This window comes from Typha angustifolia, chromosome 8, assembly GCF_048772165.1.
Source record: "Typha angustifolia cultivar Huaian chromosome 8, ASM4877216v1, whole genome shotgun sequence".
In the NCBI taxonomy this organism is placed as follows: Eukaryota; Viridiplantae; Streptophyta; class Magnoliopsida; order Poales; family Typhaceae; genus Typha; species Typha angustifolia.
The window spans coordinates 9,919,432-10,063,610 of record NC_133246.1 but is presented as its reverse complement, the minus strand read 5'-3'; the positions used below and the strand labels follow the sequence as shown (position 1 = coordinate 10,063,610).

Genomic DNA, 144,179 nt, shown 5'->3' with positions numbered 1-144,179 from the left:
CAGACTAGCTACCTTCTCAAAGCATTCTCAACTACCCAAGTGATGGAGGAGAAGTTAAGAGAGCTTCGAAACACATCAAGGAGCAGTTGGGCAAAATCAGAGGAGAGGGATGTGCACCAGCAGCCCATGGTTGCACCCGATGTGCCAATTGGCCTATCACATACAACTGATATTTGCTCCCTTCCACAGTTGATTCTAGAGGTTTGGGGACCTCTTAAAGTGCCTATACGATAACTCACACAAACCTAGGTGGAAGATAGAAGAGTAAAGGGGTTTTGTTTCTATTATAATGAAATGTTCACACTTGGGCACAAATGTGCTCGAGTAGTTGCTATAGTGATGCTTTTGAGTGAGGCGAATGAAAATAATGTTGCTAAACGAGAGGAGGTTTTAGATGAAGAGTTTTTTTTGTTCAAATACCTCTCGAAAACAGCGAGGAAGTCTAGGTTGAAATCTTGTTCCATGCTTATGCCGAATCCGTCACAATGACTAATCTCTAGGTTGATAGCACCGTTAAAAGCTATGTCGTGTGGATACTCATTGACAAAGAAAGAACCCATAACTTTGTGGATGAGTGGCTAGTCCAAAGTATGGGATTGACACTAGAGCCAATCTTAGGCTTCAACGTGATGATTGGAGATGGCACTACCTTTCGAGCAAATAGAGTGTATCGACGAGTAACATTGAAGGTCCAAAAACATACCTTGGAATTAGATCTTCACCCATTTGCACTTCAAAGTTTGGATGTCGTGTTAAGTACCCAATGGCTCTCTGATTTGGGTCCCATTACATTTGACTTCAATAATATCTGGTTGGAATTCAAGTTTAAAGGGCAATATGTGCGGTGGAATAGAATATGACAAAGTATTGATGCCAATTTGCACTTGATGGTTGGCTACCCCAAATCAGGTGTCATGAAGACTAATTACAGATGTTAGGCTACCTAAACCACCTTGGGCTATGGGAGACACATTGGATTTGCTCCAGTTACTAGCAGCTCCACCCATGGTGAGTGTGACATTACGATTGGTCAAGAAGGATTTATGTCAAATTAGTTTGGTTGACTTAGCCTATTTCGAGTCCAGATCTTCCCAATAAATCTGATCATAAGGGAGCTAGTTGGGATGGATCAAGAGTGATTGATCTTAACTTTAAAGGGGCTTAAAGGACTCAAGCTAAACTAGCAATGTCGGTTCCAACCGATCGGCCTAAAAAGCATGGTGGAATGATGTGATCCAGGTCAGACCGAGACCACCTCATAGCTTGAGTCACTTATATAGTTAGAGAGTTAATTAGTTTAAGTTATTTTCAACTTATGTTAGTTGAGTCAGTATATTGATGGACATAATGTGATTTGATTAATAATTATGATTTGAGTTAAGCAGTTAGCCTCCAATATAAATTATGGAGTGTAATCTAGATTAATCATATTTTGATGAATTGATCAAGTTTCCCCATCTCTCTTCTCCCCTCTCGAACTATGCTCTCCCTTCCCCCTTCTTCAACCCTAGTTGTAAGCTATTATTGGTCGCCGGTTCCTCCCTCTATTCCTCCATCGGACATCCCCTCCTCCTTGGCACTGACCACCTTCTCCCTCATCTTTTCTCTCTCCTTATCATGTTCAGTTAGTATCTAGAGTTATCCACATTTTGATCAATTTTACCATCTTCTCGTCAGCCCATTCATCATATGCTCCTAGACCTTCGGTCACCATTTTTACCATTACTCTCTATCTACCTAGCCAAACATTAAGATATTGGATTTGTTGGAAAGCTCTATTCTAAGGACAAATCCTAATTCCATAAAGTCTTAACAGGTAGATCTTTCAAAATATCATTCGAAAGCTCCACCCCAGAATCTGCTACCAGGACACATCATCACTATTGCCTCCATCTTCATCCCCAATCTCTCCTCTACCATCTCTCACTCACCTTAGAACACCTTAGCCACCCTCTGAACCATCCTTCGTAGTCCCTCTATGTCTTGGACTTTATTAAAGTCCAGATTCTACCATCTATCCAAATCTTCTCCTAAATACCGGTATAACGATATCAATTGTCCCTAAACCTTATCCTTGACTTCTCCTCCACCAAAACCTGCCATCACCCCGATACGCATTGGCTTAGGCATATTACAAGGGGATATTAGGCTCAATGGATTGAGTTTAATTATATTATACTTTTATAGTTTATTGAGAGCCCTAGAAGGTTAGAAATTGTTAGTTAGCTAAATCCAACTTTGTATAGTTTTAGAAAAATAATCATAAGATATTCCACAAAAGTTAGAATATTATCAAACTATGTGGATAAGATCGGCGATATCATGATCTAGAACTTTTATATATCAGAGTTTCCTCAATATCATATTTTTATTTATAGTAGACCAAAAAACTAATCTGAGAAAGATTAGGAACATGGGTTTAGCTAAGTTTATTAGTTTGTTTAGGATTATTTTGTCTATTTTCTATAAATAGGACCTTACGGCTTGTATCTTAGACACTTGGAATATAAGATTAATTAGCTTTCACCCTTGCATCCCCAGTATCTCCTATCTCAACTTAGTCGCCGGCCTTAGCATCTCCCTTCTATTTCTTTACGAACCAACACTGTCTCTCTTGTTGGAATGATATCGTCTTTCTCCCTAATCTCATATGGCAAGCCTATTTCTCCCTCCTTTTCTCTTCTACAATATCAATCCATCTAACCACCACCATCTTCATCAACATCTATAAGCCGAACAACACTCACCACCAACTCCACCCTTAGTTTTTTGTCCAAATTAAACCAAGATCCATTCTTATCTAATAAGGTTCTGAATATCAAAGTTTAAGATCTGAAAGTTACGAAGCTAATCCAACTAGTTTTGTAATTTTTATAGCTTCCAGAGAATATTTGACAAATATTCTCCCTAAATCCTACAGAACTGCTCGTGATTCGAACTGACCTCGGTTCACAACACAACCCTTCACTAGACCTCCTCACCACATTCTAGATCTACCCTAGCACCATTATGCACATCCTAGCCATTGGGCCCCACCACAAATGTAACCGATCCACCAACCTAGCCCAAAGCACACCCATAGTGAGCCGGTTTTGAGATCAGTTAACATGTTAACTCACCAATTAATCAATCTAAAAGCCCAATTAATTATTATAGAACGGTAGTTCTTGTCTTCTATATCTCTCAATTTTTGACCTCTCAAGTTTGACTCCTAATTTTAGTTATTTTTTATACTTACTTTTAGTTGTTGGGGGCGATGTTGGAGGTCTGTATTAGAGATTTTTCATCTCTATTTCCTTCTTATTGTATTGTATCAAATCTCATATATGTAAGTGCTCAAGTTTACTACCACTACCCCTATAAGAGAGGTTGGAATAGAATCACCAATCAAACAGATAAGTGATAAGGATGAAGAATCCTTTGGAAATCAACTGTCAAATAAAGAACGTCTTTTGAGAGTCCCATTCGATTGAATAGCATTGTAAATATTAGATCAAGGTTTTGCTTCATACAGACAGTACAGTTGGTGGCATTCGATATAGGAAGGACATACTTTGGTATCTAGACGACATTGTGCTTCTACGTATATTTTAACCCAATGACAGCTCGATAGAAAGCATTATATGATAGTTGGCTATTGTTAAGGCTTTCTGAACAGAGATCAACTAGAGAAGGGATAAAGATAAGTTGACTAACTGTTTGGCAGGCTTAAGATAATAAAAAACATTGAAATGTAATCAAAATTTTATTCATTCAAAAATTGGAAAACAAAATTGAATTTGATTGTTACATCCTGGCAACATTTGCAATAAACTCATGGATCCTATGGAATCTTTCAGGCAGTGTATATCAACCATATATATGAACAAAATTTATCATGAGGTAGATTGCTCTTTATGCATAGTTACACATCCCAAAACTGCAGAAGCCACCCTTCTTGCACTTCCTCTTGCAACCACCGCAGTTGTTAGGATCAAACATCACGTTCACACACTTGCCACTGCAGCAAATCTGTCCAAACCTACACATCTTTCCACACTCGCCGCAGTTGAACAAGTCGAACATCAGATTCACGCACAGCATCCCGCAGCAGTCCGGTCCGGGGCTTCCCCTCCACTGGCAAATCTTAGGGAACTTATTGCACGTTTGGAAGACACGAGGATTGTAGCGAGAGAACCAGTAGTTCAATCCTCTCATCGATTTCGGCGCATCGTAAAATGGCAACACTTCATCCGGAGAGCGGTTACCTATTGGGAAATACTGCTGTTCTTCATATTCCCGTGAAGGGTTCGCCGAGACAAGAGAGGCGGCCATGGCCGAGATTACCAAGAAGAAGAAGAAGAAGAGGAAGACCTTTGACATTGTTCTGATGATCATGGGAGTGGACGACAAGAAAATGAAGCTAGATTTGAGTTTTGGTGATGGTGAAAACTGAGCGATGGGCTTGCATATATATATATATATATATATATAAGATAAAGATACGTAGTGCATGAACGGAGGGAACTCAAACGAGGCGCCGCATCTTTTTGAAAATTTTAGCGGTAATCCAGTTCGAGTTCGTTCAAGTAATAGGGAAATTAGGCATCTCAACTGTACGAGTTGAAAAGATAACCTTAAAATAACAACAGGAACGCGTGGACTAACTAATATACATGCATGGCTAATTAACTTGGGGATATGGTGTTCTTCCAAGAACGACAGGAAGAGTGGTAACATGACTCAACACCAAAGGGAAGTCAACACAGAAGAAGTCACCTAACAGAAGGTCAGAACGCAAAGGTGCCGAACCATTTCAATAGTGAAGAGGGTCAACCAGGTATAGTAGTGGATGTGCGTCCGAACCGTACCGAATTCTGACTTCACTCGAAATCTTCTTTTTTCCCATTTTGGGATAATAATTCCTGTGCACGCGTTGAAAAAAATGGATGAAGTGGAGGGAGCTCGAGAGCAAGTAGAGGTTGCCAACTTGGCGACTTGTATTGGGGAAAATGCGGTATGGTTCCGGGACATTTACTTGGTGCTTTGTATCCAGGACAAGTGGACATTTCTAATTGACCATACTCAAAAGTACACTTTTTGACCAAACTAGCCCTACTTCAAATTTTATATACCTAACGAGACCCATCATAATATTAATACTGAAACGGTCTAGTTTTGCTTAAAATATGTTTTGCTTATTGGTTAAGTGGCTGATTTTTCTTAGAAGATGTTTTGCTCAACCTATCAGCGTTCATCTTATAAGTTAAAAAGAAAAAAGTCCATTTGGTATTTAGTTTTCTAGGTAATGTCTATTTCGTAAATGAAATTAAGGGGAGGCTAGTTTAGTAATATGTGGTAGGCCATGATTGGCTAGCAAACTATCCATGTACATCTGTTCGAGATTTGGATCCTCTCCGCTAAATCGCAAGAGTTGGCAATGGAAATCTAACGACCTTTTGATACGATGACATGACATCTGATCAGCACGATGCATCTCAAAAAGCCATCTTTTCCTGAAAAGGCACAAAACAGTGATCTACTAAAAGGAACACAGTAATGCTAGGATGTCTTGTGTCCCTAATTGGGACGAATTTTCTCCAAGGAGACTATAAATATACAAGTCCATCTCCTATTTTTAGGGGGTGAAAACAAATCGATGGGATAGTGCTTAATTTAGTCTCATTGGAAAGTTTCTTCATTGGCCCCCTCCTCAGATAGTGAGGCGATGAAAACTAGCTGGTAATCTACATTTGCACCGGATAGACATTGAAATACTCGTCTCGAAATACACATATATGGCATGTGACTAGAATCTACGTAGATTTCATGTGATCTGTTAATTAATATTTTTATATAATAAATAAAATAAAAGTCTAATATTTCTACAAATAACTCTGACAAAAAGAAGCCCAACAAATCCAAGCCATAACAAGTCCTAAAATACATATCTAAAATATAACTAATACAAATATTTACGTAGGAGCTACTATTTATTTAGCTTATTTTAATAAAATGAATGCATTATAAAGATCCTCCCAGCTTCTTCATGAACTCAGGATCATCTAATAATCTAAAAATATTCTACCAAAAGTTGGTGAGAATAAAGTTTAGCAAGTATACGCCTCTACAATCTAAAAGTAGTGTAAAGAGGATGAAATATGATATATATGTACCACATGCTCAACATGTTCATATCTATAGCTTACATATGCTATTAATATAAAATATAATATACATCACCCTGAACCATCAATTCTTTATCTCGGATTCATGTAGAGCCCACAACTATAAGAAATATTAAATGCTCATATCAAACAACACTTGTCGAGAAAGGAAGACAACTAGCGCTAATATCATCATGCTTATTATTCGACAAACATCATGACCGATTGTTTCTCACAACAGACTAAGGACTTTAGTTGCTAACCTATCATTATCGTAGGGGTCAACATCGCACCATGATGCTACCCACCTAAGCCCTTAACTTAAAATCGTCGCACTATTTGTGTAGAAAACATGAGCCATAGCTTAAGGATGCCTTAATCCTACGTCATCAAGTACTGCTAAGTCTACGACCTCTACCTCCTAATCATAGTTTAAAAATTATCCCGTATCTAGTCTCCATACTTTATAGTTTTCATGTCTATTCTATCGATGTACGTGGTGTCTAATAGTGCCCTTTTGACCTCACAACCTCAAGCACTGACTAATATAAATATATATACTATATATACCGCTAAACATAAGCTAAGCGAGTAAATGGGCACTACTGAGATGAGACTTAACTATATGGTGATCATTTAACATACAAACAGAAGTTATCATAGCTTAGGAATGCACCAATATTCCATGTTGATACGATTCGGACTTCACCGACATCGTCTCGAGTTTGGATTTACCTTAGGATAAGATTGAGTTTTAGGATAAGATTGAGTTTTAGGATAAGATTGAGTTTTAGGATAAGATTGTGTTTTAGGATAAGATTGAGTTGTTGGTTAGCCTATAAAAGTATGTGTAGGGCAACCAAAATTATTATTGAATATTGAGAATTGAGTTTGCCTTGCCTCCTTCATCTTCTTCGCTCCCGTTCCCTCAATCTCCCCGGCGACGCCGCTTCTAATCTCCCTCGACAGGCCAATCACCCTAGTCCCTTAGGAGTGGCCCTCTTCTCCCCCTTCTTCCAATTTATCCATCGCTATCCCTAACCTTTCCATCATCCATAACCCTTCCACCATCACTTTTACACCGGTGCCACCCCATCAACACCGGCCCTCCACAATCCACCATTACCTAGGATTTCGTGCCTTCATCCACGGAATCCAAAACAGAGTATCCTGACGTTCGTCCACTAAACGAACGATATTTCGAGATCCCCATCTCCGATTCGCCTGAAACTAGATCCGTTGGAAAGCTCTTTTCCGGGCCTACAACATATCAAAATTTCACAGCGATCCAACGGCGGGATATTTCGGGATCTGATCTCAAAGTTCCGTGCAAGATCGTATTAATCTTGAATCAGAGCCATAGCACCAAAAGAGGGTTCGTATCAATCTGGTATCAGAGCCTATAGCCGAGGAAGGATCGTAACAAGCTGGTATCAGAGCCACCGTTCCTCGGACAAGCGCTTCCAATGACGATCACTCGATCTAATAGGAATACGGAAGAACCTAGCGTTCTATCCATGTTGGGGTCTATTTCCAAACAGATTGCCATCAACAAGCAAATAATGATGGAGATGATGCAGGAAATACGGGCATGGACGAAACCTTTTTCAACAAGCAAGGCAATCACAAGACAGCATTGGGAACCCTCCACAACATACCCAACATCCTCCACGGCCTTCCCGCTCATCACAAAAATAGGGGAGAGTTCGGCTATCCGGCAAGATCGAGATTCTACACCTCGACCCATGGTCAGCCGCAACGAACTGCCACCAACTACAATGAGATCTGCAACCATTGTAGCAGCCCTCGGAACCTCCACATCTTCCCATGCACCGGAGACCTTGTCGACAAATCGCGAAGTGCTGGCTACGCCACACCTGGTCGCTGGATATCCCTCATCAGGAATCCTCATCAGTGGTGAAGGAGATGATCCGAAATCGCGAATTTCGACACTTGGGCCGCCTTTCACTAGCTCCCTTTGCAACCATAGTGAGTCGGCAACTAAGAAGAAATCGCATATGGCCTCCAGCGATCTTCTACCATTCTCCTCGGTCAATCGACAGTCGACCACGACAGCTTCATCACCAGCGATGACGTTGCAGCTCCCTGCCAAGCTACCACTCAAAGGAGAAGGCCACGATCTTCCACCCATGGCAGCTGAAGGTGCAGATGTGGCTAGACATCGAGGAGAAGAAGTTGAGGAGCAACAACACGTGGAGGACACGAAGGCCGAAATCTCCCTCGACGCCTATTCGGGGACAGCCGCGCCAAAGACCTTGCGGGTGAACGGTGTAATCAAGAAAACCACAGTGAGAATCTTGATTGACACCGGGTCCACCCACAACTTCATTGACAAGAGGCTCCTTAGGAAGATTGGGCTCGAGTCGGAACCCACGGAAGGGTTCGATGTGACGATTGGAGATGGCACCACCTTGCGAGCAGATTCTATTTGTGGAGGTGCAGAATTGAAGGTGCAAGGCCAAATTTTCACATTGGATCTTTATCCATTGGCCTTGCAAGGTGCCGATATTGTTTTAGGGACCCAATGGCTTCGGAGCTTGGGGCCCGTGACCTTTGATTTTATAAGCCTCACATTGACCTTTTGGAGAGATGATCAGAGAGTGTTGTTGGATGGAAGTAAATCGCTGCTTGAACTTTCAAAAGAAAGGGAGCTCGCTTCTTTCTCGGCACCCACTTTTCCTTTCTTTTCAGATCTACGGAGAGCCAGTGCAGAGGATAGTGATCTGGTCCGACTCATGGAGGAATTGAGAGCGAACCCCTCAAGCAACCCCGAGCACGAGGAGCGCAATGGGTTAGTACTAGAGCACGGGCGAATCAAGGTACCCCGAAACGAAGAGCTACGGAGGCTATTGATGGCACACTTCCATGATACTCCTATAGCAGGTCATGAAGGGGTATTACGTACTTACAAGCGGCTGGCCCAAAACTGTACTTGGACTGGGATGAAGACGGACGTGAAGAAGTATGTGCGTGAATGTCAAATCTGCCAACGAGTCAAATCGGAGGCACTCAAGCCTAGCGGGCTACTGCAACCACTACCGATACCAGAGCGTATTTGGGAGGATATCTCCATGGACTTCATCGAGGGGCTGCCGAAAGTTCGAGGACAATCGGTGGTGTTTGTTGTGGTGGATAGACTGAGCAAGTATGCACATTTCATAACATTGTCTCACCCGTTTTCAGCAAAAAGGGTTGCTGAAATTTTTGTTCGGGAAGTGGCACGCTTGCATGGGATGCCTAGGACGATCGTGTCAGACCGGGATCGCATCTTCATAAGTGAGTTTTGGTCCGAGTTCTTCAGATTGCAAGGGACTCAAATCAATCTTAGTTCAGCTTATCACCCCGAGACGGATGGCCAAACCGAGGTGGTGAATCGTGGACTAGAGCAATACTTGCGATGCTTTGTGGCGGATCGACCAAAGGATTGGGTCAAATTTCTTCCCTGGGCTGAGTGGTCATACAATACCGCTCATCACTCAAGCATTGGCATGACCCCATTTGAGGCGGTTTATGGGCGCACTCCCCCTGTCTTGCGTGCCTACGATAGACTCGCGGCGACGGATAGGACTGAGCTTGACTTGGAGCTTGCTGATCGAGATGAAACATTGAGACGGCTCAAGACTCACCTAGCCACAGCACAAAACCGCATGAAGCAAACGCATGACAAAGGCAGACGTGAGCGAGAATTTGAGGTGGATCAATTGGTGTTCGTTCGAGCTCAACCGTATCGACAATCCACATTGAGGCCAATTTTGAACCAAAAGTTGGGATACAAGTACTATGGTCCGTACCGAGTGCTACAACGAATCGGTCCAGTAGCTTACCGATTGGACCTACCTGAAGGAACTAGGATACATCCCGTCTTCCATGTCTCGGCATTGAAGGCCCAGATCGGGCCTAACCATGTAGTGGGTTCGACCTTACCCGAACAAATGGAGGAAGATGGCTCCACTGAGCCGGTTCGAGTCCTAAGTCGTAGGAGAAGACGCCAAGGATCCAGATTAGAGACTGAAGTGCTGATTGAGTGGTTGGGCAAACCTACTGACGAGTCTACATGGGAGCTAGAGGCAGACATCATGGATCGCTTCCCAAATTTCAAACCTTGAGGACAAGGTTGCGGAAGCGTGGTGGATTGATACGATTCGGACTTCACCGACATCGTCTCGAGTTTGGATTTACCTTAGGATAAGATTGAGTTTTAGGATAAGATTGAGTTTTAGGATAAGATTGTGTTTTAGGATAAGATTGAGTTGTTGGTTAGCCTATAAAAGTATGTGTAGGGCAACCAAAATTATTATTGAATATTGAGAATTGAGTTTGCCTTGCCTCCTTCATCTTCTTCGCTCCCGTTCCCTCAATCTCCCCGGCGACGCCGCTTCTAATCTCCCTCGACAGGCCAATCACCCTAGTCCCTTAGGAGTGGCCCTCTTCTCCCCCTTCTTCCAATTTATCCATCGCTATCCCTAACCTTTCCATCATCCATAACCCTTCCACCATCACTTTTACACCGGTGCCACCCCATCAACACCGGCCCTCCACAATCCACCATTACCTAGGATTTCGTGCCTTCATCCACGGAATCCAAAACAGAGTATCCTGACGTTCGTCCACTAAACGAACGATATTTCGAGATCCCCATCTCCGATTCGCCTGAAACTAGATCCGTTGGAAAGCTCTTTTCCGGGCCTACAACATATCAAAATTTCACAGCGATCCAACGGCGGGATATTTCGGGATCTGATCTCAAAGTTCCGTGCAAGATCGTATTAATCTTGAATCAGAGCCATAGCACCAAAAGAGGGTTCGTATCAATCTGGTATCAGAGCCTATAGCCGAGGAAGGATCGTAACACATGTATAATTATGAAACAAAGAAATAAAAATAATTATATCAACTAATACTTTCTTTTCACATGTATAATATGAACGTGATGAAATCATAAAGTAAAATATCACTTAAGTAATACACTACTCCTAGACTATGGAGGATTTACTTTCTTAACGTTGCTTTCTAGTTAACTAGCTCCAATGTGCCATGAGATCATCCTCACATGGTACTGAATATACTACTATAATGAAAGTAAGAGAAGTATAAACATAGAACTTACTAGAGACTAATTAATTAAAAAACCAAAGTACAATCACTATAAGTTTGGGTAGGTCTAAGTGAGAATTCTTACATTTATTTCTTAGAAAAATTAGTACATGATCTGACATATTATTAAGAGTTATTAATATAAATATTATTATTTTCACTGTTTCACTAATTATAACTGATTTAAAATAAATATAATGGATGGCATTTGATTAACTTACTTTAATATTAAAGCATGTTGAACTTGATTACCAAACTCTAATTCAAACTAATTCCCTGTTAGAAGCAATTAGTTATGGTACTATCAAGCCATAGTCTCATTTATTAATATTGATTTACAATAAATATTATAACTAACAAAGCTATTATTTAAAGAAAATTAATATTTATGGGCCCAAGTTGGCATGGATATCTAAATAAAAAGAATAAAACAAATTAATATAATTAAATGATAATTAATCTACTCGGGCGAGCCCAAGGCTCAAAGCAATGAAATAGGTTGCAACCAACCCAATGACCACGTCGCCACCTATAAACACTAGGCTTAAAACAATGAGGTGGCCTGCAACCAACTCAAATGCCACATCACCAATTACAAAGGTTGGGCCTAAATCCCAAACTAACCAAGGCTACCACTTTGGTTGGGCCGCAATCTAATGCAAGGCAAAACTAGGCTGGGCCGCTAGCAGCTTAACCCATAACCAATTTGGGTTGGGTCGCAGCCCAACCCACAACTAACTAAAGCTGAGACGTAGTCCATCCTAAGCTAGACTGGCACATCTATAAATCTAAAGAATATTTCTAAGGTGGTGAGCATAAAGCCTAGCAAGTCACCATTTCTATAGTTTAAAAGTAGTATAAATAATAATGCAACAATGGGGTAAAATGAGCACAGCATAATCACCAACAATGTAGTAGTACTACATACTCATCAGGTTCATCTAATATGCACATATATTAGCAACCGATGACACGACATGCGTTAATCCAAACTATCACGTCTTTAAACTCAAACTCACACTAAGCTCTGCCAATAGGCTATATCAATACTATATAACTGAATATACATTATTCAAACTATCAACTTTTTCACTTAGGCTCATGTATAGCCACACCTATAGTTCACTTCAACAGTCACACCCAACCAAATAAACACTCCGAGGAAGAGTAGACCCTAATGGTAATTCGCTAGCCCATAACCTATCAAACAACATGATGTGATTTGGACCACACTAAGTCATCTCGTGCATGGATACAACCTATATGATCTATTTCTTATTTTATTTTAGTTATTTTCTTAAAAAAAAGTAAGGATTCTAGATGTCGCGTTTGAACGCGGGGAGGTTGCGTTCGAACGCCCTTTATGGGTGTTCACATCGACAGAAAATGCAAATTGTGCATTCGAACCCGCTCGACCCCGTTCGAATGCTTGCATACGTTCGCATCAATAGTGAACACGAATTGCGCGTTTAAACGCACTCGACCTTATTCGAATGCAGTCGGTAAGAATTCAATGTTTCTAGAGTTATTACTTGTTAGTTTGTCTTGTTGTGTTAGCCTCTTAAGATGTCGATGGCAACTTAAAGGGGGATCATGAATGACTATTGAATTTTCTTGCCTTCCTTCTCTACCCTAACTCTTCTCCCTTCTCGTTCAAGCCTTAGTCGTGTGTCATCTTATCGCCGATTATCTCTAATCCTCCTCGATTATTGAGTCATCTCTCCTCCTTAGGATCTCGACCAACTTCTCCCCCCTTCATCCTTATTCTTCAACACCACATGCCACCAAATCTATCACCATCATCACCATCTTTACCACCATCATCACCATCACCCATCATCTCCACCTTCACCACAAAATTGCATATTTTTGCCTCAGGTGCAATTAGAATCTACGAAAGACATGAATATCAAAATCATAGATCAGGAAGATACAGAATGATCACTACTAGTTTCGTAATGTTTTGACTATGGGAGAATATTTTGAGATTACTCTCCTCCGATTGTGCAGACTACTTCGCTGCATCCAAGCTTGGTTGGGAACGGATGCATGATCCATAACAAGTCGTATCAGAGCTATCGTTTCTTGTACACAATGCTAACAACCAGATCTATGACATCGAGACCTAATGAAGGCAATGAATCAAGTCCTCTTAGGCGCACCAAGGGGTACATCGGTGACTGAGTTTCTTACTCGAGCTCGGGCTGCACCACCGATGGAACCACCTTTCCACCAAGGGACACTACCTCCACCATCCGAATAAGGCGAGAAGAAGATCATGAAGACCCCATGGGTGATCATGCTAGGGGGCTCTTTGATTGGTTTCGGTATCAAAAGATAGGCTACCGAATGATTCCTTCAAGATCTGGATTTATTACAAGAATCAGTCTGCGCATCCGTGAAAAAATATTCACTAAATATTCTTTGATAGTCAGCAAATTACGAAATTAAGTGAATTAGATTCATAACTCCCTGATCTATAATTTTCATATTTATGCTCTTCACAAATTCGAACTATAACTAGGACAAAATTATGAAAGAATGTGGGTGATGATGGTGGTGATGGGTAGAGTGGATGTTGGGGTTATAGATGGTAATGGAGATGAAGGTGGATGGTGGATGTGGTTAAGGGATAGAGACGAAGGGGAAGAAGTGGTTGAGATCCCAAAGAAGAGGGAGGACTCGATAGACGAGAGAGATTAGAAGTTAGGAGAGACATTACCAACGGTTGAGGTGGAAGGTTGGTGAAGAGGGAGGAGGGAGAGAGAATAGAGAGAAGATAGAAGGCAAGAAATCAATAATCTAATAGTATTATGAATTTGGCTGTCATCCGTACCTTTATAGAGGCTAGCCAATAAGTTCTAATAACAATAACTAACCCTAATCCTAGTGCAATTCGGCTGATTGCGTTTGAATGCGCTTGATCGAGTTCGAACGCACAAAAGACGTGTTTTTGTATGTGCGAACGTGATGGAGGCGTTCGAATGTGGCCGACTACATTCAAACATGCTTTCGCGTCCTCTATATTTGCGAACCCTTCGCAAGGGCGTTCGAATGCGACCCCTCCTACGTTCGAATACGACCCCTCCTGCATTCGAACGTGACCTACAAGAATTTTATTTTAATAAAAATAAATAACTAATGCAATAGGAAAAGACTCTAACAAGGTGTATCAGCCCACCACGCTTCCCTCACCTTACCCTGAAGGTGTAAAGTCGGGGAAATGCTCCAAGATATCAGTCTCTAACTCCCGTGTCACCTCATCAGATGGCTTGCCAAGCTACTCGACTAGAATCTTCATCTCTAATCTGTTCCCATGTCGTCGTCGGCACCTAGCAAGTACACGAACTAGCTCTATAATCTCTGTCTTCTCCAATAGCTACGGTAGAAATAATCCAGCGACCTCATGATTTCTAATCTGCTCTCTCAGTAATAAAACATAGAAGACAAAATGCACTCTCGATCCCTCTAGCAGCTCCAATCGACATGCAACTAGACCAATATGCTCTAACAACTGAAACAGACCGAAATAGCGATGTGCTAACTTTTGGTTTTGCATCGGACGTAAGGTCACCTGTTGATATGGTTGTACCCTCACAAACACCCAACTGCCAATGTCGAATTCCTGCTCCTTATGGCTACGATCATAAACTTCCTTCATGCAGTTTTGAGAAAGTTTAAGATGGGCACGCAACCTCCTCAATGTAGTGTCTCTATCCATCAAAGCTAAGTCCACCTCTATCCGATCTGCAGATGCCACTGGATCATAAGCGCGTAATGCTACTGTGGTAGGCGGTGTTGTAAGACCACTCCTCCCACGGTAATAACTCCAATCATCGTCTCGACATCTCTCCAACAAAGCACCTCAAGTACTGCTCAATGCCTCGATTGACCACCTCGATTTGGTCGTCCGTTAGGCCGAACTGAAGTTCAATCGAGTCCCCTACAATCTAAAAAACTCGGTTCAAAAGTCACTCATAAATACATGATCACGATCCGAGACAATCATGCGTAGCATGCCAAGTAACCAAGCAACATCTCTCACAAAAATTTCAGCCACTAACTTGACTGAAAATGGATATGATAATGTCGAAAAATGCGCATACTTACTTAATCTGTCAACCACCACAAAGATAATAGAATAACCACGTACCAGCGGAAGACCCTCTATGAAATCTATAGAAATTTCTTCTCAAACACGGTCCGATATAGGTAAAGACTAAAGTAATTCGGCCGGTTATAATGTGGTTGCTTTAGCCCTTTGACAGACTTAGCAAGCACGGACAAAACTCCTCACATCCCACTTCAATTTTAGTCACGTGCAACTCTGAGATATCCTCCCATAAGTCCTCAAGACATCCTCATGACCAACCTTTGGAGTTTGGTGGAACTGCTCCAATAATTTCTGCCGTAATTCACCATTTGCGGGCACTCGGAACTCGTAATGCCCATCCAGAGTCCGAAATATAATTTTGTGCACATTCGCCGAGTGAACTCTAATTTGATGATACCGAGCCCTCAAGTCAAACTTGCTGAATATAGTCGCCCCTGCAAGCTCGTCCAGCAGCTCCTCTATAACCAGAATGGGATACCGGTCCTTGACGTTAATTATGTTTAGTGCTCGATAGTCGACACAAAAATGCCATGTCCCATCATTTTTTCGCACCAATAGCATGGGCGATGAGTATGAGCTATGACTTGGTTGAATGAGGCCTTGCTCTAACATCTTGGCTACCATCTTGGAGATAACTTTCTTTTGCACATGTGGATACCGATATGGCCTCACATTCCCCGGTACAGACCTGGGCACAATCTCTATGTGGTGATTCGCCGTTCTCCTTGGTGGCAATTCTTTTGGTTCCTCAAATAGTTTCGCAAATTTGTCTAATAAATTAGACAACTCGATAGTACCTGGACTCATTTGAGGCTCGTCTCCTGTTGGTCCTAACTGAACAAGATAGGCCAAATCACTCGCACATAACAGCCCCACCATCAGCTACATCGTAGGAATTGGCAGAGATCAAATGCCATCAAGTTGCACATCTTTATTTCCTTGCTTAAATTTCATCCATATGCTTCGAAAATTAAAAGTGACGGGTCCCAAGCTTTGTAACCATTGAGTGCCAAGGATAATATTCGCTCCTCACAGCACTAATGGATATAAGTCCACAACAATGTCATGTCCTTGCACCCGAATATCGACCCGGGCTCTCCGCCTTAAGCTTCGTGCCCGTCTCCAATATCAACGTCAAACTCCATGGTCGGTTCAGCATCTAAACCCAATCTCCTTAATAACCTCTCGTCTAGAAAGTTGTGTGTACTCCCCGAATTGATGAGGATGTGCATACAATGCTTTCTAACGAGTCCGTCTACACATAATATTCTCGGCGCGGAAGTACCTGAATATGCATGCATCAAAATTTTAGCTTGGATATCTTCCTCCATGCCCTCCTCGACGGCCTCCTTATGGACCTCCTCTGGACACTCTCCATCATCAACAACCTTATCATCCTCCTCGAGACCGTCGATGAGTATCACACTCCCGATCGGTTTGGAATACTGATGACTGGGGATGAAACGTTCATCACATCGAAAGCAAAGACTTTTCGCTCTTCGCTCCTCCACCTGGGCAGGTGTGAGAGTTCGAACAAGGGTCTTGTGCCTCCTCGAACATCAGAAGAAGGTCTCAAAGGTTGTCGTGGTTTAGTACTCGCAGCCGCTATCTTTGAACCTGCAGAATTACCAGCCCGCGTTCTAGGTGCAAACCGCCCATCTCGGTTGCCCCAACTTATTTTTATTGCCATCTTGAGAGCCTTATGTTTTTGCTTCATCCCCACGGCCTTCTCAAAGGCCTCTTTAAGAGTGGTAGGACAAAGAGCATGAACATTTACTTGTATCTCATCCTGCAGTTCTGAAATAAATATGCTCATCAATGTCAGTTCGGGCCAAGGTGGCTCACAACGACTACTAACTCCTTCAAATTCAGCTTGGTACTCCAATAGAGTCGCCCTCTGAATATCTTGCTTATTGTGACAGCAAAATCTTCATATGCCGCTGTCCCAAATCTACATGTAATCCTCTTACAAAAACCAGCCCAACCGGTAAATCCTACACCACGAATAACCGATCTATACTAATACAATACCGTTCCTTGGAGGTGAAAGCTTGCCATTTGGACCTTTGTGTTCTCCACTGTCCCTTGACAATCAAAGTATTGTTCAACTTGAAACATCCAATCCATTGGATCATTGTCTTAGAATTTTAGAAAGTCCAAGTGTGCGGTTCTCCCCGAATAGCATTGTCGGGTTCACGAAAGATCCTTGGTTCAGATTTGAACCTTTATGCATGTTGATCACCTTCTCTAAATCCTTGAGCACGTCCATCCACATCTCCAAAGGGATCAACCTCATCCTTAAAGTGTCAATCCTCCTAATCGACGAAACACACCGGTGCCGCACATCTCTTGGGTTCCACCACCGCCGGTCATGGGTTTTGTAATGAAGGTGGGGGATGATGTGTAGGCATAGGTAAAAGAGGATCATTGACACTAACATGTCGCACCTAGACCTATGGGGGTATCAATTCGGTGTGGTCTCACCGCTAGTCATTCTTGAGGCACCGATCGTCGTCGAGGAGATGACGATGCCGATCGGTTCATGACATATTCCTTTCTATTATTGTGATCCTTTTGCATTGCATCAACTCTATGCAGCAATATTTGAAACATGCCCCTAAGTTCATCCGCCAAGCCCATATTTATACTCATGGACGTTGGTTGACTCGGTCCTGCCGTGGTCGCTCCAAATGAATCGGCCTCACAGTTAAGGTTATCGTGGGTTGAGTCTTCCCTTGTCAGTGTGCTCTCCATTAGTCTCCTTGTTGATGTCATTTTTCTTGTTTCAACCATTAGTGGAGGTCTGAGGTTCGCTTAGCTCTGATACCAAATTGATGGGTTACGGTACCAAAAGATATGCTATGAAACGATCCCTTCAAGATCTAAATTTATAATAGGAATCAGTACGCGCAACCATGAGAAAATATTTGCCAAATATTTGCCAAATTTTTGTATTTATGCCATTTATAGAGTCGAACTAAAACTGGGATGAAATAATGAAAGAACGCAGATGATGGTGGTGGTGACGGGTAGAGTGGATGTTAGAGTTATGGATGATTATAGAGATGAAGGTGGATGGTGGATGTGGTTAACGGATATAGACAAAAGGAAAAAAATAGTCGAGATCCTAAAGAAGAGAGAGGACTTGACAGACGAGGGAGATTAGAAGTTAGGAGAGACCTTGCCAACAGTTGAAGTGGTAGGTTGGTGAATAGAGAGGAGATAGAAGGCAAGGAATCAATAATCCAATAGCATTATAAATTTGGCTGCCATCCACACCTTTATAGAGGCTAGCCAACAAGCCCTAATAATAATAACTAACTCTAATCCTAGTGCAATCCCGCCGATCGCGTTCGAACGCATCTGATCGCATTTGAATGCACAAAAGATGTTTTCTGTATATGTGAACGCGATGCAGGCGTTCAAATGCGCCCGATGATGTTCGAACACGCTTTTCGCATCCTCTGTATTTGCGAACCTGATGTAGGCGTTCACAAGGGCTTTTAAACGCAACCCCTCCTGCGTTCGAACGTGATCTACAGAAATTTTATTTTAATGAAAATAAACAACTAATGCAATAGGAAAAGACTCTAACAAGGTGTATTATATCATCATATCTTAAACATCATCTCTAACATCTCCTCCACCAAACCCAACCACCACCACTTTCTTGGAACTCCTCTCCACATCCCAAATCTTTTCTAACTCCACTACCCACGTCAAAACCATTGGAACCCATGGAAAACGATGACATCACTTTCCCTCATCATGCTCAAGTAGACCACAGACAAGAAGAACATCAAGACAAAGGGGTTCAAAGCCTCATAACAGCCTATGTAGAGGAAAGAAGAGATGAGGGGTTCAACATTTATAGTGATGAGAAATTTGACTCGATGAAGAACACGTGAAGCCAACTATCGTGACTCTTATGGAAGAGCATAAGGGAGTTGAGGCTAAAATGCATGGAAGATTACCAAAGTATGAGATGGATTAGGTTATGAAGGAGACCAAGGAGAAGATCTATGTCGAGGTCTCCATGCATGCAGGTCACCTTTCAAGTTATCCCTTACCTAGATTAGCCATGTACTCACCTCAGATTTCTTCTCCAAGATTTGGACACGCCTCTAATACAACTGATTTAGCTAAGGCTAAGGCTACAAATGCACATATTAACTCTTTAGGCCATTCCTTGCATTCAAATCTTGCCCAAATCCACAACTGGGCTGAGCCTTGGTCAGACCCTTTCCAAGGTCTTCCCCATCTTGGTGGGCCACCTCCCCACCTTAGATGAGCTCCAAAAGGCCTTGGATGCAACCCATATTCAGCTAGCCTAAGATTATCCCAAATCGATCTTGCATCAAACTGACTCTGCCGACTTAGTCTCTTCTTCGGTTTTAGTTTTTTCCTTTCCTTTCTCCCAATTTTGAATTGAAGGAAGCTTGCTTGGAGGATGTAGAGATGGTCAACTTGAGTTCTTAAAAAAAAAAAAAAAGCGGATCAAACCATAGATTTTCCAACGTAGTCAATTCCACTCTATCTACCCAAACTTGAGCTGATCAAACCCTCTTAAGCCATCACTTTGAGGACAAGGTAAACAAAAGTGTGGTGAATTGATGCGATTTAGGTCAAATCGAACCACCCCATGGATATTAGGATAATGGTTTTAGTTATTTATCTAGCAAGTTATTTTTTTCAGCATTTGATTTAATTCAATTTTAGCTTGTGTTAGTCAGATTGATTTATTGATGAACTTGATATGGTTCGGGTTAGCCTCCAATAGAAATTGTGGAGTGCAATTAGATGAATCATGTTTTGACTAATTGGTTAAGTTCCTCGTATCACCTTTCTCCCTTCTCGAGCTAGCTTCTCTCCCTCCTTCTTTCAAACCTTAGCCGAGCAAGCATCCTTGGTCATTAGTCCCTCCCTCCCGTCCTCCATTAAACCTCTCGTCCTTCTTGGGCACCAACTGCCTTCTCCTTCCTCTTTGCTTTCTCCTTGTTAAGTTCAGCCACTACCTAGAGTTATCTACATTCTAGTTGTTGGGTTTATTTAGCCAAGTTGGTTTGGGCTAGCCCCATGAGGTGACTCACTTGACCAATAATTAGTTGAGTGAGACTTTTGTTAAGGGGTACTTTTTGCTCATGCCACTTAGTGAAAAAGAAGACAAGAGAAAAGGAGGTTTTTCTCTACATACAACAAGGGTTTGCAACTAGAAGATTTCTTGGTTGGGATCAAAGGCACAAAGATTTTCTTCTTCACATTTACAAGGGTTTTCTTACTTCAAGAAAGTTTGGGTTTCTCTATTGGAGGTGTTATCTAAACTTGTTAACTTGAAGCTAGGGTTATTGGTTTCTTGTGGATGGCATACTTGTGACTTTAAGAGACTTGTTGTGGTGATCTTCTTTGTACCAATTCTCTTGATAGCGGATTCAAATTCATGCTCCGTGAGTTTTTCCCTTTGAGAAGGGTTTTACACATAAACATGGTGTTCTAGCTTTCTTTGGTGTTTGGTGTTGTTAATTGCATATGTTTCTTAATTGGCATCAATTTTAGCTTTCATTGTCATAGATCTCTTGGGTGGGAAAGAGAGCTCCTTTCCAACAAGTGGTATCAGAGCCTTGGTTGATGCACATAAGGTGTTTGATAAAATTCCCTAGAGAGCTATGGAAGTGAATACAAGTAGAATGATGAGCTTAAATGGTGCCAATTGGAGGACATGGAAGGGCAAGATGCTAGACTTGCTTTATTGCAAAGAAATGCATGCTACATTGGAAGGTGATGATGCTAAGCCAAAGGATATGTCGGAAGATAAATGGAAGCTCTTGAACCGGCAATGTGTTGGTTTCATTCGGCAATAGTTGGAAGATAATGTCTACCATCATGTGGAGAATGAGACATCGGCTAGCACATTATGGAAGAAGCTAGAAGACTTGTATGAGAGGAAAAGTGCAAATAACAAACTTTATGTCTTTAAGAAGTTTGTTAATTTGAAGTACAAGGAGGGCACACCAATGGCGGATCACTTGAATGAAATGCAAAGTTTAGTGAATGAGCTTGCAACCATGAAGATGGTATTGGATGATGAATTCCAAGCACTTCTACTCTTAAGTTCTCTTCCGGAAAGTTATGAAACATTGGTGGTTACTCTCACAACAATGGCATTGAACGGAGTAGTGACAATGAACATGGTGAAAGCTAGTTTGCTTGAGAATGAAACAAGAAAGAAGAATATAGATTCTTCACACTCACAAGTTCTTATTTCGGAAAATAGAGGGAGGAGCAAAAGTCGTTTTTCTCACAATCGTGATAAATCTAAAAGTAGATCCAAGTCAAGAAAAGGTATACATTGTTACAATTGTGGTAGACCCGGCCACATGAAGAGAGATTGCAAGTTTCCAAGAAAGAAGAATGAGAAGAAAAGTGAAAGCAAACAAGAGGATAATGATACCACCGCGGTTTCGGATGAAGAATTGATGATATTATCCGCTTGTGACGAAACTTGTGTTGCCATTGCAAACCAAGACTTGGATTGGATTATTGATAGTGGAGCCTCATGTCATGCTACCCCAAGGTTGGATTTCTTCACTTCTTACAAGGCTGGAGACTTTGGTTTTGTGAAGATGGGTAATAATGGAGTTGCAAAAATTGTGGGCTTGGGTGATATACATCTTGAGACTAGTTTAGGCAATAAGCTAGTACTCAAGGATGTAAGGCATATTCCGGATCTTCGTTTGAATTTAATCTCTACCGGCAAATTGGATGATGATGGTTTTGAAAATCGGTTTGTTAATGGAAATTGGAAGCTACTCAAAGGTGCACTTATCTTAGTAAGGGGGAGAAAATGTTGCTCACTTTACCGGACTCAAGCTAAGGTGTACAATGGGCAAATTAATACCATAGAGAAAGAGACATCTATGGATCTATGGCATAAACGGCTTGGTCATATGAGCGAGCGAGGTCTCCAAGTACTTGCAAAGAAAGCACTCATTTCTAATGTCAAAGGTATGCCATTAAACCGGTGTTCTCATTGTATTATTGGAAAGCAAAGTAGAATTTCATTTTCACATACTTCTAGTAGAAAGCATGATTTATTGGAATTGGTGCATTCTGATGTATGTGGACCCATGAGAAAACAATCTATGGGTGGTGCATTTTACTTTGTCACTTTTGTAGATGATGCTTCTAAAAAGGTGTGGGCATATACAATGAAGCACAAGAATGAAGTATTTGGCATTTTCAAGCACTTTCATGTAAAAGTTGAAAGGGAAATCGGAAAGCCTTTGAAATGTATTCGGACGGATAATGGTGGAGAATATAGAGGTCCATTTGAAATCTATTGCAAGGAGCATGGTATCCGATGTGAGAAGACGGAAAGCGATACTCCTCAACATAATGGTGTGGCGGAGCGGATCAATCGCACTATTTGTGAAAAAATGAGGTGTATGTTGTCACATGCCAAATTATCAAGATCATTTTGGGGAGAGGCAATGCGGACCGCATGCTATTTAATTAACCGGTCTCCTTCAAAGCCTTTGAATGGTGATTATCCGGAGAAGGTATGGACCGGTAAAGATGCCTCTTTCAAGCACTTGAAGGTATTTGGGTGCAAAGCTTTTGTTCATGTTCCAAAAGGTCAAAGAAGTAAACTTGATGACAAGTCAAGGCCATGTATCTTCTTGGGTTATGGAGGTGAAGAGTTTGGTTATCGGCTTTGGGATCCAAAAACTAAGAAGTTAGTTAGAAGCCGAGATGTTGTGTTCTTTGAAGACCAAACTATTGAAGATGTTGACAAGGTTGAGAAGCCACAAGCTAGTGAAGGTGAACTTGTTGATTTGAGGCCTATTTCTCCTCCGGTGATTCATGATGAAGGGGGAGATATTCAAGAAGATGAACATGAAATGTTTGGTGAAAATCCTCTTGAAGATTCTAGCCAACAAGGAGAACCTATACATGAGCAATCTTCTCAAGATCAACCTCCACCGGTTCCGCAAGTTAGAAGATCTATAAGGGTCTCACAACCATCAAGAAAATACTCTTCTAATGAGTATGTGATGCTTAATGATGTTGGAGAGCCGGAAACATTTCAAGAAGCAAATATGCATGAACAAAAGGACAAATGGCAAAAGGCTATGCAAGAGGAGATTGATTCTTTACATAAAAATGAGACATATGATTTGGTGAAGCTACCAAAGGGCCGAAAAGCTTTGAAGAATAAATGGGTGTTCCGATTGAAGAATGAAGGTGATAATCAAGTCAAGTACAAGGCAAGACTAGTTGTTAAAGGCTTTGAGCAACGGAAAGGTATTGACTTTGATGAAATCTTTTCACCGGTTGTTAAAATGTCTTCTATCCGGATTATTCTAAGTCTTGTTGCATGTCTAGACTTAGAATTGGAGCAATTAGATGTCAAAACTGCTTTCCTTCATGGTGATTTGAAGGAGGAGATCTACATGGAACAACCCCAAGGTTTTGTTCATAAGGGCAAAGAAAACTTGGTTTGCAAGCTAAAGAAGAGTTTGTATGGATTGAAGCAAGCACCTCGGCAATGGTATAAGAAATTTGATGGTTTTATGATGAGCCACAAATATAAAAGAACAAATGCGGATCATTGTGTTTATGTTAAGAGGTTTGCGGATGGTGATTTTATCATTCTTTTGCTCTATGTAGATGATATACTTCTAGTTGGCAAGGATGTAGAGAAGATCAAGAAATTGAAGAAAGATTTGGGTAAATCTTTTGATATGAAGGATTTGGGACCGGCAAAGAAAATTTTGGGCATGGAAATTAAACGTGATAGGAAAGCAAAAAAGTTATGGCTATCACAAAAGAAATATATTGAGCAAATTCTAAAGAGATTCAATATGAATAATGCCAAGCCGGTTGGAACACCATTTGCGGGTCATTTCAAATTGAGCTCAAAGCAATGTCCTTCAAGTGAGAAGGAGAAAAATGAAATGAAGAGTTTTCCCTACTCCTCCGCCGTAGGAAGTTTGATGTATGTAATGGTTTGCACAAGGCCGGATATAGCATATGCGGTTGGTATGGTTAGTAGATTTCTCTCTAACCCGGGAAAAGAGCATTGGATAGCCGTGAAGTGGATGATGAGATATTTAAGAGGCACTTCTAATTTATGTCTATGTTTTGGAGGTGGAAAATCTCACTTAGTGGGCTACACGGATTCCGATATGGCCGGTGATGTCGACACTAGACGGTCTACTTCAGGGTATATATTTACTTTTGGAGGGGGAGCCGTATCATGGCAATCAAGGCTTCAAAAGTGTGTTGCTCTTTCTAGCACCGAAGCGGAATATATAGCCGCTACCGAAGCTTGCAAAGAAATGTTGTGGTTGAAGAACTTTTTGCAAGAATTGGGTTTGGAGCAAGATGGATATGTAATCCATTGTGATAGTCAAAGTGCCATAGATCTTAGCAAAAATGCAACTTATCATGCTAGAACCAAACATATTGATGTCCGCTACCATTGGATCCGGGATGTTTTGGAGAAGCAATGGTTGAGACTTGTGAAAATATCCACGGACTATAATCCATCGGATATGATGACCAAGGCTCTTACAAAGGTGAAGCAAGAACTTTGTAGAGACTTGGTGTATATTGATGTTTGGTGAGTATTGGCATTTGACATGAAATTCACTAAGAGAATGAAGACTCCCCTCATGGGTCTAGAGGCGGAGATTGTTGGGTTTATTTAGCCAAGTTGGTTTGGGCTAGCCCCATGAGGTGACTCACTTGACCAATAATTAGTTGAGTGAGACTTTTGTTAAGGGGTACTTTTTGCTCATGCCACTTAGTGAAAAAGAAGACAAGAGAAAAGGAGGTTTTTCTCTACATACAACAAGGGTTTGCAACTAGAAGATTTCTTGGTTGGGATCAAAGGCACAAAGATTTTCTTCTTCACATTTACAAGGGTTTTCTTACTTCAAGAAAGTTTGGGTTTCTCTATTGGAGGTGTTATCTAAACTTGTTAACTTGAAGCTAGGGTTATTGGTTTCTTGTGGATGGCATACTTGTGACTTTAAGAGACTTGTTGTGGTGATCTTCTTTGTACCAATTCTCTTGATAGCGGATTCAAATTCATGCTCCGTGAGTTTTTCCCTTTGAGAAGGGTTTTACACATAAACATGGTGTTCTAGCTTTCTTTGGTGTTTGGTGTTGTTAATTGCATATGTTTCTTAATTGGCATCAATTTTAGCTTTCATTGTCATAGATCTCTTGGGTGGGAAAGAGAGCTCCTTTCCAACACTAGTCAATTTTACCATCTTCCCATTAGCTCATTAATCCCATGCTTCTCGACCTCTAATCACTGATTAGATGATATATCCCAATCTAGCCATCCAAATCTCAAAATGTTGGATTCTTAGAAAGCTGTCTTCTAGAGCTACTCTACTTAGATTAAAATAATTGAAGATTTGTTTTATGAGTTTAGCATCATAAATTCAATATCAGTGTTCACTCTGATTAAGCATTAAGAACTAATATTTCTTTCAATGCTGAATTGCACAAATCTTCTCCTTGTCAATCAATTAGCAAAATAAATAGATAGATGCAATGTTGAAAATTAATAAAGTTTTTGAAAACAATAGGAGTATTTTGGTAAAATTTTAGGAAAAATTTAATATACCATATTTCTCAAATCTTTGACAGAATATTAAAAAGAAAGCTGTCACATTATAGTTTCTTGAACAAATCACACAGCAAAAGAAAAAAAAAGGTATATTAACTAGAATACTTCCTATAAAATAATCTTAATTACATGTACTTTATAAGTATATCATATAAAAATAATCTCAAATTAATATAGCATCAGCTCCATCGTCTTCCTCAAATTTCATACCATTATTGTTGTCAATAGTATGATGAATTATATTTAAAGGTTTATCAATAGTTGTTCAAGATATATTTGGTCTTATCCACCTAATGTCATCATCAACATTAAGAGAACAGCCTCTACAATTTGCTCACTAATTAAACCACTTGCAAAAATATATGCTTTTTCATCATTGCCAATATCTTCCTCTTCATTAGTATCATTACAATTAAGTGAAGATTAATTAGATTTTGTCCTAATAACCACATGACAATCCTTATTAAACGGATCATATGCATAAAACACCTGCTCTGCTTGAGATGCCAATACTAAAAATATATTAGACAATTGTTGTTTAGTATTTGACAAATGTTTGAATTTGATAAGTATGAAACTATATTTATCTTCCTAAATTCCTTTACATTTGAACTTATTCTATTTGGATGGTACATCCACCTAATTGCATTTAAATAATACAATCTTATCTTTATCAAAATAAGTTTAATTCAAGAATTTCTCTCAAAATCCCTATAATCGGTAATGTTTTCCTCTGTTGAATTTCTCCTTGAATTTTTAGTATGGAATCTCAATTGGCTTGTCAAGTTGGACTAAGATACTTAGGTAGTTGCATCCCTAGACTCAAAAATACTATCAAAAGAGCTTCTATTGTACGCAACTTTGTGATTATATTTTAAGAATCTACAATGGCCAATATATGAGAATTTTTGGCTACGCTTCAAATATTAAGAACAAGTGCCCTTTTACATGATGGACATGTTAATCATTATTTAGTAGTCTATCCCCTAGAATAAAAATAAAAAATAACACCATTACTTTTGTTGATGTTAAAAATTAGTGGCATGAGATAAGCTTTGCTAAGTATTCTTGATTTTGATATGAGAATAATAGCCTCTAAATCCACTACTAATTCAAAATGCCACTATAAAGACGATAGTTTGATCTTTTTACTTGGTAAAATTTTATACATTAGGTGCAGGTTTTTTATACTATTGGACACTTGGGAGTTTTATATTTAATATTAAGAATTTTGGGATGTCTTAGAACTATTTTATTTTGGTATGATCACTTGGATAATTATAGATCTAAGTACATAATTTTAAAACATAGCATATATTTAACTCTTTTTGGATGGTTATGGATGTGTATATACTCCATAGGCAAATGATTTTCATTTAGATATATACTATATTATTCCTGAACTTGTTTTTATAGGATTATCTTTGTTATATAAATATTTTGTTGATACACACTAGAAAGTAATAATGCCTTTGATTGCACTATATTACTGAATATTTGAGTTTAGAATAACTATAGTGCCAAAAAATTTAAATATATAATAAAATTAAGTAATTACCATTAGCGGCATTTATGTAAATGCATTGGAATATAAAAAAAAAATTAAAAAATAGCTACATTGGCATTTATCACTAAATATTTACTAGCATTACAGAAAATGCCACTAGTTATTAACTGGCATTGTAAAAAGGCGACTAATTTTTATCGATATTTCTGCAAATGTCACTAAATATTTACTGGTTATTGTTAAAAATGTCATTAAATATTACTAGCATTTTGTTTGAGTGTCGGTGTAACCTAGATTGACAATTACAAATGTCACTAAAGATCAATAAATGCCAATATTGACAGCTCTTGCCGGTAGATATTAGATGCCGCTAAATATAACCAAAAAATGCTAATGTTGACCAACTTCGACATGCTTTTAAGCAACATTTGTCGAAATGCCAATATTGAGCTATAGTAACATTTTGGGTACTTTTATGACCATTTTTCAATGCAAATATAACCTGAATTTTCTGTAATAAGTCTAAATGCAGGATTCTATATGTCAATTTTCTTAGATTTTAACATAATTAATTATTTTCGAAGGTTGATTGATCACAATGTTCATGATCATATAACTTGAATTTCTCGTCGTTCTCTTTGTAATGGCATTTTTTGAATGCTAGCATAATCTGAATTACCTGTCATGCATCTAAATGCACGCCAATTTTGCTAGATTTGAAAACATAACCAGTTTTTTTCGAAGGCAACGTGATCATCTTTTCTCGTTGTTCTCTTTGTTAATCACCTTCACGCTTAAGAAGGCTTTGTATGCGACTCTGAATTTTTGTAGTATATAATAGCTTTGCTCAAAGGAATCAAAGAACAATGTGTACTTTAACAGAACAGAAGACATGCGAAGATTGGTGGAGGAACTCAATGTTAGCTTTCAAAAATTTCTCATTCTTACTACTGGAACGAAGTATACAGTATTTACCATTTGGGAGGACAGTATCCATTGGAGTGCTCCCAAAGTATGGCTAACCAATAAATCATAACCAACATTATGTTCAGCTGCTTGTCTCAATCATACTCTCTTTATACTTCTTCAAACTTTCTTCTTTCACTTCATTAGAAAAAGAAAATTCGTCATGTATTTTAATATAATTGTCAGAACCCATCTCTAAGTTTAGTTGCATAGCTCGATCCTACTCCATCCAGGCTCCTTAATCAGTCTTCTCTTGTTTAGAGAACTCCTAAAAGCAGTTGCCTCTTCCCATTTACCTATGCAGGTGTACACATTAGACATTAAGACATATTGTTCAGCTTCTAGTATCTCCTGCTTCAGTAGTTGCTTTGATATTAATTCTCCTAATTGACTGTTATGATGAGCTGTGCATGCGTTAAGCAGGGGAGCCCAAACCTGATTCTGCAATTTGATGGGCATCTGACAAATAAACTTTGAAGCAATATTTATTTGACCAGCTTTACTGAGAAGATCTACTATGCACATATAATGCTCAATTGTTGGATCAATACCGTAATCTGTCTGCATCCTCCTGAACCATTTCAGTCCTTCATCCACCAAACCAGAATGGCTACATGCTGATAAGATATTAGTTAAAACAATAGCATCTGGCTTGATTGCTTCTTTCTGCATTTCCTGGAAGAAAGAAAGAGCTTCTTTGCCTTCCCCGTGACATGCATATCCACTTATCATGGTACTCCAAACAGTCAAGTCTTTTGCAGGGATACCATCAAATATTTTTCTTGCTCGTTGTAAGCTTCCACATTTGCAGTACATGCGAATTAATCCAGTCTGAACTCGTAAATCTGATTCAAGTCTGTTTGCTACTATGTACTCTTCAACTTTTTCCCCGATTGCAACTGATCCAATGTCAGCACAGGCTGAAAGAATGACGGAAATGGTTGCTTCATTTGGTCTAACAGTTGAATTCAACAAATTTTGAAATAGTTCAAGTGCTTCTCGTGAATGACCACTGTTAACATATCCACTTATCAATGAAGTCCACAAGAAGACATTCTTCTCTGAAACTGAATCGAAAACCTTTCGAGCTGATATAATGTCTCCACATTTTGCATACAAATTTACTAATGATGTGGCAATATCTCCTTCATGACCAAAGCCACTTTGGATAACAAAAGCATGCAAACCGCGGGCTGTCCATAAACTTCCAGACTGCACACCAGCCAAGATGACATTTACTAATGCGATTGAGTCTAGCCTGTTTCCACCTCTGCGCATGCAGTTAAAGAGATCAAACACCTTCATGTAATCTCCTATTCTCAAATACCCGCATGCCATCGCAGTCCAAGTGACAATGGACTTTCCTTCCATGCCATCAAACAAAAGGCAAGCATCAACGATTAGGCCATAGCGGACAAACATGGAGAGGACCGAGTTACGAAATTGCAAATACGAATCAACTCCAACTTTTATCCCACAAGAATATACAGAGAGACCATGTCTTAAAGCCGAGACCGAACCCATGCAACCAGAGATGAGGCTTATATATGTACTACAGCTGGGCTGCACACCGGACCCACGCATCTCATTAAAAAGCCCCATCGATTTGTCGGCTTGAGCATCCTTAGAGTACGCAGAGATCATGCAATTCCAGGAGACCAGGCCTCTGTGGGGCATTTCAACAAACATCTGCCATGACTCTGAGAAACTAGAGCACTTGGAGTACATGTCCAGTAGGGAGGTCTGCACGAATGTGTTTCCTTGGAAGCCCAACAAGATGGCGTGAGCGTGGAGTTTCCTGCCGTCCCATACGGAGCCCAACTTGGCGCAGGCCTTGGCAACGAAGGGGAAAGTGAAGTCGTCGCCGTGAACTCCGGATCTCAGCATGGAGGAGTAGAGATGTAGGGACTCTGAGAACAACCCATTTCTTGTGGAAGACTGTATCATATGATTCCATGTCTGCAAAGATGTTAGTTTCGGGATTAGGTGGAAATGGGATGACATACGTTTTGGTTTCCACGAACATAGTTTTGTGTGTTTAGGCGTTGTCAATATCTAACGAGGGGGAAAGATAACAAACATAGTACCAAAAATTACTAACCAAAAGGCTCACAAACTGACAACTGTATGGGATTAAATTTTTTTTTTTTTTATAAAAAAATGATAAATTGGGTTTATTGTGTTTCGGGATAAATTACAATTTACTCCGTGATTACGCCTAAAATCGATATGCCTGCCTAAACAATTTGCCTCCCCATGTTCTAGACTAATGTGAAAAAATTGAACGGTTGTTAATAGAGTCATCAAATTATTATAATACTTACATGATATTAATTGTTTACATGTTTGAGCAACTATGAAATTTTTACCTATTCTGTTTCTTTTTTTAAAAATTATTGAGATATTTCATTCCATGGTCAGATACCAAGAGAACTAGTATAAATTATTAGGTTATCGTGTATCTTGTCCCACCCTCTTGCAGTGTTATCAAGAATGTTAAATGATCATTTTAACCGCAACTTTCCTCTCTTCCTTTCCTTCGAAATAAAAGTAAGACAGTTCATAAAAGGTCTAACTTTGATCATCTGATAGCCACGTGATATTTCTTAACAGAAAATCCTGATAAATAACTATACAGGTCATTTTGGAGGTTGTGCATAGTCAAAAACGTCAATAAAACACTAATTATAAAGTACTTATGTCGTTCACTTTGTGAAATCTACGAGGTTCTTACGTGTCATGTTGATCAATATTTTTATAAAGTATATAAAAAATATATAAAAAACATAAATAATCTCCAAGCAAGAGAATCCAAATAAATAAATACTAGAAGCCATAATTAATCTCTATTAATACATGTTTATAACTAAAGAAAAAAGATAATTTAAAATAAAATATCTGGAAGGAAGAAAACAAAAGCAACTACTCATGGATATGCTAGCATCGTCCTCCTCTACATTTGTTAATATTATGGTGGTGAGCAATACTATCTAACAAGTAAAGTCCGAAATACTCTAATATAATAACGACATTTGATGAACATTATAATAGATGCTCATAAATACTACCACAAAGTAAATCATAGCTAATAAAACTTAAGGTAAATTCTTGCATAACCATAATTTATATCAAATGCCTTCATAAATTCAATCAAGTAGACTATTAACCTTATATTATTGGGAACTGCAAGATTTCTATCTTACAATCTTACTTTTACTATCACTAAGACCTTAATTGTTTTGAGTTCACGGGGGGTCTTGGAATTGGTTCAAAGACCCATAACCTAGTTCAATAATCAAACATTAAATTATTTTCTTCTTTTTTTCTAATCTAGTTTAGTATTCACTCCCAAATAATTACTAATATATAAATTTTAATATTATTTCAAATTGATTCTAATTTTATTCTTGATTTAAAGCTATTAACTTTATATCTTATCACTCTTATCTCACCTCTCTCTTCCCCTTTCTCTTTCAAAATATTAATTACTTTATATAAAATATATCCAATCGAGTCTCTCTCCTCTCTCTATACTATATAAGCCGGTAAATATACATTTAAGTTCGTAAATTGCTATTATAAATACCATATAAGCTAGCAAATAAATACTTAACTCCATAAATTGCTATTATAAATAATACATAGGCTAGCAAATATGCACTTAAGTCCGCAAATTGCTATTATAGAAACCATATAAGCTAGTAAATATGCATTTAAGCCTGTTATAAATATTGTATAAGGTAAGCAATATGCACTTAAGACGCAAATGTATATTATAATATCATAAGTTATAATACACCATATAATATTTGTATATTATAGTAATAACCACCATAATGACAAAAGGGTATTTTTGTCCATCAAATTTATTATCATTTATTTCCAACAAAAGTAACATCTTTTTTCCCATTTTTCACATCAAATCATAAATAATAATTATACTCTTAGCCTAGTTTAGAACCAAATACCAAATTACTTTATTCTAGTATAATGTACTTAAATGAAGACTAAGAAATGAGATCAAGTAATCTAATTTAGAGCTTAGCCTCATACTAAAAGGGCCTAAGTGTCTAATCCTTGTAGAAGGTAGTGTGATTATTAGAATGCCATAGAGACTAATTGACGTCACACTTAAATGACTAATAATATAAGTACTATGTGATTGCGCTCTACCTATTATTCTGGGTTTAGTGAGTTAAGGACACTGCCTAGACATAACTCATACTTAATGATACATACAAGTGGTACAATGTCTCCTATCACATTATATAACATGATCATCAAATTTCATATGCTTTAGTTATATACATGAAGTCTATCATGAATAAATCGTTAAATCATAAATAACTAAGAATTAAGTAAATAATATATATGTATGTCATAAAATGCAATAACGACATAAATAATCATCATCAAGCATTTATACTACTCATAGGCTAACATAGGGTCTAATCTTGCCTAAATAGTATCTAGAATGGGCAAATACTCCTCAAATATCAAACTCCTCGATCATGTGTATCAAGATGTTGTAATGGATCTAATGATTTATGAATGTAATTGGTACATAAGCAAAAATGAATCACCTAGATCTAACTAATTATATAAACTGTGTATTGCTATTTTGAGCGTAAGCTTAATTTGAGCTTTCGCATTTAGTGTCACAGTAATTATAACACTGATATTGATCTAATGAATTATCAAAAGTAATAATCAAACTATAACCTGGTCACTAATTTTGTTAATGCCATTAATACTGATTACAAAAATTAACATGGATTACAATTTCTAATAATTATAATTTTTATTGTCCTAAATGCAACACTAATAAATAATTATGACAACTACCAGAAAATAAAATAAAATAATAAATAAATAAAAAATGAATATACTTTTGGACCAACTAACGATCCAAATATTTGGATTGGATAATGACCTAGTTGCAGCCCACTAGGCCAAGTCTACAACTAGTTGAGGGAGTGGGCATTGGGCGGGCCAACCCGTAACTTATAGAAACATGGTTAGAGTGGACTTCGGTCTAACTAGAGGAGTTAGGTGGAGGTTGACCCAACCCCCACCTTCCTTGTCTTCTTCTTTCTAGAGAAAAAACACACGAGAGAGGAAGTTTCGACCTCTTTAGAGAATGGGAGAAAATTAAATCTCCGTGGAAGAACGAAGTTGAAAATGCTTATGATGGGTCAAGGGATTCGAGAAAGTGCAGGGTTATAACGACTGTCGACTAGGGCAATCAATGGTAGTCTAAGGTGCTCCTCTATGGCCGACATCCATAAAGACTTGCACCAACCAAAATTATCAAAATGTTCCTTGTGAAGAGGCAAAAGCATAAATGTAGAAGGAAGTGGCAGAGGTTGGCAGTGGTGGCTGGACATAAGCTAGAAAATTGACATTGGGAGACAATATGGCGTAGCCTCCCACACACACCATGGGTACCCATAGCAAGACGATGATGAGGTGGACCGTCCCAAATTGGTGAGAGGTCGACTCGAGGTCATCACTTGATAAATTTCTCTTTTGAAGCTGAAGTAATATTACCAAAATTAACTATAATTTGCTTGATGGAAAACATATTACTCTAAGGAGGGATAAGGGACTAACTTGGAGTTTGAATAGTAGAGTTGCCTTGCTCTAGTGATCTACAGACTTTGTTAAGCACTTCATTAGCCAAGGAAGAAATAAAGAGAGATTGGGAATGAAAAGGGGAGAGGAGGGTGTCTATTGAGGGAAGGGAGAGCACAACCTAGAGTTTTAAATAGGGACGTGGGGACATAACGAGTCCGATTCTTGCTTGGATATGGTGAAATTGACGATAAGCCCATCTCTCTCTCATATAAATTATGAGAAAGAGAGAGGGGAGAGAGAGAACAGCGTGCATGGACACATTTGATTGTGGTTGGTCAACCTCATGACATGAGTCTTGATGCTATCTAGGCCAGATTAGATCACATCACAGGGACATTGTGTTTGATGGATTGAGTTTAATTATCTTATTTATTCTACTTATATAGTTTAGTTAGAGTGTAAGTAGATTAGAGTTTATTTAATTAGCTAAGTTTGTTAATTTTTACGTAGTTTTAGAAAAATATTATGCAGATATTTATCAATTGACTGAATATTAGGAGACCACTTGGAGAATATTGAAGACGTTCTGATCTATAAGTTTTGTATTCAAGATTTCTCCAGATTAGGAATCTATTTGTGGCAAAATGAAGAAAAATGCTGAAAAAGATATAAAGGCTGATTTAGCTAAATCATGTTTATCTCTAGGTAGGGGTGAAAACGGGTCGGATTAACTCTGACCTGACCCATTATCCGATTCGACTTGGATCGGATTCGGATAAAAAATTTCTATCCGATTCAGATTCGGTTTCGAATACGGATAGAATTTTTGAAAAAAATTCGGATACGGATTCGGATACGGGACGGATATATTTTTCGGATTCGGATACGGATATCAGATATCCGTTTATTCGCAAATTTTTTTAAATGATTTATAGTTTTTAGTTTGCTTATTTAAATAGTAAATATTAATATTATTACTAATAATACGTTATATATTATTTATAGAGATTAATTTCTCTAATTTTATATATTTGACATACAAAAAAATTATTTGTTGTAAAACTCTTAATAATTTTGTATTAATTATATTTAAATAAAATATTATAATTATTTTAAATTTAATCAATATCCGTTTAAGATCTGATCCTTTATCCGAAAATTATCCGTATCCATTTAGTTAGGATATGGTTTTAAATTTTGCTATCCGTCCAATATCCGTATCCAAACTAAAAATACAGATTCAGATATGGATTGAGCACTATCCGATCCATAACCGATCCGTTTTCACCCCTATCTCTAGGTCATATTTATCTCTCGGTCATTTTATTTCTTTTGTAAATCCCTTAAGATAAGTCTAGTTAAATCATATAAGCCACTAAGGCAAGTTCAATTAAGTCATTTAAGTTTTTAATTAAGTAATATAAGCCTCTAAAGCAAGTCTTAGTTCAAATCGTATAAGCCTATAGGGTTAAGTTTGAGTATAACTCATTGTACCTGACCTCTATATATAGAGGGGTTGGGCTTTATTCATTGAAGCATCCAAGCATTGAGAATTAATTAAGTTTAGTTATTTTTTTATTCTCACATTTATCGTTTTTATCATAGCTGTTAGATCATCTTTATTTTCATAGGAGTAGATATAAGTTAAAAACTCAAATTCTACCTCCAACCCATATCCACTATCACTTTCAGTAGCCACCCTACCCTATGGCCATCCACCACCACCCTTGGCCGTTCGCTACCCTCCGATGACCGTCGCAACATCGGATGTTTACTGTTTTACCATATTTCGTTCTTACTCCATTATTTTAATTATATCTTTTTATCTAGACATCCGATTGATCTAAAATTAGAGCCGATAAAACCCTATTTCATGAGGCTACCACCTAAATATTTATAATTTTCTTATATCTAAATTAGTTCAGATCTAGTCAATAACAATTAGTATCAGAGTCGATGTACCTCGGACAATAGTAAACACGTGATCCAAAGCTAACTCAGGGGAGATCACAGCCATGGAGGACCAAAAACTTGTGTGCCACCCTTCGCCGACCGTCGCAACGTAGGATATTTATCATTTTACCCTATTCTGACCTTGCTTTACTATTTTAATTATATCTTTTTATCTAGACATATAATTAACTTAAAACCTAAGCCATTAGAACCCTATCTCGTGAGGCTACCACCATCTAAATTTTTATATTTTTCTTACATCCAAATCAGTCCAGATCTGGTTCTCAGTCCACTAGGCCAAGTGGGCTAGTTCAGAACCAAGCACCAAATTACTTTAGCCTAATATAATGTACTTAAATTAAGACTAAGAAAAAAGACCAACTAATTTAGTTCAGAGCTTAGCCTCAAACTAAAAAGTCCTAAGTGCCTAGTCCCTGTATAAAGCAGTATGATTACTAGAATGCCACAAAGGCTAATTGACGTCACGTTTAAACGGCTAATAATATAAGTACTATGTAATTGCGCTCTACCTATTATTCTGGGTTGACTGAATTAAAGACATTACTTAGACATGACTCATACATAATGATACATGCAAGTGGAGCAATGACTCCTATCACATTATATAATATGATCATCAAATTTCATATGCTATAGGTATATACATGAAGTCATACTACTAATAGGCTAACATTGGGTCTAAACTCACCTAAATTGTATCTAGATTGGGCCAATGCTCCTCAAATATCAAACTCCTTGATCATGTGTATCAAGGTCTTTCTTGCAAAGTAATGGATCTAATCATTTATGAATGTATTGGTACATAAGCAAAAATGACTCACCTAGATTTAACTAATTATATAAACTATGTACTGTTGTTCTAAGCCTGAGTAAGCTCAATTTGAGCTTTTACATTTATTGTCTCAGTAATTATAATTTTGATATTAATCTAATGAGTTATCAAGAGTAATAATCAAACTATAACCTTGTCACTAATTTGTTAATGTCATTAATACCGATTACCAAAATTAACATGGATTATAATTAGGACAACTACAAGAAAATAAAATAAAAATAATACATAAATAAAAAGTAAATATACTTTTGGGCCAACCTATGATCCAAATATTTGGATTGGATTGTGGCCTAGTTGCAGCCCACTAGGCCTAAATCAAAAAGGCAAATATAATTAAATTGTAAAACAGGCTCTTAAGTGCAAATCTAAAGACAAAATCAAATCTAATGACAAAATTGTAAAACAGGCTCCTAAGCAATTATAACCATATCTACTCAATCAAATCTAAAGACAAAATCAAAATTAGTATAGTGTAACCATAATCTACTCATAAAATCCTATAGAGAGAGAGACGAGGGAGAGATAGAGAGAAGCCTCTAGGGAGAGAGAGAAACAACTCAGTATTTTGTAATTGAAAGTGTTGCAAAATATTCTAAATATGAATATGTCTATGTGTGAGTGTATGTACAAGTCTTATTATGATCTGTGAAGAATTTCAAGAGAAAGATATCTTTAGAGAAGTGGTTCTAACCACTTTGAAAAAGGTTCAAATGAAAAAGTCTGATACTTTTCTATGTACATGCATTAGAAGAGTAATTCTAACCAATTTGGGAATAAATGTATGAAAAATAACATTTTTGGTGTAGGGCATTTGAACATACATGCATCTTCGCAAATCTGTAGCTTTTGTGGAGAATTTTTAAGGGTATATTGTATGTTATTTGGAACAGGCATTTAAAGGAGGTTACCCTAACCCTAGGCAGCCATTTTGATTATTATTGGAGAGACTTTTGGAAAATGGACAACAACTTTGGGCAGAAAGTGTTGAATCAATTTTTAGCCCATTGTATCTATGTTTTATCTAGAAGAACTATGCCATAAGGATCATTGAGATGAAACAATCAATCTCAAGAGACATTGAGGTTAGAAACCGATCACGAAAAGTAATGTATTATGGGTTCCAATGAGCAAGGCTTTACATATATAGTCATGGGGATCGACGGATAGTTTGTAAATCATATTATAGTTGCTACAACTATTTACAACTTGGTTTAATCCAAGTTTGAATATGTAGTTTTTTTTTTATCTTTACTCAACATAATCCATCTCAGAGATAAATTATACTATCAACTAAATGAATTTGTTAATATATAAATATCCAACTCTACAATAATATACACTAGACTACTATATAATCTAACATAACCACACAGACTACAACAAACCATCAAGATACAATACTACAATACTTTCCAATTCGTACAACATTTACAATTATACAAGACATAGTTTAATATAGTGAAATACAAAATTATACAATAATAATACAATTCAATATCTATATAAACTATCTTCTATACCATCTTACATCTATAATTTATATCATTTTTGCTATAAAATATTTTCTCAAGATAACTCAAGTCGCTATCACGTACTATATATTTGAGTTAGTTACAAAATAAAAATAAAAAAAGTTATGAGCTAAAGACTTAATGAGTAGACTTTACCCCGAATTAGTGAAGTTAAACAGGAAGTAATCACGTACTGAATAATATGAATCAGAAAGGAGCATCATGTCATAAATGACTATATGAATGTATTCTCAATAATATATAAATATATGATAGATATATTGTCAATTATCAATAACATATAAATAAATCTTTTATTCATATCATCATCATAACTTTCTCAAATATAACATATGATATATGCTGATTATAACCATACTATGATATCAAATACAAGCATATGTGATGCATAATAACCAATCGATAACCAGGTATATTAGATGATAATAAGATTATATGCATCTTTCAAAATCTTAATCATCAATATTAACTTTGAATAACATTATCATACTAGACCACTATGCACGGTCAACACTTGGTACTCGGTCTCATCATCATACTCAAAGGCCTATACCATACCCTGCTATCTACAAAGGGTATCTCAATCATAATCATACCTTATCATTTCATTCGCCAAGGGTGTCAACATCTATCTAGACTGGACAATCTTCTAGCTGAAAGAAACTATGTGAGGATAACTCGCCATATATGCCATAATAAACAACATGTGTCTGAATATCTATTGTACACCCAAACTAATGACATCGAACATAAAACCATATGATTGCAATATATCAAGCGATTAATTATCCACCAAGCGCATCCTAACCCTTACGCACTCGGTTATCCTCACACTTTCTATTAATTATCTTATCAGTTAGTTTTCATGCTTTCTTTCTAAATGATGGATCATATGCATTTTTTCAGTAATATAACAGGTCATACAACTCAGGAATTTTGGTAATAAGAAAGTTAAGAGAAATATGATATAATATAGTATTCAATCATATATCTATCACATGCATACTTATGCTATAGATCAACTCGACATAAAGTATAGATAAGTTATTTATCTTCGAACATCTCTATATATCATTAGCATATTCATATTCAAGATCAATCTAATCAAATAATTATGCTCAATTGTAATCATCTTTATATATGATCATATAATTATGTTGGACGCCAAAACATATAATATAACCTAATTTGATAAAGACATCTAAGGGATAAGACTACTCACTGTTCAGAAGATACAAAGCGCATATCCCTCACGTCCATCGACCAAGTATCGTCGTTGTTAGCAGGGTTGATGGGATCTTAAATAAGGGGTTCAAAATCTAAAAATATTTAAGTACTATGACATTAGCTGTTTATTCAATTAGAATCCATTCGTGTGGCACTTGAGGATTTATTAGGTTTTATTAAATAACTAATTTATATTATATATTAGTTATAATAACATTAATATGTTGTTATTATAATTTATATTTGTTTATTAAGGACTCTAGTTTCCTTATCATATATTATGCATATAATAATTAATCTCTTTGATATAAAACATAAAAGGCCAAATATATAATAATATAATTAAAAATATAGTATATACAATATCAAAATTCAATTATTTTGTGATTGCTACATTTAAGTAATCACTAATTGTACATAAATAATTATTCCGATTATATAAAGATAGTTATCATAGCTTAGTATTCATTTTATATAGAAATAATATATAATACTAACATGCTAAAATAGTTATATATAATTTAGACATGAATAGAGGATTATTATCCATATAACAATATATAAATGTTATAACTATGCAAATATTTATAGTTATAATAATCAATTATTATACTGATTATACTTAGCTAATAATCATATTAGAGAGTATAAATTATCAAAATAATTAATCGCTAAATAAACTAATTTAGCTTATCTTTAGAAATTAATAACATAATTAAAAGAAGAGAAAAAGAGGAAAAATCCCTCTTGCTACAATGTTGGGCTCGGCCCAACACTATAAATCCTTTTGCTACATTGCTAGGCTTGGCCGAGCATTATAAATCACTCTGCTACGGTGCTTTGCCAAGCCAGCACTATTGCGGAAGAGGAAGAGGAACCAAGCAAGAAGAAGAAAGAAAGAAAGAAGAAGAGAAGAGAAGAAGAAAGGAAGAGGGGCTCACTAGTGGATTGGCTATAGTGAGCTCAAGCCCAAGTGGGAGAGAGAGAGAGGAAGCTAACCGATGCTTGGTAGGTTCCAATGATGGCGACAGCAAATCCATGTGAGAAAAAGAGAGAGTAAGAGAAAGAAAGAATAAGAGAGAGTGAGTGAGGCCAAAAGAGAGAGATTTAGAGAGAGGGAAGGCAGTGGGGAGGGGGGTTGGTGGTGGCTATGGCTATGATGGGGCCCACCGTGCAAGCCAGTTCAGCAGCTGGGGCGTGTGGTGCCCTCAGTCCACGCCAGTGCTCAGCTTAGCACAAGGTTTGCCATGTCGTGCCAAGCAAATTTTTTTTTTTTTTTTTTTTGAGATAGGTTGTTACAGTTGAGCCATAAACTTAAGCTATGTTAAATATGGCCTCAACTTATTAATTCATTTATTAGGTTTAGATAAGTCAATTAATTATTTTAGTCTAGTTAGGACATGAATCATGAGTCCTAGTACCACTTGGATACGCCAAGTCACCCTTATTGTCAAAGTCCAAAACTAAGTTGGTCAAGGGTTAGCCTCTCTCTATATATATATATGTGAAGAGTGGCCCTAATTTTTATTAAGCAAGAATTATTTGGTTAAGGCTTGTTGCTCCCTATCTCCTTTTTTCTTCTCTCGGTCACCGGTCGCAACTCTCCCCACCTTCTTCCATTGGCAAGGTTCTCAACCAACTTCTAACCCACTTCTTCCCTCCTTAATCTCATCCTCAATCTCTATTCCTTAATCTCCATCCAAGAACTCATCACTTTTTGACCCATCTAGCCAAGTAGATCCAGTTCGGACATTGATCCCATTGGTTTGTCTCTTTGAACTTCATCCACTAATTTGAAGATATATCCAGATCTAGCCATCCAAATTGTGAGATATTGGACTCATTCGAAAGCGCCTTCCCAAGTTACAATGTATCCAATTTTCAAGAGTGTTCGACTAGTAGAACTCTCGAAATATTCCTCAAAAGTTCCATGTCCAGATCTATCCTGGACTGCACCCTGTTACGATCTCATCTCCTTGATGGTGATTGTAACAAAATCTGTGTATATGTGATTGTCTTTATATGCTTTATCCTTCCATTTTTATTATTTATAGTGTGTAACATATCTGATATCCTAGATTGTTTATATTTTTCATTTTTGTTGAATGTGATGTAGTCTCGAGTGGGAAATTAAAAAGAAGAATATGATTTTGTGCAAAGGCAAGAAAATGGGAAGAGAGATCTAAGATAGAGTTTAAGTCACACAAAGACACTAATACTTTATCATTTTTATAGTAAAATATTGGAAGTTTTTAAATGTTTTAATATTTTTGTTCCACATCAAGTGTCTTTCTACTGATGGAACTTTCTATTAGTAAAATACTGAAACTTTTAGCATCTTGTACAAACAATTCTCTATCTGTAAAATGCTAAAAACTTTTAGTGCCTTTAATCTTGATCTAACAACTCTCGTGCATGGAGAAAGAAAGGCCTAAATGTATAAAAAGTTCGTGCCCTCTAAGCCACTATTTATATAATTTTCTTATCAAAATAATATCAATAAAACATTCCATGAGCTAGCAAAATGCATTGAACCCACTATAAAGAAAGAGTATTGTGGTATGGTTTTTACATCTAAGAATTGGATTTGTCATCTAATTATGCTATTAATAAACGTTTCTTGTAAAACATCTATCAAGCTTAGACTAGATTATTCGTCAATATGATAGAAATATATGTAATAGAGTATTTAGTATGCAGCACAATATAAAGATCACAATTCTGATCATCAATTAAACAAATTCATGTTTTTCTTGTCATGGTTGGCAAGTTTACACAACGTGACTTTATGAATCACTTCTAAGATTGGATGCAAGAGAATAGAAGTGCTTTCCCGATCCATAGTACACTCTCGTAAAAGTTACCATTTTTTCACACACACACATATGTTTCGGTTAAGAACATATCGGGGTTCAATTGGTCTCAATGTCAATTCTAAAAGTTGTTGAGTGGTTAGGATAGGGCAAGTTGTAGAATATGAATTCAGTGGTGGAATTGGGAAAAGGATGTGTTTTGATAGATGATAACAATGAGTAAAAGTTATGTGGTATTCTATGTCAGGTTGTGAAGATTATAAGGGTAGATAACTTGGTAAAATAGAAGAAGGGAGGAGGGAGAAGTTGGAATGTTTCTTAGGAACAAAGGGGGCGATTAGTCGAGGAGGAAGGAAGCAATGACGCCTCTAGATCAAAACTAGATTGGTTAAAACTTGGAGTTAATTGAATAAGGGAGAAAGAGAGCGAGAGATGAAGATAGAAACTATTCATCTTCAAAATAATTAATGCATAATCCAAAGGAGTTCTAATCCATGTCCTAAAATAATTAAAGGTTCTAATATAAGAAAAACACGTAATGAAATCAAGTTTGAGTAAAATTTGTTGTCGGGCTTTCAAACGGGGCCAAAGGTGTTCACATGCCTAAGGGGGTTTTCTGCTCTTGGGCTAGAGCGTTTGAAGGCTCTAACTACCCAAGCGTTCAAAGGCCTAGACCTTCAAGGTGAAAGTCATGAGGGCTAACCATAACTCCAACTATAGCTACTATCATAGCATGTTGGGCTGAGCTTGACTTCGTCTTCATGCCCTCTAGTCGCATCACTCCACCGTTCCGTCAAAACATCATCCACATGCTGCTGAAATCAAAGGTTACCAATCCTAAGCTTTGCAACCATTGGGTGCCTAGGACAACAACAGTTCTTCATATAGTAAGAGAATATAAGTCCACCATTAAATTATGGCATTGGACATGAATCTCTACCCGACAGCATAAATTGTTCATCCTTAACCTCATGCCTTCGATGATAGTAGTAGGTTCCACCTTCAAAACCCAATTTTATTCACCAATCTCTCATCCAAAAGGTTATGTATAGTTCCTGAATCGATGAGAATATGTACGCAATGCTTCTTAACCAACCTATCCACTCAAAGAGTCCTTGGTGTGGCTGTTCCTTAAGTGTGCATGCATAGAGATTTTGGCTTGCACTTCTTCAATGTACTCTTCTAATGCCTCCTCTAATTTCTCCTCTTCTTTAGCAGCAACAACATCCTCCACATGTCCATCAATCAATATTACGCTTCCTGTCACTTTCACACACTAATTTCCGAGTTTGAAGCATTCATCACAAAATATAGACCTTTGACTTGTCTTTCCTCAACCTTGGTAGGTGTTAGAGTCTGAGCAGCAAGTCTAGCCCATTGTTTTACATCATGTGAGATTTGAAAAGGTGGCCTTAGTCCAGAACCAGTAGCAGCCCTCTTTAGTCCGGTAGAAAAGTTATCCTTTGTCGGGTTCAGTTGAACTAGGTAGCTCTCATCTCAGTTAGGTTTAGTAGTTTGCATATAGTTTTGGCATCTTATATATTTCTTTTCCATGAGTATTGTATTTTCATAGGTCTCTTCCAAAGTTCATGGTCGAAGTGTTTGAACGTTCGCATAAATTTCACTCTGTAATCCTGAAATAAAAATGCTCTTCACTAATGCACCCGACCATGGTGAAAAGCAATGAGTGCTAATTCTATCAAACTCTTCTTGATATATAAGCATGGTGGTTCTCTAAAACATCTTAATGAGAAGAGCATCGAAATCTTCATAAACCCACAGCTGCAAATCATTTTTGTGCATGACGGCAGCTTGGTGCCAATGTAGGGCTGAGCCTTCAAGATGAAAGCTTGAAAACATGGCTTTTTAATCCTCCAACATTTCTTAGCCAATTAATTGGATCTCCGTCATTGAATTTTGGACAATCTAGCTGCATCGTTCAGCCATGGATCCCATGGTTGCCATTCGTATCATATCCTTATCCAGGTCTAACCTGGGATGGTCATGGCACTCATTCTATGATGGTTTCTCCTCCTTTCAATCTCAGCTCAATGTGGTTCCATGTCTAGCTCCTTTGGCCAATAGTCATCTTCATTGAAATTCTCAAAATTGTCTTGATTTTCTTGACTGCCGCCGACCCATTCTTGAAAGCCTATGTTTGTTACTCTTGCCCAACCTAAGCTGGGCAGCAAGGGTTCCATATTCTGGTTTGGAGGTTTTGAGAGCTCTTTAGGGCTAGTGGTGGGGCTAGAATTGTCGAAAAAAGTGTTGAAGGCATTGGTTGCGGTGTAGTCGTATTGGATAGTAGAGCTGCGATTAATTTCAAAGCCTTTGCATGTCTTTGTGCTGCTTTCACATTCCTTTGTGTTATGAGTAGTAGCTACTGCATCATGGTTTCTGTCTTCATGGAGGGGATTATATGGCTTGGGGTATTAGGGTATCCTTCGACCTCCCTCCGATTGGATCTAGATTTTCGGCGGCCAAATCACCCTCCAAGCACATTGTTCCTTTCGTATCTTTCTTGATCTTGTGTTCACCATTGATGGAGCTACAAGGTGGTCTAAGGTTTACTTAGCTTTGATACCAATTGGTATGAACCAGCTTAGATGGTACTCTAGCTCTAATACCACTTGGTACATTCTGGTTAAGAATGTATCGAGGTTCAATTGGTCTCGATGTCAATTTTGGAAATTATTGGGTGGTTGGGCTAGGGAAGGCATAGAATATAAATATTGTGGTAGAATTGGGCATGTAGTAGGCTATATTGATGATGAGAACTAGATGAACACGTCGTTAGTGGTGGTGGTTTGGGCAAAGGATGTGATTTGATAGATATAACCTAGGTAAAAGTTATGTGGTATCCTAAGGTAGATTGGGCAGATAATTTATAGGTGTAGATAACGAGGAGAGAGAAGTCGGATCATTCATTAGCAGTGATCAGTCAATGAGGAAGGAAGCAATGACATCTCTAGATTAGCCAAAACATAGAGTTAGTCAAACGAGAGAGAAAGAAAGCAGGAGAGATGAAGATAGAGACCAATAATTCTCAAAATAATCAATGTATAAACCAAAGCGGTCGCCTCGATACCTACTTATAGTCTAACCCACGTCATAAAATAACTAGAGAGTCCAAATGCAAGAAAAACACATAAAGAAATAAAGTTCAAGTAAAATTCGCCATCAGGCGTTCGAATGGGGCCAAGGGCGTTCTAATGTTTAAGGGGGCTTTCTATTCTGGAGTTAGGGCATTCGAACACCTAGACTTAAGAGTGCTTATTCTAGCTATTTTGGTTCGTATATATATAACACTTGACGTCCTTGGCATTGTTATTTGTACCTTCTAAAAGGGCCTTGTTCACTAAATTCGTGTAATGCCCCAATTCATATTAAGGGTCTTGAATATAGAAATGAGTCAATGCCACAATTATGTCTTGCAAATTAAATTTTATGTACAAAAAGTTGTAAAGAGAATATCCGGTTATATTCACATGACTCATACAAAACTATTGCTATGTATATATATTGGCAAACAATCTGATTCAAAAAATCACAAAATTCAATAAATTAATATAAATTAATTAATTAAATAAGCTTTATAGATTATAAAATTTAATGTTCTATACAAGTTGAGTTTAGTGCAGAACAATGGACGTTGGTCTTTTAGGATACATTGACTACCTTTTACATGAAAGGAAGCTGCTAGGCTTTATCGAACTAGAACATACAATACTCTCTCTCAATGCAATAGAAGAAGACTCAAAAGTATATAAATGAATTGAATATTTATGAAAATGAACAACCACGATGAAGGGGTGCAAAATTTTGGTTTGGAAAATTATTCATTGTCCTGAAAAAGAAGCACTATTTTGCTATTAAAATTGAATTTCACATATGCATATGATCACATAAATAGAAGCATCTGCTCAAAAAGAACTTCCAAAACCAACCCATGAATAGTTAAAGCACTCGTTCAGGTATAACTAAAGGTTATTGAACAAAAATAAAATCAGGCAAAAGATAATTTTGGTACTGAAATTTAAAGTCAATTTCTATTTACTTCACTTCATAAATTTGAATAGTAAATATATGACATTAAAGTACTCTTTGAACTCTTTCAATTCTATTATTAATCTATCATTAATAGTGTGTAGACCCCACTTAAATTTGCGATCAAAATTTTTATAAAATTGATACACTTAGTTAGAGTCTTTTCTTATTGCATTAGTTATTATATTTATTAAAATAAATTTTCTGTAGGTCGCGTTCGAACGTCTACATCAATTTCGCATCAACATAGAATGCCTTTTGTGCAACCAAACGCAATTGAGTGCATTCGAACGCGATCGGTAGGAGTCCACTATAGGGTTAATAATTATTATTTTAGCTTGTTGACTAACCTCTATAAAGGTGTGGATGGCAGCTAAAATTATTATGCTATTAGAATATTAGTTTCTTGCCTTTCTATCTTCTCTCTAGTCTCTCTACCCTAATTACCCTCCTCCCTCTTCACCGACCTATCACCTCTACCATTAGAAAGGTCTCTTCTAACTTCTAATCTCCCTTATCTATCAAGTCTTCCCTCTTTCTTGGAATCTTGACCACTTCTTCCCCTTCATCTTTATCCCTTAAACAACATCAATATCCGTCTTTATCTCCATTATCATCCATAAACCTAACATCCATTCCACCCGTCACCACCACTATCATTCGCACTATATCGTATTTTTGTCCCTGTTTAAGTTCGAATCTGCGAAGGGCATAAATATGAAAAACGTAGATCATGGAGTTACAGATCGATCTCACTTGGTTTTATAATTTTTGACTATGAGAGAATATTTGGTGAATATTTTTCCTCAGTTGCGTGGACTGCTGCCTACAATAAATCTAGATCTTGAAAGAATTGTTCTATAACTCCATTAATGGTGGAAACATGGAAGATGGTATCAAAAAGGAGATCAATGGAGAACACACCGACAAAGGGAGACTCAATCTACGATAATCCTAACCATGAGGCCGATTCTTTTAGGGTGATCATAGCAGGACTAAGTCAACCAACGTCCATGGGTGTGAATATGGGCTTGGCGGATGAACTTAGGGGCATGTTCCAAACATTGCTGTATATGGTTGATGTAATGCTGAATGATCATAATGCTTTAAAGGAATATATCTGAATCGATCGGCTTCATCATCTCCTCGATGAAGATTGGTGCCTCAAGAAGTACCAGCGGTGGGACCACACCGAACCGATACCTCATAGGTCCAGGTGTGACATGTTAATATCAATGATCCTCTTTTACCTATTCATACGCATCATCCCCCACCTCTGATACACAACCCAAGACCGATGGTTGGGAAACTCAAGAGGTGTGCGGCACTGATGCGCTTCGTCGATGAAGAGAATTGACACTAGAGGATGATGTTGATCCCTTCAAAGATGGTAATAGACGCGCTCAACGATTTAGAGTAGGAGATCAACAAGCATAAAGGTTCAGGCCTGAACTAAGGATCTTTCACGGACCCGACAATGCTATACGAGGGAGAACCACACGCTTGAACGGTTTGTGCCTCGAACGCTGGCTGAAAATTCTACGGGTTCAAAGACAGCGGCTGCTAGTACTAGAGCACGACCACCTTTGAGACCTTCCGATGTTAGAGGAGGCACAAGACCCCCTGTTCGAACTCTTACACCTGCCTAACTAGAGAAGCAAAGAGCGAAGGGCATTTGCTTTCGATGCGATGAACGTTTCACCCCTAGTCATCGGTGTTCCAAACCGATCGGGGGTGTGATGCTCATCAATGGTCTTGAGGAGGACGATGAGGTTGTTGGTGATGGAGAGTCTTTAGAGGAGGTCCATGAGGAGGCCATGGAGGAAGATATCCAAGCTAAAATATCGATGCATGCATATTCGAGTACTTTCGCGTCGAGGATATTACGGGTGGATGAATTCGTTAGAAAGAATTATGAGCACATTCTCATCGATTTTGGGAGTACACACAATTCTCTAGATGAGAGGTTAGTGAGAAAGTTGGGCTTGGATGCTGAACCGACCGTGGGGTTTGACATTGCTATTGGAGACGGCACGAAGCTTAGGACGGAGAGCTTGTGTTGCCGGGTTGGTATACGGGTGCAAGGACATGACGTCATTATGGACTTCTATCCGTTGGCGCTGCGAGGAGCGGACATTGTCCTTGGCACCCAGTGGTTGCAGAGCTTGGGACCCGTTACTTTTGATTTTCGGAGCATGTGAATGAAATTTAAGCAACAAAACAAAGATGTGCGGCTTGATGGCGTTCGATCTCTACCGATTCCAACGATGCAGTCGATGGTGGGACTACCTTGTGAGAGTGATTTAGCTTATCTTCTTCAGTTAGGACCAACAAGAGATGAGCCCATGATGAGTCCAGAAACTACCATTGAGTTGTCTAATTTATTAGATAAATTTGCCGGACTGTTTGAGGAACCAAAAGAGTTGCCACCAAGGCGAATGGCGGACCATCGCATAAAAATTATACCCGAGGCTGCACCGGTGAACATGAGGCCATATCGGTATCCACATGTGTAAAAGAAAGTTATCTCCAAGATAGTAGCCGAAATGTTGAATCAATGCCTCATACAACCAAGTTATAGCTCTTACTCATCGTCCATGCTATTGGTGCGAAAGAAGGACGGGACATGGCATTTTTGTGTCGACTACCGGACACTAAACGCTATCACCGTCAAGGATCGGTATCCCATTCTAGTCATAGAGGAGCTGCTGAACGAGCTTGCAAGGGCGACCAAATTCAGTAAGCTTCACTTAGGGCCAGGTATCATCAAATTAGAGTTCACCTAGCGGATGTGCACAAAACTGCATTTCGGACTCCGGACGGGCACTACGAGTTTCTAGTGATACTATTTGGTCTCACTAATGCTTTAACTATTTTTCAAGGCCTCATGAATGATATTTTCGACCTCTACTATGAAGGTATGTCTTGGTATTCTTTGACGACATTTTGGTGTATGACGGGACTGAAATGGAGCATTAGCGGCATTTGGAGGATGTGCTAAATTTGTTGAAGCAAAACTAGCTGAACATTAATAATTCTAAGTGCCTATGGGGAGTACTACAAGTAGAGTATTTAGGCCACATCATCTCAGCGAAAGGTGTAGTGGCGGATCCTCAAAAGGTAGCATGTATGACCACTTGGCCGATCCTTACTACCACCACAGGATTGTGAGGAATCTTAGGGCTGACTAGATATTATCACCACTTTATCGCTGAGTATGGCAAGATCGCTGCTCCTCTCACTTCTTTGTTGAGGAAGGACTCTTTTAGATAGACGGATGAAGCCACTACAGCCTTTAAAAAATTAAAATCATTAATGACGACGGTGCCTGTTCTAGCTCTATCGGACTTCACCAAAGAATTCGTCGTGGAATGTGATTCATCGGGAGTTGGCATAGGAGATATACTAATGCAATGAGGATGTCCCATAGCCTTTCTTAGTACGGATTTATCACAAAAGTTCTAGCAATTATCGACCTACAAGAGATAGATGTTGGTAATTCTACATACGATGGCAAAGTGGAAGCCTTATTTGATTGGTAGGCGATTCATCATCCGAACTGATCAAAGGAGCCTTCCATACTTTATGAGGCAGCGTATTCACACTCTGGCATAGCAGAGATGGGTCACAAAATTGTTAGGGTATGACTATGAAATTCAATACAAGAAAGGAATGAAAAATAAAGCGACGGATGTACTATCATGCCAACTCGATACAACCTAGTTGGCAGCCTATTCTTCTCATACTTTTTCTTTTCTTGATGAGCTGAGTTATGCATGTACATTTGCCCTAGATGTTTTGAGATTGTTACAGGAGGTGTTGGATGATCCGGAGAGCCATTTAGAGTTGGAGAATCGAGGTGGTTTGCTGCTGGACCATGGATGCATTCGAGTGCCCGCAAATGATGGATTGTGACAAAAATTATTGGAGCACTTCTACCAAACTCTAGAGGCTGGTCATGAGGGTGTCTTGAGGACTTATAGGAGGATATTATAGAGTTGCATGTGGCTATGATTAAGGTGAGATGTGAGGAGTTTTGTCTGTGCTTGTGAAGTCTGTCAAAGGGCTAAGGCAATCAAATTGAAACTGGCTGGATTTCTACAGCCTCTATCGATACTGGACCGTTTTTGGGAAGACATTTCTTTGGATTTCATAGAGAGTCTTCCACTAGTACGTGGTTATTCCTTTATTTTTGTGGTGGTTGATAGATTGAGCAAGTATGCGCACTTTTTTGCATTGTCACATTCATTTTCAGCCGAGTCAATGGCTGAAATTTTTATTAGAGATGTTACTCAATTGCATGGCATGCCATGCACGATTGTCTTGGATCGTGATCGTGTATTTATGAGCGAATTTTGGATTGAGTTTTTTTATATTATAGGAGACTTAATTAAACTTTAGTTCGATCTACCATTCTCAAACGGACGACCAAACTGAGGTGGTCAATCAAGGCATTGAGTAGTACTTAAGGTGCTTTGTTGGAGAGATGTCGAGACGATGGTTGGAATTCTTACCGTGGGCAGAGTGGTCTTACAACACTGCCTACCACAGCAGTATTGGCATGACCTCGTTCGAGGTGGTGTATGGGCGCACGGCTCCGACATTATGTGTTTATGATCCAATGATATTTGTAGATCGGACAGAGGTGGACTTAACTTTGATGAATAGAGATGCCACATTGAAGAGGTTGTGTATCCATCTTAAACTTACTCGAAACCGTATAAAGCAAGTTTATGATCGCAGCCATATAGAGCAGGAGTTCGACATCGGTAGTTGGGTGTTCGTGAGGGTGCAACCATATTGATAGGTGACCATGCGTCCGATGCGAAACTAGAAGTCTAGAAGTTACCACATCGCTACTTCAGTCCGTTTCGGGTGCTAGAGCGTATTGGTTTGGTTGCATGTCGTTTGGAGCTACCGGAAGGGTTGAGAGTACATCTTGTCTTCTATGTTTCATTATTGAGGGAGCGGATTGGAGATCATGAGGTTGTTGGATCAGTTCTACTGGAGTAGAGACAGAGATTATAGAGTCAATTCGTGTACTTGCTAGGCGCTGATGACGTCATGGTACCAGATTAGAGATGGAGATTCTAGTTGAGTGACTTGGCAAGCCATCCGATGTGGCGACATGGGAGTTGGAGACAGATATCTTGGAGCTTCTCCTCGACTTTACACCTTGAGGATAAGGTAAGGGAAGCGTGGTGGGCTGATACACTTAGTTAGAGTCTTTTCTTATTGTATTAGTTATTTGTTTTTATTAAAATAAATTTTCTGTAGGTCACCTTCGAACATGGTTGGGGGCGCGTTCGAATGCTATTACGAACGCCTGCATTAGGTTCGCAAAAATAGGGAACGCAAAATGCGCGTTCGAACATGTTCAGACACGTTTTGAACATCTGTATTAGGTTCGCATCGACAAAAGACGTATTTTATGCGTTCGAATACGATTGGGCGCATTCGAACGCGATCGGTGGGAGTCCACTAGAATTAGGGTTAATAATTGTTATTTTGGCTTATTGGCTAGCCTCTATAAAGGTGTGGATGACAGCCAAAATTATTATGCTATTGGAATATTAGTTTCTTGCTTCTTTATCTTCTCTCTAGTCTCTCTACCCTAATATCCCTCCTTCTCTTCACCAACCTACCACCTCTACCGTTGGAAAGGTCTTTTTTAACTTCTAATCTTCCTCGTCTGTCGAGTCCTTCCTCTTCCTTGGGATCTTGACCACTTCTTCCCTTTCGTCTTTATCCCATAGACAACATCAATATCCACTCTTATCTCCATTATCATCCATAACCATAACATTCACTCCACCCGTCACCACCACCTTCATCCGTATTATATCGTATTTTCATCCTAGTTGTAGTTTGAATCTACAAAGAGCATAAATACAAAAAAAACGTAGATCAGGGAGTTACCGATCGATCCCACTTGGTTTCGTAATTGTCTAACTACGAAAGAATATTTAGTGAATATCTTCCCTCGGTTGCGCGGACTGCTTCCTATAATAAATCCAGATCTTAAAGGAATCGTTCCATAACCTATCAAACATCTATGTTCAAATACACGATTTTTTCAACAATTCCTTACATGAATGAATTGGCTATTAATGTATATAAAATACGTACTTGATTGAGAGTACAAAAAAAGTAACTACATCAAAATTTGTAGTTTTTGACTTTTAACCTTTCCTATTGGAGTATTATTTTGGAGTATTATTAGATTTATTCACTGACCAGTAAATATGGTGTCTTAAACTATTAAGCTTTTGTGTAAATTAAGACAATAGTAATCATATGGCTTCTTTTCAATATTATTGGTTATGTATGTTGTGTTTATTTCGGCCTTGGACACACTTGATAATTTTTGGTTCTGTAAAGATCTGACCTAGTCTTCTCATAGAAGCAGCGTACTCTACACTCATATAGGTAACTTATTATTAGAGTATTCTACCATACTCCACTGATTTCTAAGGTATAAAGATCATTAAAATCATTGCTTATTCTTAACATATGGTACAAATTTCTTAGTGATTTCAAAGAATACCCCCATAATTTGGTTGTCCCTTTGGTCCTAGATGTTGGGATCTCTAGTCAACCAGGTTGGGTGATTGTTGTGTCATTATTCTAAGTGATAAGCATTAACTAATTCCTGAACAATATACTTGATCTCTTATTGCATATTTTTGACTTAGCTAAAAAGATGATTTCAGATATAATGATTTGTTGAATTTAATTATGAAAATTGATTTTGAAATTGTTTTTAAAATTGTGTATTAAATAATTTTCATATAATAGACCGTGTTTCATGAGATTTTTCTTGTGTTTGTGATCTTCGCATGGATGGATCTATTACAAAAATATGAAGTAAGATCACGTGTCTTGACTTTAGAAAATTTTGTAAATCTAGATATTTCTTTAGGAATATGCTTTGTCATGAAATTTCCCATAAAAAATGATAGAGTGATATTTTTGTAATGGCAAACTCAAGGAAAAATTCACATTTAATTGAATTGTACAAATTAGACTTAGGTGTATAGTTAAGTCAACAACATATAGAAGATTAGAGCGTGCAAAGAAATCAAGTAAATTGGAGTAGAAACTAGGTTTCATAACCTTGTTTGGAAGGGACTGAGGGTGTTCAAATGGCTAGAATACATCATTTAAGAAAATTTAAGTAGTATCATAAGTGGTGTCGAGACAGATATGCAGGATATCAAAAGAAAATTTAAAACAAAAAAATAGTTTTGGAGATTCCTTTGGTGGCTTGTGCTCACACTAATTGTAAATGTTCCTCACCACTATTAAAGGGAATGAGGCTAGAGGTTGAGACATCCATCCAATAGAGAACTCAACAAATTTCTCATCTCAAATTAGAAGAGTTCTCACAGAATTAAATTTATATTTATTGTGATAAGAGCTTCTAAATATATCTAAGTGTTGAACTTCAACTGACGATGATCCTAAAGCATCGGCGGAGCTAGTTGTCATCATCAACATCCACCACCAACAAAGGAATTTGAGAAACTAATCATTGAGTAGTTAATCTTGATGTGCTTTGAGCAACAGATACATACTTCAACACTTACAAGATGAACCATCTAGGTGGTTATAAGTACTTCTTGTTTTTCTATGAAGGATATGATATACATTGATCCGGTTTGAGCATTTCTGTGGTTGTTCTCCTTTTGATGCACTGAGAGGTTTTCCATGTTAGAAAACTCATAGTCGTTTATGTACTTGTCATGTTCACATTTTCTATTCGTACTCTTACTCATTTTTTTTGTTTCATACTCTTAGATTTTTCACGCACTAATTTGAGGTTGGTTTTCATCTAACGGTAGTATTAAGATTTTTATCTCTTACTCGATGCTGCTTGTCAAATTGGTTTTCTAAACCTAATGGGATTGGGATTTCCTAAATCAATTCAGATTTGATCTTTAACTATCGTGCAGTTGTCGATCTAATTGTGATGTTTTGTTTAATCATTGAAGTACTTGAATTTATTATGGTAGATTCTGACTTGAGTCAGGGTCACTTTTAAGTTCTATCCAAACATTTGATTTGCACTGAATTAATTTGCATCTCATGAGATATAATATAATAGCAATGAATTATCTCAATCATTAGAAAGAAAGAAAGAAGATATTTGAATTCTATGGCACCAGTGAAGATTTCAAATAACGTCCTTAATGGACAAGGAATGATGGATGAGAATCTCTTTTAAATGTATCTTGTTTTGTAGTGAAGATGAGATTGCGGCACTTCGAATGCAAGCATTAGCACATGCATTTGTCAAATTTAAAGGACCGGAATTTGGTCGAGAAAACGGTTGATAAGAAAAAGAATGATAAATATTCAACTGTTTTTAGACTTGTTAAGTTGCAACTTTTCCAGCTATGAGCATTGTGAAAAGCGATCACATCAATGGATGAAAGTTGTTTGAATTAAAACTTCATTAGTAATTTCATAGAGTTTGCATATATGTTTGCATCTATTCAAATTTTGTTCTCCTCCAACCCCACAAAAAGTTTATTACAAGCATGTCACAATGAAGAAGAAGAAGAAAATAATAGTCAACATGTACCACGATCCCACATCGTCATTGCATTAGAAAGATCGACAGAGCAACGAGAGCTCTTTTCAGTGGTGCAATGGGTTCGGTCCAGTAGGGACTAGTCTCTTCTCCACGCCATATCGCGGATCAATCTCATCACCCATGACCGGGCTTGGAGTACTACTACTACTACTACTACTATGCTCAACAACATCGCCATGCATTGGGGAGTGGAATTCAAATGTTGTTGATGGCAATCGTTTCTGCTGAACAATTGTGGGTTTTAGATGGCTCCACTTCCACCCATGAAATGTGATAACTAGTAACATGGCGAGCCATAATACAAGATTGGCAACGAAGGTGAGAGGGCTTCTCAAAGCCATGGCGGAGGAGTATGTATGAGAGGAAGGGGAAGTCATGGAGGGATATTGAAATATAGATAGATAGATAGATAGATAGATAGATAGATAGAGTGCAATAGAGGCTTGACAGCTTGAGATGAGTAGGCACACTGTAGAAATATTTTGGTGGCAGTGTGTAGAAATTGGAGAAGCATTTGCTGGTTCCACTTCCACGCATTTAGCTTTAGTTTAATTATCGTGAGATCTACTTCTACGGGGAGAAAGAGGGCGGAGCTGCAACGGCCCATGTGTGGATCAAACTTTACGTTCAAGAGAAAACGTGTACTCAAATATATATATATATATATATAATGGGGCAATGTCACTTCTCCTATATTTGTTTGCAAAAGTGATGTTTCTACTAGTTGATTATTACCTCCGCATCCTATCTTTTAAAACATAATTTAATAATAATCTATAATTACTATTTTACTATATTAGATCACTTAATTACACATCACCACAGCTACAGTTAAGATTCTCTCTCTCCACTCTCATCTCTTAAAAATCTCTAATCAACTATTGTTTAAGTTTTCTCTTTCATCTTCTCTTCTTTATTTTTTTAGTGCATAGTTATTTTATGCAGAATATAAACTTATAATCCTACATTACTTTATAGTGCCTCTTTATATCTTCTAGTGCATGATTATTTTATATAGAATGCGGGCTTATAACTCTACATTATCCCACATTATCTTGCATGGTTATTTCTTTATATTACGAATATAAAGTATTTTAAGTCTACAATTATAATAAAAAAATAAGGATAATTATTTTTCACCCCCTAAACTATCACTCATTTCTAAAATGACCCCTTAAACTTATTTTTGGTATACAATGACCCTCTGAACCATTAGGAATATCTCACTTGACTCATAGGGTTCTATTACCCATTTTCGTCCAAAAGATGTCATGTGATAATCACGTGACAAATATATGACAATTTTACCCTTATATATGTGAAAGTCATAAGAAAATTTTAGGTGGACGAAAATACCCCTCCTCATCCTCTCCCTCTATAGTTGCAATCACCTATTCTTACCTAACCCACTGCCATAGTTGTTGCCTCCATAGTGTTAACCGTTGTCGCCTCTTCCACAGCCCATTGCCGTAGCTGCTAGCTCCGCGACGTCAACTAGCCAGAACCTAGGTGCAAAGAGATTGCATTTGGTTGGACGTGCCAAGCGAGTGTTGCGAAGTTTGAGGCTGATATGTGGTGGATGGGATCGAAGCCGAGCCCTAAAATGGTGAAGCCGAAACAGACCATGAGGAGGCCACTTGAAGACAAGCGCAGATTAGAAGAATGCACAACCAACCTAGAGCGAATGAGAATAGAAGCACAAGGGCCAGCGACAACTCAAGTAGACTAAAGGACACCAATGGGTCAGGAATCCCAAGGAAGGATAAACCCTTATTGGAGCCTCTTGGCTACATAAAAAAGCCATCTACCTCTAGGGCACAGTGGAGGGACAACGACGACGCTAGCAATGGTAGACGGGGTGACCCGGGTTGGGAAATACTGACCTTCGTTAGTAAGAATAACATTGAAAAGTCATAGAAAACGAGCGTCAGGCTGAGATTGAGTTTGAGAAAAACCCTATCTAAGCCGATGACCACTGAGGGAGAACCTAGGGTAGAGAGCACGAGAGCAATGGCTACATAAGAGACTGAGTGAAGTGTCAAGCACTTCCTATGAATGGTTGGCAATCCGAGTTGGGATCAACACTCAATCACCGGGGCACAAACCACCACGAGATTGCAAGGGGCACCAAAAATAGAGAAATCACATAGGTCAATTGAGGGAGAAATTAACGAAAGGAGCAACCGCTTAGCCAGTCACATGGAGGGGGCACCAGAAAACAATCATCCACGTTGAGCCAAGACCGCCAAATTGTGTCCGAGAAGGTCTTTCAACCGAGAACTTAGAAGAGGTGGCTATGTTGGGGATTGAAGGCCATCGGAGCATGGACTACCCAGAATAGGAGAGGAAGACATCGATAGTGACCACCAACTTCACACCTTGAGGTTAAGGTGATGAAAGCGTGGTGGAATAATATGGCTTAGGCAATATCAGTTGTCTCGGGTTAATTAAACAAGGGGGCCAAACTGCTTAGTTTAATTAGATCTATATATTCTTAGAATTTAGTTTTAATCAAGTTAGTCGGGTCAAACTCTTTAAGTTGGCCGGTTGAGTCAAGTTAAGTAGCCACCAACTTGTGGTGCGCACCTGACCGTAGAAGTGAAGTTAGGCGCATTTGCTTTCAGTTCATTAATTTAGGTTAAATCTAAGCAGTCAAACTAGCCAAACTGATCTGTATCATGGCCATTTATAAATAATTAGGTGCAGACCAAATTTTAATCATTAAATGAATATTGAAATCTTTAGCTTTGCCACAAGACTCTTCTCTCTCTCGCTCTCCCTCTTGTGTGACCTCTCTCTATCTCTCGCCGAGCTTAATCCTCGGCTGTGGTTAATGGCATCACCACCCTTCCCTTAAGTCAGATCGTCCCCTCTCGTCCCTAAAAATACGATCATCTTCTTCCCCTCATCTAGCTTTATACTTTATCCCCACTACCCTGCCATATCCATCTTCTATAACTCTAACCCTAACCTTATTCCATCTTCCACTATCGGCATTTATCTCACCACTTTTTGACCTTTTGTTAGTATTTCTTACATATCTTTAGATCTATATCTCCAATCATCTTACACTCATGGAAACAACCTGTCAAAGTTTCGAGCCTTTTGGACGGTTAGATCGATCAGTAGTGCCTTCCAAACCTTCCAAAGTTATGGCCCCAGATCTAATAAGAGCTAGGTCGTGTCGCAATCACAACCACACGGAGGGTGATCATAACATATTCTTCAATATTTTAATATCTACTTTTTGTCACATCAAATATAATTATTATTCGTTATACTAGTATTAAACTAAATATTAAAAATAGCTTATACTAGTGTTAGCTCTCTTTATTAAATATTAAAATAGTTTTGACCTATTCCACAACTGAACACAATATATAATTTTGGAAAATAAGAAACTTGCCAAATTGCATGATTCACTACTAGGTCGGTTGATTTTTACTTGGCCAATTGCATTTTTGATCCTATAAGAAAACTAAATTGACTTTGTAAACGATTCTCCACTCCCATCAAATGTTGTTGACCTTTGGAAATGGCTAGGGCCAATAACCTAAATGATGCTTGCATGGATTTTTGGAACTCTTGCATTATTCACTGTAACTCCAAGATTGAAGCTTGCATTGTACCCATCATTTGAATCAACTCAACAAACCCTAGAGTTGTGGGTAAAGCGTTTGTAGCCAAAGGGTTGTGGATCGATTCATTGCCTTCCATGGCTACTACTTTGACTTCTATTAAAGTGCCTCCATATGTGTCGATGGATATGGATATGGATATGGTCATAGGCATGTGGCACTTCGAAGGAATGGTGGCTCTAAATACCAGTTATAATGTCCCTGGTTAAGATGGGTTAGGTGGTGGATGGATGGTGGCAAAAGATTAATGGATGGCAGTAATAGTAGATTTGAGATAATGAGAGAGGAAGAGGTTGGAGGAAGGGCCGAGCCTAATGATTGATTTGGCAATAAATAAAAATCAATTTTATAGTCTAGGGAGGTGCGATAGGCGAAGAGGGAAGGAAGTCAATGTCCTTGGAGAAGACGACAGCCTAGATTGAAAGTTCAATAGAGGAGAGAGAGAGAGAGAGAGAGAGAGAGAGAGAGATGGTAGGGAAGGAGGTTAGAGGGAGGCCAAGCAACCATAGACGATCTTGTCCAAGTGAACTTGGGTACAGATGACGACCCTAGGCCAACATTTCATCATGACAACTTGTCTGAGAATGAAAGAAAAGAATACATAGAATGAATCAAGCGTAACCGAGACATTTTTGCTTGCTTTTTTTCTTAAGGTCTGACTTTTGCCTTGGTTGATGGTGCGGTTTTCATTAACACTTCGGACTTTTTCAGTACAGCTCCTTCCTTTTATCTCAAATTACTCGTAGCACGGCAACATCTTTCATTCTATTAAATACCAGTAAAAAACCAAACCAACAAGCGGAGGTCTAAGCGGCAACATGGAAGGCGGGGAGAATAGCGTGGACACGCCACGATATCCGTAGTGTGGCAGCACCTAAGAAATCGAAAATCAAGTAAGCAGCTGCAATTGAAAGCTTATGACGCGTACTTGTACTTAACAGCTCTAGGAAAATTGTAAAATCTTCAATAATTTCAAAATGGTTGAAGGCTAACCAAAACTTAAAATAATTCAAATTAAGCCTAACATAACGATCGCAGCATCAAGCATTCAAATGGCATCAATCCGGCATATGAACACTATTGGACCGGCTGCACTTTCATGTTCAAGTGTTCTACTACTACTACTACTAGTAGTACCGAAGTGGTTTGTCCTAAAGATGTCAAAGGAGGGTAAGAATAATGCGATTTAGTATAACGGTCAGCGTTCGACCTTTTGTCCTAATTACCTTGTTGCTGTGACAGTTCACTTGTATGTTACTCAAAAGATTAACTTAGACATGATTGTATATGGTTCAAACCTGAATGCGGAATGACAGGCCCAAACATAAGCTTCATTCTTTGCATGTAGCATGAATGTTCAGCTACTTTGAATTATTAATAATGATAGATTACGACGAGACACTAATGATAGATTCTTGACATCACATATCTAGACTACAAGTACATTGAAGAGCACAAAGAGGACTAGGTGCTCTAGCATCATGAGATCTGTAGGGAGAAAAAAGGAATGTCAACCAGAAGAGAAAATACACAACGGTAATCAATACCTTAATTACATTTTAATTGGGGTCTGATCCCCATTTCTTATAAACAAAAAAAAGGCGATAACTTGATTACCTTTACACACACCATATTCCTAACGCTTGCTGTACTTGTAGCATCTGAACACACAGAAAATTGAAAGTTTGTGGAGCTGAATTTCTAAAATAAGCATTTTTTTGTAGATCTATTATCTGCTCACCTGGCGTGGAGAGAATGAGAGCAAAAGGAAACCCCCTGATGAATAAGAAACACAAATGACCCCGTTCTATTTTGATCATACCTTCCATATACAAGATATCCCCAAATATGCCCACATACAACAGGTACTACCACATGCTTTCGACATCCTTGATCACCATGTTAGCTTCAGTTGCCTGTAAATTTGTGGAACTTAAAAATTTAAAATCATCGACTAACAGCGAACATTTCCTAAATTGCTAGAAACATGTGGGTCTAATCATCAAAACTGTGTTACCAACCTTCATTCAATGTAAACAGCAGTTCCTGCTCCTTATATCTTTCTTAATTTCTTATCAAGGAAATTTATCAATGACAGCAGATACTTGTCATCTAGATGCAAGCATGTCTTGGCAATATCCATGAATCTGGAGCACCTTAAAGATAGTCCATCATTAATCTGTATGTGCATGAGATGATTTCTAAATCAATAAGTATGGTCATGAGATGATTTCTAAATCACTAAGTGCAATAACTAAAGTCATAACAGAGCGGACTCAATTTTAATTACCGCATGACTTACTTTAAATGACAGAAGTATGCAGTTGCAAGCTTCTAAAGCCAATTTCCCACGTGTAGCCTTGTTAAAGAATCAAGAAAAACAAATCTTACATACTATATGATGAAATCTGTTCATTGAGATGTGCAACAACATGCTAGAGACTAACCAGATGAGGTTCCTGTTCAATCACATCATCAAGGTTCTGGAGTGCAAGATTGGAGACAGATGCAAGCTCTTGAAGATAGGATAACTCTCCATAGTATAGTCGATCATTTCCAGCAACCTGCATAGATTAGAAAGACAAGGAGCTTTTCAAAAAGGACATTTTCTTAGAGTGCAATGATTAAATTGGGAAATCAAGGATTAATTGTACAATGCCAAGATAAAAAAAACTATACGGTGATCTTAAAATTTTCTTATAAAATTAATGAGATGCTTCAATTAACTACGATTGTATCGAGTACCAGTTCATATGAATAAATCATTACTTGCTCAGTTTAAGTGAATGATAACAAAGGTCACAATTCTAGATCCTCACCACATATTCTCCATCTCAGTCATTGCAGCCGCAAGGAAAGGGTGAAGAAGACAACAGGGTTTATTTACTTATGATAACAGATCATAAAGAATATTAACAGAACCCAACTTGAGTGATAAAGGATCGGAGTCATCGAAGTTATCTTAAGGGATCCGAATTCAAGTGATAATGGATTGCATCTACTATCCACTATCCTTTAAACCTTTCCATCTTCTTCACCCAATTCGAAAGATTCTTGTGATATCCCTAAACCAACAAAAAAAAAAAATTTGTGTGATATCTAGTGGCAATTACTCTGTTTCGAGGATGAAGCTTATTTTAACAATGGTGACATATTTAAGTTAGTTTTGGTCTTGTTCATGTTATGTAGACTTCAGCGAAAAGAGTAAATTCTTTTATGTTTGAAATCACAATGTTAGATCTAAAGAAATTAGTTAAGCATGACAATAATTAAAGGTATGTTTCCTCAAAGAGATCATGTTATGAAAAAGTATATTTTTGAGTTAGTGACTAGATTAGCACTAATAATTTGATGCATCTACCGGGTATGGGAACCATTGTTGCAACGTCGCAGCTCCCAAAGCCCCTCTAGTAGGGCTTGGAGTTAAAGCCCATTACTGGAAAACCGGTTCTTTAGTAGCCTCAACTACTAGTCTAGGAGTGACCAAAGCAGTATCGGACATCCTATCCCCAAAGGGTGGCTCACCAGCCCAATTTTAGTGAGCTAATCGATTTTATGTTCCATGGTTAATAATGATTACCTAAATGAGTGTCTTATTAATTTAGAACTTTATTGCTTTAAGTTTAGTGTAATTTAGTAAATATAATATATTACAATCGCCCTCGAGGAAAATGTTTGTCGATCCAAGTTGCTATTCTTAACAGAATTGAACACAACTTTTGAAGGCAGTAGGGATTGATTTAATTGTTGAAATGATCTGAGATTCAGATATTATTTATCTGAAAGTTAGGAATCCGAAAAGACTAAAATCTCGTTGATCGGGTATATGGATCAAAAGATATAGAGAAAATAATGACTAAAGATTAGGAGATGATAGGATGGATGTAATTGATGGAAAATGGTAGTCTGGTTAGGGTTAGGGAATGAAAATGGATAATGGCTATGGAGGATAGGGATAGTACCTTGAACAAAACGAGGTGGGAGAAGAGAGCTTTCAAGTATGGTTGGTCGCTAGAGTCTGAAGGGAGAGACGATAGAGGATTAACCTCGGTCGTAGTAGGAAGCTCAGGATGGATACCGAGGGGGAGGAAGGAAGAAGAAGATTAGCTCAAGCCTAGATGCAAAACAAAAGCTCCAATAATCAATAATCTCAAAGTGACTGCTATTCTATATATTTGGAAGCCAACTAATTGTCCAAAAACCATAAACAAACCTTAATACGAAACAACATAACTGACGAGCATTCAAACGCCCCTCGACCACGTTTAAATGGTCAAAAACAATGCTCTGTATGTGCAAACACTGTGCAATCGTTCAAACTTGATGTTCGAATGCACCAACTAAAATTTCTTACTTTTATCCAAAACGAATACAAAAATTGATCCAATTCGAGGCGGATTGGACATGTTCAATCCATATCATAACCAAGAATTGCAACAACCTACCATGCTTCCCTCACCATGTCCTCAAGGTGCAAAGTGAGGAAGCGATCCATCAAATCATTGGATAGACGATCATCTTCCTTGAGGGCGACCATAACAAGTTGGTATCAGAACCAACCCTCCTTGGCATGCATCCGCAATGATGTCAACCACTAAATCCATGGCGGCTCAAAAAAGAAAGGGAGACATCCACGTGCATGGGAGAGAGGAATTCTACAACTCCATTATCAAGCAACCATAACATATTCCTCCAATCTCCCTTCCTCAAACCCAAACCCCTACCACCCTTGTTAGCCTCCACATCGTCATCTTCACCGCCGCCGCCCTTCACTGTTGGACAGTCAATTGTCTTCTTCGGCCCTCCCACCCTCATCACGCTCTCCGACCTCCACCGCCTCACCATGATGCCCTACAGACTCTGCCACTTTTGCTCCCTGCAGCCTCTACTACCTACACCACCCCTATTCTCACTGGTGCCTCCTGCGGCCTTCACCACAACCGTCGTAGCTGCCATTGCTGTCAACATTGCTGCTAGTGTCACAACCTCCTGCGGCCTTTACCACCGTCACCGCCACCTCTACTACTACCACTGGTGCCTCTGCTACTGCCACTGCCACTACCATTGTTGCCGCCACTGCTGTTGTAGCCACCGCTGCTATCGCAGCTACTTTCACCACTGCTGTCTGTTATAGCTGCCATCTGTCATCTACCACCACCGCCTATTGCTGCCATTGCTACTGCCCTGCCGTAGCCGCCTCTATCACTGCTATCAGTGCCACTACTGCCATTATCGGACTGCTACTGCCTTTTAATGGTTTGTGAAATTCGGTAGCATCCATCCTTTTTTTAGTGTTATTTATTACTCTTTAAATAGCAACCGTCTTTCTTATAGTACCTATCAACTAGCAAAACACTGAAAATAAAACACTAGACTTTACACCCCGTTACCTGTGCCTGATCACCCGTTGTAGGATGTATAGATTTTGTCCTTCGATTACCTCACACCTTTGAAAAACATGATCCGATCTTTGTGGCCGTGAATCACTTCTCTAAGATGGCTCATTTTATTCCTTCTATCAAGACCTCTTATGCTTCACATGTGGCAAAATTGTATTTTACCCATATAGTCAAATTATATGGTCTTCCAAAAATTATTGTATTCGACCGTGATATTCGCTTTATGAGCTATTTTTGAAAAAATTTATAGCACATGGTTGGCACAAAGTTAAAGTTCTCTATAACTCATCATCCCCAAACCGATAGTCAAATTGACATCTCAATCATAGCCTTGAAAATCTTTTGCGATGTCTTGTTAGTAATCATAACAAAAACCAGAATGTCATTCTTCCTGTTACCCAATTTGCATATAATAACTCTATCAATATGTCTATACGCATGAGCCCATTTGAAGTTGTTTGTGGTTTTAAAGCATGTAATCCTTTAGAACTGTTGCCCATGTCATCTGTTAAAGTCTCTAAGTCTACCGAAACATTTGCACATCATGTTCATTTTTTCTATCAGATCACTAAGCAAATTGGGGTAAGTAATCTTCAGTATAAAATACATGCCGACTTGTACAAGCGTACCAAAAAGTTTAATGTAAAAGATCATGTTATAATTCGTGTCAGACCCGAACGGTGAAGGGAAGCTGTTCAAAAGTTGCACGCTCATATTGCATGACCATGCCAAGTTTTGAAACATGTAGAAACTAATGCTTATGTCATTGATATTTTCTCTGATTATGACATTAGTTGTACCTTTAATATTGAGGATTTAGTGGTTTACCAACTGCCTCTAACATCCTCACGGAACCATATGCTATATCCGCTACTATTCTATACATACTTGATATACTACCCACCACTTCTTCTTTTCTGTTCACACTATAAGAAAAAATAGACGCTATTTTAGATGATAAAATAACATTTACTACAAAAGGAAGGGCTCACCATTTTCTAGTTCACTAGCAAGGTCGACAAAAGTTTGACTGTACGTAGATCATTCACAAGGAGTTACAGCAGCTTGACACTGACATTTTATAATACTATCAAAGCCATTCACACCCCCACTTGACTGAGTAGAGTTTCTTCCACCTCGGAGAGTTTGTGTGGGCACCACTATTTATCACGTTTACTCCCATAAGCACAAGAGGGCTACACCTGTAGCCCTCTAGCTTATCAAGGGTTGTGACTAGCCTTATAGGGCTATTTTCGTCTGTCTTTTACTTTCCTTTGCCTATATAAAGGCTAATAATCCTCTTTTTATAGGATAGGCTAATGAACATTTTGAGAGTTTTCACATATTGAGTGTTTGTTGGTAGATTCTAATATCAGTAGATTCCAACACCCTAGTTAGTGGATTCCTCAGGTTTTGTTATTTTTCCTATTTATTCTTCTCAAATCTACAATCAAGGAGTTCATCCTGAATTGTAAAGCATATCTTACTTTAAACAAACCAAGCCTCTATCATCTATTTTGGTGCTTAACTAGTACAAATTACATTACAAATTTTACAACTAAATGAACATTTTAGTTTTCTCAAAGTAATTTGGCCCAATATAGAAAATGGGGTTTTTGCACTTTAATTACATTTAAATTTTTTAATTTTAATAAATAATTATACTGCCTACCGCATATGTAAATTGTGTGCATTTCATTATAATAAAATGTGCATCGACTATAGAAATTATATATACTCAGTTTTATATACTAAATCGAAAAATCAAATGCAATTAAATTGTAAAAGCCCTCATAAAAAATAGGAAAGGATTAGAACTGAATTGCATATCTCTTAATCCTTAAATACTTAATTAGCCTTTAAAACCTATCTTAACTTTTAAGGCATATAAGGTTAAAAGTTATTTTTTGGGCATGTCAAGGTTATATCTATCGTGCTAACAACCCGCCAGCTTGGAATGGTACATGGCATGAGACATCGGCTCAACATAGCATGTGGCAATGATACATACCATGTCGAGCAAAGGTCAGCATGCCCCATTCCTCTGGCACGACAATCCTTAAGTCTTTAATTGTTGGTTTGGCTTTATTTGATGCTTTAACTTTTCTTCACCTATGCAATCCATTCCCTAGACCTATTCTACATTAATTTGGGATCATAGCTTTATGATCCTACATGGTTCAAACCCTAATATAGACAATCTTATATGTTAGATATGCCACATGTCATCATCATTTGCTTCTGTACGATTAATATGAAAAATGCAAGAAGACTTGATTAAATGCATAGACACTTCACTTCAAGAATTTACATGTTGCTATGTATATATCGTGTTGTTTGATAAGTCTCATGTCAATTGATTTAAGATACTGATACTTGGGGAACAATGCGACAACCCTTAGTTCATGCAGAAACAGTACTACAACAACATCATAGAAGGAAAGACTGAAAGGTTGGATTATTCTCCTACCACTGTAAGATAATGATGTTGGTCCCCTTCTTGCACTCGGTAAAATCTGTCTTCCTCTTTCTCTCGCAATCTCATGATGGTCCCCACTATTACTCCTCCTTTCAAAACCACTTGCCACCTCTCTCTCTCTCCCTATCATATGCCCTTATTGTATGACATTACCAATCTTGCCATCTGCACTACCTTCTAGGTGACCAGTTGGCAGGGCACAAGATGTGATAACTGACAACAAAACTTGCTTCTCTATGATCAATTATCTCAATGCCCCTCCTATTGAATAAATTTCTTATGCTTAAATTATTTTCTATAAGCATGAATTTAAGGAAAAAAAATGACAAGTCCATGAACACAAATACTTGATTTTATAAATCATAATGCGTTATATCTGTCAACTTCCCTAAATTGTCAAACATTAAAATAAAAAAGCTTGCAGGTCAAACATATATCTGAGACATTCACTTTAATAAAAGCCGACAACAATATTATTGGAAGCAAATAAAAGTTCTGCAGAAATACATAAGATAAACAGCTTATACTGCCTTCAACGTCCAACAATCTTTTTTAGCCACCACTTACACACGCTATTTGCTACATTTGTTTTGAGATGATGAAATTATAGGAATCATTAGAGGAAAAAGAAAAGAGTCTGTTCCTTATATTCTTTAGCTAGACTAAGAGGATAAATCATGTTTTTACTGCATTACATTCATTCCAGGCAATAGCTGCGGTAAAAAAAAGTAAATATCAACATACGCTACCATCATAATAAAGGAACATCGTACCATTGTGTTTTGTGCATGGTAAGGAAGCTTGTGCTGAGAAAGGCTAGCAGTTAATTGAATGATTGCACAGAGTATCCTCATCTTAATTGTAGATGTTCTACCAGGACAATGGTCAGCTGGAAATCATGACAAAAGTGTAGCACATGACAAGATCTAGCGCTTTCCAATACTTACAACGAGGGGTAACTAAGAAGCAACAGCAACTTCCGCCCTTGGTATTCAACACCTTCCTCATGTGCCCCTAGAGGAGAAAAAGACAAGATTGGCAAAACATGGAATCAAAATAATTGAGGAAAGGATTATGAATGCTAGACAGTTCTGCTAGTGTAATGGAAAGGTGGAAGCCAAGCATTGAAGAAACAATTAGCTTGGAAATCATCTTAGGCGCTTCCATAAGATATTTTAGCAAGGAAAAGTCGTTATGAATAATCTTAAACAACAATGGTCGTGCCATGCCACCATCCGCACGGCACATGCCGGTCGGCATGGGGCATGCCCCATCGTGCCATTCGCATACATTTATAATATTTTTAATAAACTTTTTAAAATATTTAAAAATATTTTTGGATCTTTAATATGTCAATCTTTGATTTTTAGTTTAAATATATGTATTAAAAATTTAAACCTACATTATAATGCTTTACCTTAGATTATTTTTGTAAATGACCTATTTTAGAAAAAAACCGGAGGTTATTTGTATTCCTCAAAAACCCCCGCCCACATCACCGTTCAATCTTTCTTGACCTACTATTGACCAAACTATCTGAGCACTAGGTCGAATGTGAGTAGAATCAAAGGTAAATCTTTGCTTACTAGGCAAGAGAATAGCAAATTATAAATTCTATCTCGGTAGGACATGTATTTCTATTACTAAGAAATTAATAAATAGATTAATAAATGAAAATAAACTAGTTAATGGTAGGGTTACCATTATCCTTAAAGATAAAATAATAATAAAATATAAATATTATTCAACACATTATGATTGAAGACATTCATTAAAAATAATATTAATGATTAAGCACTCTATAATATAATTGAATACTCCATAATATAATTGAAGACAAATATTAATTGATCGTTGTTTAATAATTAAAATTAATATCTAATCATACATAAAACAACGAGGAGGATCAAAGACTTCATTTGCTGGCACAAGAATAACATTGAATACTAACGATATTCTTTAAAATTTATTTACTGAAGTATTAATCGTTGTAACGTCTCACATAGTTTTCATACAAATAGAAATTTTGCAATTCTCCTATGATATAATAAGTATATACAAATTGTAGATATAGAGTATAATAAGGGAGTTTTGCCTATGATGGATGTGATTGATATGATGGTAATTATGATGAACTCATATTATCTTGTAGGTGCATCTCTCCTAATGTTCTGCTATCTATAGATTCAAGTCTTTTATGAAAATAATACCTATCTGAGAAGGCTATATAATAGAAATGCATATCTCATCTCCATCATCATTGCACTAGACTGAGTCTCGTTATTATCACCATCACCAATATCATTATTATCTCTAGTCTCATTATCATCAATATTATCTAAGCCTTCTAAATGATCAATTGACCAGTTGATTTGATAATAATTAATAAAAATAAAAACAATTTAAAAAAAATAGCTCCATATAGCACAATGACCGATATGCGGCTGTGTCGAACCAGCACAGGTTGGCATGAGAGTGTGCCACACCCAGTGCCAATTTTACTAGCACGGCCATCCATGATCTTAAATAACCAAGTTGATAAAAGCTGCTTACTCATCGAGCATGATGCAATGTAACATGCATATCCCAATAACATGCATACTTGATACCAATGCACATCACATAAATGAAGGGCATGCACTTGTATACTTCCTTCAAGAATAAGATTATTTTAGAATATTGAGAACTAAAATAATTCCTCTAAGATCCTTGAGTACTACTGTAGAGGAAATTTGTGAAGTAAAAAGGAAAAAAATAAAAGTTTGGATTGGAAAAGCAAGATGCTTGTAGCTACCTTTAAGATAGTAATTTTCTCATTGAGGTATAGATGGACTATTGATAATTCTATCTAATGTCTTGACTATTAAGTTTCTAAGGATTGTACTTCCAAGGAATTTGAGGATCAATCACAAATGCTAAACATCAAAAATAAAGATTGAAATCAATAATCTTGTTTGAAAGAAGGAAGACAAAAGAGTTGGATTGATTGATATTTAAGATGCTACTCTCCCCCTTTATTTAAAGAGTTTTAGAGATATATTCGTTAAGAATAAACTACTTTTCATGACGGGACACATCCCATATGAAATATTACCTTTTGGACCAATTAGAGACATTTTTCAAAGAGAAAAAACATATCCATGAGTGTTGACCGAACCCCCCCCCCCCCCCTTCGGTAAGCCTCCTACCCCCCACCATTAATTTCAGTAGTTAATTTCCTCTCCCTCTCGTGATCAACCTCGGCGGCCGACGACCCCGCGTCCGGCCGCCAGTCCGAGGGCTCCGGTGGACGGAGAGAAACCCCCTCCCTAGGGCGGCTTTGGGCCCTTGGTGAAGGGAGGGAGGATGGACTCCCCATGGCCACCGACCATGGAGCACGGTCGTCGCCGTCGAGTCCTCCCATTTTTTCCCTTTTCTCCTTTCACTTACCCGTCGGTCTCATGGCCATGCCGCCGGCCTTGTGCTGCGCCGCCCGCAACCCCGTGGACCTCCTCTCTCCACCTCGATCTCCTTCTCTTGGGAGATGGTGTGGGAGGGTGGGGAGTTAAACAAACCCCCACCCATCTCCCCTTAGTGGGCTGTAGTGGTTTATAGCCCACCAGCTCGATTGTGGTGGGCTGCGGTTGGACTGCAGCCCACAGCAAGCCTTGGTGGGCTGTGGTTGGACCCCCAACCCACCTCTTGCAACCTTGCACCAAGGCCCTCTTGCCTATTGGGTTAGGTTTGAGCCTAACCCATTACCTCTAGCCTAGCCCATTTGGGGCCATTTGGACCCTATAACCCTGTTTATCTTTTTTCACCTGATTTAATTAGCCTGACCCCGCCATAATGACAATTTAGTATCATGTGAATTTTATGATAACATAAGACTCGCCCTAGGAGACCCCCGACTCATGTTTATACCTAAATAACATAAATTCTCTAATAAAGATAATTAATTCTATTAATTCGCTAATCTTACGTATGGCGTTACTTGCGTGAATTGATAGGATTGACACCGCGTGAGGAGGATTTTGGGATTCCGAAGAAGCAGGCTAGCTAACGAGATTTAGTATACTGTGGAGACCCCCAGGCGAGTAGAGTTATACAAAATCTAGAATAATGTAGTTACAGTCATTATACCTGTCATGACACTATAAGAAGTATCGGTATTAATACATACATTTAGTATACCATGTTATGTCTTTACATATGCAGTTATTGATACATCATGATATTATGAGAATGTTAATGTAGCATAAATATTAGTGTGATGATGCTCTATATGTATATTTGTTGTGAATATAGAATGTAACGATCATGATGACTATGACATACTTTATATACTCATAGACACTGCACCACTTCCACCTATCATTAGTAGTCGGATTCTGATTAGGCAGTACCCTTACTCACTCAACCCAGGGTTAAGGGTAGAGTGTATTTTATATGACTATACTATTAGCGGCCCACACCTGAAGTCGGGAGCCTGTGTGGCATTCAGATAATTATACTGCATAGTCAGGACTAGATTATGATGATAGAAGAACATGATTGTAAGGCGGGGATATAACTCTAGCGGTACCCAACGACGCAGGTTAGGGCGTCTATTAATGAGCCGAGGGCTCCTGATTCTCCCGCTGAGGGCGGTGATGATTTAGAGAGAGTGAGATATGAGCTTACGACCGGGGTCCTTAGTCTGATGGCCATAGACAATCGGTCACTTGTAGTGTCACCATACACGTGTAGGTGGCATTACTGCTAGATGTGTATATATCCCCCCTCGATGTATGAGATGATGGATGATTATGTGATGGATGATTGTATCTTGTGAGTATTTACCCTGTGTGGTGAATAGCTCGGTGAGCGATGATGAGTATGATTAATGCTTTGGTAGGCATAAGATGACTAAATTGCTTTTTTATTGCTATACATAACATGTAAACACTATGATTGAGATTTGTACGAATAAGAGATTATATCAAGCTTTATATCTGTGGGGACTTATCTTGATATGTTAGGAACTAGCATGTTCCAGGATAGTGACTAATAATCTTTATCGATTGTATTGATTTAGTAACTCATGTTAAGCTATCTCAACAAACATATTGTTATTGCTAGCAAATATAGACATACAATGTATATACATATGCGATTTTATTATTTTAGATGGTATGGATCCTACTCGCTGGGCTGTAAGCTCACCACCTCTTGGTGGTATTATTTCAGAGCTAGAGGACGCAGGTGTGGATAGCGAGGAGTAACTGTCTTTCTTTTTCAGTATGTCTATTAGTTATATTAAACCCCTGCGAGGGCATTATGATTGATGATGTATTTTGGACTTTAGCATTGTATTTTGGATGTATATTTGGAAGGCTTGTTGTGGCCTGTGGAACTTGTATCCGGACTCTTATGTTTGAGTTTATTTATGGTGAATTTGTATTGTTGTGTGCCTTGTGAAATCTTTGTACTGACAGGTCATGTGATGCACCGCGTGAGGGGGATTTACTACGTGGTTTACACGTGTATTTGGAGGTTTGAGTGTTTCAAATAGCATGACATACAGCCAATGTTTTGAAAAGTGAAAAGGCAACCGTCAGCAGTCGCAAACAGTAAAGGCAGCCCCTGATATGCAGGTGGGCCACCTTGGTACGCTTGGTTGCCCTCCTTAACGCTTAGCGGGCTGGGCCACCTTTTTGGGAAGTGGATCTGGCCGAATAGTGGGTCTAGTCGGTGTCAGAATCAAAAAAAAATTGGGGATGAGAGAGGAGGGTGCACGTGCTATGCACGTGCAGCCCCTCCCCTCTCCCTCTCCAGCACGCGACGAGGCGCTGTTAAGGGGGGGATTTCATCTAATCCGAATCGGATTAGATTTGATCCTCATCTAATCTATAAATTAAACCCTAATCTCTTCTCTCTCTCTGCTTAACGATCTCAGCCCTCTCTTCTCTCTTTTCTTCCTCCTTTACCGACGGAGTCACGCCGTGGAATCGGCCTGCCGGAGCGTCGTCGAAGCCAACGGAGACCACCACGTGACTCCTTCGTAAGCCTTCTCTCACCCCTCAAAGTTAATTTAAGAATAATAGGGTTTAGTGAAAATACCTAATTTGGGGGTTCTTCGGCTTCATCGGCAAATCTGGCCGGACGGCGGCTTCGAGTCGCAGCCGCTACCTCTGGAAACACCTTGCCGTTGGCCTCGTGCCATGGGTAGTCACCGTTGGAGCCCTCGTGGCTCCGGTCGCCGTTGATCATGGGATCGACCACCGTTCGCGGGTTCTCCTCCACCTCGCGAGGACGGTGGCACCGTATGGGTGTTGGGGAGCTAAGGGTGCGGCCGGCAAACCTTCGCCGCGGCGGCCGCCGGCGTCTTCCTCTTCCTCTTCCTCTTTTTCTTTCTCTTTTCCTCTCTTTTTCTCTCTTTTTCTCTCTCTTCGGCTTGGAGAAGACAGACTCGGGTTGCCCGAGTCTGATCTTCTCCCTTTTAGTGTTTGGATTCGGGTCGGGTTGGATCCAAATCCAAGGAACCCGACCCGGTTCCATTATCTAATTGGATAGGGCCTTGGCCCAATCCATTTAAGAAATAGTTGGGTGGGCTGCGTGCCAACTGCAGCCCAGCCCAATTGATTTGGGCTTATTTTAGTCCAAATTAATTATTCTTGGGTTAAATTGTAGAAAGATTTTAAATAACTGTTTAATTAAAAATGTTGTTATTTATTATTTAAGGTAGTGATTTTTAGTACGTGAACTAGAGATTTGAGATTTCGATTGTCTTGCCTAGACTCAGGTGAGTGGGTTCACTCACATATTTATTTTATTGTATTTCGTATTTTTGTCAGACCATGTAAATTTTCTGTGTGCAAATTATTTATTTCACCCTTATGTGTAAAAATTAAATTGTTGCAAATTCTGTGTACAAATCTATTTATTTCATCCGTATGTGCGAAAATTTAATTGTTTTATTTTCTGTGTGCATTTAATTATTATATTCAGTGCATCACCATACTTCGTGCAAATATTGAAATTTGTGAAAAGAAAAATGAGATTAATATTGATACGACTTAGAGAACAGTCCCGGTATAAATCGTTTGCGATTTTCCGTGGTGACTCAAGTCTATCTGAAAGTCTAGGGGAAAGTCCTAAATTAGATCACTGCGGTGACTTTCTTAGGTGACTCTGGCGGGGTTAGGGAACAGTCCTAGGATAAATGAGAAAAATTCCTAGGTGACTCTAATTTCTCTCGACAGTTAGAGGAAAAGACAGATTGTTTTAATCACAGGGTGATACCCTCTGATGACCCTAACTGGATCAGCTATGAAGAAAAGTCCCGAGCGTCATCTCGAGGTGACTTCTAGTTGATGTGGATCCACAAGGTTTAGACTCATTGAGACATATGACAGTATAAATATCAAAAGATGTTAATATGTTGAAAATGTGCAAGGTTACAAGTTGTAACATCTCTCTATTGTTATCATTGTTATTATTTAGAGAACATGCATATTGCATATTGTGATGGATATTGTTGCTTTTAGTTTAATTTATTCAGCATTAATATGAATTAAAATTTATTTGATTAGTGAGTGGATTCCACTCACTGAGCTATAGTTGTTGGCTCATGGGTTCTATTGTTTTTTTTGTATTTGTTTATTTATTTCAGATAATAGTCAGCGGGACGACTGAGCAAGATGTACCTGGACTCCACCTCCACTTAGGATTCACCTATTTACTTTTCCGCTCTTTTAGATTTTATGCTTTAGATTAGAAGTTTTATTTTTTTTAGTTTAGAGACTTTTATAAAAACATTAACATTATTTTATTTTTATTGCAATTAGTTATAAAATTTAATAAAGCACATTCTCATTTAATTTATTTATTTTGTCATCGTACACGTAGAGAGTATTAATAAGGCTTCGTGCATCTCAAGCATATTGAGATGCATGGCCAGTCATGATTCCTATTTTGGGTCGTGACAATCGGCCTCAAGAATTAGTCAATATTTCGAGCCCTAATCCTTCATTCCTCTTAATCTTTCACTCTCTATCACTCAGCTTTATAGTAGTGAGCAACACATAGCAAATGGTGGGGTCAAAGTACCCTCTCTCTCACTCTCACTTTCACCACCCCACCGGCAGCCACCACCACCTCCCCACCGTCTCCCACATCGCCTACTCTCCCAACCCACTGATTCCCACACACTCACCTTCCCTCAAAGATATCCCACACACTCACCTTCCCTCACAATCTTTGCATACAAAACTAAACATTTATAGCTGCTCTAGGTAGGTTTCTAGTCATTTTCCTTTTTATATTAAATCAGAATACTTTTCATTTTTTGCATCCATTTATCGTCGGTCAATCCCCCACAAAACTATACATTCATACCAGTTCTAAACAGGTTTCTAGTCATTTTACTTTTTCTATTGAAAAGGACTATTTTTCACTTTTTGCATCCATTTATCACCATAGTCAATCACACAATCTTTGCATACAAAAACTATTCTATTGCCCCTGATTGACCCAGCCACCTGATTTGCCACACAAATGCCTTGAAATTGGGTTAACTGTTGTACTCCACTTCTCAGAGTTGAACTCTTACAAAAATTACATCATGTGTTGATTTCACCCATGGAATGCAATTTCGGTCAATCTCGATCCACCAACAAAATTGATCGGGATCCGCAATAACCGATTCCCATTCAACCCTGAAAAGAATGAAACTTTCACCAATGATTCTTGCACCTAGAATGGATCAATGACTTATTGATAAGCAGCAAGCAATGGAATAGCACAATTGTAAACCCATCTTTGAGAATCAAACTACCAAAAATGCACACCCATTTCTCTGATTATCAGAGTCCAATATTCAATAGATTCTGTTAGAGCTTATACACCCATTTCTCTGATTATCAGAGTCCAATATTCAATAGATTCCCTTAGAGCTTATTTGACCTCTGTTACACAATGTGTACTTGGGGCATGAACATTGATGCTAACACCATGCTAAACTCTGAAAGGGTTTATTCTCTAGTCTAATTCTAGCATGAAACAAAAGATGCATCGGGATTGAGTTAAACCACTTGGCATAAAAGAAAATGATAACAAAAAAAATCAAAAGAGAACTAAAGTGCTCACAATTAGGAAATAAAGATTTATGCTCACGAAGATGATTTTGAAGTCAACAAAAGAAATAAATATTACTTGGCTGACTAGGTATCATAACCAGTAGACTGCAAAGGTTACACACTAGTGATGGAACTTGTTCATAGCCAGTAGAACTTCTTGCACCTGAAAAAACAAAAACCACAATTACATTCCAACTCGGACGGAAGGATTCAAGAAGCACTAAGGAGATCTTTTCTGATACATGTGAAAGGAGATCAATAATTTAAAAACCATTAACAGATGATGAATTTTCAAGCTAATGACATATTTTGTCAATTTCTCCAACCATCAACAAAATTTTGAAAAGTACTAACAAATAATCCATCTTTTCCTTGATTGTACTAGATAATTTTGCATATTATTTATGCTTAATAATCACCTTTCACAATGTGGAATCTTTCTTAGCCTCAAAAGAATAACTGGTTTATAATCACTTAATTTTGAGCATATAAGATAAATAATGGCCATGTCGATTGGCACAACACTTATCTTGCTAGTAGCACCACTATAACGACCCGTGTTGACCGGCATGGGTTGCATGCCAACCCATTTTGCTACATAGAGTAATAAGTCGAACAAATTCTATGAGGCTTTGTTTTAATTATATGGAGCCCTTTTTTTTAATTCTTTTTTCTTATTTTCATTAATTATCATCAATTAATTTGTCATTTTCTTAACAAACATAATATGCCATGTGGACCCCATTTTCTTAACTTTTTTCTATTTTCATCAATCATCTATCAAATTTACGTATTCATTATTATCATTACCATTATATCAATCAGACCTACTAGAGTCACAATACATTTATTACCCATATCTACAATCTGTATATATTTATAGTGTCTATACCAGTGCCTGTTATTTTCATGTATGTTCAATATCCATATCACATCATAAGATAAATGCAAAATTCATATTTATAACTATCCAAGACATTACAGTGAGCAATTCTATTAGTGGATAAATTTTCAAGATTATCAATAGTATGTAACATAACATTCTCATGTTATTCCTATCATCAGCAAATAAAATTTTTGATCATCTCCGTCATTCTACGTTTAACTAGATATTAGTTTTAATTATTGAATTATTATCAATTAATATTATGTGTTAAATGATATTATGTGTTCAATCATATTATGAAATATTCAATTATTAATATTAGCTTTAATGAATGTATTTAATCATATTATATGTTGAATAAAATTTCTATTTATCTTTAATAAAATAAGTGATTTATAAAAATAATCTATAGATAACAAACTCTAATATAGGTATTAATACATATATTCAAACCAAAAATAAAAAATTAGCATGCCGAAGACCCAAAATATCTCTCAATATCCAAATTTTTTATTAAAAATATGTTAACAACATGTTAGTGGCTATCGGCATGCAAGAGCATGCTGAGGGCATGTCGATCGACATGGGGCTGTGCTGATGGTGGCACGGCACGGCACGTGCCTTCGGCACGCCTATCGTTGGATAAGATATTAGTAATATACTTAATATCTAAGGCCTTGTTTGTTTCGAGTTTAGGGACCCCCTTGAATTAGTTCAGGGACCTCTAAACTAGTTTAGTAACCAAACATTTTTTTATCTTTTTCATATCTAATCAAGTTTACTCTCAAAAAAAAATTAAGATTAAGAAATAAGACTAACGGAACAAGTTTGGGGCTTAGCCTCAAACAAAACAAAGCTTAAGCAATTTTCTAGGCATCTACTTTTCCCATCAATGGATCTTTATCGGGAAAAGCCTAATATCATCTATAGATCCTTGTTTACGATTACTACTTGTTGACTAAGGATACTATGTTGAAAGTCTATTTTAAAAATGGAAACATTCAAGGCCTCACTTAGATCAGTGAGACAAATATTTCTGGACCTAGATAGTACATTCTGAGTATTCAAAATACTCCTATATATAGATCTTTATTTAAGATTACTACTTGTTAATTAAAGGTTTGATTGGCATTTGTCTTTCAATTAGTCTAAATGTTAACTTAAAAAGTAAGGACCTTTATAGAAAAAAATGATAAGGTACGGTTAAAATCATAAAAAGTCCTAATGTAGGATTTTTTCTGAAGATTTCCCTAATTTAAATCGTGTGTACTCTTTGGGTTATCGTCTTACCTGCAGTTCTGCAGCTGTAGGATAACCTACAAGATCAGATTTATACCAAAGTTCGTCGGATCTACCGATTTTAATTAAACCGGGTCGGACCAAACTCAGAGACATTAATAATTGATGTCCCCAAGCTAAGCCAGACCACTTTTTCAGTTTTTTCACTTTACCTTTTTATTCTCACTCTTGCTCTCTTTCTCTCTTTCAATCCTTTCTTATTTTTTTCAAATTCTCTCATTCTTTCTAAGTTCTAACGGAGAGATCTAGCTCCGACGAAAATTCCAGCGAACTTCGGCGACACAGATTTAGCTCCGGCGAACTCTGACAAACTCCAATATATAATTTTATAATTTTATTAAATTTTTTTTCTCTCAGTTTTTTAATTTCTTTTACTCTCTCTCTTTTTTCCTCTATCCTTCTTCTCCTTAATTGCATCATAATTTTTCACTTTTTTTTTTGTTCTCTCCCTCTCTCTCATCTCTTCTTTTCGGTGAAAGTCAAGCAAAATATCTTTTTTCTTTTGATATTCTTCTCTCTAATCTCTTCTTCTTTTTCTTCTCTTTACTGGTTTTTTTCCCACATAAGAACTCTCTAAAATCCAAATTGTTCTTTGCTAAATTTACTAAAATTGTAATTAAATATCTGCTGAATTATTTAATTTGCTGAAATTATGATTAAATATTTGATGAATTATTTAATTTCCTGAAATTAAAATTAAATATCTGCTGAATTATTTAATTTGCTGAAATTGAGATTAAATATTTGCTAAATTATTTAATTTGCTGAAATTGAGATTAAATATTTGCTGAAATTGAAATTAAATATCTGCTGAATTATTTAATTTGCTGAAATTGAAATCAAATATTTGCCTAATTATTTAATTTGCTGAAATTGTGATCAAATATTTGCATTTACTGAAATTGAAATTAAATATTAGTTGAATTATTTAATTTGCTGAAATTGAGATTAAATATTTGCTAAATTATATTTTTAGTTTGATCTCTATTTAGATGTTTATATTAAAATTAAAATAGCTCCAAAAGAAAAGTCACATAATACAAACATTAGCTGGCAATATTGCATTACTCTTAGCCAAAGTGTGTCAAATACAACTGGTATGAAAAGGAAATGAGTGGTGGTATCGGCCATCTAGAAGAATATTTGACTGAAAGACAAGGAATTATAGTAGCTTACACTCAAGTTAATTTGAAAGTCAAAAGAGAAATATTAACTCATCTAATAGGCAAAAAGAAGGATAAACAAACTGCACAAAGAAGAGAGTCAATAACTTGTCAAGAATTGATGCATGACCATGAAAATATAGATGATGATAATAGTAAGCAAAGTGGGGAGGATGATGAGGAAAGACAAATTGATGGGATCTGGAACCAAAAGATCGACTACGGAATAATTTCTTAAGATCAGGAACAGTCCACGCAACCGTAGGAAAATATTCGTCAGATATTCTCCGATGGTCAAAAAATTACAAAACCAATTGGGTTAGATCCGTAACTTCCTAATCGACAACTTTCGTATTTATCCCCTTTGCAGATTCCAACTGTAAGAGGAACGAAAATACGAAATAACGTGGGTGATGGTGATGGTGACGGGTGGAGTGGATATTAAAGTTATGGATGGGTATGAAGATAAGGGTGGATTGTGGAAGTGATTAAGAGAAGTAGACGAAGGGAACGAAGTGGTCGAGATCCCAAAGAAGAAGGGTGACTCAATAGTCGAGTGAGATTAGAAGCGAGAAGAAACCTTGCCAACGGTAGATGTGGAAGGATGGTGAAGAGGGAGGAGAAAAGAGTCTAGAGAGAAGATAGGAGGCAAGAAATCAAGAATCCAATAGCATTATGAAATTGGTTGCCATCCACATATCTATAGAGGCTAGCCAACAAGTCCTAAAACAATATGAAATCCTAATTCTAGAGGATTTCCGTCGATCGCGTTCGAACGCGCCCGATCACGTTCGAACGCACTCAAAAAGCCCATTCTCTAGATTTGCGAACAAGACACAGGCATTCACAAGTCGTTCGAACGCAGGCGTTCACAAATGCGTTCACAACACAAGGTGTTCACAAGCGTTCGAACGCGACTCCACCTGCATTCAAACGCGACCTACAGGAATTTTATTTTAATAAAAATAAACACCTAATGCAATAAAAAAAGATCCTAAGTGTATCAGCCCACCACGCTTCCCCCACCTTGCCCTAAAGGTGAAAAGTCAGAGAAACGCTCCAAGATATCAGTCTCCAACTCTCATGTCGCCTCATTAGATGGCTTACCAAGCCACTCAACTAGAATCTCCATCTCCAATCTGGTACCATGTCGTCGTCGGCGTCTAGCAAGTACTCGAACTGACTCTACGATCTCTATCTCCTCCAATAGCTCCGGTAGAACCAATCCAACAATCTCATGATCTCTAATGCGCTCTCTCAACAATGAAACATGAAAGACAGGGTGCACTCTCGAGGTGTGTATGGCATAATGAAGGTCGAAGATAGAGAGAAAGGACGATGGGGGAGAAGGTGGCTCCTAAGAAGAAAGGAGGTCAGTCGAACAGAATGGGCAAGCCCTAGCCATCGACTAGAAGAAAAGGTGATGTTGCTCTAGGAAGATGAGAGAGAAGAGAGAGAAAGAGATAAACCAAATAATCAATAATTCTCCAACTAGATGCACACCACATATTTGGTGGCTACTTGCGGCTAGGATGGCTCAGGTGACCTAAGCCCCATCCTAGTTCTATCCGACCAGTCTGACCCAAAGCAAAATACAAAAGCAAAAAGCAAATACATAAGCAAATGAACCAAGCAACACAGACTCGATCTGACTCAACTTGACCCATAAGTCGGGTCACAACAAATATACATAATACGATTACAACATAGCGATTTTCTCTAGCCATGTGATTCTTTGAGAAAAATTGAATAAAGCCCAATTTTAATATGCAAAAGTACATTTATGTAATAACCCAAAAAAATTAAAAATATAAAATAATATAAGAAAATTTTAACTTTGGGCACGACATGCACCGCCACCCAAGCAGCGCGAAAATTGAATAAAGCGCAATTTTAATATGCAAAAGTACATTTATGTAATAACCCAAAAAAATAAAACTAATCAAATAATATAAAAAAAATTTAACTTTGGGCATGACATGCAGTGCCACCCAAGCAACTTGGTGCTACATGGGGGCGCCATGCATCGCAAGCCCAACCAACTAGACTAGGCCAGCTAGCCGTGGCAGGTCCCACCCCGCCGCCATGACTGGTCTCCCCCTCCCCCCACCGCCTCTGTCTTCCTTTTTATTTTCTCTCTCTCTCTCTAAACACTCTATCATCACTCTCTCCCTCTCTCAGTCTCTCTCTTTTTTCCACCTTACCGACACCTGCCTTCGCCATCCTTAAGACCCCGCCGGCCTGCCACCGCCGCTACCACCTTCACCGAGCGCAGGTGAGCTTTCCTTCTCCTCTTCCTCCTCTCTCTCTCTCTCTCACTCACTCTCTCTCTCTCTCTCGCTTTCTTCCTCTTTCTCTCTCAAGTTTGTCGAAACCGAGCCACCAGCAAGAGGCTGGCCGCTAGTTGACCAGCAGCGGCCAAGCCCCTCTCCGCCGACCCGGCTCTCCTCCCTCCCCTCCTCTCTCTCTCTCTTCTCTTCTTCCTTCTCTTCCTTCTTCTTTCTTTCATCTTCTCCTTCTCAGTTCCTCCTCTTTCTCTTGCTACAACAATGTTGGGCTGACCAGCACTATAGCAGGCAATGCTGGGCCGAGCCCAACACTATAGCGAAGAGGATTATTTTTTCTTTCTTTTTTGTTAATTATATAATTATTTTCTAATGTTAGGTAAATTAGTTTATTTAGATAATTAATTATTTTGATAATTTACACTCACTAATATAATTTTACTATTTTTAGTATAATAATTTATTAATTATAATTATAAATATTGCCTATAAATTATTTATGGTTTAGTTATTATTTATTAGATTAATACATGTAGTCTTATTGCTAATAATCTCATATTTATATTTATATTTCATATAACTATTTTTAGTATCTACTACTTTGTATAAAATGGAATGATAAGCTTGTATATTATTTTCGTATAATAGGATAATGACTATTTTGCATATAATTTATTTTTAATTAAATAAGAGTAGGTATTACAAAATAATTATTAACAATATTATTTTTATAATTATATTTTTATTAAATCATATATATATTATAACACTCGGAAAATAAAAAAATAAAAATAAAAAATAAATAAATAAATAAAAATAAAACAAACCCCACGCAGGCGCCAAGGACGTGCATCACAAACCCCCTACCATCCCCCGTCCGGCCCGTCCTTCTCTTCTCTTTTTCTTCTTCTTCCCCTATCGTGCACACCACCGACGCCCCTCCTCTATTTCTTCCCCTCACCGCAACCATCCTAGCCCCTATTTTCTTCTCTACCCTGCTATCTCTCTCTCCCTCTCCTCTCTCTCGGGTTGCCAACACCGGAGACGAAGCTCCGGAGTCGACGGCCGACAAAGCCAACCGTGCAACCCCTCAGTAAACCTTTTTTTTTTGTTGTCGTTGTTTCTTTTTCTTCCCTGTACTCACCCCTTCGACCGTCGTGCCTTACCCCTCTCAGCCACGTGGCTGCGCCACTGACGTCATTGATTGCAATGGTCACCGCATCTTTCTCTCTCTCTCCTCGAGTTCCTCCCTCTTTTCCTTTCCCTTCCCTCCGGCCAGCCACCCGCCCCGGGTGAGGGTCGCGGGCCGCCGACGTCAAGGGTAAGCCTGTATAGCATTCAGGTAAATATACTGCAAAGTCAGAACTAGATTATGATGATATAAGAGCATGATTGTGAGGTGGGGATATATCTCTAGCAGTACCCGACGACGCAGAGTTATGGCGTCCGTTGATGAGCCGATGGCTCCCGATTCTCCTACTGAGGGCGGTGATAGATTTAAAGAGAGTGAGATATGGGTTCACGACCGGGGACGCAGAGTTAGGGCGTCCGTTGATGAGCCGATGGCTCCCAATTCTCCTGCTGAGGGCGGTGATAGATTTAGAGAGAGTGAGATATGGGTTTACGACCGGGGTCCTTCGTCTGATGGCCACAGACAACCGGTCACATGTAGTGTCGCCATGCATATGTGGGTGGCATTACCGCTAAATGTGTATATATCCCTCCTCGGTGTATGAGATGATGGATGGTTATGTGATGGGTGATTTTCTTGAAAATATCTACATGGTGTGGTGAATGGCTCAGTGATATGGTAAAACATGATTAATGCCTTGGTGAGCATGAAATGACTAAACTACTCTTTTATTGCTATGCATAACATTTAAACACTATGATTGAGATTTATATAAATAAAAGATTATATCAAGCTTTATATTTGTGTGGACTTATCCTGATATGATTAGGAATTGGAATGTTCCAGGATAGTGACATGTAGTCTTTATTGATTGTATTGATTTAATAACTTATGGTAAGTTATTTAAACAAGCGTATTGTTATTGCTAGCAACTATAGGCATGCATTGGATATGCACCTATGATTTCATTGTTATAGATTGTATAGATTCTACTCGTTGGGCTATGTGCTCACCACCTCTTGGTGGCATCATTTCAGAGCTAGGAGAAGCAGATGCGGGTAGCGAAGAGTAGCTGTCTTTTTATTTCAGTTATGTCTATGTCTATTAGTTATATTGAGCCCCTGCGAGGGCGTTATGATTGGCGTTGTATTTTGGAATTTAGAGTTGTATTTTAGATGTGTATCTTGAAGGCTTGTTGTGGCCTATGAAACTTGTATCTAAACTCATATTGTTGAGATTATTTATGATATGAACATGTATTGTTATGTGCCTTGTGAAAACCTATTACTGACAAGTCATATAATGCACCACGTGGGGGGATTTACCTACGCAGTTTACATGTGTATTTGAAAGTTTTGGTGTTTCATATATAGTAGTTGTTGGCTATTTACATTATTATGTACTTATTATTTTTTTTATAATTAGCAAACTAAGATTTTTAGTAAATAAATATAAATTATGGTAATAGAATATTAATATTATCACAATTAAATTTATCCTATGAATCTAATTAATTTTAAACCTAATATAATATCATATTTTACTTGAATGAATAAACGACTAACTTTCTGTTACCTAAATATTTTCAAATCCTAAACCCCTTATGTGAGATCCCGTGAACCCTATTAGCGATGGGTTGACCCTCAGTTGGCGAATATAAGAGATACGTGTTTTGTATCTTCTGATCAGATGATGAGTAATCTTATCCCCTAAACGTCTTTCTCAAATTAGGTTATATTATATATTATGTAAATGGATGTTTTAGCCTCCAGCATAATTATATGCATTTCATTTTTATACATAAATGAAATGTAGATTACAGTCATATAATACATAAATAAAATGTAGATTACAGTCGAACATATTTTTATCATGCATGTAATTAGGCTGATCTTGGATATGAGTATGATGATAATAAATAGAGATGATTAGAGATGACTATACTGTTATAATTTTATATCCAGTTGATCTGTAAGATGAGTATGCATGTGATAGATTAGCATGGGTATGCATGTGTTGACTATATGGTTGAAGACTACATTGCATCATTTTTCGCTTGATTCCTATTCCACTTAAATTCTTATTACGCATTGACTTATTATCGTATTGGATATATGCATATTATCTGTCATTTAAAAAAACAGCATGAAATGTGATTAATAAGATAATTAATAGAAAGCGTGAGGATACCTGAGTGGGCACGAGGGTTAGGATGCGCTTGGTGGATAATTGATCCCTCGACATAGTCGTAATCCTATGGCCTTATGTCCGAGATCGTTAGTCTATGTGCGCAGCAGCTTTGGACACATGCCGATCGCTAGGGCATATATGGCGAATTATCCTCACATGTTTTTATCAGCTAGAAAGGTGCCCGGTCTGGATGGATGTGATACCCTTAGTGGATGGCAGGGTATAGTTATGATTGAGATACTCCTTGCGGATAGAAGAGTATGCTCTGAGCCTTTGGGCATTATGCTGAGACCGAGTACCGAGTGTTGACTGTGCACAGTGGTCTAATATGATAATAACATTCAGATATAATATTGATGATTGAGATGTTGAGAAATATATATAATTTAATTATCATCTAATATACCTGATTATCGAGTGGTCATTATATATCATATGTGGTTGCATTTGATATCCTAGCATAGTCATAGTCAGCATGCATCATATGTGTCATATTTGAAAAAGAGTTATAATGATGGTATGATATGAAGATTTATTTATACATTGTCGAGAATTATATATGTGATCGGTTATGACATGAAATCTACATTTCATTTATGTATTATTGAGGATACATTCATATACTCATTCATGATATAATACTCCTATGTGATTTATATTATCCAGTACATGATATATTCTTTGTTTGGTATCACTGATTCAGGGTAAAGTCTATTCACTAAGTCTTTTGCTCATGACTCTCTTTATTTCTTTTCTAACCCCTTCAGATATGTGGTGCGTAATAGCGACTTGAGGTATCTTAAGAAAATATTTCTAGAATAATAAGGTAAGTTATAGGTTCAAGACGGTATAGATAATAATTTGTATAGAAATTGAGGTATATCGTTGTTTGTTATATTTGTACTTTATTGTACCAGATAATAATTTGTATAATACAAGTTGAATTATATTATACTTATGTGTTAGTAGTTATAAGATGTATCTTGATGGTTTGTCGTGGCCTATATAAGCTCTGCTAGATTAAGTAGTGGTCTAGTGTATATTATTGTGGACTTGGATATTCATATATTAACAGATTTATCTAATTAATAATATGATTTATTTGGTGATGGATTATATGAGCATGAATATGTTAGCCGATTTTATTTAATAATATCATAATAATATGAGCACAGAAGTGTATCTGTGCGTGATGGGCCCCGCCCGACCTATCGTGTGCGCCGCGCGTGCCGTGTGGGTACGTGACCGATGTCCTTGCCGGGCAGGGAGCGTTACAATTTAAAAGTGTAATGTTGCTAGGTGAAGGATTTTAAAAGTTCTAAGTCAAGATTTATATATGGAAAATTCACAATAGAAAATAACTATGGTTATCAATTATCACAAATTAAGCACCAAGTATTCTCCTACAACACTACTTTAAACTCTGGCGTGCTGAAACTAATTTAAACCCTCGGAAATTATTGCACCACAAGAAGCACGTCATTGCAATATTACAATGATCATGAAGCAAATCATTGCAATATACAAAATCCTATATAAGAGATCTTAAATATTATGGTTTCATCTTCTAGTATCTAGCAAGTTCATAATATTGGACTTCTAATTTGAGACAGTAGCTGGAGTTTTAGTAGGAGTGAAAGAGTTAGGAAGCAAGAACATTCTTGTAGTTCTCAGTCTTGTACACATACTGGGTGGACCACGTAATATCTACTAATGCAAGACTCTTCTGTATTACAGATTTTGCACTGAACGGTTGTAAAGCAGTAAATCGAACCTGTTGCCATGTCTAAACATTCAAAGCAACTGATAGCATAATTGAGAAGTCCTTCAGCATGAATCACTAAGCCACCATACAAAGCCACCTGCAAACAATGAAGGGAAGTTAAAAGGTAAAAGAAAAGCAACAAAAGAAACATGAAAGTTGATTGGGTAACACAGAAAAAGTACCTCTGCAGTTTCAATATAAAGATTCAAACGCCTTAGGCTGTTCGGAACAGAAGGTATTGTAATCTCATTGAATGCCATGCATGATTTGAGGAAACTTGGAAACTTATTTGTGTCCTTCATTGAACTGACTGCTAGATTATTCACCAAATGAACCAATGTATCCTGCAAAATGAACTTTTATAAGATTAATTTGATACATGAAATAAAAAGGCAGAAGCATCTTCCAAACAATCAATGCTAATCAGAATAATAATGAAGTCCAAACAGGTGCCCTTACTATTAAATGGTTTTTACCGGGAAACACTAGTGCTTATTATTGCAACATATACTATCAAGAATTGAAACATAAGGATCTAAAAGAGATTAACATCGTTGTACATGAAACCACCATCATAGAAGCATTTAATTGTATAAAAGGTTAGCAGAACTGACTCAAGATACATAACTTAGATTCACCTGTTCTGCAAAGAATGACAGTTCAGCTGGAAAGCGCAGACACATCAAAAATAGTCTGTGGCCAACTGGCCACATGTATCGGACACAGACACAAATTAGATACGGCATCAACATGTTGGACATGCTAAAAGTATCCCAACATTTGCAAACCTAATTTATGAGTCAAATTGGTAAGATTGCAAGACCTTAACAAGGAATTAAGGATAATAACAAATTATTAGAGTTGTCATCGCTCAAATGAATAGCTTAAATATTGTTAATTCTTAACTTTTCAAGTTAAGATTTAAAAGGCTCTTCTAAGTAGAATTTCAGTTCTGAACATCTCATCTTTGACCACAATGTGTCTCCGTAAAAAAAATATTTACTGTTCTGGTCCATACACTAAAATTATTCCTAAATAGTATCTATTTTGGCCGGCTCAACTGCCATATCATAAATCTCCCAAAATACTGCCTTACTGTTCAGCAATTTATATAGAAGACAAATGCTGACAGTAATTGAAAGAGATTAAAGCAATCATTGCTGATATTAGTGATTAAAGTAATCAATGATGATATTAGAAAATCACCATATAAATAAAATTCTTCCACAAGACATGATTAGAAAAACAAAATTCTGCATAGAAAATTTTAAGTCTTTAACCTAGCAGACCCTAATTCTTCTTGAAGTATTCTTCTTCTATTCCTTAACTTGGAAGAACCACCATAGAGATTAGAAATAATTACTTACGACAATTCAACCTTTAGCCACCCAATTTGTCAAACATGAGAAGAGGTTGCTCAATAAAATTATGGCTTATTACTAGCATCTGATTCAAAATCTCAAATCAACTGAATTTAGACTCAAACTGAATCCAACCAGAATCAGACATAGAACTGAACTTAAGACATCAGATCTAGAATAAATTTGTGTCAAACTTGACTCAATAGTCATCTCTTGACACCTAATTAATAATCTATAATAAGATTAAGTAATAATTGCCTAATTCCAGCATCATGGTGCCTCCAGCAATAAAATGCCCATCTTGCCACCTATCACAATGAACTACGAGCCTAAACCAAATTTCTGGTGTTCCTGAATGAATGATTAAGGTTCAGGGAGAGTTGCAACTGATATATACCAATCTGTGTTCACAAATTTGAAGGTAGTCAAAAAGAGCATTTCTTTAGAGTAGCTCTGAAAAAGGATTTTTTCCAGTAAGGTCATAGTGCCATGAAAGGTTGTCAGAGGTGGTGGGGTGGATGCAGAAGCACTATACATATGAAAGGCAGGTGAAGTGCTGTGGAGGTTAGGGAGGATTATAATCTTTCATTTAAAGAAGTCAGAACTATCTTCTTGTACAGTATAATTAATCAGAGTGATCAGAACTAACAAAAGTTAACCATTTTGTAAATTATTGAACCAGAATAAATTTACTAGATAATGAATCCATAAAGAAGAGTTGTCAAGAAAATGGTCCAGATAAATAAACCTCTGATTAGATATATGTGGATGAGTCACTCTTGGTTCTGGCAAAGAATAGCAATGTTCCTACTGAGTAATAGGTGTTTATAGACTAATAATTCAAGACTTACATGCAATTCCTTAGTGATACTGAAGTAAAAGTAGCAACTACGAGAATAATCTAAGAATTGCAAAATTGAAATGAGTTATAAGTGATTCTTTGGGTATCTGACCTTAAGTTCATCTATACGACCAAAAGCTGCACGGCATTCTGCTAGGAATGTTAAACAGCGTTCTCTTTCAGATCCAAAATCAACCTAAAAATTCAACATCTTCTCAATCAGTCATCAAAAATTAGAGGCACATTGACTCGACTCTCACAGTAAAATGATCGAGGAAACTAGATAGAGAACAAGTGTTGCTTCATTCTGGATGATCATCAAACCGAGCAGCTTACTTACCTTGAATAGTAAACCAGATATTATATCTGCCTTCTCTTTATAGTCATGCTTCATGCTTGAAGAATCAATGCTATCGTGGAGGATTTGACATCTTTCAAAAAGAAAACGTATAGTTGTGGGATCACATATGCGATCATTCCTACAAAATATTAAAAGGCAATAAATAGTCAAGTCATATGCAGTGAAATATAGGATATATCATGAATCTCAGATAAACCATTTTCATTTTTGGTTCCAGAATATTAGATAGGTTTTCTTCACACTTTTATCTAATGATTTCTTGAATTTTGTTTCCAGAAGAAAAGGATGAACTTAACATAACATACATAATTGGCAACATGATTACATGGCAAAACTGGGTCAAATGCACCTCGTGTGGGATAAAAATAACAGCAAATATCATGTGAGATAAGACAAAGAAGACTGTCTATAGCAAATCATAATGTCACTGCTTCCAAGTCGGATGTGTGTCACCAGGCATATCTCACTTGACAAGTTGGCAGAACAAGATAGGATGAGTACAATAGGGACTCTCCTTGTTATTCCCATATCAAGTGTTTATAAGCTAGCTGTCGGTGATACGCATGGTGTATACTGTAGGTTCCACCTGGCACCATTAACTAAGTCTTGAATTTCACAAGATGTAATTTAAATAATGCACAGACGACACTGCTCGTATGGCCTTCCTCAACCGGCCACTCACCCTAGTCCCTTAGGAGCGGCCCACTCTTCCCCCTTCTTCAAATCTCTCTACCTCGCCCTAATCCTTTCCATCATCCATAATCCTTCCATCACCACCTTATTCACCAGTGCCACCTTATTACTGTCGGCCTACCACCTCCATAATCCACCTAGGAACCCGTGCCTCCATCCACAAATCCAAAGAACGGACTCCCTAACGTTCGCCCACTTATGTAAAGATATCTCCGGATCCCGTCGTCTGATTCTCCTGAAATTAGATTCGTTGGAAAGCTCCTTTCCAAGGCTACAACCTATCAAAATTTCACATTGATCTGACGGCTATATCTTCAGGAATCATCTTCTAAAGTTCCTTACAAGATCATATCCAGATCTGAAAACGAAATAGATCAAACCTTAATCCAAGAGAAGATTGTATCAGCTGAGAGACCTATGCTAAGCCTTACAGAATTTTGGAAATTAAATCGATCTGCTCACAATTAGATGCAGGATTTCCTTTAGCATGTCACTTTTATGCAAATACTCTCCTATAAGATTTGATGCTTTAATATACCTTGACTGTTAAGACTTAAAGAGGTCATGTTTACCTTGTCAACCCTCTTGGAAGAGTTAAGAGGATGATACTCAAGTAACATGTCATCTTTCTCTTGAACCTTGTTATGTTAGTAGTCCTATAATACCTTAGAAGCAATGAGTATATCAACTAATGAATTTACAACCAAATTTGGTTTGGTTTTGGGCCTTAGGCCCAACCCATTTATTATGTGTTGTGGGCTGTGATTTAACTTATAGGCTAATTTGGGCTTCAATTGTGCCCAAATTAAATTAGTTCAAACCTTAGAAGTTTCATTTACTGTGAATTTAAAATATAATAAAGGGGTAGTTTTTCCTCGCACCTGGATTAGTGATTCCAACTCACAGGTCAGTGAATTTACTTAGTTTTACAAAAATATGTAATGAGTACCTAGCAGAACCTAGATTATGAATAGGTATGACTTTGATAACGATCTCAAGGTAGATTGAAAATCTCTCTATAGTGCCTCAAATATACCTCAAAGTCCAGGAAACAAAATATTCAGGATCATTATGGTGATTCATTTGGGTAATTCTGGTAGAGTTAGGAAACAATCCCAAACTAGATCACTCTTCCTCTCCCCTCCACCCCATCAAAACCTTTACTCCCCACCTTCTCATCTATCTCTACCGGTGCCAAAAAAGCCCCTGCCTGGAGCAACGCCGGATTAATCCAAGCCGTCGAAACCACCCTTAGGTTGGCCCCTAATCCCCCTATCCCCCAACCCTTGTGTTAATAAATTTGTTTTTAATTAGGAAATGATAGTAGGAATCCTAGACTTTCTAGTGCACCTCACCGAAGGAATCCATTGGCCGATGACTTCAAGTCTACCTCCAACCGGTCCGAAAAGCTCTGCCTTCTTGTCATCTTGTTCTCTTGTCATGGGTACCGAATTTGAGTGCCCATAGGGTGCATCGGAGGCTACGCCATGTTGCCTCCCACGGCCGATTGCTTGGCCTGCGCCAAATCATCGTCGGCAATGGTGGACTTACTCCCTTGCCTTGATCGATTCCCCTTTTCGAGTAGAAGAGGTCCATGCTTGGCTTGGTGGGCTTCATGCTCTTTTAAACAAAATGAGAATCTCCATGGCCGTCAGCCAAGGAGTACTCCCCTCTCACCATCAGCCACCCTAATTGATGGGTAGTTGCACTTGTGAATGCCTACTTCATTGAAAGTGTCGTTATAGCCTTCTAATCTTCTTCATCTTGGATTGTTGTGAATTATTTCTCTCTAGCCCCCCACCCGTCGACAAGCTCAAACCATCCTTTTTCCCATTCTCTCTCTTTCTGGCCAACCACCCACTCTCTGGTGATGAATGTCGACTATGAATGTCAGTCGCCATACATCCCCACTCCCCCACCCCCGGCCTTAGGGGCTTAGCAACCCCTCCAATATTCCTTCCTTCAAAGGAAACAACAAGGAAGGGTGGGGATAAGAGCTGTCAAAAGAGCTTGTGGGCTCATGAGGCTCGCGGGCTCGGCTTGTTAAGAGTCCGACTCGAGCTCTAAATGCGCCGAGCTGAGCTAACATATTTGGCTCAAAAGAATTATCGATCCGAGCTGAGCCAGCATTGGCTCGCCCAGGCTTGGCTCAATTAGGCTCATATAATATATATAAAATATTTAGATCCAATTATTATTTGTATAAGTTCAAAAAAAAACCCCAAGCCTTAAGTCCCTAACATTCATCTCCCCAAACTCATCGGCCAGACCATCCCCAAACCCTCTCCACTGAAAACCAAAACCTATCTTCAGTATTCACCAATCACCACTACTCACCACCAAAATCTGAAACCTATCTCCATCTTCACCACCGAAATCCATCTCCACCGCTCAAGCTCGGCTTGTTTACACCATCTCTATCTTCACCACCAAACCCATCTCCACCAGTCAAGCTCGGTCGATTTACACCGAGCGTCCTCAACGGAGATGCACCGAGCATCCTCACTAAGCATCCTCATCAGAGCCGCCCCCGTCCTCACCGAGCCTGGAGCGAAACAGGGGCTAGAGTTACAGTTTCACAGGAGTCTTTGCGGGGCTACGGCAAAAGCGAGCAGGCATGACCTGTGTGGTTGAGGATGGAGACTTACCGTGTTAATGTTGGTGGTATAAGAATTTTGCTCTGGTCGATGATAGAGACCTACGAAGACTCCTCCCGTGCAAGCTCTCTCCACCACTAGCGAGAGCTTCTTTTGACGATGCCGAGGCCCTCTCCCTCCTTCACCATCTTATCAATGGCAAGCCCTAAATCCGCCCTAGTGAGTCAAGCTGTTGAGCCGAACTCGAGCTTTATTAAGCTAGAGATAGTCGAGCCGAGCTTAGCTTTTCTAGCTCGAATCGAGCTCGAGCCAAGCTAAGCTTTTCCACCTCTTGAGCTGAGTTGAGCAAGGCCCAGCTCACTCAAGCTCGGCTTATTTACACCACCAGTGGAGGTTAAGCCAACACCTCCACCTCACTTAACTGCAGTGGACTGGGCCTAAGCCTGGTCCACTTCCTTGGGCAACCAATGATAGATTGGATTGGGCCTAATGCCTTGCCTAGCCCAGGCCCATGGGTTATGACTTGGCCTGATAAGCCTCCTTATTCATTTTTTTTCTTATTAATTATTTCAATCATCCTTCCAAAATTATTTCCTATTATGTAATTAGTGTAAATATAGGACAATAGAACTTAATTTTAAGAAGTTTAAACATGCTAATTTAGAGATGAGTCGAGCCGAGCTCAAACGGCAGCACAATTTTGGCAAGGAGACTGATGAGAAGTATAAGTTAGGTATGAAAACTCAAAATCAATTCAAACCATCAGCTAGAACTGAGAAGGAAAATTCAAAAACACTTTCAGACTTGGGGTTTTCTTTTGTGATTAACCTAGTACAAATAGCAGAGGTTCCTCTATACTTATATAAGGGAATTAGAGATAGAGTAAAGGAATCAAGCCCAACCAAAGATCCATCACCTAAAGAAGCTCCACTATTTATCAATTGTAAGGAATTATTTGAGTTTGAGTGCTAGGCAAAGATTGATTACAACTTGAACTTTATCGACGCAGTTGAATTAGAGGCTAAGAGACTTTTTCCATCCAAAGAGAACTCAAAGAAGACTAAGTTCTAAACTTAGATAGTTTTAGGTTCCCTTACGGAGCATACTTTCTACTTTCGGCCAAAGTATAAGGAGAGCTAATACAATTGCTCAAGCATTTGTCTTCTTCAACATATGTCCTGAAGCACTTCGAGGAGCTGAATCGAGTCTTCATCATCACCTACACCAACATGAAGAGTTTTAAGAGCAATCTATAGCTCGGTTGCGAACCAAACGCAAAGGTAATCTAGTTTCACGTAGTTAATACTTAATAGTGAAGGAGTTCGACCAAGATATGGACTTCAATCAATGGGCAGTTGGTACTTCAACCAATGAAAGTATGAGTTCTAGTACAAATTAGTGTGACGGTAAATGAAAGTGCCCAATTATAGAAATATATAACCAAATTGGAAAAGATGAGGGAAGAACTAGGTTTCAGTGCAATTATTGTTAGCAGATACACAAAAGATCTTATTATGGAGTGAAGGCTCATGAAATGAGAATGTTTTTTATAGTACTTTTTTATTTCGATAATACATGTGATGAGAATTAGTAAATGTAGAACCAAACCATGTCCTAAGCCACCATATCATAGAGATCAAAAGGATTGTAGAGAAAGCCGAGTTAAAAATAAGGAACTCTATGCCTAAGTTAGTACCATTGCCAAGGTCAATAACATTACTAGTACCATTATAGAGTGATGGCTCTTATACATTTGCTGCTAACAATCAAATAGTAGGTTATTTGCCTCCTGGATATAATATACTGAGAAGCACGCTTCTCTAAAAGGAAAAGGCAAACATCGAAAAGTTATTAGAACCCATTAAGGACACATGGAGGAAAAAAGGTATTAGCATTATGTGCAATGGCTGGGCAGATGCACAAAGATCTCTCATAAATTGTTTTGCCAGTAACTAAGAGTGGCCCCATATTTTTGGAGCCTATAAACTGCAAAGGGGAGTATATAGATAGATTTTTTATATTTAGTTTAATCAGCAAAGTAATTAAAGAGATTGGGAGACAAAATGTGGTACAAATTATTATTAATAATACCCTTATTTGTAAGTCAGCTGGGATGCTTATAGAGGCTCAGTATTCTCATATTTTTTAGACACCATGTGTTGTCCATACACTCAATTTTGTACTAAAGAACATGTGTCTCAAAAAATATTGAGAATTGATACAAACCAGCTTGATCCAATTCTTAACAGTTCTGCACAAATCTAGACAAGGAAATTTAGAAGGCAATTTAGATTGATTTAACTGTTGGAACAAGCTGAGATTCAAATATGCTATTCCTTGGGAAGTAAGGAATCCAACACAACTAGAATATCGTCAATCGGATGGGTAGATCGGAAGTTATGAAAGATAAAATGACCAAATATCAATGGTGATAGGATAGACGTGGATGGTGGAATTTGAAGTGCTCTTGTTGTAGATTAGAGAGTAGAGATTGAAGAGGAGAATAAGGAGAAAAGAAGGTTAGAAACTAGTCAAGACCTTGCCAACGGAAGAGGTGGCGTCGATTGGTGAAGGAGGAAGGAAGTGTAGCCTTCGGCTAAGATAAGAGGAAAGAGATAGGGACGACAAGGGCTTCAGCCAATAATTCTTTGTTAGTTTATTGATTCTTTCATTGATTTAATTAGAGTTACACTCCACATATATATAAAGACTAGTCCTAAATTGACTTATACTAGGATTTACCTTAAAGGTTTACATTAGAGATAAACATGACTTAGCTAATCGGTTTTCTTATCTAGCTTAGATTAGTGCTTCGCCACAGATAGAGTCTAAATCTGAGAGAGCTCCAAATATGAAAATTCTAGATCAGGAGATCACCGATCTTCTCCAATTGATTTCATAATATTCGAATATCTGACGACTATCTTCTTACTATTTTCCCAAAACTATGCAGAAGTTAACTAAACTGAACTTAATTAATTAAATAAACTCTAACCTACTTAGACTCTAACTAAATCATATAAGAAGGTAAGATAACAAGCTTCGATTTATAGAGCCTAATGTCTCTATGATATGATTCGATGTGGCTCGAATCACATCAAAAATGAGATAGTTTTTTATGAGTATAGTTGGATATCTATTATGGCAAGGGATGTGATGTACATCAAAAAAAACTTTATCATGTAATACTACTCTATACGATTGTCATTTTTAATGAATTTATAAATTTGAAGTTACTTGTACTGTAGATACTCATTTTGCCTCAGTTATTATGATACTGAGGAGATTCAAAATTATCAAATGTGAGCTACAAACGATAGTTATTAACGATAAATAAAATTCTTATACAGAGGACGATGTAAGAAAGGTACAATTTGCGAAAGAGAAGATCTTGATGATATATGCTCGGACAAAATTGAATATATATTATCTTTTATTAAGCATATTTATTCGATGTTGAGATTCAATGACACTAGCAAACCTTAACTCCATTTGATTTATGAGATGTGGGATGATATGACTAAAAGAGTGAAAATATTCATATATAGACACGAGGTGAAAAAGGAAAATAAAGAGTAATCTTTCTACTCAATTGTGCATGAAGTTCCAGTTGATGGATGGGATAGAAGCATAATTCCTCTTCATTGAATAGCACACTCGTTGAATCCAAGGTAAATTTTTTATACTTAAAAATTGATTACATGGTTATATCTTTTGGTTTATAGTTTTATTAACTTAATTTTCATGCTCTTCTTACTAGGTATTATAGCACAACTCGAATTAGTGAGAATTCAAACAGTACTCCCCCTTGTAAAGAACTACAAAGCTCTCATAAGAGAAACAAATGTTTGAAAAAATTCCTTCCATACGGGGAAGAGAGAAGAATTATAAATGATAAGTATAACAATTCCTCAACTGCTGTAGAGGATTTTGATAACCATGACTGTAACAACCCAAAATTTTAAAACATAAATAAATAAAATAGAAATATATATTTAGATAATGATGAATTTTATTTTATCTTTTATCTTTTATATTTTAGAATTTTTATTCTAATAGGACTCTTATTATATTTTTTTTAATTATAAAAAGGGGCCTAGAAGAAAACCCTAGAGGAGATTTTAAGGGAGTAGTTAGGGCGGCTATAGTACCGAAAAAAAGAAAAAAAAAGGAGAAAAAGAGATTAGTCATGAGAGAGATTAGAGAGAAAAAAAAATAAAAAATAGATAGAAAAAAGATCTTATCATACTAACGAGAAGACAATCATGGAGCGCTTTAGAATCCGTGTAGATTATGATTAGGATACGAAAATCAAATTATTTTGGATTGAGCAATTAAGAAAGTTCCCACTCATATTTTCTTAAATTTTTATTATATAAAAATAGAATTTATGAATTAGAAATATCTCTTTATATTTATTCTTATCCTATTTAATTTTATGAGATAATAAATTTTATAATATAATGATCTCAATTATGTGAAAAATTAAGAAATTCGTTGTTTCAAAGATTTTCAATAAAGAATTAGAGATGTTAAGATTTTGTATTTTATAGAAAATTCACATTTATTATTCTTGGAAAAAAAAGGTTTTTATTGTTTACATTTTCAAATTTCTTAAAAATATTTAATACTTATTTCTATTGCAGAAAATAAGATATAAATTCGAAGTATTTCAATTTAAATAAATTTCGGATTTCTGAAAATAATTAATATCTATTTTTACTGTAGAATATTAGATATAAATTGGAAATTTTCAACTTAAATGAATTTTTAGATTTCTGAAAATAATTAATATTTATTTTTATTTCTAAAAAATAAGATATAAATTGGAATTACTTCAATTTAAATGAATTTCGAATTTGTAAAATTATTTCTTATTATATTTTATTTTCAGAAAATAACAGGGGAAATCTTTATGCTAATATATTTTATTTTCTGTAAATAAAATATAAAAGATTTTTTTATTAAAAGGAAAGAATTTTTGAGAATATGATCACAAATAAAATATTATTTTTGAGATGTGAAATTTTGCAAGATCAATTTTAGATTATTATTTATTTGTGTTTTATATATATATATATATATATATATATATACACATGTATATATATATATACATGTATGTATATATGTATATATGTATATATGTATACATATGTATATGTATATATGTATATATACTATATATATGTATATATGTATATATATTTGGATTTATGGATTTTTCGCACATATATGGTATTTAGAAGAATTGAGAATTTTGATGATCAAAGAATTTGATACTTGAGATTCAAAATGAATCAATATAATTGAATACTGATAAAAATAAGATCTGGAACCCAATTTGTTTTCAAAAAGATAAGACCAGGGAAAATATTCTTAGAATGTAACGTTGCAACATAGTATCAAGTGACTCGCAAGATTAGAGAAAAGATTCCTGAATTATTGTCGTAGTGACTCTAATCTTACTCAACGGTTAGTGGAAAAGTCGATAGGACATTGCAGAGTATCTACTGTGACCCTAAACGGATCGACTATCTATAAAAATCCCGAGCACCATCTCGATGGTGACTAGATAATGCAATGTGATCACGGTTCAGAGTACCCATTAATGAGAATATGATATTTTATCAGTTTTGATGAGTTTCCATGATAGTACACTTTTGGCAGAGATCAACTCATTTTATATTGAATTATTTAAATTGAGATATTATGAATTTTTTATGATTCAATTTTCACTATAGTACATTTTCAACACAGATTGATTTGTTTTATATTAATTTATTTAAATTGAGATATTATGAATTATTTATGATTCGATTTTCATGATAGTACATTTTTAGCACAGATTGATTTGTTTTATATCGATTTATTTAAATTGAGATATTATGAATGGTTTATAATTCGATTTTCATGATAATACACTTTAGTGGAGATTCATTTTATGTTGATTTATTCAGTATGAGATAATATGAATGATTTATAATTTTAATTTAACATATATGGATTTTAAAATTTAGTATAAGAGACAAGAAAACTATTTATTTTTTAAGACAGATTATATTATTATTATGATTCTTTTTCTACTACTATATGTATCACATGTTGATATTTGTCATCAAACATATTATTAGTAGAGTAAGTTACTTGCTAGGCTTCTAGCTCATGAGGACTAATTATTTTACAGGAATTTAAAAAGCTGCTTAGTAAGGACTCTAAAGACTGAGTACTATTTTCGTTGTGTTAATCTATTTAAGATTTGATTACTATTTTGGCTTTCGTGTTTTCTCCGAGTTTTATCCTAGAGATTCGCGGCCATCATGTTTCCGGACCGAGGCGTGCCAATAACTCCATTGAAGATATACTCATTCAAAGTAGTGGATCATTTATGGTGCTTTTGCACCTAACCTTCAAAAATTAGCACTTAACTTACTCGAATAACTGTGTTCATCATGTTGTAAGGGGAATTGGATCAAATATTCATTTATTTACTCAATGAGGACAAACAAAATCACTCCATAACAAGCAAAAAATCTAATTTTTGTCCATAATAATCTTAATCTTAATCTTTTTCTCTAGAAAATCAAACAAGTTTTTAGAATGGGAGACCAAAATGTGGAATGTTGAAGGAGATTCATTTGATTTATTCAATACAGAAGGCATTCTAGAAACTATTGATCTCTCTCGTTTGATGAACTAAATTTGGAGCCCATCACATTCATTAATGAACGCAATAAGAAGAATGACTTAGATGGAAATGAATGATTAATGTCATTGCCAATTACACTATTGACTAGTAACCACTCTCATTTTGGTGTTTGGAAATTGTGAAATATTAATATAAAGTTTAATATTTGGTGGATGTGCTTTATAGACTTTCATGCTATGAGCCTATGAGTTGCTCATGTTCAATGCAATGATATCTCATTAATTGTTGAATGTTGATGTATTCTTTATCCAATTGTTTTTGATACTCAATTATGAAATTTTTATGCTAAAATGCTTATGTAGATAATAGATATATTGTAAGCAGTGTTATGTGTTATTTTATCCTACATATCTATGTTATCTTCTACTTTTTGCACATATACATAAAATATAGGTTGCCTGTTGCCATTAGAATACAAAATTTCTTTGTATTTAATTTATTTAAGTATCCTATCTTTTGAGGATTTATCATATCCCCGTATCTATATCGTGTCATTTCAGTATCTCATATCCAAATCCGTGCTTCATATGTATAATACATAATTACATATATAACTAGTCAATAGTGAGTAGTAACAATAATACAGTATCTTTAGAAGTTAGAATAAAAATTTCTGAAACTAAAATAAGCACATTGCAGTAGGTACCTTGTCGCCTTAATAAGTATGTGCGCACTAATTACAATGCGTGAAGTTCCATACAAAAGATCAAGGATCTCTACAAAATGACCCTACAAAAGAAGGAAAGTTCAAGTTTAAGCCTCCAAGTCCTTATTTTACTTGTCATATGTCATGTACAAATCAGCAAAATACAAGATTTTTAGAGAGAGTCTCAAGCTTGAGCAGAGCAATACCTAAATACTATTTGTGTATTGGTAACTTACTACTTCACATTTTTTACTTTTTTCCTCGAGAGGATGTGTAAAAGTACAATAGGAAATTATTGATATCCATTGACTTTCTTCAAATATATGGAACTGATGTTTTCAGATTATAAAGCATGACGAAAGTATATAGTTTATAGTCATAAACCAAGAATATATGGTTTCATTAATGCAATTCTTTGTTAAAAGCTACAAAATATATTTGAACAAATAAGTTGTTATTTAAGCTTCACAAGAACTTTTGCATAAATTTGTTAAACCAACTCTTGTTCTCTCTTTCCTATTCTTTTCTTTGTTGAATGTACTTTGCTGAAAATCTTGTCCTCCTACAGTACTAAAATTGAAATCACAAATTGGCCAAATGGCATTGTGCTGAAACAGATCTGGATCCTTGGGAGCAAGAGTTTGTTGTTCTCTTCTTGAGTATTGAGTATACTAGAGAAGCATTATGAATGTAGAAAGACCTATAAGGCTATAACAAGATTTGAAATAACCAAGCAATATATGGTATCAAAAGATTACAAAGAACGTGGCTATTTGAGATATGTAGAAGATTCATCAGCAGTATAAAGTCTCTTTATTGACTTTGCTTTGTACTAGTCCTGTTGAGTTTATCTTTATAATTCTGTTAAGAATTTAGGTGCCTGAGTGATTTCTCATATTATGATTGTGGAAAATTCTGATGGCCACTGGGGAAAGAAAGCCCCTCACCCTCTCAAGGAAGAGGGGTGGGCGAAGGGGTGTGTAATGCGTGGGAATCTACCGAACAGTTCGGCCAAATCTCAAAAAATCTCAAAAGTGCTGTTTGATGAGCCTTTGTAGTATTAGGTAGTCGGTCAAGTCGCTGACCAAGACTTATCCCAGTTCCCTAGCAACTGAATGCTTTATCTGCAGCCATCAGATACTTGTAATCTTGATTCATCAAACTTGATTTTATAATATAGATAAAAAGAGTGCAACTCAGGATTGCTTATAATACATATCCATTAGTATCACAAGATATTACAAGAAAAAAGAGGAATAATTATATTCAACGAAAATAATAATCTCAACTGAAGCTGAAGCTTACCATTGCAAAAGCATTTTGCAAGTCATTGAAGTAATCAACAAGCCTAAGAAGAATGGACTGCAAACATTCAAGGTCATTTTCATCTATTCCTTTGACTTGTGCCCGCTCTAAGATGCCATTTAACATAGTAGATAGACAGTCGTCCTGAAAACAAGTATTTCATTATAGATTAAAACCAAAAGACAAATATATTTGGCAACAATTCAATATCTAAACATTTTCCCAAAAACAAACAATTAAATATCTAAAAATTCAACAAATTGATACACCTTGCTAAAGTCTTTTCTTATTGCATTAGTTGTTTATTTTCAGAAAAATAAACTTTCTGTAGGTTGTGTTCGAACGCGGAGGGGAGCGCTTTCGAACGCCTTTGCAAATATCTGTATCAGTTCGCAAAAATAGAGAACGCAAAATGTGTGTTCAAACGCAGTCGGGCGTATTTGAACGCCCGCATGCGAACGCCTGCATCAGTTCGCATCCACAGAGAACGTTTTTTATGCGTTCGAACATGGTCGACCCCGTTTGAACGTGATCGATGAGAGTCCACTAGTATTAGGGTTAATAATTGTTATTTTGGCCTATTGGCTAGCCTCTATAAAGATGTGGATGGCAGCCAAAATCATTATGATAAATGAATATTAGTTTCTATCTTCCTCTATCCTCTCTCTAGTCTCTCTACCCTAATCTCCATCCTCCCTCTTCACCAACCAGCCACCTCTATCATTGGCAAGGTCTTATCTATCTTCTAATCTCCCTCGTCTATCGAGTCCTCTCTCCTCCTTAGGATCTCGGCCACTTCTCCCCTTTAGTCCTTATCACCCTCATCTCCATTATTATCCATAACCCTAGTATTACCTCCACCCGTCACCACCACCATCACCCCCACCCTAGCATATTTTCGTCCCAGTTGCAGTATAAATCTGCGAAGGGCATAAATACCAAAAACGTAGATCAGGAAGTTACAAATCGACCACCCTTCGTTTCATAATTTTCTAACTACGAGAGAATATCTTATGAATATTTTTCCTCGATTACATGGACTGCTTCCTTCAATCAATCTAGATATTGAAGGGGACGATCCGTCCTTATCACAAATCCATCAAGCTATGGTGCGAATATCAAAGCATGACGGAAAAGTAGAAAATAGATAATAGGACAGTGAGATAAACACGGTAAAACTAAACAACTTTATCAACTAGAGAAAATGAGAAGTTTCACAATTATTCAAACATCAATAATTTAAAAAAAAATTATTAAAAGATCAATAATATATTATTGAAATTGTAGATAGCAACAACAGAACATGAAAATTGAAACTAAGAATAAGAGATGTAATAACTCACAAAGATGAGAATTATTATCCGAACTAAAGGATACAATTATAACAAGAGTTATCTATGTTTTGGATGTTTCGTGCATTATGTCTAAGAACTGTTATTAGAATGTCATTTCCATGATCAAATACAATCAAAGATAATTACCTTTTTGTCGACCTTATCCTTAATGTCCATGACTTGCATATGCATAAACATGCATTAGAAACTTCTAAACGTCTTCTCTATTTTTCCTGCAGTAGTTGTCATTAATGAAGATCCAAGTGGAACTCAAGTTTGTGGGAATTGGTTTGATTGAATTTAACTAAAATAGTTTCATTAGCTCCTAAAGTCGGTGTTCTTTTTAGTAAATAAATTTCTTAAAATCTAGCAAGGAGATTCATGGTCTAAATTCTAGTTTTAATCTTCAACTAAATTATACCTAGACCCCTCTAAACAATAGTCCACAGGGTCTTAGATTTACATTTTTTTCTTTATGGGATATAATGGACACCAGGTTATAATTTACGGGTCTATGTGTAATTTAGCCTTAATCTTTTGCGTGAAAATATATGAACTTAAGTAGCAATTCTTATTTTGCACAGGAGCTAACTTATTCATAAGCACAAAATATAACAAACTTTTGCATCTTTAAGTTCAAAATACTTCTTAAACAAAGGAAAGGTAAGATGGCAAATAAAACTCACTTTATGGGCTGATTCAGCTGACTAGAGCTAATAACATATATAGACTTTGTAGAAAGTCACTTGTCAACGCTAAAATATATGATTAATATCTTGATCAACCTTACTTAATGATTATTAGACACAAAGACTGCAATGCAAGAAAAGAAATGACAAATCTTGTTACAAGTCTCACGATCTCTCATTTTTGTGTGAACCCATACATCATACTTAATGTCTTGTAATGTCCATAAATTAAACCAAGGATGGTCGTGCCGATCAGCACGCCCCATGCCGACCGGCACTTGCCGTGCCAGTAAAGGCACAGCACTTGGCACACCCCCGTGCCGAGCCGTGCTGACCGGCATGCGTGCCGTGCCGATCCATGCCGTCCGGTACAGCCTTGTGCAGGTCATGTGCCAATATAGAGACTTTTTTTTAAATTTTTCTATCTCCATCAATCTTTATCAAATCAACTTTACTTATTTTCTTAACAAACATGATGTGACATATAGAACCTATTTTTTTAACTTTTTCTTATTTCCATCAATTAACTTTTGTCATTTATCATTTTTGAAATGATAACTTATTTGTCATTTTTTAAAATTAGAATGACAATTCATTTGCTAGACCTAGACAACCACAAAGCTGAATTTATCAAAGACAGAAAAAAGGAAAAGGACCATCTCAAGCTCAATATGATTATAGTCAGATGAGGAAAAGACTTGAACCTATAGGTAGTAGGACATCAGAAGAGGTGCGCCCACAGGATGATATAAGTCCACCATCATTACCATCATATCAATCACACCCACCAAAGCGACAACACCCTTATTATACTCCATATCCACAATCTGCATATGCTTATGGTGTGTCTGTGCCTGTGCCGGTTGTTCTCGTGTATATTCAATATCCATATCATATTATCGAAGAATTACAAAATTTTTATTTCTATAAAGATTATGTAAGACGTTATAACGAGCAATATTATCAATAGATAAGTTTTGAAGAATATCGATAGTATTTAACGCAACATTCCCATGTTATTCTTGTGCTAGTAAATGAAGTCTTTGATCCTCCTCGTCATTCTACGTTCAACTAGATATTAGTTTTAATTATTAAAGTATTATCAATTAGGTATTGAATGTTATTATATGTTCAATTATATTATGGAGTATTCAATCATATTATGGAGTGTTTAATTATTAATATTAATTTTAATGAATGTATTCAATCATATTATATGTTGAATAATATTTATATTCAACTGTTGTTTTATCTTTAATAAAATAAGTTATTTACAAAAATAATCTAAAGATAAAATATTGTAATGTAGATTTTAAATTTTAATATATATATTTAGACAAAATATTAAAAATTGACATACTAAAGACCCAAAAACATCTCTAAATATCCTAAAAAATTTATTAAAAATATTATAGGGGACGTGCCAGTGGCACAGGGGGCGTGCCGAGTGACACACTCAGCACGCCCCGTGCCGACCGGCACGTGCTGTGCCGATGGTGGCACCGCATGGCACGGCCATCACTAAATTAAACTATCACTTTCCTCCCATATTCAATTGAATCTTTAATCTTTCATTCATTGAATATTCTCTACAATATCAAATCTATGCAGTGGATGGTATAAAATATCTAATATATGCGAGGATAAGAAGTAATAGCATTATCAGTCACAACTTCAAAAATATTCTACTGTCCCACTTTTTTGATATCATCAACAACAAAATTATAGATGTATTCACTTATATGTGCTTTAGAGGAATTAATAGAACGTAAAAACTAACTCTCAACTCATAACCGACACATAAATCATAATGCTTCTTCTATTTCGATCTTTCTAAGTGTCAACCAAAATTAAGCATCTACTTTTCTTTCATGCAACCCTATGGTTCTTCAAATTATCATTTGTCTTAGCCAGTCACTTCACTACCTATTCTTTTTTATGATTTTTTTGATAATCCCATACTATTGCTCTAATATCCTTGATGAGCATATTAGTATATTATTATACTGTTACACATTATGGTAGTGAACTTCTTAATATGGTTGTAATTGTGATCATATTATTTGGTATTGTGTAGTGCATTATTAAATTTATATATACTATATACTAGTGTATATTATATATTATATATATAATTATTCTCAATTTTTTATATTAGTGTATATAAAAAAACTTATATATGCTCTACTTTTTAAGCCTCACGAAACAATGCACTAAATACTCAAGTGAATAACTTCAAATGACCCAAACACATGTGGAATAGGTAAAATCAAGGATTGACAAGCTCACGGTGTCCGCAAGGCACATGCCTTCAGCATGGCCATCGTTGGTCATGCCAATGGAACGTGGCATATTGATAATGACACTCATTGTAACGACCCAAATTTTAAAACATAAATATATAAATAAAATATAAATAAACATTTAGATAATAAGAAATTTTATTTTATCTTTTATATTTTAAATTAAATTAAATTTTTAGGTATATTTTTAAGATATGAGAATCTTTATTCTAATAGGACTCTTATTATTTTTTTTTATTATAAAAAAGGCGCCTAGAAGAAAACCCTAGAGGAGATTCTAAGGGAGTAGATAGGGACGGCACTGTAGCAATGCTACAGTTTCAAGAATGGAAAAAAAGGAGATTTTTCTTGAGAGATTAGAGAGAAAAGAGGGAAAAAAATAGAAGATGAAAACGTGTATAGAGAGAAGAGAATAGATGGAAATTCAATATGAGATAATATGAATGATTTATAATTCAATTTCCATAATAATACACTTTAGTAGAGATTGATTAGTTTTATGTTGATTTATTCAATATGAGATAATATGAATGATTTATAATTTTAATTTAACATATATGAATTTTGAAATTCAGTATAAGAGACAAGAAATTATTTATTTCCCAAGACGGCTTTTATATATTATTATGATTCTTTTTTTGCTACTATATGTATCACATATTGATATTTGTCATTAGACATATTATTAGTAGAATAGATTACTTGCTGAGAGTCTTAAGGACTTATTATTTTGCAAAAATTTAAAAAGCCGTTTAGTGAGGACTCTGAAGACTGAGTACCATTTTTATTATGTCAATCTATTTTAGAATTTAATTACTATTTGGGCTTTCGTGTTTTCTCTGAATTTTATCCTAGATATTCGCGACCATCATGTTCCCGTATTGAAGCGTGACACTCATCCTACTGACCTGGCATGCCCCAATGTGCCAAACACCTATCAACACACTTCTCAATAGGTCTTTTAGAATTTTTATACATATTTTAAGTTCTAATATATGTATTAATACCTACAATACTCTTTTATTCATTAATAATGTTTTAAAAGAAGTATTTGCTAAAACATATAGCAATTGCCATGGCAAAATATGATTCCACAGATAATTTAGGGAAGAACAATATTATCAAATAATTTATAATTATACTAAATTTTAGCTTAAAACTATAAAATTTGGATTCAAATTAACTCATATGAAGCAACTTTAACATGGTCCAACACCAATCTTGACCTAATATAAATAACTTTGACATATTAATTCAATAATTTTTTTAGATTTGGGGCAACATTGAGGAAAATTATATTTTCCATTTGAACGAGAGGCTCGCCAAGCAAAGGGACCACATTTTAGGCAAAGACCATATGTTGTGGCATCACACTAGCGATCCAAGGCAGCCAATTCAAGCTCGATGTTTACTTGTTGGCGCTTCGAGGAGCAAATTTTGGACACACCACGACTATTATGAGTTCCGAATGATGTCGTTCAATCTCACCAATGGGTCGACTATCTTCCAAGGCCGTTCATGGCAGGAGACTTTAGAGCACTTGAGGAGGTGCTGAAAATTCTATGCAGCATCCACTTTAAATTGAAGTGATCCAAATGCTTTTAGGCTGAACAGAAGGTGGAACCACCTATTCTATGGTCCGTTTCAGATTTTGGAGTGCATCGAACCAAGTTTCATACCGCTTAGACTTGCCGGTTTCGTCTAAGGTCCACCCTGTCTTCCACGTGTCACTTCTGAAGCCCTAACTTGGACCATGATATTAGTCAGTTCAATCATACCTGAACCACTCAAGGGCGGTATAGTGAAGCCGATTCGGGTGCTGGCCAAGCGTAGGACACGTTTCAGCAGATGACTTGAGGCACACATCTTGCAGCTGATCAAGCTACTTGGAAGTACGAGTCTAAGATACTTGAACATTTTCCCCGACTTGAGACCTTAAGGACAAGGTTACGGAAAGCATGGTGGAATGATATAGATAGACAATTTGACTCACTTCGATTGACTAGACTCACTTTGCACTTTAATTATTGCTTTTAGCTCTTTAATTTCTGGTTGCTTTGCGATAGCCAAGAGTCTCTTTTGGCTTGGCCAAGAGACTCTCCTTGGGTTAGCCTAAGAGCCTCCTCTTTATTGCTTGCATCTCTTAGGATTTTGCTCTCCTTATTGCTTGTATTCAACCCAAAATCAGTCCCTCTTTATTTAATGCTTTGTATCCCACCCACGAGTTAGTGGAAGAGTCAAAGAGAGTTTGGATAGCCACCTACATATAGGTGTGGAGAGCACCCGTTTAAGGCAGCGAAAAAAATAGAACACTGAGCTTGAGATCTTTATCTCTAATCCTATCTCCTCTCCCACTTGACTCGTCCCTCCTAGGCCACCAATCTTGGCTGCCGAACCCCCCTTTGTCTAGCCACATAAGCCTTGTCCCTTAAGGCCTGCCTCCTCTTCCCTTTCCTTGATTTCTTGGTTATTGTCTTCATCCTTGCTATCCACCATAATTTGGCCCATATCAATTGTCAAACCTCCATCTCGTAAGACAAGCCTTTTTCGACCCTTCGCCACTCTTTGGTTAATATCTCAAGATCTAACCATCAAACTTTACTTTCTTGTATTCGTTGGACAGCTTTCTTCGAGAGAAACAACATATCCAATTTTCAGAAGGATCTAAAGGGTTGATCTCTCGAAAACACATTTGCAGGTTCTGTTCTAGATCCTGTTCAGGGACCGTTGCAGATCAAATCAATCGGTTCACATCAAAATCAAGTGTTTCCTAATTCTCATAGGACTTCTCTACTCAAAGGTTTCAACCCATTCCTAATTCTCATATGTCCCTATTCTCAAAGGCTTCCTAGTTCTCATAGAATTCCTAATTTCAAAGGTTTCCTATTTCTCATAGGATTCATAATCTCAAAAATTCCTAATCTCTAAAGGTATCCTATGTAAGATTTCTATTTCAAGTGTCTTTCTTTATTATATTCAGTTTCGGATAAATTGCATTTTAAGGAGAGGTCATGTATGATGGAACACATTATTTCTAATGAAATGAATTAGTTCTGTTTGAATTCTTTTATGATCTTTTCTCTCCTACTTTTCTAATGGTAACCACAAAAATTTCTTCATCGCCTGAGCTAAAAAATAAGGAAAGAAATTAAAAAATAGGAATAAAATGGAAAATAATGAGTTGCAGTTATTTTAGCCCTAATTAGGGCTACAGTTCTGCAGCAATTGCCCACCTTACTGCCATATGTTGATGTGGGGTCAATTTATAGTCAAATGCAATCAAACGGCCAAAAGAAAAGTAAAACCTATGGTATATAAAGGCTCAAACCTAACTTAAATCCCCCCCATCTCACTCTCCTCTATTCTGCTACAGTAGACATTGCCTCTGCTCTTTCATTTGAGCTGAAGATTCTACTTCCTTCCACTTCTTCTGTTGAGGCTCTTGAGTTTCAACAGATATTCACTGTTCCATGACAAAATAATGGCATTTAGCCATTTAGTGGTTCTGGATTTCAACTTCTTTTTTGGATTATTTGCCCAAAACTGAGATGTATTGGACGGTATATTCCAGTTTTGGACATATTTTCAAACCAGGGAAGAGAGACAGCAGCAGAGCTTGTGCTTGCAGCATAAGCCATGTCTATGGCAAGGCAATCCTTGTTTTATGGTTCACTAATAAATTAATCAAAAGAAGAATGCATCAATTCCAATCAGAGAAATCTAACTTTTAGTATTTGCATGCATATATAAATTTATTTAATGTGTATGAAATAAAACAGAAATTAGGTAAGGTTTTAAAGTTAAATAGTAAAGTTTCAGTATTACCAGTGTATGGTACAGGATAATATCTAAATAAGCATCTGCTATGGACAAGTACTCATGAAGGTGATGATATTGAGCAATCACCTGCAATTGATGATATGAAGAAATTATATAAGAAACTATACAAATTTTAGAAGATAAATAAATAGATATCACATAAGACCTTCGTACAGAAACAAAATAAAAAAATTTAAAAAAAATTAAAAAAATTATTCTGACAATACAAAGAAGACAATCATTCAGAGAGTTTGATATAATATCAGAGAGTCCTTTTGATGGAATGCATTAAGGATATTCCAATTTCACTTGACAAGAACAATAGCATAACAGATTTTTAATCATAATACAAGATCATTCAGATAATACAGGATTTAACACAGCAGATAACTAACTTATGAAGACTCTATGGAGTAACTGGTAAAGGTTGTAAACAAGCTATTGGTTTGGCAAAAGAAAAAGGCTCACTTGGGCATGACAAGGTATTGACAATTATAGCATAGAGTTGCCACGTATCAACCATATTAGTTATGCAGCATAGATATTGAATATGTAGTCAAATTATTGAATTTATACTCCGAGGGTAAACAAAAGCTCTATTGTTCCAACAAAGAATCCAACACTTTCTTAAATTGAATCCCAGCATAATGAAAACTACGGATGGATTCAGTGCACAAACTTCCATTGAAAGTTGAAACTATGGAGTTCTTTATCTTTTATTGTTCTAGAAGGTTTTGTATTTGGACAAACATAAAATGCACAATTATATTATATCTCATGAATCATATTTCTAACTATGTCAACATTTTTAGCTCCAACAGTTCATTTAATAAAGTGTGAAACGGCACACATATTGGTCTTGATAAATAATCAAATTGGAACAAGAAATAAAGGAGACAAGGAAATACCACAATGATGAAAATTACAATAAATGTTGAAGGTCCGAAATAGTGCAACTGCATTATTTAGTGTCGCCTTGCTAAGAATTTACACAAGAAAAACATGACTGGATCTGTTCCATATGATATCAAATCAAGAGCCACATAAATAGAAAAATTGGATGGTTCTTTTGCATTCAAGAGCATCCTATTAACTTGATGGTTCCTTTGCATTATTTGTTACTCGTATAAGACAAATAAATGTACGGATACATGTCTGGCTATCTTTATACTGTATCAAACCCTGATAGGTCCAGCAGAAAGACATTAAGGTTGCAGATATTGTGAAGTTCCATCACTGGGATAATCATTTTTTACATATCAAGCCTCTATCAGTTCAAATTATGGCATGACTGAACATGTAGCTACATAGAAAAATAATTGTTAGTTCTTCTTCATTGGATGGGATTAAGAAAATAAATAAGTGATGTCACACTATAGCCATCAGCATGAAGCATGTACTATGCAGGAATAGTACTAGGGTGCAAAAAGTCATAGTATACCTGACCACTGACTGTAGAAAAAGAAAAGGAAAAAACATACCGTTCTAGTATATGACCCAATGGTCAAATTCAAGCCTACAAAAGTCATAACCAAATTTCAACTTCTACTAAATGGAATCAATTTTTATCGGAAAAGATAAACTCCTTTAAAGTTTGATATACAGTTAGCTTATGATCTTATAAGTCGTCAAGACAACAGTCTGTTGTAGGTCTCACAATGTGATGGAAAAGGGAAGTCTACGGACAGTATAGCAAACTTATGAGGCTGTGATAACACAAAGGTTTTATGTCCCATCAGCATACCCCGTGCCCTTAGCCTGTCAACAAGTTAAGATAGAATTCTTGACAAATTGTCACTTCCTGGTGTCCCTTGTATGATGCCAGGCCTCAGCAGACATTGGTAGCATGCAGGGTGGCATAGACCATGCCGCCTAGCACATAAGTCCATAATATGAACCATTACAAATTTACAGCATAATGATTTGAACAAGAATGTCTGGAATAAAATTCCCAAATATATATGGTGTAACTATTCAAAGAAAATGTTTAGGTTACCTGCATAATGTTTTTCAATACAGCATCAGCAGAACTGGAAGGCAGTTGGCATTCACATAGTCTTATGCCAAGCAGCCTGTAATTCAAATACTGCCAAATGATTGTCGATATTAATGAAGGAGAAGTAATAGACACACTAGCAGCTACAACAATGCATTTTGAAATTTTTGAATATAAGAACATCAGTGAAATCACCTGATCAAGTGAAATATCTTTAGTTTGCTCCAGAAGCTCCATGATATCCAATATGCTGGTACTTAAAACTTCAGCAGGAAGTTGCTTTAGGAGATAATGAAGAACGACAGACAAACATGCAACATTTCTGGTTGACTTTGATAGATTCCTCCGCAATCCAAAGTCCTTGAGCAAATCGCGGTATCCCTACATTTGAGAAAAGAAGAAACAAGGTCAATATTTCTCTCACGAATGTTTCCACAAAAAGTTATCAAGCATAATAGAGTCAAAATCAATTGTAATATCATCTTTCTGCCTGGATAATATTAAAAGGCAGAATAGATATTTAGGCCTGCATACGACATTTTTCTAATGGGAATTGAATCTTCACTACTACTTATGCAGTATGCAGAATGGATTACAATTAATATTGAACTGCACGATTATTCCTGAGTGACAATAATGACGACCAGAAAAATAAAATATTTAGTCTCTTCCCTGTACTTTAGATAGATTGGATATGTCACCTAAAAGACTTAGCAAAACATTTCGAAATAAAACAATCATGTAAGTCATCTCAAACAATTGAGAAACTACTCAATTGGATATTCCAAAAGACTAAATGTAACACCTTAAAGAAAAAAATGAAAAAAAAAAAAACGCATGCATCACTCGCGTGCTCTACTGTGTTTTTCTCCTCCACTCTTCTCAGGTTGCCTTAACCCAAAAAAACCCTAACCTCCACCCACCTTTATAGATACAAAATTTAATATCATGCAACTGGCCTCACCCATTCTATTCATCATCTCCAACCTTTTCATCTTCTCTTTACTCTCTCTCGTTCTCTCATCCATGGTGTTCAACAACGAATACTCGCCACCGGATTGTCGTTAGATCCTACCGACGCCACCATCGGATTCATATGTGCTCTTCATCCTTGCTAGTTTAATTTCATTTTTATTAAGCGTCATGTGATTCGCCATCATTTTTGTGTTTATTTTTGTTAGCAAAATTAGTCAGCTGGTGACCTTCGTACTACCCCACTACCACCTGAGGAGTTTCACCTTAACATCCCATTCCTTTGGGTACCATTCACCATCCTCTGATACCCATTGTTTGGGCTCCACCATGTAAGCTCCCATCGTCATCTTCCGTCTCTCTTCCGACCACCATCAATTGATTGGCCAACAAACTATACATCTAGCATACGACTGATAGGCTAATAGGCTACGAAACGATTCTTTCAAGATCTGAATTTATTGTAGGAAGCAGTCCGTGCAACCGAGAAAAAATATTCACCAAATATTTTCCTATAGTCAGAAAATTACAAAACCAAATGAAATCAATTCGTAACTCCATGATGTACGTTTTTCGTATTTACGCTCTTCGCAAGTTTGAAATGCAATTGGGACGAAAACACGATATAGTGCGGATGATAGTGATAGTGACGGGTAGAGTGGATGTTAGGGTTATGGATGATAATGGAGATGAGAGTGGATGGTTGATGTTGTTTAAGGGACAAAGGCAAAAGGAAAGAAGTGCTCGAGATCCCAATGAAAAAGGAGGACTCGACAAACGAGAGAGATTAGAAGTTAAAAGAGACCTTACCAACGGTAGAGGTGGTAGCTTGGTAAAAATGGAGGAGGGAGATTAGGGTAAAGAGAAGATAAAGAGGCAAGAAATTAATAATTCAATAGCATAATGATTTTGGCTGCTATCCATATCTTTATAGAGGCTAGATAATAAGCCGAAATAATAATTATTAACTCTAATTCTAATGGACTCCCGCCAATTGCGTTCGAACGTGCTCGATCGCATTCAAACACACAAAAGGCGTTCTCTGTCGATGCGAACGCGATGCAGACGTTCGAACGCGGCGTTCAAATGCGTATTTCGCATTCTCTGTTTTTGCAAACCCGATGCATGCGTTCGCAAAGGCGTTCGAACGCCTCTCTAACCGCGTTCAAATGCGACCTACAAAAAATTTATTTTAATAAAAATAAATAACTAATGTAATAAGAAAAGACTCTAACTAATTGTATCAACGACCCTTGCTTCCTTCTTTTATCTAGATTAAATTCCACAACGAAACACCTTTGAATTGCTGAAGTCCACCTTACCTTCACTACGACTCGACAATGCATGGCTGGCAGCATTGGTTCCCATCAACTCAATTGGCTCTTCTCTATTTGGGTTTATATCTTGGGGTTGGGCCCCACTCATGTTGATTGGAGCAAGTAGGCTTAGGCTGCACTTCTATTCTTTAGCCTATAGCCCAAGTTTAAAAATTTGAGGTATTTTCATTCAATTACTTATTTGCTTGCTTTAATGTAGTGCTTGCTTAATTATTAATAAAAGTAATTAATACTTGTATTAAGTCATGTTCCACTTATTTATTACATCTTTCTTAATCATATGGTTTTGCTATTTACTAAGAAATTAGCTCAATAACAGTAGCCACATTATTGGTTTAGACTTGAGTTATTAATAATTAATCTAGTTTTATGTATTTTAATTGTATTTATTTTTATTTTAATCATAACTGTACTGTAACTATAGTAATCAATTTTAAGTATTGATCGTATTCTATCTAATTATCATGTAATTATATTGACTTAGGTATCTCATATTTTCTTTACTCCACACTATTACTATCAAATTGTTTAACTTACTAACAATTTATCTGCAATACAAAAGCGGTGGTAGTTATGCTCATATTTATTTTGTTAATTGCATGTGTAACTTTAGTTTAGTCACATCTTCAGTATCTTTTATTACCAGCATTCTTACTTTTTCTTACTTTATCTTACATTAAAGATCATTTCATTATATAATAGTACTTATTTTAATGGATCTAAATAATATCTTTCTTTAAAATAAAAATCCCATTAGTTAATTGCTTAGGCTACCATAAATTATCTGATTAGTATCTTAATTACTTAAAATTGGTTTATACATTGGATTTGGTTTTCATTTCATTCTAATAATGCTTTGCTTGCCTCTCAACTTTTCCTAATTATCTTATCTTCTCCAGAATTTCTCTCTTAAATTTCATATTTTCTGTTTATGTCTTATAGTCTCGTGTTGAACCCTCTAAAAATGATGTACAATTTAGTTTTAATGTTAGGTCAAGATATATGACTTGTGGAAGAATGATTTTACGAAGAAGATCGAACAACGAAAATAAAATCAAACCAAAAACAGCATGTTCAGTTTCTACAAGTTGTGCGCACCTACAATAGTGAGGTGCACACCTTGACACTAAAAATACATGAGTCTTTATGTATTTTGGAGCTGTGTCACCCAGTAAATCAGCTGGTTTTGCTTTCCATATCTCTTTTACTTAGGCGGTCTAAGTTTTTATACCTCCTTCAGAATTTCATAGACCATGACAATAAGTATGATATTCTTTCATTGCGTATATACTCTCTATCTTTAATGCCCAGCTTCTTTGGACAAAACAAAGGAATCAAATTTCATCTGACAATATAAATATTACGTCAATATTTTACCTGACTAGTACTGGCAAATACCTGACTGTTACTGGCAAATACACACTTCATTATCCACTCAATGGGAGGTTCAATTAAACTTATTAAGACTCTCTTATCCTTGTAAGCATGGTGGTTGATGGCTTCTCGATCCATAATAACCCTTTCCAAATGCATTGTGATATCATTAAGCGATGTGATAAGATAACCTGCCAAGAATAAAAAAGTTTAAACATTTAACACAATAATATTCACTGACAAAATGAACAAACCCGTTCATAGAAGCAAAATGGAGAAGATCATTGAGACAAAAGGTAGAGAATCATTAAACTGATCATACAACTTGAGATCCTAAAAGTAAAACAGGCCCTCTATCCCATTATCTATGGTGACAAACAGATTACCCCTTAGGCATATCATAACCAAGACAAAGTTATGTGCAACTTGACAACAACAAGAGAGCCTTATATGTGAATTATTTAGGTAAGTAATTACACATGAACCAGTGAAACCACACATAAAAATAGAGAGAAAAGAAGAGAGACATAGAAATAGAACAGAAGAACCTACAGAGTACCACCGTTGCTTGCCACAATTGTAGCTGCTGCTTGCCACCATGATGGCAAATAATACACTTACCACAAAATCTCTCTTTCCCTCCCCCCCTGCCTCTCCCTATCTTTCCATTCCTTGTCTAACATCATCGACAAGTACGTCAAGCCACCCATCATTGTGATATGATTGATTCTGTCATCTCCATTCACCTAAGCAAAGAATTGGGCTTCAAGATTTGGTGACACCTCACAAGGCTCTCTGATATTCTGATAAGTTGAAAGAGCTTGTGCAATGACCATTGACACATAGCGAAGCGCTTGTCCATAAAGTCATAATGAATGATGACTTAGAAATTAGGCAGGTCCTGTGCAAAATATAAGACCTACTGTATTGCTATACTTAGTGCATATAGTCATTTATATAATCAATAATATTAGTGGAAAATTATAATTGATACGTTGTACGACTTTGAAAACAAACACTGGCTAGATATTCTTCATGCATCTCCCTGTGGTAACTCAAGATTACCTTGAAGTCCAGAGGATAGACCTATTCCTGATCAGCTTATGCGTTTAGGTGACCCTGATACGATTAGAGATCAGTCCAGGGAACAAACCTATACCTGATCAGCATATAATCCGTTTAGATGACTCTGGTGTGCTTAGATAACAGTCCCAAGCTAGATTAGAAATCTTCCTGAGGTAACTCTAATCTTTCTCTATGATTAGTGGAACAGATTGGGTGAGTTTATCACATTGTGACACCTCCCAGTGACCGATTAACTATAAGGAAAAGACTCGAGTGCATATCGAGTAACTTGTTATTGATATGGATCCACAAGCACGGTCCTAAGTTAAGACATATGACATTATTATTAATATTGAAAGAAATTCAACATATTGACACAAACCATATTATAAGATATGATTTATTCTGTTATTACTTGTACTATTATTATTCTTGTTATCATAAGTAAGCTTAGTAAAATTCTCATTTTATATCATTGGATTTATATTTAATTGAAATTATGTTATAGATTCGAATTTATTTGGCTTTTGAGTAGATTCCACTCACTAAGCTATAATTGTTGGCTTATGGGTTCTCTCTTCTAATATTTCAGGTGCTGATTCATGTGGCGACTGAACGAGATGCACCGAGACCCACCTCCACTTAGAATTTTACTATTTTGCCCATCGATTGTATTAGACATTTTGTTCTAAACCATCTGTTATTTTAGTTTAATTGGTGACACATTATCAAAGACATTGATGTTTTTTTATTATTGGATTATATTTATTAGAGTTAGTTGTTCATAATTAAATTATTATTAGGAACAACTATGTAGTTTGGCTCAATTATCTTACCCTCACGTATTTTAAACTTATGCACTTAAACTTACGCACTTACCCATGTATTTAAACTTATATACAATTAAGGCAAGTATCCTTGTATTTTCTTTAATATTCAATGAAAAAAATTATTTCAAAATAAAGTAGAATTGATTAGAATAATTCTTATCAAAGGATGTTTTATCAATTTTAAATTCTAATAACGACGACGATGATAAAAATATGCTAGCTGCCGAGAAAATTAAGAAATTCATTATTTAAAAATCTTTATTGAGAAATTTAAATATTTCAATTGAATAGAAATTCAGATTTTAAATTGAGATGTTATAGATAAAGATTAAAAATTTTGGATTACAATAACATAGAATTTCAGATTTCTAGAAAATGAAATATAAGAGATTATTTATGAGATGAGAATGTTTATTAGATTAAGATATTACAATATTATTTATTCATTATTTTACTTAGATGAAAATATGAATATTGAGAAGAAATAAAAGATCAATTCAAAAGGTGTAGGAGATCAATTCAGAAAGTCGTTTCAGCTTGCCCAAAAGTTTAGGGGGTCCCCGTGAAATCAGGTATAGTTCAAGGGGTGTCGACGTAATTAACCCTATAAAATATTACTGATATTACATATTTCAAATCTCATCGAGTCTACTTGATCGAGCCGGCTCAAGGTATTTTCGAGCCTATTTTAAAGATCAAGCTCAGCTCGGCTCATTTTCGAGTCAAGCTTCATCAAGCCTTATCTAAGCAAACTTGAGCTAACTCAGATATTTGATAACCCTACCTGCCGAGCTCATTAGTGGTATCCGCACTCTGTCCACTACACTCTATCCACTATCTCCTATGAGCTGAGCATTACTTCAGTCTTTCTAGAGTTACGTCTACCTATAGGACAACCATTGCATACGTTATTGTTGCCCAAACATTATCCGATGGTATACGGAGCACCCACAGATGAAAACCACTAAAATCTTTTAGCCATCAAGACCACTGCACACATTTGAGCCCCATTTGTCTTCTTCTCTGAGTTAATCTCTACTATAGACTTTCATAGCATTTTCCCTATCATAGCTGACCATCTAGAACCTTGGGATACATGCCTACTAACCAGAGACACCCAACTAACTGAATCAGCTTAGCCAATGTGCACCGCTTCCAATCTAGATCCAGGCGCCTCTTTTAATTGGCCTAGATCAGATTGAATGATCCTAATCAAAATTGGATCCGAGTTAGAATTAATCTAAGACCCTGAATTGTAGGAACTTACAATTTGTGCAATGCCGAAAAAATAATCAGTAAATATTCATGTGACGTCAAAAATTATGAAATCAAATGAAATAGATCGATGATGTCATGATCTGCACTTTTTGTATTCGAACTTTCTTCATCTTTGGATTCTATTGAGGCAGAGCGAAGAACCAATCCAAAGGAGATTTGAGGACTGTTTAGATAATAAACTTGTAATTTATTTCTTATCTAATTTTAAGACTTTGTATTATTCTCTATAAATAGGATCTTTTAGCTTATATCTTAGGCATACATTGAATTATTAAATAAACTACTCTTTTTCTAGCTCTCTCTAATTCTCTTGGCCTAGCTTTCTCTTTCATATCTGACTTCTCTCTCCTTTGCCTCTCTCTGTCTTAACCATCTCTACCTCCCATACAATTCTCGTCTTTGCCATTGCCATAGATGTACGCGAATCATAACCTTCAACTATCTGTTGCATCCGCAAGCCATAGCCACTATCTCCTAGCCGAGCTACTCTATCAACCATTCAGCCTCCATTCCATCATCACTTCTACCATATGGCCAGCCTCCATCATTGCCCTATCATATCCCTAGCCCTAGCCATGTTCCACCCTAAGCTGGTCCGCATCATTTGAATAACGAATACAAGAGGAAACTTACTAGAGATAGCGAAAAGTTTTTCAACACCATTTCTATTGGGAAGATGTGAGAGAAGCTTTAATTGACTTTATTTGTTAAGTAAAAAAACCATTATCTTCTTATGTGAATGACTCTTATCAAATTCATCCTTTTAATTTGAATTTTTGGGGAGATCTAAAGCAAGATGAAGTCATTGAATGGCTTAAAGATATGAAAAGGAAAAGTACTTTCTTTCAAAATTGAAATGATGAAAGTCGAGGGCAATTTGTATGGATGAAATTATTAGGTGAAGTAGCAAGGAGGAGGAAGGAGTTACTCTAAAATGCACTAAACCTTATAATGCAAATGTCTTTTTATTGACCATGAAGGTTATGACTTCTGAGAGACCTCTAATTGCATAGTTGCAACATCGGCCCCTCACCATAAATCCATTCACCCCAAATTTCTCATGCACGTACTCAAGTTAGTCACACGAACCTACATCTTAATTTTAACTAGACTTGACTCAACAAAGACACCCAAAGACAAACTACCAACTCTAGTCTGAAATATCTTATCGCCCTTTATACTCCTGCATTAAACGTTGGAACCTCCTATGATTTAACTGACATATACATTAAGATAATTTTATAAATCTGATACCTGCATCTTCAGGACGCAAGATTCTTGCAGAATGGGCCACATAAAGATGACAATATGCAGATGCAAGTGGATCAGCTACTCCTCTTATCATCATAGTCAAGCGGTGGAGAATACAAGAAAAATCATCCTCTAGGAAACGCCAACAACGCAAAATTGCTAGTTCCAAATATCTGTCAATTTTTAGAAAAAGGACAGGTTACAAACTTTTAGAGGCATGTGTTCAAGAGCTAGGACTTGAGGAATTGTATACAATGATCAGCTAGTCCTATCATCCTGAAAGTTGCTTGAGAAGGTACTGTTCTTTCAAGAGAACAAAACTAAAGATCATATAGCAAGTTATCTGTAACAAAAGACAGACATATAATATTGCACTGTCAAAAGAGAAAAAAAGAAATAATTTCTTTTTTTATGGAAAAAAAGAATATAACTGACATCATATTGATCCATGTAACAAAATAGTGTGTTGGACAAGAAACTTGTAAAACCTTTTCAGGTGAGTTTATAAAACTAGCATCAGATAGTGCATAGCCTAGTAAATCTAAAGCTGGAACAAGAGAGACAGGCAACATGAGAAATATATGTAAGGAGTAAGCTTCTCAAACACAAAGAAAACAATCAAAACCACGATTTCTCTCCCAATTAATTAGGTTTAACTACATGAATCATTTTTACCATTTAGCTCCATCTAGGTGACAGCGTCCATCAACAAAAGGGTCATTATAAGATCTCTTACTTCTATCCTTTATTTTCACCTACATCCTTGTGATGATGTCAACATGAACTCATCAAATATTCTCCCTTGACATATGCAACCATCTTAAAACAATTCTCAGATATCTTATCCACAATAAAGGTAGTACCAGACTTGCCCAGTAGGTCGCTAGTCATTCTTATTTTATATTTTTTTATTAATAGCAACATCTCTTCAAGGCTGCAATATTATATTCCATTCTCAGCATCCTTCTTTCTTCAAACATAAGTTTTGTCCTCAACTAACCAACTCTGAGAACTATATAACTTTCTCTTTGATTCAAAAAGAATGTGCTGATTGATTAACTGTGCAAGAGAAGAAAAGCACTTCTCCACTTAAACATCCCTCTTTAATTATAAATACATAAATTTTGAATTTGATAACTCTATTCCGCAAAACCATCCAGATTCAGTACCTTGTTATTGACTTATTTCAAAACCTAATATACTAAAGTTGCTTTCTATATACTTTCCCCTTTGTAAAAAGATATCCTCAAATACCAATGATCCTCTCCACAGTTCTAGCTTACAACGTACTCCACTTTATAATCTCACCAATAAAACAACAAAGTCGGCAAACAAAAGAAACCACAGACCTCATACAACAAATGCCCAATAAATAATCAGCAGTTAAAGCATCAGTATGGAGTTAGTACTAACACTGGTAGAATTCTATTAGTGTATTGCAATAGAATCCTTAAATTAATCATTGCATTAAATCATTAATGCCCAATTGGTAGGATATAAAATTAAAATGAAAATATTGCAAGCTCAATACTATGCAAATGCTACTCTGCTGACAAAAGAAAAAAAAAATCTAAATTGTGAATAATGGAAGAACTTGATAAATCAAACCCTAATTTTCTGAAAGCAGCTAGACATAAATAAAAGCATACAATTAGCAAGGTCCACAGTGAAAAAGTGAAGTTCTGGAATAAGGATGCAATTTAACCAACATGATAACTGGTCATCAGAACTTCAAAAGAAAGTCTTTCTATTGCTAATTTTTAAATTTTTACTATACATTAACTCTCTTAATTATGTAACAACGATCACCAAGTTTGCCTATTCAACTAGCCTTGTAATTGCAAACACCTTACTCTTATTGAGTGTTTTGGCTCTTTTCTTTATTGGCTAAATAGTAAATATCTAATTTATATATGGAGGAAGACTAGTTCCTATGATTAGACTATAAGTTGATAATAAAATAAAATTAATATTACAACAAAAATTGGTCAAAGAGCATCAAATTGTGACCCCATTAATTATGGTCCATGCAGTAAACCTAATGCATGCATGACATCTACATGTCGGCAAAGCCTCCTCTGCATTATTACAAAAATATCAACCTTTCTTACTAAAACATAATATATATACGAAACCCTACTCTTTCTATTTTAATAGATTAAAAGCTTGTAAACTAAATATGCTAAACATGGGACTAAATCTCCAAGGCTAAACCTTGCACATATACTGCTTCAATAAAAAAAATCCATTAAACATCAATATTGACGTCTACAGAACCTTCTAATTCCTCAAAATTTTCCTGTAGCATATTTAAGAGCAATTGTGTGCGTTAGCACCTGAAGGAGAAATTACATTATACATTAATCTGTTCTAAGAAAAAGAAGCTACATGTAAGGCTACCTATAATATGTTATATAGTGACCACTAAGCTTCAACAGTTTAAGGTACAGATAACGAAATAATTAGATAGATTTTCATTCAGCATAATTTAACTCCTTTAGGTGCTCTGCAGAAGGATCAGACTGACATTGTATACTAACTATACACAGTTTAATCAAGTGATTTACATTTCAATGAAGAAAAGGATGTTTCTAAGTTCTTTTAATTATCTAAATATTTGTTCAATCAGATTGTTTCAATTTCTCTATGCATTGGTGATTTATTTTGTATTTTGAAATTCCAAACAAGGCCTTAAGCATACTGTAGTGCAAGACTCTGATGTAGTTGCATATGCTTTTACGCATATAAAGAATTATGACTTGCATTACATCTCACAATCTAGAGCCAGAAGATGTGATATTTGCTTTAAAAAATTACAGAAATTAAAAAGAAACTTGCTTGATCTATATTAATTTAAGAAGTTAGGACCTTGATTTCATAAAGGAAATGCAATATGAGGTGGATGAAGTAGAACTTTGAAAGGCTATCATTGTTCATTCATTACCTCCTAATATATGCTGATTCCCAGGAATCGGCTTTGTATTGTGAATCCATAGTTAAAGAGAGATACAAGATGAGACTCATCAATCTCATCAACCTTCAAAGCCAATTATGACCAGATGCATCACAATTTAACAAACAAATATTGGTCGAACAGATGAAAAATAGTAAAATACATCTCTAACCTCTAGTTTTCTAATAGAAATAAACATCCCATGGACCGTAAAAGTTAAAACCACAATGGGGTAATTGAATATTTGAATTTTGGAAAAACCAGCAGTATGAAACTGTGAACCACAAAATCACTATATTGATGCACACGCCAAAAATTAGCAATTACAATCCTGCATGAATCTATAATCCACTGTCCCAAAGAACTTTACAGAATATTATTTTTCAAAATATGTTTTCCTAATATTTAAAATTCATTCATGTTAAGCACTAAAATAGGTAGAGATGCTTAGCATAGAAGTATATAAAATTAACCTAGAGGAGCCCATGTTCTCTGTAAAAATAACAATACGAAATAATAGCAGAAATTACTGTAACATAGTAACAACAATAACTAAAGAACAGAAATAACAGTAACAAGAATTATGAGAAAGAAGGAATTTACATGCGAGGAAGCAGCTCACGAACAGAACCAATTTTGCAAAACCAGTTATAACAGGTTTCTTTTGCCTCAGAACAAATGTCAGCCGACACAAAATTATCTGTAGATGACAAAGGAAAAGAAAACAGAATAAATATAATGATGGCAGGTAAACATGACAATTAAACTGATCTATGGAAACTTTTCTGCAAATTAGAATGAATGCTGTCCCAACAGTTATATGTAGAATACTGAGTTTAGTCGAAGAATTGTTTCTTGAAGGATATTCAAACCTTCCTTCAACTTTCTTTTGTTTTTCTTCCATTTATTCTATACTCTCTTTTATTTGTTGTTTACTGTTATCTCTGTTAAATTTACAGAATTGGAATTGATAAATCCAGATCCTGGTGGCCGAAAGGCTGACACACGTAGACACAGCCACTGGCCAGAAAGCTAATGCACTACTGAAAACACTGATCTAAGAAATATTATCAAAATAAATGGTTTTTAAAGCCAAAATATCAAGCCTATTTCATCTAAAACTAAACACTAGCATCATCTCAATTCCCTACACTACAATCCCACCAAATGCACCAACTTTAAAGCCAAAATCCATGATATTTTCTACACCTATTATCTTTGTTGCTGATCAAATAATCTATTTTCCCAATCTGGTCATCCGATTTGTCCAAAGTTGTACTATGTCCTACATCAAAAATGTTCTTACAAGAACATCTGTATAGAGCTAGCAAGATTCTCCAAATGAAAAAGAAAAGAGCAGTATTTGGATTAACTTTTCAAATATAGTGGAAAAAATCCCTAATTTATAGAAAAAGTCATAAATGATGGGAAAAATATATTATACACCCTCATGGTAAAGTAAAGAAGGAATTTGTAAACTTTGTGAGACCAAAATCACTGAGACTCTATTACTGCACTTTGTCAACCTAAGAGAGGGCAAAGAAGTTGAATACAACTCCAATCTTTTCTTAAGAGCCTCTATTATAGCTGTAGGGGCTGTAGGGGTTGGTATGATCTCACTTCAAGGCAACAAGCCATTAGAAATTTAGAATTGCTCCTTCCATACCCTTGAAGGAGATCAAGGGCAGTTTAGTTAAAGGAAATATTGCATGGCAGGAAGTAATGGTGTCAATATATATAGAGATTCTCTTTCAATTTTGGACAGAACGACTTCACTTGCGATAGAAGTTAGAAGTTACAATCAATAGGGCCAAACAAGGTCATAAATGAAACTTTAGGGAGTAAAGTGAAATTACGCCTAACCACAAGAGGGGTAAAATATATTTTCCCTTAAATGATTTTAGAAGGGAGAAAAGAAATAGCTCAATAAGTAGAAAAGATGCAAAACTAAACCTGGAACAGAGTACATTAGCGTTCCATTATCATCATACTCGCTCTTCCTCTTAATTCTCTCCCATACCAAATCACCAAGCATATCCATAACATCTACAACCATCATAAATAATGTAGGATAGAATTGCAAAACAGAAGAATCCAACAAAAGCCTTGCAACCTGCAAGGTATATAGCAATTAGCTACAAGTATAAAGAGGTAAGTATTATATAATAAGCCGTAATTTGCAGGATATAAGTCATGTGCATTATATTTTTGATTTAAACATAAAATGTGAAAAAGGAATAAGGAAATCCATCATAATTTTTGTGCCCACATCAATACACTAATAAGTTTTCCAATATGAGAATATGATGATAGAAACCAGTAATATATAATGCTTAACTAGAAGCAAGAATGGCCATGCCCGCATGCCTATCGGTCTCCGTGCCGAAATAGAGCCATTTTTTATTTTTTTCTATTTTTGTCAATCATCATTAAATCAACTTTAGTCATTTTCTTAACAAATATAGTATGACATATGGAGTCCATTTTTTTTAACTTTTTTTAATTCCATTAAAAATTATTAATCAATTTTAATATTATGTATTCAATTATATTATGAACCATTCAATCATATTATGGAATATTCAATCATTAATATTTTTTAATGAATGTATTCAATTATATTATATGTTGAATAATATTTATATTTAATTATTACTTTATCTTTAATAAAATAGGTCATTTATAAAAAAAATCTAAAATAAAAATAGTATAATATATATTTTTTAATATATATATATATATATATTTAAACCAAAAACTAATGATTGACATGCCGGAAACCAAAAAAAATCTCTAAATATCCTAAAATTTAAATTAAAATTATATTAAATATGTGTTAGTAGCACGCAAGGGCATGCCGAGGCCGTGCCAGTCAGCACAAGGAAGAAAAGCAATAGGATAAGATATCAACCAGAGATAGTGTTCTATGTTCAAAAGAAAAAAAAGAGGAAATTTATAGTTTAAACCCTATATTCTGAGATGGTAAAATAAGTGTTCCCTAAGTTTTAAAATTAATAGGAAAGCTAGATAAAATTATGAAAAGATTTCTTTTTCTCTTTTACCAAAAATTGATAATTATAATTTCTTCCATACTACGATAAAGTAGACAAGGAAACCTACAAAGATAAGATGGATGAAGAAGAGAGAAAACAAAGTGATAGTTGTAGCATCCTGTAATAAGACTAGTTCTGTACTGGGTAAAATCAAATCCTTGCGAATGCATTAGAAGTAAATTATGAATAATAAAGCATTCAAGATTGCCTTAATGGATAACTTCAGAGCTTTGATCCGATCATCTGCTCTCCATGCCTGGACAATTTCACCTTTTAGTTCTTGTAATCGCAAAACGTATTCCTTTTGTGTAATAACCTTTTTCTCCTCCTTCACTATCATTTCTTCATCTTCTAGCTCATCCATATGCATATCTGCTAAAAATTTGTAGTCTGCATATTTCCCACTTAACTAAGAAGAGAGGTAAGGAAAAATAACAGCAAAATCAAAAGGAATTTGCATTCAAGTACCACATAGACTACTAGATGATAATATAATGTTATACCTTTGCTGCTCCCTGCTATGATGTTTGATATCTACAAAGCAAACAGAAGAGGAGCTCAAGTAATGTACGAAAACATGATATATGATTTATCTCTAAATCATGTTATAACTTTTAAGAAAGCCATAGTTTCCTTTTGTTTTCAATGTTTAGATAATAAAGTGGTTGTCAGACACAGCAGTAAATTGATCAAGTAAACAAATTTCATCTCAAAGTGTTGCCCAGGTGATGCAATGTCTTAATCATGTTAGTAAGAATTTCAAAATCTACATCCACAACTTTAGTTACAAATTTTCTAGAATAAATTAGATCAAAATGACTTGAACTATGAAAAATAAAATTATAAACTAGTAGGGAAAGAGAATGGGTGTTTGAATTGAAGTAGATCAAAAGTCCAAAACATCATGGAAGCTTTTAGACTTACAGGTGAAATAGATATCGTATTGCTATATAAGAATTTCTGTCCCAAGGAACTTCTGAAAAGAGCCCATTCTTTTTTTGAAACATGATCAGCTTCACTAGAGAGCCTCCTTTCTAGAGGACCAGGGAAATGTTGTCTATCATGAGCGCTTTCTGATAAATGTGTAATATGTGCTCCCAAAGGATCAGTTGTACTTCTATCAACCTTCTTAGAATCAAAAATAGCCTACCACAAAAGATACCAACTTAGTTGAAAGTGCAATACTTAATTTACTATAAGTGATAATTAGTGAATGGTGACAATAATATAAACTATAAAGATGCACTTTATTCATTAACAAGTTATATATAAGAATATTTCATTTTGTATCTCACTACACTATATAGAGGAAGCCCAGCAGAAGTTGCTTAGCAAGAAAAGTTTGAGCAAAAGTTTATCCTTTTATAATTTTATTGAAATTATTAACAGGATATTAAAATCAATTTGCTTGATAGGACTTCTATATGATTATTAAAATTAATGAGAATCAAAATGTATCTTATGCAATTTAAATTTTTCATTCACACCCCCCAAACCCCACCCGATCAGATTCCTACTAAATTTGGTGGATAGATAAGTTAAATCATTTGGCTCTATGTAACAAGAAATGCCAGAACTAAAAGCACATTAATCAGATGGGCAATAAAGAGAACGTTAGATTTTATGCAGATATATAAGCATTAAAGGCTGAGATTAAAAAAGGAAATTACAAGGGGAATCTACACTAACATAGCCTATCCAACTCATTCTCAGCTTCCAATAGTGAGAGAGAATAATAAGATAAAGTAAACCTTTTCTTTCTTAACAATGATGGACACCACATGGATCCATATTTCATACAAAGAGAATAATAAGATGAAGTGAACCTCTTCTTTCCCACACTGATGGACACCATATGGATCCATATTCCATACAACATGATAGAAGGATGGCTGCCATCCTTTCTTTCATTATTTTCCACTTTAATTTTCCCTTATATATTATTTTTTAATTATTTTTAAGACCAGGGATTTCTCCTCTATAAGAAGAGTACAACATAATTATAGGAGAAATTGGGGTTTGATCAGAATCAAGGATTTGGGAAATGAGAATACCAAAAGCTACCCACTTTTGTTCTTCCCTTCTATAGATCCTCCTGATGATCTCAGCAAGTATTTGTAGGAGTATGTTTCTCTTTCTTCAACCTTGTGTAATGGGATTTGGATGACTACATCAGCAGAATCATTCTTCATTCAGATGAGTACGTGTCATAACTCACCTCTTGTTTCTAGATTCCTCTAGTCCTAGTCATGAACCTTCTTTCCCCTTGCTTAAAGTTTCTGAACAAATTGAGCAAGTGTTCTCAACCCAATTTATCATACTCTTAAGAAAACTGAAACATCAAGAACCAACAACTCGAGATTGGCAATGAACTATATATCTTCTTTCTGAACAGCAACAATGGTAATTGGACATCAAGGTCAGCAATCCCATGTCCTACAGGGCAGCTGTTCTCTTTTCTTGATCTAACTAAAGGGACTGATAAGTAACAAAATTTTCCAAGGTCTTCTCTTAGATTATATTCCTAGCTCAATCTCCTTTCCATTAACTTCGATTATATCAACCGGAGCTAGAAAACAGTAAAAATCCTCAGAATAAGTACTCCCGTTTACTGATTGTAATGGAAATTACAGAGTTCCGATGTAAAATCTATACTCGGTTCAAATTTCCAAACATTATCGATCTAATTACAGTTGAGTAGATCCAAAGTCCAAAATTAAGCAGGAACTCTTCAGTACAACAGCACATGGTCACTACTTGTAAGATTGGACTGCACTTGGTGGCATCTGGATCAGAAGTTCTATGTTGTACAAAAAAAATCAATTGTTGCAGTAAGACATTCGGATTCCATGGTATCTGAACGAGAACACTGCGTTTAAGGATAATGAAACCTGGGGAGAAGAGGAAGGGAATGGCGTGAGGGGATGATCGGTTGCAGGAGAACGTTGGAGAGCGCAGGCAGATTCCTCGGCTTCGTAATCACGCACTCTAAATTCCATCTGGTCGGACGGTGGACTCTCTCGTCTGGCCTTGTCCCCTGGTCACAATAGCAGTGTGCTTAACCTATCAATTCTTTTCAGGGATAATTACACTTAGCACCTTATGAACTTCTTTTGTTTACACTAACGAACTATCCTTGTTTTTCATATATATTACTGAACTATATTTTTTACTAGATATACCGTCGTAGATTTCTTTACCTAAAAAAATTCTTAGTTCAGATAGTCCATATCGTTATTTTTTTCTTAGTTGAGAAGTATATATGGCTATTTTTTTTAGTTTATAGTTTATATGTAAATAATAAGAAATTTTTGTGAGATGTAAGTAGAAAATTATGATAGTTCAAAGGATTAAGTATTATTATCCCTTTTATAAAAATAAAAATAAAAATAAAAAAGAAAATCGGTGACTTTTACCATAAGCATACTTTATTTTCAATTTGGCGTTACTATACTCCACCACCCCCTCCCCCTCCTTATACCAAATTATAAAAGCCTACAAACTATCTACCTTTTAAACTTTCAACAATTTACGACAATTTAGACATTGTGATGCAGACATCATCGCCGCATTAGGCTAGCGTGTGTATCAGTTTGCTAAAACTAGGAAGGTCAAATTTGTTGCTATGAAACTAACTAAGCATGCTAATTGATACTAAATTGCAAAGGTGTATAGTTGCAAAACTTTATGATCACCTTTTCGCACAACAAAAAGTCTTTAATTTTCTAATTGATAAAAATAGGCCCATCATTATCGAATAACAATTTGAACCTTTTTTAACTAATGTAGCTTAATTTACCCTTTTTCTAATCCAACCCAACAGTTTAATTTAATCTATTAACTATTTAATTAAATATGAAGCCTCACAATCCCCTTGTTTTTTCTTCTACTGAAATCAAACTAGTTTTTTCCCTTCTCACCATCAACCCTAACTTCCTCTCTAATGCATTGAGCCCGTCTTCTTCTTCTTCCTCTTCTCAACTCTACTTTTTGCATTGTCCTTTTATTCTCATGCATCAAATCCTAAATTACGCATCAACCATAATATTTCATCTTAAGTTATTTGCATCAAACCCTAATGCACGCATTCAATTCTTCTTTATTCAATTCTTCTTTATTCAATTCTTGCTCTCTTCTTATCTTATTCACCATTTTCACTATTTTTAATTGATTTTATAGCTCCTCAGCAAAGAAGTAAGACAAATCCTAAGGATTAGTATAAACTATTTATTTTCCTCTACACATAGGTGATGTGTGACATACTTTTCTAAAAATCTCAATGCGTACCTTATTAAAAATTGCAGCGTACATTTTGTAAAGTCGGTAGTTATAAAGTATGGAGATTATGCATATAAGTTACATATCCCACATATTTGTATTTTAAAATTTGTGATTATTAATTTATCAAAAGATAGACTTCAATTTCTATGTAATATCATTTTTTTATTAGTAATTTTTTATTTCTTGATAAAAAATTAACAATTTCTTTGTTTAGGTTTTGATGCTTACCTTAGCTAAAATTTCTACCTATATCTTGTATACTCTTTAGGAAAACTTTACATATATAATGTGTATGATTTTTTACTAGGTTTATGTAACACCCGTAAACTTTAAAAAAAATTAAAAATTCCCTACGTCACAGATGCCTGCACCCCCGTCCTCTCTTCTCCCTCCTTCTTCTTCCTTTTCCTTTGCCGTGCACGCCACCTTCCCCACCTCCATTAATCCCCTTCCCCCCACCGCACCATCTCTTCTCCACCTCACTACCGCTCTCCATCTCCTTCTCGTGGGTTGCCGACGCCGAAGCCGACAAAGCCCCGAACCCAGAGTCGTCAAGCGTGCCGACCAACCCCCCCGGTAAGCCCTCCTATCCCCACCATTAATTTCGTAGTGTAACCTCCCCCTCCCTTGCCATCGTCGGAGTCCACGGCGGCCAATGACCTCGCGTCTAGCCACTGATCTGAGAAGCTCCGGTGGAGGGAGAGAAACCTTCTCTGGGCTTCGACCCCTTATTGAAGAGAGGAGGCACCTCCATGGCCGCCGACCATGGAGCGCGGCCCATCGCTGTCGGGCCCTCCTCCTCCTCTTTTTCCTTTTTCTTCCCTTTCACTTACCTGTCGGCCTCGTGCCGCGTCGCCAGCCTCATGCTACGCTGCCAGCCTCATGGCTGCGTCTCCAACACCACGACCTCGTGGGCCTCTTCCCTCTCCCCCTTTGCCTCCTCCCTCGGAAGGGGATGGTGGAAAAGGGTGGGGGCTGTTAAACCCCCACACTCTACTTGGTGGGCTAGCCCCTCGTGGGTTGCGATCAGACCGTAGCCCACGAGCTCTCCCTAGGTGGGCTGAGGTCCAGACCGTCGCAACCCACTAGGCTTGGGTTGAGTGGGCTGCATACTGGCCCACTAGGCTTGGGTTGAGCTGCAGGCCGCAGCCCACTAACCAAGCCTTTGGTGGGCTATGGTTGGACCCAGCCCACTTCAGCCAACCTTATGGGCTATAGTTGGACTGCAGCCCACCAAGGCCCTATTGCCTATTGGGTTAGGTTTGAGCCTAACCCAATACCTCTAGCCTAGCCTATTTGGGGTCATTTGGACTTTATAACTCTGTTTATCTATTTCCACTTGATTAATTAGCCTAACCCCGTAATGATAATTTATTATCATGTGAATTTTACGATAACATAGGACTCACCCTAGGAGACACTTGACTCATGTATATGCCTAAACATAAATTCTCTAATAAGATAATTAATTATATTAGTTCGCTAATTTTACGTATAGCATTACTTGCGTGAATTAATAGGATTACACTACGTGAGGAAGATTTTGGGGTTTTGGAGGAGCCGGCTAGCTGACGAGATTTAGTGTACTATGGAGACCCCCCAAGCGAGTAGAGTTTATACAAGTCTAAAATAATATAGTTACAGTCATTATACCTGTTATGACACTATAAAAAATGTCGGTATTAATACATGCATTAAGTGTACCATGATATATCTTTATATATGCAGTTATTGATAAATTGCTCATCATGATATTATGAGAATGTTAATGTAGCATAAGCAGTAGTGTGATGATGCTCTATATGTATCCTGTATGATATACTCTTACATATATATCTGTTATGAATATAGAATGTAACGATCATAATGACTATGATATGCTTTATACGCTCATGGATACTGCACCACTTCCACCTATCACTAGTAGTCGGGTTCTGACTAGGCAGTGCCTTTACTCACTCAGCCCAGGATTAAGGGCAGAATGTATCTTATATGACTATACTATTAATGGTCTACACCTGAGGTCGGGAGCTTGTGTGGCATTCAGGTAGTTATACTGCATAGTCAGAACTAGATTATGATGATAGAAGAATATGATTATGAGGTAGGGATATATCTCTAGCGATACCCGACGACGCAGGGTTAGGACGTCTGTTGATGAGCCGAGGGCTCTCGATTCTCTCGCTGAGGGCGGTAATGATTTAGAGAGAGTGAGATATGGGCTTACGACCGGGGTCCTTAGTATGATGGCCACAGACAACCGGTCACATGTAGTGTCGCCATACACGTGTAGGTGGCATTACCGCTAGATGTGTATATATCTCCCCTCGATGTATAAGATGATGGATGGTTATGTGATGGATGAATATTTCTTGAGAGTATTTGAATGGCTCGGTGAGCTATGATAAACATGATTAATGCATTGGTAGGCACGAGATGACTAAATTACTCTTTTATTGCTATGGCATAACACGTAAACACTATGATTAAGATTTGTGTGAATAAGAAATTGTATCAAGCTTTAATCTGTGTGGACTTACCCTGATACATTTAGGAACTAGCATGTTCTAGGATAGTGACTGGTAATCTTTATCGATTGCATTGATTTAGTAACTCGTGATAAGTCATTTCAACAAGCATAATGTTATTGCTAGCAAATATAGGCATATATTGGATATGCATATGTGATTTCATTATTTTAGATTGTATGGATCTTACTCGCTGGGCTGTAAGCTCACCACCTCTTCGTGGCATTATTTCAAAGCTAGGGGACGCAGGTGTGGGTAGTAAGGAGTAGCTGCCTTTTTTCAGTATGTCTATTAGTTGTATTAAGCCCCTACGAAGGCGTTATAGTTGACGATGTATTTTGGATTTTAGTATTGTATTTTGGATATATATCTAGAAGGCTTGTTATGGCCTATAGAACTTGTATCCGGACTCTTATGGTTGAGTTTATTTATGGTATGAACTTGTGTTGTTGTGTGCCTTGTGAAATCCTATTACTGACAGATCATGTGATGCACCGCCGCGTGGAGGGGATTTACCCACGCGGTTTACACGTGTATTTAGAGGTTTGAGTGTTTCAGTTTAGATGCATACATAAACTAATATAATGGCATTATATCCTTAAAATATATATAATCTTCCACTTTCGCCTTATCACCTTAGTGTTTGGCGAACAAGCGTAAAGATAAAATTTTTATCTTAAATTTTATTTTCTTAACATTTTGTTTTATATACAACTATATATTTTAATACCATAAAGATTTTTTTGCTAGTCTATATAGGTGATGGGCATGACTATTTTTCATCATTATAAATATATATCTTGCCTAATTTTTAAGCACCCATTTCATATAGATAGTGCACATATATTATATAAGTGTTGTGTAAGACCTTTTCGCTATTGCCAATACTTACCTTGCCTAATTTGAAGCACATATTCTATATAGATAGTGGACATATATTACATATGTGATGCATAAAACTTTTTCACCAATTGTTAATGTGTACCTTGCCTAATTTTGAAATATATATTTTGTATAGATAGTACGCATAATTTACATAGTGTAAAACATTTCGACAATTGTCAATGCGTACCTTGCATAATTTTGAAGCGCATATTTTATATAGGCAGTGCGCATAATTTAGATAGGTGCATCCTAAGACTTTTTTCACAAAATGATATACAAATATTGACAATATTTACATAGGTGATACATAAAAAATGAGCAAGATTAAATAGTTAGCAAAATATTAACTTAATTACACAAATATAACACGTGTATGGCACATGAACCTTTTCAATATTTGTGACCTGAAATTCAAGCAAGTTGGACAACTCTACTATACATTGCTTCTCTTTTCTCTTGCTTTCATAATTAATTTTTTTCATGCATATTGTTAGCATAGTATTCATCTTTGTTACAATATTATAGAGCTTCCAAAAATATGCTGCTACTTTCTTTCTAGTTCTCTTGACCATATATTGTATACAAAATATTATACTTCTAGAAAGATCCATTACAGCACTCTGCAACATTTGTTGAAATAATATTATATTTATGTCTAGGATAACAATGATTTGCACAACTTTCCTATGTAATTCTTTCAATATATTTATAATGCTTCGTGTAGAACTCTTTTAGCATATCCATATGACTTGTGTAAATTCAGAGAGTGTAAAAGCATAAGCAGCAGCCCAAAATTGATTGTAAGGTGCAAAATTTTTGGGAGCATTTAGAAGATTTCTTAAAAGATGTCTATTTTTATTTAATTACTATTATTTGCATATTGCATTTTAGTCCCTACATTAGTACTATTTACTATCAAATACTTATGAATCAAATTTCGATGGGTTAACCGAAACGACATGACGGTAGCCACCTATAAAGCATTGTGGTGCACAATATAGTCAATTATCGATTGAATTAAATCTCTTGTCCTAATCTTCTACCTAGGTGTAATAACCCAAGTTAGCACAACAAAAAAAAGAAAAAGAAAAAGAAAAGAAGAAATAATTGGGCACGACGCGACCGGCCATGTTGTGGCCAGCCTCGTGCCCAACATGCATTGCATGCGATGGCCACAGTGGATATGCCATGCACCCCCACCGAGCCTCCCTATTTGGCGTTATGGTGATGCGTGGAGGTGGGACCAAGCCTACCAGCTACTCCGCCGCCATCACGCGACCACCCCGGCCTCTCTCTCTAATTTTCTCTTTCTCTTTCTCTTTCTCTCATTCTATTGGTCTTTTCCTCTATCTAGCTCTCTCTCTCTCTCCTAGCTCCACAGCAACCTCCAACTACCGAGAAGAGCCACTATCGACCCTTCTACCCGCTGGTGAGCCTTTCTCTTTACTTTCTTCTATCTCTCTCTCTCTCTCTCTCTTTAGCTCTCTTTCTCTTTCTCTCTTTAAAATTATATTATTAGTTATTTAATTATTGTAGTTAATCTAAAGTACTAATTTCTATGAATTAATTTAATTATACCATGATTAGTAAATAAATTTAGTTATACCATGATTAGGGAAATGCATGCAATATAATTACTATATTAATCGTAACTAGATATAATGATTATTAGAGTTATGTAGATATATTCGGGTACTGTTAATTTATTTTATTTTTCTTAATTACAAATACAATAATAGGCAGATGGTCATATCTTAAATAATGATATTATTATATAATATAATTGTGGTTAATAAATAACAAAACAAGTATAGGAATTAATAGTAATAGGAGAATGAAACATAATTATAAACCAAATAGAACATTTAGGATGAATTAATAATAAATTATTACAATGAAAAATTATCTTCTAGTCAAGTTAATTTTAATTAGTGGAAAGACTGATATTATATGTTATAAATAATTTCAGATCTCGAACCCCTTATTCAAGACCCTAAGGATCTTTCTAACGAAGACTAATCGTTGTTATAGCAAATGTGAGAAAGTGGTTGCTTGATAATTACAGTTACGGTGAGTAGTCTTATCCCATAGACGCATTTCTCAAATTAAGATATATATATATATTATATTATTATTTATATGCATGTTTTGCCCTTCAGTATGATTATACGATCTTATCTAGAGAAAATTTTAGTTGAATATATTTTATCATTTATTTGATTAGACTAATCTAATATATGAATATGTTGGTGATATATAGAGATGATTGGAGATGACCATACTGTTATCATTTTATGTCGAGATAATCTCTAGTATAAGTATGCATGTGATAAATATATAATTAAAGACTACATTGCATTATATTCCTTTGACTTCCTTACTATCTAACTTCCTGAATTGTATGACTTGTTATGGCACTAGATAAATGCATATGATTTATTATTTAGAAAAAAATATATAAGTTCTCATGAATAAGATAGTTGATAAAAAGCATGAGAATATCCAAGCGAGTGCGAGGGTTAGGGTGTACCTAAAGTTGATTGATCACTCGATATAGTCGCGATCCTATGACCTTACGTCCGAGGTCAGTAGTCTGTGTGCACAATAGACATTTGGACACATGTCGTTCGCTAAGGCATATGTGGCGAGTTATCCTTATATGATTTTTATCATATAGTTAGATACCTAAGTTTGGATGATGATGATGATGATATCCTTAACAGTTGGTAGGGTATGATTATATGATTGAGATACTCTTAACGGTTGGTAGAGTATGCTCTAAGCATTAGTTAGATTTGTGACCGGGTACTAAATGTTGACTTTGCATAGCGATCTAGTATGATGATGTTACACGAAGGTGAGGTGATAATTATGATATTGAGAATTGCATAAAATTCCATGATCATTTTTTGTATATATGATTATTGAGTAGTTGTCATCCTTCAGATATGGTTGCATTTGATATCATATCATGGTCATAGTTGGCATGCATCACATGTGTAATATTTGAGAGTGATAAGATGATAGTATGATATGGAGAGTTATTGATATATTGCCGAGAATTGTATTCTTGATCAATTATGTAATATCTACTATATATCTGATATTAGCATGGACATGCTTATATGCTCATTCATATAATGATGCTTCTTTCTAATTTATAGTATCTAATACATAATTTACTCTCTATTTGGCATCACTGATTTGAGATAAGATATATTTACTGAGCCTTTAGCTCATGACCCTCTTTGTTTCTTCTTTCTAAAAATTAGGTGAACAAGTGGAGTAGGATACTTCTTTAGATGTCTTACTAGTGATTGAGGAGTAAAGTGTGGTTAATGTTATATGCTAGACACGTTATGTTATTTGATGTCTTAGTTGACTTTCAGAGTGATGTATTTGTCCTTGTTGTTTTTATTATCATGTGACTTTATATTTAATGTATTATATATATATACCACTATTGTATATATATATATATAATAGTGAGATGCTCTTGATGATGTGTTGTGGCCTATGTGAGGCCCTATTAGGGTTATTAATATATTGTGGATAAATTATAGTGTTGATACAAATTTATATGATTATCGATAACTAACAAAGTTGCCAGATGCTTTGCACGTGCCATGTGGGCTCGTATCATGCATGTGTTTGGGGTTTGGGTGTTACACTAGGACTCCGTGCTTCTACCCACGGATCCAAAAAAATTGCTCGAACCTAAATCCTGCAAGTCAAACGCTTCGACCTTTGTCCACTAATTTGATGATATATCCCAATCTAGCAGTCCAAATCATGTGAAATTAGATTCATTTGAAAGCTCGCTTCTAGAGTTATAATATCAAAATCTCACATCAATCCAATGGCTAGATTCTTTGAAAATGCACTCAAAGTTTTTGTGCAAATTCTTGACCAGATCTAGTTGCGAGTTAGATCGAACCTATTTAAGGGGGGATCATTTCATGAAAAACGTTGATAAGTTAGTTTGAGTAAAATATAAATCTTAATTTACAGATGGTATTCAATGTAAATAATTGGTTGATGAATGAAATTCGTTCTTATTGTATGACTTGGGTATATTAAAGTACAAAATGTTGTTTTTCAATAGATGTTGTTCTTCCAAATATGTAATTTTCTAGATGTTGTTCTTGAAGAGACATTTTCCACATCATGTGCTTTACATAACAAATGTTGGCTCATAGTATAATGAATAATGCAATTAAATACTCTATAGTTTAATATGCTTTAGAAATGTCTAAGAACTTAAGGCATTTCATAATAAAATAGAGTATTATGTAAATAAGTTAGTTGATAAATGGTATTGCATGTATATAAGTTGGTTGGCGGATGAAATATAAATAAGTTAGTTGGTAGGTGATATTAATTGACCATTGACTAGGGGTGTAAACAAGCCGAGCCTAAGCAAGCCGGTTTTAGCTCAAGCTCAGCTTGAAATTAGTTTTGAGCCATAATTTAATGTTTAGGCTCAACTCAGCACATCTCAACTTGAGCTAAGCCAGACCGAGTTTGAGCTGAGCCTAAGTTGAGCTCAAGTTTGGTTAGAGGAGGAGGACGAAGGGCGGTGATGGGGGATGATGGCTTGTCGAAGGAGGAGGAGGAGACCGATGGAGGAAAAGGAGGAAGAGGAAACTTGCCAAACAAGGATGAGGAGGCCGCCCGAGGAGGAGGAGGCGATGATAGTGCTTGTCGATGGAGGAGGAGGTCGATGGAGGAGGCCGATGAAAGAGGAAGACAATCGGTCACCACCAAGAGGAAGAAGAAAATTATTTTATATTTTTTTTGTGAACGGTTGGTTATTTGAAGAGTAAGTGGTGTTTGAGAAATGGGAATTAGTGATTGATAGGAGAGAGCAGGAGTAATGATGGCTAGGAAAAATAAAATGGAGGATATGTCGGTCATATCAAGAGAAAAAGAGGTATAAGTATTTAATAGCCATGTGTCGAATGGAGAGTAAAGGAGTATATTAAGATATATATATATATATATATATATATATATATATATACAATTTTGAGCTTATTGAGCCAAGCCCGAGCAAGCCGGCTTTGGCTCACGCTTGGCTCGAAATCAAATTTCGAGCCCTATTTTTTATTTAGGCTCAGCTCAGCTCATTACAAGCCGATCTCGAGCCAAGCTACAACTAAGCTGAGCTTGAGCCGAACATGAGCAGCTCGTTTATTTTGACAGCCTTATCATTGACTAAACTCTTCAATTGATAGACAACTATTAATAAGAGCATGTGGTTTCATCAAATGTAGTAACTGAAGAAGAAGAAGAAGAAAAAGAATAAGAAGAGCAAATGAATGAACAAAAATGAGAAAGAAGAAGACGAAAAATGTGTCCAAGAAGAAGTAGAGGTAAAAGCTATATCAAAAATTAGTTCATGTTAAGAAGATTAGTTAGTCATATTTATAACTATTATGTTAATTTTAAAGAACTTTCAACTCTTCAAGACTAATGAAGGCTTTTCATTTCTACTAGGGTTCTTCCTTTCCGAAGATTCTTATGATTATGTTGGCTCTTATTTTGCTCCTGAAGATCATCAGAAGAAAATATTTCTCGACTTGTAGGTTTTAGGGTCTACAATACTTTTCAATTGTATAGAAAGAGGTGATATATATTACTGATGTGTTAACATTTTTCCTATTGATAAAACTATTGGATCTTTACTTTTTACATGACGTACAAATAACAAAATATATTTTTATTTGGATGGAATTCGTACTTAATATACAAAAGTCGCACTTAATGAATAAACCATTATTTTTTTGCTTAACCTACATACAAACTATGAAATCTGCTTATTGTAATGAAGTACGTTCATAAACTACAAACTTCCTTCATATATTTGAAGCATCTTGAACACTAGTAAAATTATTGATCCGTAAACACATCATGTAAAGAACATTGATTCATAAATACATAATGTATAAAATAAATTTATTCCTAAACATATTACATATAAATGATTCCTTAACGCATCATGGATAGAAACATAGTGAGAACTTTATCTTTTGATAAATATTAATACATCACAAAAGCACAAAAATTAATACATATAGATTTAAATAGGTTGATATGTTGTAGCAAGTGACTATAAACTTCCGTTAAATATTGCCTCAGACTTTGAGCAAGGTATAGAGTTGTGTCCCAGTTCCTTACAGTTGGAGTTTTTCTTCTTTAGTACTATTTGGTTTTCACCCTACAATGGTCTCCTTTTCTTTTTCTTTTGACCAAGTTAAACTCTCACTAAGGCAGCATTTCAATCTCATTCAAGGGACCCAATGGTTAAAATTCCCTCGATGTAGTTAGTGAAATTGAGTCTAAACAAGTAGCTAAATCTATTTGTTATGTGAAATATCTCTTGCAAAACTCATAAGACTTAAGATGCCTAAAACTTAGGGTAGCAAGATCGTCTGTGCATCGAATTCTAAGGATATCCCACCCAGGACAACTATAAATTTTTTTTCAATGTTCACAACAAGACTTTCATCAAAAGTGTACATTTGGAATTCAGAAACAAAAGACGAAATGACATTGATAAATCGAGTTCTTTCATGAGAAATGGCTAGATCATATTTGATTTTTTTTAACTATACGAGTATTGCATTTTTTAGCAAATTCATTTTCAGTTAAAATGATATTCAATCATCTTTTGTCTTGTGAGCTCCATTAAATATTGTATATGTATAGACTTCTACTCATGAATAACATTATTGGTTGTTAGTATAGAGTATCTCCTCCCCAAAAAACAATAATTAGCCTACATACTTATACGAATTTTACTTATGTTAGTATAATGTTGAGGATACTCTTGTTTCATTTGTTTTGTAAGGTAATTAACTCCATCACCATATAAGCTTGTGTTGTTGTGTAAAACTTATTACATTGATAAGAACCTTTCAGATCATTTGGAAGGTTCCCACCGAGATGCACTAACATTATCCATGCGTAGCTTTAAGAAATGCATGATCCACTACATGAATCAGTCCATTTTGTCTATCTAATAATATCATCATTGCTCAAAGGATTTAATTAATACTAGAAGAAGATATACAAACTAGGTTTATGCTTTAACGTTTTCAGTTTCTGCCACACAAAATGCTATTGGAATGATTTGATTATTGGTATCCAAACTAGTCACAACAAGTAAGCAACCTCTATACTTGTGAGTTAAAGAAAGTTGCGTTAAGCAATAGCTGTAAGTGTGACTTGAATGAATACAAGCATGCACCAAAAGCCTAAAATACATGTTTAAAACATCTATAGTTAGCTCATTGCAATTTTTTGTAGTTTGAGATTAGAAAGTAGTTTTCTTGCTTATAGATATTAGAGTAATTAGTTTGTTGCTGAAATAAGCCCAAGGAATTCAAGTCTCGGATTGGGCATTTGCACGGCCCAACTAGGCGTTCGAGTACCCTAGCCTAAGAGCATAAGGGCAACTTAGGCGTTCAAACTAGTTAGCAAGTATTCGAACACCTTAGCTCGAGAGTAGAAGGGTAGTTTAGGCGTTCGAACCCCCCAACTCGAGAACAGAAGAGGCACTTAGGCATTCAAAATGCCCATGTGGGCCGTTCAGATGCTCAACTATTGGGTTATTTCATACTAGGGTTTTACTATTGTTTCTGGTGTATGTAGGGGTGAAAACGGGTCGGATTAAGTCCCACCCGACCCCTACCTGATTCAAATCTGAATATGGATACAAATAGCCATTAACTAAAATGTCTAGATTCATATTCGGAGCCTTTTAGAAAAAATTAGGATCAGGATATAGATATGGGAATAGTTAATTTTATTGGATACAAATTCGGATAATGAATATCCGTTTATCCGCTTATATAAATACCCAACTCATAAACCCTACCCTCTATATCTCTCATCTCCCATCTATCCCAAATCTCCTAATTCGTAAATGCCCGTAGCTGCCTCCATCTAAAATCCCTCATCGCCATCACTGGTCACAGATGCCATTAACTCTCCGGTCGTTGCATCACCAACCTCGCCTCCTCTAGTCCTCCCTCCTCAAGCCCTCCGTCCTCCAATTCTCCCTCCTCTGGCCCTCTCTTCTTGAGCTCGGCCTCCTCCGGCCCTTCCTCCTCTAGATGTACTAATTTAAACTTGTCCACTTTTCTACTTCTTATAGAGAGTGAGGGATTAAATTCTTGAGGCATATTTTCTTCTATAGTTTTCTATTTCTATACTATTATTCGTCTAGTTGAATATTGTAATGATTGTTAGTTTTCAATGTATCAGGTATTTAATTTAATTTTTTATTTTCTTCTTGCTACTCCTATAATATGGTTGGATTGAGAAAATACTAGGAAAATAAAATAAAAGAGAGCAAGAGAAAGAGAAAAAAAATCTTCTTTTGTTTGGATATATAACCTAGTGCTTGTAGTATAGAACTATAAATTAGAGGAAAGTAGTCAATCTTTCATACTTTGTAAAAAGCATGAGATAAAATAACTTTTTGGTATTTGATACTTGTCTGCGTATCTGTGCAACACTGCATAGAATATTAGTATATTACCCTGACTTGATATAAAATTTGCATATGAAGTTTGAGCATAAATATTAAAGAGATTTTAAATGGAAGAAATATACTTTCTTTCTAGCACCCATTTAGTTGAAGTATGTTGTAAGTTACAACATACTTCAACTACAGTTACTGGTGAATGTTATAATAAAAAATTAGTACATGGGTTAGAAGTTGTAATTCATCTGTTGATGAATGTTATAATCCAAAATTATGTAATGAATCAGACTGATGAGGGATAGGATGGGTATTTGGATTGAAAGAAGTTCTTGATGGTGATGGAAAGGGTGGAAGAAGATGATATGTGGATAGAAGTTTTTGCGATTAGAGAAGGAAAAATGATGAAGGGAAAGAAGATGTCGCTCCTAGAAAAAGTAGGGCCATGATAGACGAGGAGGAAGATCTAATCAATGAGGGTTAGGGGACAATGAAAAGTTAGGGTAAGAAGAAGGAAGAAGAGAAAGAGAGAGATAAGAAGAGAGATAGGAGAAGAAAATATGATTTTCATAATATAACCCAACTAGGATGCACTCCATAATACTGAGGCTACTCTTTGGATTCAGACAATAGAAATAAAATCCTAACAATAAAGTGCTCTCGTTGCGGTGCATTCGAACGCGCTCAAGGCCGTTTGAACGCAAATTTCCTGTTCTTTGTCTTTGCAAATGCGTTCAGCCGTTCGAACACACAAATCTCGTTCTCTATATTTGTGAATGCCTATAGGCGTTCGCATAGTGCGTTCAAACATAGTTTCTTACATTCGAACACCCCCTGACGAAAAGCTTTATTTTCTTCCAAAACAAATTTATTTCTCTTGATACAATTTGATCCAGCTCTAATTGTATCAAATTAGTATATAGATTGGCAGCACAAAGAGATTTAACAAATATAAGAATTATAGTCTTACTTTAGTTCTATTTTCATAGCTTTAACTTCTAGACCACTTATAGTAGAACGATATATGGACTCAAACTGTAATTTTCAATCTTATTAGTTGTACTTTCACTGCTCTAATATGCATGATTGTACTTCTCTCTCTATATCCCACATAAAATGGGATTTAGGCTTGTAGTCAAGATGTAGGTAATAAGATTTACTAATTGCCTCCATTTGCACATTTTGTAATTAGTTTTTTCTTCTCTCCTTTCTTGTATGATATTTTTGCAACCTGAAAAGAATTATTAGTTTTCAAAAAATTGTTAGACTAGTAAGAATGTTTTTATATTTAATGTATTTTCTCTTTTATGCTTTGACCTTTAATGTTTTAGCTATAATTAGTTGTAATATTCATGTTTAGGAGTCAATGGCATCTACAATGCATCAGTTCAAGGTGACACCTCAAATAGTGTTTTTAATGATGATTGAACAAAGAAGAAAAAGTTGAGATTGGATGTCTGAAATAATTTTGAGAAAGTTAAATAGACAAGTAATTGATGGAAAAATAGTTCGCAACTACGGGGCAATATGTAAATCTTGTCGAAAGTAATTTAGCAGGGAAAGTTTTATGGGAACATCACACTTGAGGAACCATTATAAAAATAAATATAGTAGGGATAGATGGAAAATGATACTCAATCTCACAAAAGTTGGAGAAGATGAAATTTTAGAGTCATACAAATATAATGAAGAAATAAGTCAAAGAAAACTTATCACAGCAATAGTAATGTATAAATATCCTTTCTCTATTATAGAGGATGAGTATTTTATTAACTTTATAAAATATCTACGACCTACTTTTCCAACAAAGTCACGGATTACTATTAAAAAAGAGATCTTAGAACTATATATTAAGCAGAAGAAGATTTTATATGATATGTTTGCTTCATTTTCATGCTGTATGAGTGCTACTCTAGACAAAATAAAGGCTATTTGTGTGTTATAATACATTTCATTGATAATAATTGCAGTATTAAAAAAAATTATAAATTATATGCATTTAGAAAGAAGACATACATGGTTGAATCTATGTCAAACATTTTAAAAAAATATGATTTACTAGAATATTAACATGAAGCTCTTTTCATTAACTTTAGATAATAATTGGGCTAATGATGTTTGTGTTAGAGATGTGGTTACTCAGCTGAATGAACAACAAGTTCTTGTTTGTAATGACATATTTTTTCATGTTAGATGTGCCACATATATTATTAATTTAGTTGTGCAAGATGGTTTAAAGAAAATAAAAGATGTAGTGAAGAATATTCATCATATCATTATAATTATCAAAAATTCACCTTTGCAATGGGAGGAGTTTTTCAAAAAAGCAAAAGAATAAAATTTAGATACAAATAATAAGTCTCTTTCAATTGATGTATTTATAAGATAGAATTCTATCTATTTGATGCTTAAAGATGTTATATATTATAGCAATGCATTTAAGAAACTTTATTGTGCTAATCCAATTAAATTGTTGTATGTCCAACAAATGAGCAATGAGAGAAAGCGACAGTTTTATACAAATGTTTGAAAACCTTCCATTTGATAACTAAATTGCTTTGAGAAACTTCATATCCAACAGCTAACTTATTTTTCAAAGAATTATGTGCTATTCAGTTGCAAATTAAAGAATGGTGCAAAAGTTTTGATAAACTTATTCTTTCTATGGCGATATCAATGCAAGATAAATTTGATAAATATTAGAAGCAATACAATCTTATACTAGTAGTAGCTTTATTTTCGGATCCTCGGTACAAGATGAAACTTATGATGTATTAATTCTCTAAAATTTATTGTCTT

At 36.4% G+C, this 144,179-nt stretch overlaps 2 protein-coding genes across 14 annotated transcripts; both read right to left on the bottom strand.

Annotated features, from left to right (window-relative positions):
- Window positions 1–28,439: 28,439 nt before the first annotated feature.
- Window positions 28,440–30,538, bottom strand: LOC140765544 (pentatricopeptide repeat-containing protein DOT4, chloroplastic-like). Its single transcript, XM_073104685.1, has one exon. It carries the CDS (start codon window positions 30,492–30,494, stop codon window positions 28,692–28,694), a length of 1,803 nt encoding a protein of 600 aa, XP_072960786.1. The 5' UTR covers window positions 30,495–30,538; the 3' UTR covers window positions 28,440–28,691.
- Window positions 30,539–59,244: 28,706 nt separating this feature from the next.
- Window positions 59,245–128,253, bottom strand: LOC140765118 (uncharacterized). Of its 13 annotated transcripts, XR_012105138.1 has the most exons (26): window positions 128,087–128,253; window positions 126,120–126,341; window positions 125,699–125,729; window positions 125,404–125,585; window positions 124,096–124,255; window positions 122,746–122,842; window positions 119,193–119,362; window positions 114,769–114,956; window positions 111,278–111,463; window positions 111,083–111,172; window positions 109,093–109,173; window positions 100,942–101,085; window positions 99,637–99,719; window positions 88,971–89,109; window positions 88,743–88,826; window positions 86,611–86,772; window positions 86,438–86,525; window positions 75,785–75,871; window positions 67,558–67,624; window positions 67,384–67,480; window positions 61,180–61,296; window positions 61,035–61,091; window positions 60,754–60,911; window positions 60,474–60,648; window positions 60,350–60,393; window positions 59,245–59,606 (listed from the first exon to the last, which is right to left on the bottom strand). XR_012105138.1 is itself a non-coding variant. In XM_073104039.1 (24 exons), exons 1-23 carry the CDS (start codon window positions 128,192–128,194, stop codon window positions 60,786–60,788), a joined length of 2,766 nt encoding a protein of 921 aa, XP_072960140.1. In that variant the 5' UTR covers window positions 128,195–128,253; the 3' UTR covers window positions 59,646–60,648; window positions 60,754–60,785. The 13 variants fall into 13 exon arrangements, 6 of the variants coding, with proteins under 6 accessions (XP_072960143.1, XP_072960144.1, XP_072960140.1 ...); XR_012105135.1 differs by having other exon boundaries at window positions 59,246–59,606; window positions 60,350–60,648; XR_012105137.1 differs by lacking the exon at window positions 59,245–59,606 and having other exon boundaries at window positions 59,645–60,393.
- Between the last annotated feature and the right edge of the window lie 15,926 nt (window positions 128,254–144,179).

Coding starts and splice junctions, on each gene's coding strand:
- LOC140765544 (XM_073104685.1), bottom strand. CDS start 30,494: ATGTCATCCCATTTCCACCTAATCCCGAAACTAACATCTTTGCAGACA.
- LOC140765118 (XM_073104039.1), bottom strand. CDS start 128,194: ATGGAATTTAGAGTGCGTGATTACGAAGCCGAGGAATCTGCCTGCGCT. Junction 119,363..122,745: donor CGTGAGCTGCTTCCTCGCAT/GTAAATTCCTTC, acceptor AAAAATTGACAG/ATATTTGGAACTAGCAATTT. Junction 86,773..88,742: donor GTCGTATAGATGAACTTAAG/GTCAGATACCCA, acceptor TTCATTTTGCAG/GATACATTGGTTCATTTGGT.